Source organism: Gobio gobio (genome assembly GCF_949357685.1).
Source record: "Gobio gobio genome assembly, chromosome: 2".
NCBI classification, from domain to species: domain Eukaryota; kingdom Metazoa; phylum Chordata; class Actinopteri; order Cypriniformes; family Gobionidae; genus Gobio; species Gobio gobio.
Window position 1 is genome coordinate 11,712,360 of NC_137098.1, and position 144,179 is coordinate 11,856,538.

Genomic DNA, 144,179 nt, shown 5'->3' on the forward strand with positions numbered 1-144,179 from the left:
CTCCAGACAGCTCTACCCATCACTAAGGGCCAATCGCTAACACCGTAAAGCAGGAACTCTGGCCCTCCAGATCCATTTTCCTGCAGAGTTTAACTCAAACCCTAATCAAACACACCTGAACAAGCTAATAGAGGTCTTCAGGATTACTAGGCTGTGTCTGAAAGGTTAAAAATGCTGCCTTTGGAAGAAGCAATACTTGTATATTTGCTTAATCACCAAAGCTCTCCTTGTTTTCTTGTAAAACCCCAAATCAGAAAAAGTTGGGACAATATGGAAACGCAAAAAAAAAAAAAGTGATTTCTAAATTTACTTTGATTTGTATTTCATTCCAGACAATATGAACACAAAATATTTCATGTTTTGTCTGGTCAACTTCATGTCATTTGTAAATATGCAGCCTTTCCTGTCATTCAGACCTGCAACACATTTCAAAAAAAGTTGGGACAGTAAAGCATTTACCACTTTGTAATGTTGCCATTCCTTTTCACAACACTTAAAAGACGTTTAGGGACTGAAGACACCAAGTGATGAAGTGTTTCAGGTATAATTTTGTCCCATTCTTCCTGCAAACAAGTCTTAAGGTGGACAACAGTACGGGGTCTTCGTTGCCGCATTTTGCGCTTCAAAATTCTCTATTGGAGACAGGTCAGGACTGCAGGCAGGCCAGTCAAGTACCCGTACCCTCTTCCTCCGCAGCCAGGACTTTGTAATGTGTGCAGAATGTGGTTTTGTATTGTCTTGTTGAAATATGCATGGACGTCCCTGAAAAGATGTCTTCTTGAAGGCAGCATATTATGCTCCAAAATCTCTATGTACTTTTCAGCATTAATGGTGCCTTCACAGAAGTGGAAGTTACCTTTGCCAAGGGCACTGACACAACCCCATACCATGACAGACCCTGGCTTTTGGACTTGTTGCTGGTAACAGTCTGGATGATCCTTTTCTTCTTTGGTCCGGAGCACACGGCGTCCATTCCTCCCAAAAAATACCTGAAATACTGATTAATCTGACCACAGTACACGTTTCCACTGTGTGATGGTCCATCCCAGATGCCTCCGAGCCCAGAGAAGTCGACGGCGCTTCTGGACACTGTTAACATAGGGCTTCCTTTTGGCACAGTACAGTTTTAACTGGCATTTGTGGATGTAACTACGTATTGTGGTACTTGACAAAGGTTTGCCAAAGTAGTCCTGAGCCCATGTGGGGATATCGCTTCTAGATGAATGACGATTCTTGATGCAGTTCCGCCTGAGGGATCGGAGATCACGGTTGTTCAGCCTAGGCTTGCGCCCTTGTCCTTTACGCACTGAAATTCCTCCAGATTCCTTGAATCTTTTCATTATGTTATGCACTGTTGAATGTGAAATATCCAAATCTCTTCCTATCTTTCTTTGAGGAACATTGTTTTCAATAATTTTCTCACATATTTGTTGGCAAACTGGCGATCTTCGGCCCATCTTTGCTCCTAAAGGATTAGACCTTTCTTGGATGCTGCTTTTGTACCAAATCATAATTACAATCACCTGTTGACATCACCTGTTTCAAATCACATCATTATTTAACCATTTTACCTCATTACTATCCCTAAATTGCTCCTGTCCCAACTTTTTTTGAAATGTGTTGCAGGTCTGAATGACAGGAAAGGATGCATATTTACAAATGACATGAAGTTGACCAGACAAAACATGAAATATTTTGTGTTCATATTGTCTGCAATGAAATACAAGTCAAAGTAAATTTAGAAATCACTTCTTCTTTTTTTTTGCGCTTTCCATATTGTCCCAACTTTTTCTGATTTGGGGTTGTAGATCATTAAACCTGTATGCATGACATCGGATGAGATGTTAAATCCAGGTCCTAACTCTCTGTGGTGATTAAAATATATATATATGTAACAAATTATTATTAATTGCCTGATAGAACAGCAAGACGTGAGACTCTTTCAGACGCAGCCCTATATAGCTACAGGCAGGTGAGTTTGATCAGGTTTGGAGCTAAACTCTGCAGGAAAGTGGATCTCGATGGCCAGAGTTGCCCACCCCTGCCGTAAAGCCTTCTTCACTCTTCACACACATGCAGCTGGTTCTCTCGTCGCTTGCAAGAAATTGTGCATTTCAATGTCAATGGGAAACCTCAAATACAGCAATCAATGACATAGCAGATTTCAGAAAAGGACTAAAAAATGACCATGTTCAATGCTGTAACTCAATTACAAGTCAAACAGAAAATACAGTTTGGGATGAGCGTTAACAAAGAAAGGCACTGATTTCTAGAGTTGGAAAAAGCTCATGCACTCTTCTCCTGGAAAAGCTAATGTCAATCAGGCATGCAGGCATCGCAAAACTATTTAAAATAAAAGACAGACAATCAAGTGTTCTTTTTAGACAGTATATAGAACCCAAAACAATAAACATTATTTGCATATTCTGAATAAATAAGCAAAATGTAGGATCTGAAAAAAGAGAGGCTTAAAAGAATTCTCATTTGTATTGAGGCCCTAAAGGGATAAGGTGAAGGAAATAAATATGAGATGGAGGAAAAATATTTGTCAATGCTTTAGCGTTTGTGTTCCGCCGAGAAACTTTTCGTTCACTTGCAAAGAGCAAAAAGCTTTCTCAAAACATTTGTGAGAGAACACTAAAGCATTGACTTGTTATTTTTCCTCCCATCTCATTTTTTTTCGCACCACCATGTCCTTTTAGGGGCTCTGTGCCTTGTAACTTATGAAATATCTACATACATTTTCAATACAAATCAGTGTAATCATTTATTTTTTACAGAGCCCCTAAAGGGACATGGTGGTGGGGGGAAAAAATGAAGATGGGAGGAAAAACAATAAGTCAATGCTTCTGCGTTCCCCCGAGAAACATTGTTTTCATTTTGCAAAACCTTTGCATTCCCCCGACAAGCTTTTTTCACTTGCAAACCTTTGCGTTTCTCAGAGAAACTGCGTTCGCTTGCATAACATTTGTGTTCCCCCAAGAAACTTTGCATGCGCTCGCGTAACATTTGTGTACCTCCAAGAAACTTTGCATGCGCTCGCAAAACCTTTGCGTTCCCCCGAGAAACTGTTCGCTCGCACAACATTTGTGTTCCCCCGAGAAACTTTGCATGCGCTCGCAAAACCTTTGCGTTCCCCCAAGAAACTTTGTTTGCTCGCAAATCCTTTGCGTTCCCCAAGAAACTGTGCGTTCGCTCGCAAAACCTTTGCATTCCCCCGAGAAACTTTTTCATTTTGCAAAACCTTTGCATTCCCCCGACAAACTGTTTTCATTTGCAAACCTTTGCGTTCCTCCGAGAAACTGTGCGTTCGCTCGCATAACATTTGTGTTCCCCCAAGAAACTTTGCGTGCACTCGCAAAACCTTTGCGTTCCCCCGAGAAACTGTACGTTCGCTCAGTTCCCCCAAGAAACTTTGCGTTCGCTTGCAAAACATTTGTGTTCCACAGAGAAACTTTGTTTTCACTCGCAAAACCTTTGCCTTCCCCCGAGAAATTGTGTTCGCTGGCAAAACATTTGTGTTCCCCCAAGAAACTTTGCGTGCACTCGCAAAACCTTTGCGTTCCCCAGAGAAACGCTGTGTTTGCTCGCAAAACCTTTGGTTCCCCTGAGAAACTGTGCGTTCGCTCGCAAAACATTTGCGTTCACCCAAGAGACTTTGCGTGCGCTTGCTAAACCTTTGCCTTCCCCCGCGAAACTTTGTTTTCACTCGCAAACCTTTGCGTTCCCCCGCGAAACGTAGTGTTTGCTCGCAAAACCTTTGTGCTCCACAGAGAAACTTTGTTTTCACTCGCAAAACCTTTGCCTTCCCCCGAGAAATTGTGTTCGCTGGCAAAACATTTGTGTTCCCCCAAGAAACTTTGCGTGCACTCGCAAAACCTTTGTGTTCCCCAGAGAAACGCTGTGTTTGCTCGCAAAACCTTTGGTTCCCCCGAGAAACTGTGCGTTCGCTCGCAAAACATTTGTGTTCAAGACTTTGCTTGCGCTTGCAAAACCTTTGCGTTCCCCCTAGAAACTTTGTTTTCACTCGCAAACGTTGTGTTTGCTCTGAAAACCTTTGTGTTCCCCCGAGAAACTTTGTTTTCATTCGCAAACCTTTGCGTTCCCTAGAGAAACGTTGCGTTTGCTCGGAAAACCTTTGTGCTCCCCCGAGAAACTGTGCGTTCGCTCGCAAAACCTTTGCGTTACTCCGAGAATTTTTGTTTTCATTCGCAAAACCTTTGCATTCACCGTAGAAACTTTGCGTGCGCTCGCAAACCTTTGCGTTCCCCCGAGAAACTTTGTTTTCACTCGCAAAACATTTTGAGCACTTTGACAACAAACATTAAAGAACGCAAAGTTTCTCGCCGGAACTCGAGCGTTTTTCAAACGGAACGCAAAGTTTCTCGCCGGAACTTGAGGTTTTTTCAAATGGAACGCAAAGTTTCTCGGGGAATGCGAAAAACATGTGTGAGAAAACTCAATTTTAAGCATTGACTTACTATTTTTCCTCTCATCTCATATTCCTTCACCATATCCCTTTTGGGGCTCTGCACTTTTCTACCCAATGTCTGGCCTGGCCTTTATATTTATACACAGTTATAAAACTCTTCTTATAATCTCTCTCATTTTCTGGTACACGGGTTATCTTTAGACTTCCATTAAAGCCCCGCGTTCACTTGTCAAGCTTTGAGAAATATTGTTGTGTGGTAACTGCTCCGCGCGACCAAAATGCATGTTGAAGGAACATGATTTGCACTCAGGGATTCAGCTTAGATTCGTGTGCGAGTTATGATTATGATTGAAATGGAAGCTTGTTGCAACTGGACCCGTGTGTTTCTAAAGACAGCTAGAATATTAGAACATTACTGGAAAATCGAAATTTTGATCGTGTTATTGTGTAATTTTCCAATTTTTCTCTACAAAGTCTGTCGTCAGCCACATTGTGCTGTAACTTGATTCATTTACCACTAGGTGGCAACAGTGAAGAACATTATAACTCTCTTGGTGAACCGCATTTGTTATTGTTTTGTTTTTATGATTTGCCCACAGTTAAAAAATATTCTATATGTGAAGGTGATGTTTAATGCCAAATTAAGTAAAATACTTCTAAATCAATGTAAACCAAAATTCAGTGAGGGGTAATAAGTTGAAATATCCTGAAATCAATTAAAGACGCTATAAAACAGAGGTTTGAACAATGCACTGAAAGACACAAGGTACATTTCTTTGACGTTAACAGAGCTCTTTTGCAGACACAAATACTGATGGTCAAACAGAATAAAAACCTCTGAGTGAAAACATAGGCTACCGTACGGCTACAGGCAGCCTGATGCGCTCATAAATAAACTCACACAGCAAGATGCTTTGAGAACAGCGATACAATGTTGGAAACATGTAAACATAATGTGACATTTTTCACAAGGACTTCATAACTAAGATACATATAAGCAGCATTACTTTGTAACAGTGTTTCCTAAGACAGATACAACATGTGTGCTTTGAGTCGCTACCTGTAGCTTCCAAATCTATAATATAACATCTTGTTCTAGTTGGCAAATGATTCTGAACAAATAAAAAAAGAAACTGTAAAGATCTATTTTAAATATATTTTAGAAAACATACATCTTTATTTGAATCTTTCCACCTGTTTTGGCTGGACCTGCTGTTGTAGTAACATTCTGGAATGATTCTGTAGAAATTTAAAGGCTGCAGATTCACGCTTGTACTTATGGAAAGAAGGCAAGAAGTATGAATTATTACTGATTGTTGTGCTTAAAAACAGCATGAATCTGTGTCATGTGACACATTATTAACAAATGAGTTGATGCGACGATGAGTGTTAAATCATGAGGGCCAACTGGTTGTTCAATCCATGAGCAATCCTTGTAAATTGTCTGTCAAATATTCTTTGTATATTTGGTGCTATTTATGAATAGAGGGCAAATGTATGAAACGTATGTTTAGATGTAAAATGGCTTCTTGTCATTTCAATTTGCAGAAAAGGCGGATTTATGTATCTATGGAATTGAATGGAATGGAAAAGTATTTCCATCAGGGAATAAAAAAATAATAATGAAAAGTAGTTGCGACTTTCGTTCTAACAATTGTTTATACTTTTAAGTTTGGAATTTATCATTTGCAATTGCTGGTCTATATCTCACAATTCTGACTTTATTATATTAACAATAGAGTGCAACTGTTGGTGTCCGTAAGTAAACACTCCATTAATTTTCTCCATATGGAAACTGATTTTTAATGATAACTTACTACTGTGATCTACGAGGTTATTGATCGATAGTCGGCCTGCTTTATTGTAAATTATTGTATTAAATAATAGTGTTTAACAGCGGAATTTGAGGTGAAAAACTACATTATCCATGATGCTGTACAGCAAAATCCACCAATCAGAGATCAAAACAAGCAAAATGCACCAGAAGACCTCTTTAGCTCCGCTCACTCCCATGAAGCACTGCAAATCGAATCTGCCTCTCAAAATACTTACATTTATAATATATATATATATATATATATATATATATATATATATATATATATATATATATATATATATATATATATATATATATATATATATATATATATATATATATATATATATATATATATATATATATATATATTCATATATATATATATATATATATACACTACCATTCAAAAGTTTGGAATAATTAAGATTTTTTTAATGTTATTAAAGAAGTCTCTTCTGCTCACCAAGGCTGCATTTATGTTAATAAATTAAAAAATAAAGAAAAAGCTGTAATATAGTGAAATATTATACAAATTTTAAATAACTGTTTTCTATTTGAATATATTTTAAAATATAATTTATTCCTGTGATGCAAAGCTTAATTTTGAGCATCATTACTCCAGTCTTCAGTGTCACATGATCCTTCAGAAATCATTCCAATATGATGATTTGGTGCTCAAGAAACATTTATGATTATTGACATTTATAACAATGTTGAAAGCAGTTGTGTAAAAAAATTGTTTTTGGATTCTTTGATGAATAGAAAATTCAAAAGAACAGTATTTATCTGAAATAGAAAGCTTTTGTAACATTGTACTACCGTTCAAAAGTTTGGGGTTGGTAAGACATTTTTTTTTTTTTTTTTTGGGACAGAACTTAAGTTTTTTTCAGCAAGGATGCATTAAATTGATCAAGTGACAGTAAAGACATTTATAATGTTGCAAAAGCTTTATATTTCAGATAAATGATGTTCTTTTGAACTTTCTTTTCATCAAATAATCCTGAAAAAAAATTATACACAACTGTTTTCAACATTGATATTAATAAATGTTTCTTGAGCAGCAAAAAGGCATATTAGAATGATTTCTGAAGCATCATGTGACACTAAAGACTGGAGTAATGAGGCTGAAAATTCAGCTTTGAATCACAGAAATGAATTGCATTTTAAAATGAGAATACATTTTATTAAAAATAGAAAAAAAAATTATTTAAATTGTAAAAATATTTCACAATAATACAGTTTTGCTGTATTTTTGATCAAATAAATGCAGCCTTGGGGAGCAGAAGAGACTTCTTTCAAAACCATTAAAAAATCTTAATGATTCTACATTTTTGATATATATATATATATATATATATATATATATATATATATATATATATATATATCAAATTATATCAAATATATATATATATATATATTTTCAATAGTATGCATATTTTGCTGTTAGCAGTGCTTCATGGGATTGTAGTTCTTTCCCTAACTAAAGCCAGTAAGTACACAGTTTCCGTCTTATACCTTTGTATTTTTGTCTGATTTTCTAATACTTTTTGCTTCAAATCAAAGTTTGTAATGTTGTGATTCACCTCGTAGCTGATTGGCTTGGTTCATGGCTTATAACACTTTAACAAAGACTTTTTATATACTTCCGGAACCAATGCCACTGAAAAAGGGGACGGGCACTGTTGCACTCTATTACAAGTTTATATCTCACTATTCTGAAAAAAAAAAAAAAATCTGATTTGTGAGATAAAATGTCACAAGTACCTTTTTTTTATTCTACGGTGGAAACAAGCTTCCATAAATTGCTGTACTTTAAATAAAGCATTGATAAAACTTTCAAAAAAATGTTTCAAAAAAACGTTCAAAGGAAAAGGACATGACAAAAATTTAACAAAAAATATTTAAAATGCTGTTAATTTTGGTTTATGGGTAAATCGCTGCTAGTAATCAGATGTGTCTCATCGAGGACTTCAGGGTTTGTGGAGTATAAAGGTGGTTATATGAGCTGGCCCGCCAACAGAGTCCATTCAGACGTTAAATGACGTTCTCAAAAAGCTGCATTGATCTCATGATGTTCTCATCCTGTGGGGAGCAAACGGACACTGGTAAACACTTTAATAATGGACAGTCCTCAGGCTCAATGAACATTATGTAAAGAGCTTTTCTCTCAAGAAAACCCTATTGTAGTTAGTGTTTTCAAGAAAGACATTCATGCAGAACATCACATTCATACCAAAAATAGGCTTACATTTTGACAGCAGTCTATAAATTCATCTATAGTGACCACTCCATCCCTGTTTTTGTCCATTTTCTGCCGAGACACAAAAAGAGTCACAAGGTCAATGTGTTCATTTGAGGTTGCTCATAGATGTTTGTCTTGCTTAGAATTACATCTAGACAATCTCTGATAACATCAGCAGAAACTAGATCAGTAAGATCACAGTGATTTATAACAAGACATAGATGGGAACATTCTGGCAATTTACTTGCTTAACCAATGTCCTCCTATCCAGTAAAAACTGAGGTGAAGTTTGATACAAATCCCTTATTGTGTACATACATGTACTTGTATTTAATAACCGCTGTAATTACATGCAATATTTTTTATTTATTCTGTAATTGCATCTATTATTATACTTCATTTACACCTTAACCCATCTACCCATACCACCAAACCTACCCAAAAATGAAAATTCTGTCATTAATTACTTACCCTCATGTCGTTCGACACCCGTAAGACCTCCTTTCATCTTCGGAACAGAAATGAAGATATTTTAGTTGAAATCTGATGGCTCTGAAAGGCCTCCATTGGCACAATGGCACAGTTTACTCTCAAGACCCTTAAAAGGTACTAAAGACGTCGTTACAAAGTCCATCTCACTACAGTGGTTCTACAATAACTTTATGAATCGGCGAGAATAGTTTTTGTGCGCAAAAAAACCCTAAATAACGACTTATATAGTGATGACGATTTCAAAACACGGAATCATGAAGCTTCGAAGCGTTATGAATCAGTGAGTCGAATCGGTTTGGATCGGCAAATTTCAGCAGTTTGGCGGTTTGACACGCGATCCGAATCATGATTCGACTCGCTGATTCATAACGCTTCGAAGCTTCATGATACTGTGTTTTGAAATAGTCATCACTATATAAGTCGTTATTTATGGTTCTTTTGCGCACAAAAACTATTCTCGCCGATTCATAAAGTTATTGTAGAACCACTGTAGTGAGATGGACTTTGTAACGACGTCTTTAGTACCTTTTAAGGGTCTTGAGAGTGAACCGTGCATTGTGCCAATGGAGGCCTTTCAGAGCCATCAGATTTCAACTAAAATATCTTCATTTGTGTTCCGAAGATCAACGGAGGTCTTACGGGTGTCGAATGACATGAGGTTAAGTAATTAATGACATAATTTTCATTTTTGGGTAATCTAACCCTTTAACCTTACCCATATCCCACCTCAATAGCAGCACAAGTGTTTTGCAATACAACACTATAAGAGCTTTGTGTGTGTGTGTGTGTAGTAGTAGTAGTAGTAGTATTTGAAAAACAATCAATTTGGAATAAATTAGATATGGGATATACCGAAAAGATTCAATCTCACCTGGAAAAATATCTCCACATGCTGTCGTGGAGTTTCCTCTTTAAGTGTAGGATATGTGCATCTCCCCATCATGTCATAGATAGACTTTATGATATCTAACATTTCCTGTGAATACCAAACAAAAGATCGACATGTTGTTTGGTGTTTTTACATACTTGCTAGTAATATAAGTGTAACACTTTGTTATAAGATTTAATTAGTTAATGCATATTCATGAGCAGACCATTAATACACTGGAAAAAATTGTGGTTTTCACTCAGAAATTGATAGTAAATTTCACAAACGATTACAAAGAAATTGCAAAAATGTTTTGAAAAAATGAATTAGGATTTTCTTGTAAAATGTACTACAATAATGTATAAAAATATTTTTGACAGCATTTATTAATCTAGGTAATAGTTCCCTTTTTGTCGCTCACTTCAACGTTGTCAAATGAGAGACACTAGGGGTTGCACTTGGGAGCCACAAACACCATTGACGTTTTCAGAAAAGGCCAATGGAATTGGCATTAGGAATTTGCATGACTGGCCACGCCCCCGGACATACGGGTATATAAGGCGGCCAGCGTGCATCACAAACTTCAGCTTTGTCCTAGGCACAGTGTTTCTTCATGCAAGAAAGAGAAGAGAATTTCCATTCACCTCTAAAGAGCATCTCTCTTCCAGCGTTGCACAGATAAGTGCAGAGAGTTACCTTGGGTGCATCAGCGGCATTCTGAAAGAGGCAATATTCTATTAAAAGAGCAAATTCCTCTAAAAGAACTACACCACACATTGCATCTTTTTAAAGATGCGAGTTCTCTCTTCCTTGGACGAGCATGGTCCACGCTCATGCTGAAACAGCGTTTGTGGATGGGTCATGCGCTCATTGTGAGATGCCCATGCCCAGATGTGCATGCCCAAGCGAATGTTGCGGTTGCGACTCTCATACTTTTACAAAAGTAAAATTCCTGGTCGTTCTACCTCTGGATACGAGGCCTCGGTGGCAAGTGTTAAAGGGTAACTAAACCCCAGCTCAGAGCTTAAAGGGTAACTAAACCCTAAACCAACTTTTTTTAGTTAATAATCTGTAATACTGGGGCTTTATTAATGCTGTTCATTGATTCGAGTAAATGTTTTGACATTTGAGTATAAAGTGTTTTAATTCTATAAAATATGGTGTAAAACCGCCAAAGTGCTGCCCTCTTAAGGTTGAACGGTGGCTACTGCAGTTGAATTTTCCTATTGGACGTTGTGGTACATCGTGACGTAGGATGGTACCTCCAACGGCTCACTATCCCGCGCCCCTAGCGCAAGCTCACCACGCCCTCAGAAATGTTTCCCCCAATCACATGATGAGAACGGCTTCACTCCAGTATGAACTGTCATGTTACATGAAGTAAACATTATGAATGAAACTGACTTGACACTTGCTTTAACATTGTATTGAAGAAAATACGGTTAAATAATGCAGTTGTCAGTACACGTCAGGCTTTTCTTGCGATATTATTGCCGCCCGTCATGTGTACAGATAATTTTCATACATGAGACGCGCTTTCAAACCCTGACACGCAAGTGGTAGCCGCGGACGCAGATAGATTAGGTCAGTTCTCTTGCGCGGCTGCTTCACTAGCATCGTCTGCATCGGGAGTTAACGCAGTTTGCATTGATAAGGCTCCGGGTTTGTGTCTGTTACAGACAATCCACCCTCCTCCACTTCAGGTGAAGGTAGGAGAAATGACCGCTCTGTTGCAAAGCGGCGTTACTCCAGTCATTCTCCATCTTTTCGACTCGCGAGTCAGACAGCTGTCAATCAATCCGTCACTGCGGGTCTCAGGTGAACGCCCTCCGCTCAGCCCCGCCCTCGGTTCGTCCCCTCTGTGTCCGCCGGGCTCTGCCCACTTTTCCAGCATTTTTTGAAAATTGCCAGTGGGTGGAGTTAAGCTCTGAGCAGGGGTTTAGTTACCCTTTAACTCCACCCACTGGCAATTTTTGAAAAATGCTGGAAAAGTGGGCAGAGCCCAGCGGAGACAGAGGGGACGAACCGAAGGCGGGACTGAGCGGAGGGCGTGAGTGCCTGAGACCCGCAGTGACGGATTGATTGACAGCTCTCTGACTCGAGAGTCGCAAAGATGGAAAATGACTGGAATGACGCCAGTAGCTTTGCAACAGAGCGGTCATTCTCCCCCACCTTCACCTGAAGTGGAGGAGGGTGAATTGTCTGTAGACACAGACCCAGAGCCTTATCAATGCGAGCCGCTGGCTCAAACTGCGTTAACTCCCGATGCCGACGATGCTAGTGAAGCAGCAGCGCAAGAGAACTGACCTAATCTATGAACAGTCAAATCCTTATACTGAATGCCACTAAAAATAGATCAGATATCGGATATACATACAATGTATTTTCATTCAAATGAACTGAATCAATAAGCAGTGCAGGACCAATAAGTTCAGACCTAATAGCCTATTATAAACAGATTTCCTCTAATAAAAGACTATATATGCCAGCACGTTACGGTATTGTTGTTCGTTACCGCGGCAACCACTTGCGTGTCAGGGTTTGAAAGTGCGTCTCATGTATGAAACTTATCTGTACACATGACGGGCGGCAATAATATCGCAAGAAAATCCTGATGTGTACTGACAACTGCATTATTTAACCGAATTTTCTTCATTACAATGTTAAAGCAAGTGTCAAGTAAGTTTCATTCATAATGTTTCTACTTCATGTAACATGACAGTTCATACTGGAGTGAAGCCGTTCTCATCATGTGATTGGGGAAAACATTTCTGAGGGCGTGGGGAGCACGTGCCAGGGGCGTGGGTAGTGAGCCGTTGGAAGAACCATCATACGTCACGATGACCCACAACGTCCAATAGGAAAATTAAACTAGCAGTAGCCACCCTTCAACCTTAAGAGGGCAGCACTTAGACAGTTCTACACCATATATTATAGAATTACAACACTTTATACCCAAATGTCAAAACATTTACTCAAATCAATGAACAGCACTAATAAAGCCCCAGTCTTGCAGATCATTAACTAAAAAAAGTTGGTTTAGTTACCCTTTAAGGGTGATTTAGGGGTTACACTGAGAGAGCTTCCGCCGGGTCAATCCCTACAGGCCTCTCATTCCTCAGCACGCTCAATACCCAGGTCAAGTTTCCGGATGAGTTAGGTGGCTCGCCCACATGCTTTATTTCTCATTCTTATTTTGTCAATCGTAACATCGGAGGGCAGGCTTATGCCTTCCAACGCAGATGACTCGTCTGTGCTTCCACCTTCGGGTGTGACAGTACAGTCTGAGGCTGACGCAGAGTTGGCAGCAGTGCTTTCCCGGGCCGCCACGATCATGGGGCTTGAGTGGACTCCTCTGCTCGCATTTCGATGATTGGTTCCTGGGGTCCGGCAAAAATGGACCCTGGGCGCAGTGCTGCTGAGCATTGCGCTATGCCCCGTGTCCATTTGGGGCAAAAACCTCAAAGTCTTGAAAGGCACATTTCTCTGCTAGAACACGCTTCGCTGGCTCCTCCGTTCTAACTACCCTTGATGGTAGCGCAGGGGGACTCAAGAGGTTTCCCAGTTGGAGCATAGGATTGCGGTGCATTTATGCTCGCAAAACTCTGCCAACTGGCAGAATTGTCCAAGGCTCCTGTCCAAAGCAGACAAGTTTACCTCGTCTCTCACGGCAAGGGCTTACAATGCTGCTGGCCAGGCTGCCTCTGCCCTGCATGCAATGGCCATCCTGCAAGTCTATCAGGCCAACGCATTGAGAGATCTGCTCAAGGGCAGTCCTGACCCAAAGGTAATGCAGGAACTTGAGCATTAACACCAGAACCACTGTTGATGCAAACATTTCTCCTCCCTGCGTTCTCTTGCAACGAGTCTGCACAGAGCAGGTAAGTGTGACGAGTATCGACGGGAGCAAGGTAGGTGTTTAGACACATCATTCACCATTAATAACAAGGGACGCAAAGGCTCTGACGTAGCTTCCCACCTCGGGTACACCGGGTATCATTCCGTTGGTTCCGCACCCGTCCAGGTACTGCGGAGTACTCAGGCTAGTGCTCCGTGTGTAGTGTAACTGTGACCTCATACGATGTATCCGTCCACTGTTCAGTTTCTCTGTCTGTGAACCCAGTGTCTTCCCGTCAAACGGAGCTAGCTCCATCACCAGTCTCTATGGCCGGTAGTCTCCCCCTCATCAGGTGGAGCCCACCACAGAGACTCTTCCCTATGTAGTACTCCCCACTGGTGAGCCTATAGGATGTATTCTACATACTATCCTCCCCCTTTTGTGTAGGATGTCGTCTCCGTAGTGTTCCTGTCTTAATGAAAAGGGGAAGGCTTTCCAACGTTGACAACCAGGTGTACTCAGCCTTTTGAATCAGAAGAGGCCCTACGGCTGAAGTGACCTCTTCCTAGAAGTGAGGTCATTTACCCTGGGAGTTGATAGGTTGTGGGATAACATAGTTGCACTGGCTGTTGGCACCTGAAGGCTTGCCTGCATCTGCACTGCCATGTCTCGTGACACAGTTCAGTTGTAGCATTTAGTATAGGGACCCCTAGTGTCTCTCATTTGACACAACGTTGAAGTGAGCGACAGAAAGGGAACACTGCAGGTCATGACATTTCGGCATGGCGAAATACACTGATGGGGTAACCCACACCATACATTATTAAATTATTGAAAACAAAACCTGATGGAGGGAATGAGACATTTTGTCCCACCTGTCACAACTTGAACTGTCACTGAGGGGTTGAGACACCATCTCGGCTCCTCAGAACAAACCTAATGTGTGTGATGCACGCTGCCTGCCTTGTACCTGTATGTCCGGGGGCTTGGCCAGACATGCAAATTCCACATGCCAATTCCATTGGCCTTTTCTGAAAATGTCAGAGGTGTTTGGGGCTTCCCTCCAATGCTCCATTAGTTCCCTCCATCAGGGAATGGAGGTTACACCAGTAATGAGAGGTTTTTCAAGTGATTTAATAACGAATGGTGTGGGCTACCCCATCAGTGTATTTCGGCATTTTGAAATGACGTGACCTGCGGTGTTTCACTAAATGTTGGAGGGAATCCTGTAGCTCTAATAATTTTTTGTTAGATGAATTGTTAGTCAAATCAATTCATGTTAATAAACTGATTTACCTCTTTTGTAATATATCCATCTTTATTAATATCGTACAGGTTAAATGCCCAGTTAAGCTTCTCTTGAACGGTGCCTCGTAAGAGAATGGAAAGGCCCATCACAAAATCCTGTGATGAAATGAAAGACATTGAGAAATCAGTCAGACAGAATATTGTTGCATAAGCACATAAATGTGTAATTTTCAGCTAGAAAATGATTCATTATTATTCTGCTAAACAAACTGCTTCATATCATGAGATGATATTATACCTCATGGTATTTTAATGGTTGTATTATGGATCTAACTAATTCAGCCAGCACGCAAAGGGCATAATGTTGGTTTGAGTTCACATTTCTCTTATGTGAATGGAAATAAATGTCTTTAATAACCACATAAGCATTTTTTCTTCAAATGATGAGAGGAATTCTTTCTCAGAGAGGAACTTTTCACATGAGGAATCAAGGTTTTTAATGACCAAATATGACAAAATAAGTTGTGGTGGGAGCTAAATGGCTAAAGGACAAGCCACGCGTTGTTATTAAAAAACAAGATGAGGATATTCTCATTTAGTTTAATTACTGTATCGCTGAGGACCAGCAATGTTTGTTTATAGCCAAATAATGAAATCCTTGTTATGTGTAAATTGAAGGTTCAGGGTGTCTCAGTAAGATACAAATTGCACAATATATCGTTAGTTAAAACATTGATGCAACAGCATACAACTTAAACAAATCATTTTTTTCTGTAATGGCTCCAATTGTGTTTATGTGTAGTTGATGCATAACATACCACTGAGATTTTGTTTTTCAGGATTTTGGGTTTAAATAAATAGGGGAAAGAGTATTTTAGGTGCTGTGTCTGGTTGAGCTGCATAATTCTTGATTGAGAAATGATATTGAAAATTCTTTCACATTTTAAAATACAGATCACGATTCTCTCACAATTCTGAATATACGATGGAACAAAATAACATAACAGTGTGTGTGTGTGTGTGTGTGTGTGTGTGTGTGTGTGTGTCCAAATGTGAAACTGCAATTCAGTATAAATGCAGTATTATTAGGTTTACTATGTAAGAGAGATTGCATTCAGTCAGAATGCTCCATTAGTATTATTACTTACCTCAAAACTGACAGAGCCATTGTGGTCGGTGTCGAATGCATCGAACAGAAAATGTGCATACGTTGATGCATCTGAAAAAATAAAACAGGAAACTGCTCAGCTTCAGTCACAGCAATGTCATTAACTCATTGCACAGCTTTTTCTGTTCAACAACCAAGGGGATGCATAAGCTTCCACAAGCTATGATCCATTATACTATAAATAATACAAATAGTGTGTGTATGAGAAAGGACTGGAAATGAGTAGGGTCACGTGAGCGAGATTTGTCACAAACCCTGACAAATGATGTAGAGAAGCTTAAACCCATAATTATAAAACTATTCCTTTGACTGCACTTTGACAATCATGTGACTCAAAAAAGAGAATCACTACAACAGCAATTTCCTCTGAGATACCTCCATTCAGATCAGTGTTGTGTGTGGTTGACTCCTGAAATGAGGGCTTTTTAGCCCTATAAATTCATGTTTGATTTCTATTTGATGTTATACAGTTTCTAGGCTGAAGACAAAAAGGAACACCATTAACAAAGCAATATATTATATTATGTTAATGCACAACATGGAGGCAAAGAACCTCCCAACATGAAACGGAGTGCATTCAGCTGGCCGTGGATTATCCCACTTATATCATGAAAATTTGCCCGCAGTGACAAGTTAAAAGCTGTTTTTGATCATTTTTGACTGAAGGGTTACGTCTTGTTAGATCTAGATTTGAATCAGAGAGCAATAAAGTAGTGCAGTAAAATGACATTTATTGGAATGAATGAATTATAACATTTAGTTGAATTAATAATTGATAGAGAGAGAGAAATGCGTGTGTGAATTACCTGCGTCTGTGCAGCATCTTTCTACAAATAGTGAAGCTGCGAGGTTCAAAAACAGCGATGTTACCCCCTCTCTGCTAAGAAATATAATATAGCGATTCAGTAGCGAAGATATTTTATCAATAATAGTCACTGGGCAGCGTTGAGAAGTTTAATGCACAAGTACTTCCAAGAATTTAATTCAATGTGTTACTTGCCATTTCATTGTAATTATTTATGAAATGTACCAATCCTGAAAGGGGATGTCCAAGCTATTTCATGCATTCTGACTTATTTACACTGTTAAAGAGTTGGATTCTCATGCTAAACATGGCCAAAGTTTTTCGTAAAAAAGTATTTCGATGCCAAATACACTCCTTCAGGGTTTGTATATGTTTCTGAAAGATTTATTTTTTGAGTGTGGCCCTGTATGACATGATAAAGGGCGGAATTCCTTCTATGTGCACTTCTCCCTGATGAGCGTGTGCGCACAAAAACCAGAACGAGAACAAGAGCACGTCCATCAACCAGAGCGAGAGCAAGAGCACACCCATCAACAAGCTTCATTCGAGTTTCAGAAGTCATCGGTAGCACTGCACAGGACTTGCTCGAGAAAGATTCGTCATGTTTTTAGACCACAAAATCATCAATGTCACCAAAGAAGTGTGTTTTTGGTTGAGAGGGAAAGCTAAACTTGTTCTGCTTCTCAAAGAACCCAGCATTAAGGGAACAGTACGCAGTTTGTAAGCAGTGAGATAACAGTTGCTAGCCATTTCGCTCTAGAAAATTGCAACTTTTCATTTTCCGTCGGTCTTAGTACACAATGTAACTATACACATCACAACATGTAAATACACGCACGCACAGAGATGAGAATGGTATGTATGCACTTATCTAACTCTGGGGGATATGGTGAATAAGCTCCCAAAAAGTTGCCGTGTTCCTTTGAGACAAGTCATTTCACTTGGCGGCCATCTTTGAAATGGCTCTCGGGCATGCAAGTGCAGCTCCTATCTCTTTGAATGTGGAAACATCAAATTCTCCAAAACAGTTTACAATTAAATTTCATATTTGAAATCACCAATGAAATCTGACAACAACTGTCTCGTACAATTTGTTACGAAACACTCAAATCATGATAAAAAAAAACGTCAAAAATTTTTTTCAGTCTGGACAAAGCTAATGCGAATGCGCAATCCTAAACACGCTCAAAACACTGCCTGTTTCTATAGCAACCGGAGCTTATAACGCCAGCTGCAGTGACGCGATGACTTTACTAATCAACTATTGGCTCTTTCATTTAGTAGGAGGCACTTATTCGCCATATTAGGTGTTGCATTTTCTCCCATTCATAAGTAATTGGAGTGCACTGTCTTCCTATATATAAAGTCTTTGACAAGGCCCAGTTCAACGCTGGATTTGCATATAGTTTGAAACTGAAAGATGGAGCGGTCCCGCCCAGGCGATAAAAGGAACTCAAGGCGGTAAGTAAAACTGCATCAAATGTTTGTTTTGTTGGCAATCGGCAGATAAATGCATATAATGTAAACAACAGGAATGTTTAGTGAATCAAAAGTTAACCAAGGATAATGCGATGATATAGTGTGTGTGCGTGCTCATGACTCTTTAGCTCCGCCCACGGCACGCCTCCAGGAGCTCGACTGTTTTCGGAAAGAATTGGTACAGCGTACCTGTCTTTTATAAATCTGATAAAAAAGACGGAGATATGAAAGATGCAGTACTACTCTATAGGTATTCAAGATTAACATGAGATTGGCAGAAACTGTGTGTTATGTCCCTTTAAGAGAAAGTACGGATAGTCAATCCTGTCAAAGTAAATCCTACACCAAATATTTTTGAGAGTACACCAGGTTACACCAACAAAATATTATAAAAGGTCAAATGAGGTTGTATTAAAAATCCCCCATTATGTGGTATAACTGTAAAATAAATAGTACAACTTAAAACACACTCACCTCCCTGTGGAAAGAACTGAGCGTAAATTTCCTTAAATGTGTCTTCATTGACCACACCACTGGGGCATTCCTGCAAACACAGATACAGGCAATCTTATTGAGATGATATTGTGGAATGATTTCAGCAAGAGAACCATTATGCGCATACATATCCAAATAAGAAATGACATCATTCCTGAGCAATAAACACTTTATCCACTGTCCATTCTCGCCATTATGATGCATTCTAATGTGTATCATAAATGAAAATGAGAAGCATTAGGGCAAACACATTGAAGTGCATTTGCTGCATTGAACATATATTACGACTCTCCATTTCGAATAAATGAGCTCAGAGAGATAGCAAATGCTTGTCAGACTTGACATTGTTCCACACTGTAGTATCACTTAGATCAGGGGTTTTCAAACTGGGGTCCTCCAGAAGGTTCTAAGGGGTCCCCAGAAAATTCCAGAGAATAAAAAGACAAAGCAAAATATGTTTAAAGTCCAACGAATATTCAAACTGTTTTCATTTCTAAATGTTTCTCTCTTTTCTTGCCGTATACATACTTTACATACATACATGAATCGTATACGTTGGTTTTGTATCTTTCGAGTGAGTTTTTCTCACTATAGTCCCCTTTATCTTGCTCACTGGGGTTGTAAGGCGGTATTCTTAACGCGGTACGTGAGCTGCTTACATATATTTATTGTGAAAGTTGCTTATACAAATCATTTTTAATTGAAAATGTTGTTCTGCAGGTTTACACATCCAACATTAAGTACAGCCAATTTAAGTTTGGAAACGATATGTTGTATTTATAATGTCACACTTACTATTTATCTAACAGTTTAAATGTATTTTTCATACATACAAATATATAGATGGGTTTTAGGAAGGGGGTCCCTCATAAAAGGTTCATCATATTTGGGGGTCCTTGGCATCATAAAGTTTGAAAACCCCTGACTTAGATAGCGATTAACCTCGTATATGATTTGTCTAGCATTCAACTTTGAAGTTTGCATGTTGCATCACTAATAAGATGTGATAATTGTGCATTCTTAATGCCTGAATTTGCATTTGAATTTAGTTGATGGCTGAAAAATATGCTCTGAAAATTAGATCGACCCTCTCAAGATCCCTAATAGTTTAAGCTGCCATGCTTGTCTGATGAAACGGTATCACATGTTTTAGTTAAAGGGGTTATGAACTGGCTTATTAAATTTTTTTTTTACTATGTCTGAGGTCAACTTATGACATTTGTGTTGTTTTTACATTCAAAAACATCATAATGAATAAGTAATAGGCAATTTTCTGCCCTGGTTTGGAGCCTTGCTCCTGGAACACTTGGGGCCCTATTTTAACGATCTGAAACGCAAGTGTCAAAGCGCGAAGCGCAAGTAACTTTGTGGGCGGGTCTCGGCGCTGTTGCTATTTTCCCGGTGGGATAAATGGCTCTTGCGCCCGGCGCAAATCTAAAATGGGTTGGTCTGAAGTAGCTTCATTATTCATAGGTGTGGTTTGGGCGTAACGTGAATAAACCAATCCGAGCGTCATCCAACATTCCCTTTAAAAGCAGGTGCGCAAGTTCCATTATGGATTGCTATTATTATGGCGTATTTACCAGGCGCACGCCAGGAGCGGTTCACAGCCGAGGAGACTGATGTTCTTGTAAGAGCAGTGAAAGACAGAGAAGTGAAGTTGTAATGTTGTACATTATGGTAAAGGTGATTTCACAGTCTTTTTTTTTTCAGTCTTTCAGTTTTTTCAGTTTTTCAGTCGATTTTTTTTCCTGGTTCTTGACGGACAAACCAATTTGTCAGATGTCCTTATATACATATATATCTTGCCACTATTGGGCAAACAGGTCTTATCCTTAATTATTACAATTAGCCTGAATCATTTGTAAGCTAGATTTATGCCTATTTTTTCACATCTTCGTGGCACACCACAATGATTTCCGTCATCTCATGTGTTAATATTTTTTTAGTGTAACAATTTATGATTTGCAAAAATAACTGTTGCATCTGTGTAGATTACATGAGCAAAGTGTATGCGCGTTGTGCACGCTATACATTATGGTCAAGCATGCGCCCTTAAAATAGCATAATGAACAGCGCGCAACGCGCCACTGACTTTAGACTAGGTTTTTTCTGGTCAGTGGCGCAATTGTTTAATGGAACAGCAAAATAGCACCAGGGATTGTTTGCGCCGGAACACGCCTCCTTTTTTGCGCTGAACCGCCCAGGGAGCGCAAGTTCATTCACTAGTTTAGCGACGTGCTTCTGTGGAGGGAAAAGCGCGCTTTGCGCGGGTGCAAAATAGGAATGACACATGCGTCGGTGTACAAAGTCAATTGCGCTGGGTGCAAGATAGGGCCCTTGGTTTTTATGGGCGTGCCGCACTGAAGACTTGGAAGTAAATGCCCACTACTAGGATTGGATAAGCTTTCCATATTATAATGAGCTCTGTCTCCCCCGTGAGTACACATGAGAAATTGTTTTGAAAGCATGTGGGAAATGGCAACCGGAATGATTCGTTCCCACAGGGCTCGCAAAATGTCTTTATCAAACAAACTTTTTTATCTCTCATCCACCCGCAATATTTTTTATTACTTGGCCCGCCCGATCGGTGGATATAATCGCGAACCGTGCACCACTAACACGCACACACACGCACAAGCCCCACTGCAGAGTGGTGTAATCTCATCATGTCTGCAAATCCAGTCTCTTGTTTACAAACGAATCCGTGGTAAAATGAAGGAACAAACGTGCAATGTCTTACCCACGTGAGCTGGATATTAATTAAAAATAAAGTTAATCCATGTATTCACAATAATATTTGCATCCGAATGAAGCTTATGGAGCATGTTTATTGCTTGGAAGTTCGATCCGGTTTATCTCCACGTAGGCCTATGTTATTTATCTATAACATGTCATGCACAAATCGGTGGGCGGGGCTACAGAATCCGGCGTTCGTCTTCTTTGGTTAGGCACATTCCTTCCCAGATCAAGCTTGTCAATAAAAGCTTTTCTTTGACTAACAAGGAAGTTTTCAGCTCTGAAACGCACAGGGTATTCTTATATTACCATGACCTTTTATATATCAAAAGCTCAAGGGAAAGTTGATTTCTCAATTCATGACCCCTTTAAGAAAGACGTCTATGAGTGGCTCTTCTGAAATTATCTTTTCAAGCCTGAGAATGCACTGAACATGCATTACGAGAGGATGGCTGGCGCCTCAGAACATCAGCAATGCAGTTTCTTTATTATTCTTGTTAAGGGAATTGTGATGGCTGTAATCCAAGATGTTTTTTAAAGGCAAAAACATATTTGCAGCAGATAGAACAGATGTACATTAGTGTTGTTATTCGAATTTCTTAAACAAGTGATAGTGTGAAAGTTAAAGCGATTACAGACTGAACTTTATAAGACCTGTATTTAGAAAACCTTTATTAGCCTTATAGCATTACTCGTGTGCTTCCGTTGATATGATAAACCAGCTAAAACAAAGTTAAATCACTTTTTTAACAATACATCTCCCTTGACGACAGACATAAAAGTAATATAAAAGGAATAAATGTCTTTTTCTTGAGGAAGATGCCACCCCTTTCTAATTCAAAGCGTTAGATGCATTGTTTTAATTCACATGTTTATACCAAAATAACTGAGAACTCTAATGTTCATTTAACTAGTTTATAGAAAGCACAATAAAGGATTCTGACATCTATTTAACATTTAGCTTTATAAGGAGAAACAGACGAGTAAAGTAGCAAACAAAATGTAGCCGCAAAGTAGCTTTAATATTCAATTTGAAGTCATGTATTCATTCTGTCAGTTGCAATTTAAGATGAGTAATAGAGGTGTCATTTTTGCTGACAATCTGTGCATTTATATGATGAAGACAAAACATCCCACACTCATAGTACAAAACAGTCAAATCTGATGCTTATGTCCGTTTGTGCTTATTTTGAGCATCATCAGCTGTTTGAACCGGGCTGTTATGCCTGTAACTTGTGTCCTCTGTATTTTGCCCTTTAAAAACATATTTACGTAGTTGTTCCATAGATGGCATAATTGAAGCATTCTGTCAATACTGCACTCCTGCAGTGATAAACACATGATTCTGTACATATAAAGAACAAACGATCAATCCAAAGGCACTATCCATATTTAAAATGGCTGGAACTGTGTTATTTGGACCCCAGGTATTAGATTAGATTATAGTTTTTTCAAGATGATTGCTGTGGCAAACAAATGGTTTGGCAATTGCAGCAATTATGAAATGCGCTTTTAAAGTAAAACTATTTCAAGCAAGGTAATTGAGGAAAATTGCTTAGACGTCCTTTATCCACATACTGTATAAAGACAGATATTTTCTCAGATCATAAGGGACTAAATAATCTAAATCATCCACTTCATTTGAGTTAAAGGAACACGCCGACTTTTTGGGACTTTAGCTTATTCACCGTATCCCCCAGAGTTAGATAAGTCCATACATACCATTCTCATCTCCGTGCGTGCCATAACTCTGTCTGACGCACCCACCGCTAGCCTAGCTTAGCACAAAGACTGGAGGTAAACGGCTCCAGCTAGCCTACTGCTCAATAAGTGACAAAATAACACCAACATTTTCCTATTTACATGTTGTGATGTGTATAGTTACATAGTGTACTAAGACTGACGGAAAATGAAAAGTTGCAATTTTCTAGACCGATATGGCTAGGAACTATTCTCTCATTCCTGCGTAATAATCAAGGAACTTTGCTGCCGTACCATGGGTGCAGTAGGCGCAATGATATTACACAGTGTATGGACTTATCTAACTCTGGGGCATACGGTGAATAAGCTAAAGTCCCAAAAAGTAGGAGTGTTTTTTTAATATATTTATAGATTGCAGTCATGAAGAGCAATTGTATCAGTTTAGAGCATGACTAGAAATATTTATATTCACAACAAAACTTTTTCCCCGCCAAACACAGAATTTTCTGTTATTTGTGAGAAAATGCTTCCCCGCCAAACACCGAATTTGCAAATTATTTAACAAAATTCTTGACTATGCCACAGTTCACTCTGTCTTGCCCAGAAAAAGCACACAAGCTGTGAGAAATCAAGATGAACAAAAATGCGACATGAAATACAACTTTCAATGTACATTCTTCTCTGAGGTAAATACACTATATTGCCAAAAGTTTTGGGACGCCTGCCTTTACATTAACTTTAATGACATCCCATGCTTAATCCGTAGGGTTTAATATGGAGTTGACCCATCCTTTGCAGCTATAACAGCTTCAACTCTTCTGAGTGTGTTTTTGTGAATTTTGGGAAAGAAGCGCATTTGTGAGGTCAGGCACTGATGTTGGACGAGAAGGCCTGGCTCGCAGTCTCAGCTCTAATTCATCACAAAGGTGTTCAATCGGTTTGAGGTCAGGACTCTGTGCAGGCCAGTCAAGATCCTCCACACCAAACTTTCTCATCCATGTCTTTATGGACCTTGCTTTGTGCACTGGTGCGTAGTCATGTTGGAACAGGAAGGGGCCATCCCCAAACTGTTCCCACAAAGTTGGGAGCATAAAATTGTCCAAAATGTCTTGGTATGCTGAAGCATTAAGAGTTCCTTTCACTGGAACTAAGGGGCCAAGCCCAACCCCTGAAAAACAACCTCACCAAACTTTACACTTGGCACAATGCAGTCATGCAAGTACCGTTCTCCAGGCAAATGCCAAACCCAGACTCGTCCATCGGATTGCCAGACAGAGAACCGTAATTGGTCCCTCCAGAGAACACGTCGCCACTGCTCTAGAGTCCAGTGGCGGTGTGCTTTACACCACTGCATCCGGCGCTTTGCATCGCACTTGGTGATGTAAGGCTTGGATGAGCTGCTCAGCCATTGGAAACCCATTCCATGAAGCTTTCTACACATGGCCACACAAAGTTTGGAGGTCTGCAGCTATTGAGACTGCAGAAAGTTGGCGACCCATTCTTTCACAAATGTTTGTAGAAGCTTCTACATGCCTAGGTGATTGATTTTATACACCTGTAGCCATGGAAGTGATTGGAACACCCATTCAATGATTTGGAGGGGTGTCCCAATACTTTTGGCAATATAGTGTATATCCGTTGCGTTCGTTGTAACAAGAAGATATGACACATGTCGTATGGTATCATTCTGTGATACTTTTGTATCTTTTTTAAAAAGCTTGATGCTGGTCGCTATTCACTGCCATTATATGAATGAGCGTGAATGGGACTTTTTTTAAATTCTCCTTTGTGGTATATATAAGAAAGAAGCATACAGCATTTGAACAACACCAGGGTGAGTTAATTTTCATTTTAGGGTGAACTTTCCCTTTAAGGACATCACAATGGAAGACACATTGTAATGACATACGAAGCTGACAAACTAATTGAAGTTTATAAAGTGGGCACATGTAACAGTCCATGGCAAAACTCTCAGCAATAAAATTACATGTAAATCAAATAATCAGAAACCAATCTCAGGCATTCAGAGCCAGATATGAAACCTCATTACAGTATTCCCTTTGCTGTGTATTGAGCAACTAGAGGAGGACTGAGAGGTGGTGTGCTGAGCTGGAAAAAACGTGCACAGCACAGGAGGGATTTGTTCTTTGATCATTCTTCAACAAAAGATATTGTACAACTGTCTGTAACACTTTAAGAAAAAAAAAAGTTGGAATCTACTGGCCTTGTTAAAAGGATTCAGGCATGCTTAAATGGATTTATATCTTTAAAATACAGTATAAAGCCTCTGTGAAAGCTTGACCTCGTGATGAACTTCCACTGTCCCATTGTGCATTTCATCCCAGTACAGTGATGAAGCCAATGTAATCTCTGCTGTGTGCTCTTAAAATAAGTGTTTAGGACCTACAAAAATCTGTATTTTTCAACTTTTCTGGAACAAATCTGACTCAGTTGATGCCTCTTAACATATTCAGTTCATCCTCATCTTCCCTTGAGACTTACATTTGGGATATAAAAAGGCTATAGAAGATAAACTTCATCTTTCTGTTACAAAATTTTTAAAGAGATGGACTGACTGAATACCAGTATAATACTATCACACAAACGTTTTCAGTTTTCTTTCTAAAAGACAAGATAAGTACCACAAGGCCGTAACCATCTATTGAACGTTATTTTGTTTAGGTTTTTTTTGGAGAGTGAATTTATTGTAGAGTAATCAATTTGAACTATTTGCAAATATAATTTTTAATGCTTTTTAGAATATTACCTTTTATGTACCTTTTAGGCAGTTGCGTCGCTTCATTGCCATTCATAAATCATGGGATAGTAAAGTGTCCATCATATGCACACTTCAGAATCTCGCTGGAAGAAGTTGCTGGAAGAAGTACTTTTTGCTTACTCTTTTATGAGTACTGTGAATTCGGACATATTTCTTTTGTCACATAGGGTACAAAGGGGCTAAAGACACCTTAATGTGCTTTTCACTACTCCTACTATGTATGATATACAGAAAAATATATGTTTGTATTGAACATTTATGGAGCAACAGATTTTGTGTGAAAATAAATCTTAAAAGTGGTTTATTTTATTTAAAAATCTGAAAAATGTATAATGTGTCGAGGCCACTCTCCATTGACAAGCGTTTACTTCCTTGAAGGCGGGTAAGTTTAAAACTATTGGATCTGCCCAGAGCCACTCTGGATCTGCCATAACCAATCGTTAACGTTTGGTCGTGACGTATGTCATGCGCCGCTCGCCGGTTTCTCACATGGAAGTCCGTAAAAATAAATGTGCAGATTGCGCACGCCACCTCACTGATAAAACCTAAAACTTGTGCATTCAGATTGTGATTTATTCACGGTGGAGGGGAGAGTTTTGTGTTCGGGAACGTGCTGCTCACGTGGTCTGTAACATGATTGTATGCTGTAAATAAAATGCCATATGCTTGGTATGATAAGAATAAATGCTGCCGTAAATAACAGCCCAATTCAAATGTTTACGTGTTTTTTTTCTTTTGATTTTTTGAGAGGTGATGAAATCCTTGTAAATACTTGCCAGCATTTAAAGAAATACAAGTCTAGAAATGCATCCAAATTACAGCGAAGCGCAACCGCACGGTGCTCTGCAGTGGTCAAAAAGGATATAAACAGTGAATTTTGAAGTGATATATTCCTGAAAACTCAGAGATGTGGATTCGGACAGCAGTTAAATGACCACACGACCTTAGTGTTTGTCGGCCGGGGATTTTTATGCGGGTGGTGGGAGACAGACGGCAATAAAATCATTGACTAGCCCCTGTAAATGATGACAATACCTTCCGACCCCACGAGAAACAATTGCCGTCCGAATAGGGCTTCAGCCAACTCCACCACTAACGGAGAAAATCTGGAAAATCAAACTTTTCCTGAACCCTGCGGGGAGGAGGGCCACAACATCATGGCCACCAACAAAACTCAGCAAAGATTGTTCTTGCTCCGGCTTTAACTTCTGGATATTCGGCAGCGGGGCCACAACGGAATGAATGGTTTTGCTCGCATCTTTCTCCGCCGCCATTACTGAACTATAACTCAAACTAGCGCACAACATCAACGTCATCCTTCTCAGCCACTCCCTCTGTTCGCTGATTGGACCGGTCAAAATTTGTTCGGAGAAAACCTAAGAATATACCGCAGTCCCAGACGGAGTACTGAAGGAAAATGAAAATTGAGCAGAAGTATGTAGGAGGGCGGAGCCAGGCTAGTAAAAGGCATTTTACTGAAAGCATTGAAGGAGAACCCATAATAATTTAATATAGATTTATAGTAGAAACAATATTTTATTATATGATATGATTAATATCACATTTTTAAATATGATGGTTTCATTATAAATATGGTGATTATCTCTAAGGTGGACACCCAACTTACAATCTGAATCTAACCATGTCATGTCAACAAATGGAAAATTTGGTTAATGGTTAATTTTGCCCCAACAACAAGGGTGCCTTTTACCCCAAATACCATACTTTTACATATTCTTCCGCTTTTGAAAAACGGTTGCTCTAATTACCTTGAACAAAACTGACAAACATTAACAAGACCTTTGTTTCAAAATATATTCAGTAATTTTAGCGATTCTATGTTGCTACAACATTTTTAAAAACATCAAATATTAGATCAAATGATTGCGATGCTGCCAGTAATCGCGTCAAAGATCAGACAAATTTCCATGTGCATCTTGAAAAGCGGTTGTTTTGGAAAGTTTTTGTGCCATCTAGAGATTTAGAGGAAAAGGAGCCTTTACTTACACATTACTATTAAAGATTAACAACAGAGCCCAAACTATTAGCCTAAATTCAGTTGCTATTTATTTTTAGGTCAAGCTTCACATAAGGCAGTTTTTGCATTAACTTCTAAATCTAATTATATATTTTTTTTCTCCAATTCGTTGTTGAAATGTAGCCTAATCATTTATACACAGTGGCTGTCATTTTCATGACAGATTTATTTAAACATACATTAAATAAACAAGACATCACTAACAGGTTAAGTAGAATATAATGAATATATAGGCTATATATTTAGCGAAAGAGTTAATCTCTCTAGTGAACTAACAGCTGTGGACACTGAATGACTGCCTGAGGTAAATGCTACGTGACATTGTTTACAAGCTGTTTTATTGTCTTTCCACCATTGAAACACTGATTGAGCGATTACACGACATATGATACATTTCAGTAGGTTGTAATGTATCCGCAACATACCTTAAGAGATGTTATTTTATGTTTCTTCTTTAGGAAGAGATGACTGCGTTCACTCGCGCTGCGCGTGCACCGAAAGGAAAGCCCTGTACCGAAACGGTTCAATACGAATACGTGTACCGTTACACCCCTAATGCGATTTCAGATGCAGCCAATGGCTGAAGTGTGGCTGAAGTGTGCATATACGATGGACACATTACTATCCCATGAGGCCATGGAAGAGGATTTATGAATGGTAGTCAAGCGACCTACGCTGGTAGGTCACATGATAATGACAACATGATGAATGTAGTACGTCCAAGAATCCAGTCTCACTTCCTGTTACACCCACATGACAACGTAACAAATTTGCATTATGCCAGCCTATGTTCTTCACTGGCTGCCCGCAAACAATGTCTACTTTGACCCGCCCTCAAACACTGTAGTTGTGGCTGAGACTGGAAGAGTTTGGTTCATGTTGTCGACATTTAATCAACTCCTACGGTCAGAGTCAACTCCGAAAAATCAAACATCCCTAAATAGGTGTTTGGTTTCCGACATTCGCTGTAAGTGGTAGACCAATCACAACAGACTGAGCCAGCTGACCAATCAGAGCAGAGTAGTCTCACAGAAAGAAGGGGTTTAGAGAGGCTGAATCTTTGAACACACCGTTTTCAGAGTATTTGAGAAATTTGGTAATATGAAATATATATTATGAGAAAATGTAAGCGTTTTTTTTTTTATTACCTTTGATGAATGTAAATCTATTGTAGGAGACCTCCAACACAAAATTAGGAACCTTTAAAATAGAATAATAGGGGCACTTTAAAATATACACATTTACTTTTAATCATATACCTAATATGTTAAAAACTGGTCTGCTAATGTTTCTGGTTTTGTCCCATTTAGTTATGAATTGCATGATTTACTGAATGCAAATTATATATTTTTAATTCAAAATGGCAAAAAGTCGCTTATTAATCGGATATTACTGTCCATAATATATTTATCGTAAAACAGTTGTCAAATATTCAATATTTTGCTCACACCTTTTCAAGGCCACATTATTTAATTACATTTTTTTTTTTTTCAATTATTTTATTTTAACTGAACAATTGAACATGACAGCTAGTGATCACCATGAATATCGCACATTTTCTTTAATAGAAAAAGGCAGCTTAATGACGCACATTTCCTTTGAAATGATGAAGATTAGACTGACCCAATTAACCGTAATGCTTACTGTATATTGTCATGATATGCATGTTTTACCCACCATTCTGCATTCAGAATTTTTTTTTACAGTTTTTTATGAATAACAACAACAACAATAGTCAGAAATGTGTCCTCTGCACCACCAATTACCTTGTGCTCTGGTACATGGAAGAAGCCCTACAGTAAGTTCACTTCACATCTTTGACATAAAAAGGCAGTGTCTGAGAAAGTTCTATGTTGTTACAGTGAGCTCTGGTTAATTAAAAGGGATTGTTTTGTGTTGCTGTCATCCATTGTCTCTTGTGCACGCAGCGTGAGAGAGACCCCGTGTAATTACCTTTTAAGAGACACGCCGCTCTCATCAGAAACCATCACTGCCACAGTCTTCTCAACATTATCAAAACTCCAGGAGCCATACAAGGTTCATTAACACCGTTAAGATACACAGAGAGTAATTAAACGATTTTTTCAGCTTACTGAACCATGATCATTCACTGACTGCACGCAGAGGATCAGAGAGAGGTTATCTGGCATATTTTGGTTTCAGTTTACCACTAATTCATGGGAGTCACAGGATAATACACAGGAAATAACACACAGGAATAGCACACAGGAAAAGTCTGAATGGAGGCAAGACGATTCTGAAATACTTCGTTAGTAGCAGATAGGATATAACTTTTCCAGCTTATTTGCAGATAACAAAGTTTCATTTATCCTGATCATTTGTAGTGTAATTTACCTAGAAAGTAAAAAGTATGACCACCATATCCTCATCTGTAAAATCCACTATAAACTGATTATTTTGCATGATCTACAAACAAATGGCCTATTTATTTATTATATATAATTTATTTTATTTTATAATTTTATTTATGCATTTCTGAACAACTGACCTTGACAGTCAGTGATCACCATGAATTTCTTGTATGGAAAAGAGCAGATCTGACATTTTGATATTTCCTTTTGTGTTCATCTGCAAACATGAGGATTGGTAGATATTGACATACATTTCCATTTAAAAGGGTTAAGATCTGCACAGTTTGTGGTTTTTGAAAAAAGTCTCTTTTGCTCACCAAGGCTGAATTTACTTGATCAACAAAAAAAAACAACCTACGGTACAGTAATATTGTGAAATATTAGTATCATTATACATCATTATAAAATCACTGTTTTCTATTTGAATATATTTTAAAATGTATTTTATTCCTGTGGTCTCAATTTCAAAGCTGAATTTTCAGCATCATTACTCCAGTCTTCAGTGTCACATGAAATCTTTGTGCGCACGCTTCGGATCTGTCCGTCAGCAAGAGTACGATCATTTTCATGGACAAGGGAAAGGTACTCCTCTAAGAAAACATACAAATAAGGATACTTTTAGATGTTTATTTGCTGTTTGGAGCATTGGGGTCGCTAGACGAGGGATTAATGTGCTGATTTTTGTGAAAACCTCAACAATGACATTTTTCACTTGTTTTGCCTGTAGCTCGTAATTAGCCTATGCGCATTCCGACTCATTTTGCCCGCACAGGTCACATTTTTTAAGGGCAACCATGACACGTTTTATTCAGGATTATTTAATGAATGAATAGTTTAAAAATAGAAATCTTTTGTAACATTATACACTCACCTAAAGGATTATTAGGAACACCATACTAATACTGTGTTTGACCCCTTTCGCCATCAGAACTGCCTTAATTCTACGTGGCATTGATTCAACAAGGTGCTGAAAGCATTCTTTAGAAATGTTGGCCCATATTGATAGGATAGCATCTTGCAGTTGATGGAGATTTGTGGGATGCACATCCAGGGCACGAAGCTCCTGTTCCACCACATCCCAAATATGCTGTGGGTTGGGTTGAGATCTGGTGACTGTGGGGGCCATTTTAGTACAGTGAACTCATTGTCATGTTGAAGAAACCAATTTGAAATGATTCGAGCTTTGTGACATGGTGCATTATCCTGCTGGAAGTAGCCATCAGAGGATGGGTACATGGTGGTCATAAAGGGATGGACATGGTGAGAAACAATGCTCAGGTAGGCCGTGGCATTTAAACTATGCCCAATTGGCACCAAGGGGCCTAAAGTGTGCCAAGAAAACATCCCCCACACCATTACACCACCACCACCAGCCTGCACAGTGGTAACAAGGCATGAAGGATCCATGTTCTCATTCTGTTTACGCCAAATTCTGACTCTACCATCTGAATGTCTCAACAGAAATCGAGACTCAGGCAACATTTTTCCAGTCTTCAACTGTTAAATTTGGTGAGCTCGTGCAAATTGTAGGCTCTTTTTCCTATTTGTAGCGAAGATGAGTGGTACCCGGTGGGGTCTTCTGCTGTTGTAGCCCATCCGCCTCAAGGTTGTGCGTGTTGTGGCTTCACAAATGCTTTGCTGCATACCTTGGTTGTAACGAGTGGTTATTTCAGTCAAAGTTGCTCTTCTATCAGCTTGAATCAGTCGGCCCATTCTCCTCTGACCTCTAGCATCAACAAGGCATTTTCGCCCTCAGGACTGCCGCATACTGGATGTTTTTCCCTTTTCACACCATTCTTTGTAAACCCTAGAAATGTTTGTGCGTGAAAATCCCAGTAACTGAGCAGACTGTGAAATTCTCAGACCGGCCCGTCTGGCACCAACAACCATGCCACGCTCAAAATTGCTTAAATCACCTTTCTTTCCCATTCTGACATTCAGTTTGGAGTTCAGGAGATTGTCTTGACCAGGACCAAGCCCCTAAATGCATTGAAGCAACTGCATTAATGATAAATTGAACAGGTGTTCCTAATAATCCTTCAGGTGAGTGTATATATCCTTACCGTCATTTATGGTCAATTTATTGCATCCTTGTAAAAGTGAAAGTATTCATTTGTATACTGTATATATACACCGATCTGGCACAACATTATGACCACTGACAGGTTAAGTGAATAGATAGATAGATAGATAGATAGATAGATAGATAGATAGATATATAGATAGATAGATAGATAGATAGATAGATAGATAGATAGATAGATAGATAGATAGATAGATAGATAGATAGATAGATAGATAGATAGATAGATAGATAGATAGATAGATAGATAGATAGATAGATAGATAGATAGATAGATAGATAGATAGATAGATAGATCTTTATTGTCATTGTATGCAATACAACAAAATTCTGTTGGAGCCATCCTCTCCAAAAGCAGCATGAAGTAAAAATTTAAAATAAAACTATAGTATATGTACACATACACCAGCACATTCTCACCCAAGCACGTCTCACACATACACATCAGTGATGCGCGGGTCAATGTATAAACAACCCGCACCCGACCGACGTTTTCAACTAACCCGCCCGCAACTCGGACCGCAAAAAAAAAAGAAGAAAATATTGTACCCGACCCGCTTCCTGACCCGCATTTTTTAAAAGTAGTAAATGCTCATCGTAGCTCATTGGGCCATTGAGAAAATGTTTCAGGCCCTGACGTGGTGCGCTCAGAGGTGCAGCGGCGAGAGCAGGCAGTTCTTGCGGCGGCCCATCATTTTCCATTTCAGCTCCAGATGCATATTATTGATGAACGCGATGTTTATGTTTCGACCCGGCTTGAAGAATTCATCAGCCCACATTTGGAAAACATTTGGAAAAGTGTGAAAGCCCTTAGGAGCGCAAACTGTTATTTTTCTGAATGCTGTATGATATAGCCTAGTGTTATGTAATACAGGCTTGATTTATTCATTTATTTCGTTTAATTTTCTTAACAATTAAGATGCTGCATGTGTTTATCCAGTCTAATCGAAGTGTGCGTCTCTCCCCCGACTTTCCCAACAAAAATCCCGCCCCCTCTCAGAAAATACATAAAACTGACTTTAAATGCGTTTAAAAGTAGCCTATTAAAATGGTACAATGGCATTGCTCAGTTCAACGTTTTGGGAAATCGGGCATTTTGTCCCGCGTCAGCATTTATTCAAAAGTTAATAACGCTCAACATTCAAAAGGTAAATAAGGATTTATTGACGATCCGACCGACCGTGACCCGAATATCATTAAAAATATTTTTGGATGACTCGTAACCGCGGGTAACCGCGGGTGGCCGCGGGCACCCGCTCATTTTGGATCAACCCGCGCATCACTGATACACATTCGTCTGATACATACAGTACACATTCATTCCTTGTTCTCAATAAATATCTATAAAACAGTAAGCATTAAACACAGCAGTATTGCACCGATTCGGGGTAGGTGGAGTGTGTATGTTTTTATGATTGTATGGGTGTATGTGCGTATGATTTCTGTAATATGTTCACAGCTCTGGGGAAGAAGCTGTTCCGAAGTCTATTAGTGCGTGTACTTGGGGTTCTCAGTCTGCCTGAGGGGAGGGTGGTGAACAGGGAGTGTCTGAGGGGAGTGTAAGGAATAACACTGATTGTCTCTTCATCACGGCACCTGTTAGTGGGTGGGATATATTAGGCAGCAAGTGAACATTTTGTCCTCAAAGTTGATGTGTTAGAAGCAGGAAACATGGGCAAGAGTAAGGATTTGACTCGTTTGCAAAAATTGTGATGCTAGACGACTGGGTCAGAGCATCTCCAAAACTGCAGCTCTTGTGGAGTGTTCCCGGTCTGCAGTGGTCAGTCTCTATCAAAAGTGGTCCAAGGAAGGAACAGTGTCGAACCGGCGACAGGGTCATGGGCGTCCAAGGCTCATTGATGCAACGTGGGGAGCGAAGGCTGGCCTGTGTGGTCCAATCAAACAGACAAGCTACTGGAGCTCAAATTGCTCAAGAAGTTGATAGCTGATAGAAAGGTGTCAGAATACACAGCGCATCGCAGTTTGTTGCGTATGGGGCTGCATAGCCGCAGACCAGTCAGGGTGCCCATGCTGACCCTTGTCTGTTGCCGAAAACACCAACAGTGGGCACGTGAGCATCAGAACTGGACTACGGAGCAATGGAAGAAGGTGGCCTGGTCTAATGAATCACATTTTCTTTTACATCACGTGGATGGCCTGGTGCGTATGCGTTGATTATCTGGGGAACATATGGCACCAGGAAGCACTATGGGAAGAAGGCAAGCTGGCGGAGGCACTGTGATGCTTTGGCCAATGTTCTGCTGGGAAACCTTGGGTCCTGCCATCCATGTGGATGTTACTTTGACACATACCACTTACCTAAGCATTGTTGATGACCATGTACACCCTTTCATGGAAACGGTATTCCCTGGTGGCTGTGGCCTCTTTCAGCAGGATAATGTGCCCTGCCACAAAGCAAAAATGCTTCAGGAATGGTTTGAGGAGTTTGAGGTGTTGACTTGGCCTCCAAATTCCCCAGATCTCAATCCAATCGAGCATCTGTGGTAAGTGCTGAACAAACAAGTCAGATCCATGGAGGCCCCACCTCGCAACTTTCATGACTTAAGTATCTGCTGCTAACATCTTGGTGCCAGATACCACAGCACACCTTAAAGGGTAACTAAACCCCAGCTCAGAGCTTAACTCCACCCACTGGCAAATTTTGAAAAATGCTGGAAAAGTGGGCAGAGCATGCAGAGACAGAGGGGATGAACCGAGGGCGGGACTGAGTGGAGGGGGTGCACCTGAGACCCGCAGTGACGGATTGATTGACAGCTCTCTGACTCGCGAGTTGCAAAGATGGAGAATGACTGGAATGACGCCACCTTTGCAACAGAGCGGTTATTTCTCCAACCTTCACCAGAAGTGGAGGAGGGTGGATTGTCTGTAGACACAAACCCGGAGCCTTATCAATGCGAGCCGCTGGCTCAAACTGCGTTAACTCCCGATGCAGACGATGCTAGTGAAGCAGCAGCGCAAGAGAACTGACCTAATCTATGAACAGTCAAATCCTTACACGGAATGCCACTAAAAATAGATCAGATATCTGATATACATACGATGTATTTTCATTCAAATTCACTGAATCAGCGCAGCAGCGCAGGACCAATAAGTTCAGACCTAAAAGCCTAATATAAACAGATTTCCTCAAATAAGTTAGACCATATACGCCAGCACGTTACAGTATTGTTATTCATTACCGTGTCCGCGGCAACCACTTGCGTGTCAGGGTTTGAAAGCGCGTCTCATGTATGACAATTATCTGTACACATGACGGGCGGCAATAATATCGCAAGAAAAGCCTGACGTGTACTGACAACTGCATTATTTAACCGTATTTTCTTCAATACAATGTTAAAGCAAGTGTCAAGTCAGTTTCATTCATAATGTTTCTACTTCATGTAACATGACAGTTCATACTGGAGTGAAGCCGTTCTCATCATGTGATTGGGGGAAACATTTCTGAGGGTGTGGTGAGCTCGTGCCAGGGGCGCGGATAGTGAGCCGTTGGAAGTACCATCCTACGTCACGATGTACCACAACGTCCAATAGGAAAATTCAACTGCAGTAGCCACCGTTCAACCTTAAGAGGGCAGCACTTTGGCGGTTTTACACCATATTTTATAAAATTAAAACACTTTATACTCAAATGTCAAAACATTTACTCGAATCAATAAACAGCATGAATAAAGCCACAGTATTACAGATCATTAACTAAAAAAAGTTGGTTCAGGGTTTAGTTACCCTTTAAGGGGTCTAGTGGAGTCCATGCCTCGATGGGTCAGGGTTGTTTTGGCAGTAAAAGGGCGACTAACACAATATTAGGAAGGTGGTCATAATGTAATGCCTGATCGGTGTATATACATATAAAAATCTTTCTGACCCCAAACTTTTCCACCACAGTTCTTAAACAAATGCCTTTTTTAAGTTCTCCCCAGAAGCTCAAATGAACATGCTCTCAATCAGTGTTTAATATTTCTCTGTCTGTTATAAACAAAAGTGAAAGTGAGAAATAAGGAGTAATAAACAGCAGGACTGTCTGTGTGTCTCTTTGACTAACACTGACATACCTTGAAATAGGCCTACAGAAAAAGATGTTAACAGATGAAGAGAAAATGATGTACTGTTCAAAGGCTGTTATCGTGGACACAAGTGCCAATTATTCATTCACTTTGTATATATCCTCTGTAATCAGGATGATAGCGAAACCAGCATGGATCAACAAAGCAATGTATCAACACAAGAATCACAAGCTGTAGTGAGCCAGGCCTTTCCCACATGACACACTCTTGATGAGGAGTTGCAGACTTGCAATAGCTGTTGCGTGTGCGTGTCTGTGAATTTCACGAGAATGTAGGGTGGACAATTCAATATTTTAGGTTTCAGAAGGGGGCTCACGTGCCCCTGATGTGCTCTTTTGCTCAGCCCTACAATTACATCATCAAAGTGTGGAGTCAGAGGAGGAACGTGAGGGCTTGGGGCGGCATTTGGGACAGGACCCTTGATAATGATTTACTAATTAAATCTATTTTGAAGGATTTTAGCACTTCACAGTCAAAAATCAAACAAAGTAGAAACATGAAGTGGAAATTGCAGGTATATTAAATGGGAAATAATAAAAAAAGCAAACAGATTTAACATTTACAATAAAGGACACAACATGGGAAAATGAATAAGGCAGTGGTTATGGGAGCATGGAAGCTTTTTGAAACTTTGAAACTTGAACTTGAATTTGTTTTGCAAAATGAGTTAAAACAGGTTTGAAGAGATCGAAATACCACACACTGGTGATGCCTGCTGGTCAGCAAAACTCACATAAAAACACCTTTTACAAACTAATTTCAAATGTTTTGTTGAAAGTGTAATCTATTAAAATATTCTGTATAATATGTGTTATTTAATCTTTAAGGTCCTTTCACACTGGACGCGATTTTGACGCGCAAATAATTCGTGCGATGGTTTATTTTTCTGATCAGCTGTTTGTGTAATGAGTGCTTCCACACCGAACGCGAATGTGCAACATTTAATTTTTCCGCTTCGATGTTGATTTTTTTTTTGTTTCGCTGCGACAGAAAAGGCTTCAACCAATCACATGAACTCTTTCCCTGCCAAACACGGAAATTTCCGTAATTTGTGAGAAACCGCTTCCTTGCTAAAAACTGAATTTTCCGGGTTTCCGTATTGTCACTGTTATACATGGGTCAATGACATGACATGTATTTTTTGTGACCGAATTCATTATTTTCCTAAAAACTAATTTAATACATACATGTCACATATCAAATTGATCAACAATATTTCCTTTATAAGATACTCTTTTAATTTTTTGGAAATTCAATTGACTTTTTGTTTCAAAGAGCTAAAATGTCAGGTGGTGCGACCAGCAGATTTACATTTAAAAGTATCAATTCCCACTGCAATTGCAAAATGAAGTAAGATATATAAATTAAACATTATATAATGTATACAAATAATAAAAAACAAATAAAAAAAAACTTAAAAACTCCTTATGGAAATTTGTGTTCTGAACACAGAAAAGTGTCCGTTTATATGAATTGTACAAAAAGGGCACTACATAGAAAAGGGAAAGGGAATTTACCATGTGATATGCATTTTTCAATGATTCATATGTATATATTGTATATGTATATTATTTTAAATTAATATATGGTCGCACAACCTGACATTTTCTGTGTGGTAAAATCAGAAATCTTGTTTAATAATGAATTAATGCTGTCTTAAAAGCTGTAAAACCAATATGAATCAACACCATACATTTTTGGGACATAAAAATGCATTTTAAAACTCTTTTGCTTAAAATTATTATTTTTTTAGCTTAAAAAAATATTATTTTTCTTATTTGTCATTGACCCACATACGCTAGGGAGCGCTGTTACACATCTTCAAAATGAGTAAAGAATCTCCTGATCACAAGACGCAAAAAAACAAGCGATTGTATGTAAGCAGATGCATATGTAAAATAATGTGCTTATCAACATTAAACATCAATTAAATCCAAACTGCCCAATGTTACTGAATGAAATGTTAACTAGAGGACTGTGCAAGTATTAGGGGTGTTGATGGACTCAATCTACTCCATCTGTGTTTGATCATCACTCAGAATCTGATTTGGATGTAGTCTTTGACAAAAACGTGATTTTCTCAGCTTTTTGTTCAAAATGTAGCTTTATTTTTATGAAACTTACCAATATTGAAATGTTGATAAAAAGGAATGCATGAAGCTACAATAAAACAGGTATTTTGTTTAAAACGCAGAGGGTCTGCTCTCTCTTTTGATATATTGCATGCTCAGATATTTATACAACAAAATATTCTATGGGCCATTACATTTTTGTGAAAATGATCAAAAACCCTGGCGGTGGCAGCGTTTTAAAAATGCTGGCGGGGAAAGAGTTAAGGAAACAAAGGTGACGAAATGTCCAGATGTCTCTAGCTATTCAATCAACATTAAACTTTGCCAGGTATCGCATTTCTCACGAGATTACAGCTCCTGTGGGAGTGTGAATGTGTTGCCGTCAGTACAACTGTGGCACTTAAATGTTTACATTGTAACTCAACTGAAAACACAGCGGCTCTGAATCGATTGGTTCCCTGAAGTTTGTGGTTTGTCTCGTCAGATGTGGTGCCACTGTCTGGAGGAGCTCCTCAAATTGTCCCAAGGACATTTGAAAGTAAGTGCGGAACCGGCCATTAAACATTTTAGCTCCTGTACAAGATTAGCATACTCCCCTTCAGACTCTCTGTTCTTTTAAGACTGGGTGCACCTAAAACCTTCTTTTCAGTCTTTTAAAGAAAATGAAAAGCTTGTCTTCACTGGATGATGAAGTGTCCATGTTTTCTCAGCTGTCGCTGCGAATGTTTTGGAATGTTGGAGCACTGAAACGTCACAGACGTCGCAAATTCCCAAGTAGTGGTCACAGCTGATGTGAATGGTTTTGAGGCAAACTATTACCACGCGAAATATTCGCCTTTTACATACATTGTAAAGTTCAGACTCTAAGCTTTCAAATGACACCTATTTTGTGTTGATCAAGGCAGTAGTTTTGAAAAATATGATTATACATTTTTTCGTCGCTAGGTGGAGCCTGCCGGAAAACACTTTTTTTAGAGAGTGACTCAGCACTCATTAAGAGTTGATTGATGGTTAGATTCATTAAAAAGCTGAGTTTCTAAGTAAACCTATTTTTTATTTTATTTTTTAAATGGTAATTTAACAAACTCAGGGTTACAGGATTAGTTTCGATTTGACAAAACCAAACCAATTTATTCAGGTCCCACGATGCTGATCAACAGCTTTCTCTGTCAACTCAGGCTTTGATCCTGAGTGTAGGAGTTTAGTTGTGACATCAGTAGTGAACAGCCAATCACACGCTGTGGAACGGTGGAACGGAGATTCACTTCTTCCGAGAGAAGCAGCGAGATTAATTTCTCTCTTCTGCAGAATATTACATGATTGAAAAATATTAATAATTTAAACAAATTTACACAGCAAGAAGAAAAGAGCCATCTATGAAAGAGGACAACTTAAAGAAAAATCTTAAAAGTCAATGCAAGTAAAAGTTATGAAGTTGGTTTAGTTGATATATAGAGAGAATTGAACATCTAAGCTCAAATGCAGTAATTTTTATAGCTTTATTTATTAATTTTAAAGCTTTTTTGTATGACCTGTATATAGGCTATTTATACATACATTTTATATTATTATATAATAACTAAGTGCCTATTAATGATTGATTAACTAAAATGATACATGTGTAATTGATTAATGGTATAATAATTACATAAATTATATCTAAATCATTCAACATTATTATCATTATAAATAAGCATTGTTAAAAGCCAGACGCCTTAGTCTTTAAAAACCATAAAACCATTTGCTATGTAATGACCTTTAATGTGGAGTAGAAAAAGGGGGAGTGACTTTTTTACATCAGAGGTGTGTCACTTTGCTCACAGCTGATTGGTCCAATTTCAGTCTGAGATCTCTTATCCAGAACATACCCTGCCCTGGAGCAGGCTAGCCATGGAGCGTAAGGTACTATGGAGATGAACACTGCTAAAACCCAAACCATTTTAATGGTACCTATATAGTATTAATAATAGTATTATTCTTTAACATTGTCTTTCTAACATTTTTACTGTACATCTATGAAATGCACTTTCTGTAAAGCTGCTTTGAAACAATGTGTATTGTGAAAAGCGCTATACAAATAAATTTGAATTGAATTGAATTGAATACCTAAAACCCAGGATTAGCACAAACGAAGCTTAAACATATCTGGTTAGCCAGCTAAACCGGCTTTATGGTATAGGCCCCGGGATCGAAACCCACTGATATAGACATTATGACATAACAAAGCCTCATTTACTGACTTTGGCCCCGAATTACGGGTTTGAAACAAGCAGGTTTTAAAGCTTCACAAAGCAGTTTTTCGAAAGTGCCCATCACTATAAGACAGGGTGCTAGCAAAACAGTGCAGTCATCAGCTGTCAGTGGTGTGTGTGTGTGTGGTCTTAAGGAAGGATTCTGATTTCCCCTCTTGAGAGTCTGATAATAAAGGACCATTGTGCCACTCTCATGCTTTGTCACCTGACAATTTGGGTCGAGTTAATTCGGTGTTGTCTCATTACATTGTGCACCAGAGGTAACAAAGGACATTTAAGCCTCAGGGACACTCTAGAGACCTTTCCTGACCTGATTATTGTAGCAAGCGTGACAGATTTTCAGCAAAATTTCCCATGTTCCACATCAAACCAACATGCAAAAGGAAAACTTAACTAAATGCAATACATTTTTAATGTTTAATTTTTTTAATAAGATATGTAGTTAGAAGCATTAACTCACATTCTTGAAACCCCGGTAGAGGATTTGAAGCTCTTTGCGTGAGAAACGCGTTTGAGCCTCCAGCAGCTCCAAAGCTTCTGGTCGATGCCGTACAGCAGAAAGCTCCAGTTCATCCTCAACACTATCTGTAGAGAAACACAAAACTTCAGGGTTATGATTCAACTACTCGGCTTAACAGCGTTAATATCATTTTTTTGGATGAATAATTTGTGAACCAAATAATGACAAAACATATAAACATTGAGGACTTTATATTTCACAGGGAATATTAGATGTACAACATTTAATGAGATACAAAATGTTTTTTTTTTCTTCATGAGTACTTAAACAAATATTTTGATACAAATGAGAGTTACATGGTTACACCACTAGATGGCCACAAGTGACTTTATGGGCACTATTTTAACAATCTAAGCACATGGTCTGACGCGCATGGCGCAGGTGCACTTAGGGCGTGTCTGAATCCACTTCTGCAAGTTTAACGACGGAAAAAACGGTCGGCACGCCAGGCGCATGATCCAAAAGGGCTGTACTTAGTCTTAATGAGTCATGGGTGTGTTTTGGGCATAATGTGCATCAAACCAATCAGAGTCTTATCTCCCATTCCCTTTAAAAGCCAGTTGCGCTTGCACCATGGCGGATTCGCTATTTACATGGCGGAATTTGCGCGTGGAAAGACTGAACGCTTCTCCAGAAAGGAATATTTTTATTTTTCATATTTAAAAATGTTTGTGTTCTGCTGCGCATCCCTGTGTAAGCAGAGAGTACGTGCGTCGTGCACCCGCCTTCAAGTGCATATTACTAACACGCTCTTTAAATAACACAAAAAACCATGGCAAAACTGTGAAAACGAGGTGTGTTCAGGCACATTGCTATTTTGAGGCAACTAAAAATGACTGCCAATAGTGCAGTTGTTTTCAGTTGCCTCAAAATAGCAACGCTCCAACTGAACACACCTCGTTTTCAGACCAGCACACAGATGAGCAAACAGATGGGCACGAGTGCATTTGCTATTTAAACAGCGTGGCGCTGGACGTTATCATGAAAATAATAACTGCGTTGGGCTGAAACTAGCAAAAAAAAACTTGCGTCGCGCCTGCCATCGCATTACACCGGGTGTATGATAGGGCTCTATTAGTGAGTCATTGAATCATTCACTTCAAATTTGTACAAAAAACCAAAACAGATTCATTCATGAACAAAACAAGTGACTGGCTACGTCCAAAATTGCATACTATCTGAGTTGGTACTTTGTTTTAAAAATAAGTAGGCCTACATTTTTGCGACTGTTAAAAAGTATATAGTATAAGTGAGTGTAGCATGAATGTAATCCGGGTGTACTACATTCGTCACAGGCTTCACTGCCATTTACAAATCCTCTACCATGGCCTCATGGTATAGAATGGTGTCCAAACTTTAAAAATCTCAGTGCTAGTGGTACTTTTTGCACGCTGTTTTATTAACTATATAGTAGGCAAGTATGAATATTCAGATACAGCCACTGTCTTATAAGTGAGTCACTGAAACATTCATTTCAACTGATTTGTTAAAATAACACTGATTTATTCATGAATGAAACAAGTGAATGGCTGCGTCCGAAAACCTAGGCAGCTAAATTGTTGTCTCGCTACCTTATCAGACAATGACTTGTAAGGCATCGTTTGTCCATAAAGGCACATCACAAAAACTGATTTCGTACAGACTTTTAATGCAGTGTAACTAACTATATATTATTACAACATTATTAATTTCTCGCTAGAAATTACATCAGAAGTGGAAAATGTTGGTCAAAAACGTACATTTACAAACAAACTGACTAGCAAACGCAACTTTGGGATGCCATCTTTTTTTTCTAGCTCAACTGTCACAGAATGGAACGCACAGGATTGTGGGATATCAAGGGCAGGGAAGGATTCATTTATGATTCCTTCAAAAATCCATCAGATGAAGGTCTCTCAGGAGGCAGGAAGTGAAGCTAACATTAGAGTCGGACGAGATGCCTTCCTACCTTAGAATGTGTCCTCCGAAGGTAGCATTTTACAGCTGTCGGACGCAGCCCATGTCTGTATGAAGTGAGTCACTGAATCATTGACTCTCCACTACTGAGTTTTCATTCTGCTTTGACTTTGTTTGAAACAATTTTCATTGGCAAAGCAAAAATACACAAAGTAACTGACAATATATTGCGCCTAAAATGTAATTCACTTGATATTAACTTATTGAACTGCTCTATAAAAGCATTTTTGCGTGCATTTATCGCCAACGTTTAATGCCTCATGACTAAACAAAGGGCGCCAATGTGAGTGTGCACACTGACGCGCAAAACGGCAGACGTAAAAGCGTAATTAAAAGAAACAAAAAAATGCCCTGGGTTCGTTTTTTTATTTTGACACAGCGCGTTAAAAACAGGCCAACCAATGAGATCGCCACTTTTGTTCACTTGCCTGGAGCTGCCGAAGTTACAGTAAAACACGACTTGGTGGCGCTCAAGCACAAAACGGTCTTGCCGAGCACACATTGATACAACAAAGCAAAAATACACAAAGGCTGCGTTCACACTGCAGGCTGAAACGACCCAATTCCGATTTTTTTGCCCTTATGCGACCTGTATCTGATCTTTTCATGACAGTCTGAACGACACAGATCCGATCTTTTCAAATGCGACCCAGGCCACTTGGGTATGTGGTCCAAATCCGATACATATCCGATCTTTTGAAATGCGTCTTCAGTCTGAACTGCCAGGTCACATGTATCCGACCCGCACGTCGTTGATCCGCGACAAACGTCATCATTGTACGTTGAAGTAGGCGAGAATGAGAAGATAAAAAAGCCTTTTTAAAAGGATATAAACTCTACTTTATTTGTTTTTATTTTTTGTGGCTCCGAGTCTGCAGCTTCATAATGTTGAGTAACTCCCGTTCCTTACTCCAGTCCAGTGGTGGCGGTAATGCACAAGAAATAGTTGCTAACCGCCAATAAAAGAAGAAGTACGCACCTGTTGCTAGCCAATACACTCCAACTCCAACGCGTTTCTGCACTGTTATGGGCCGCCGCAGACGTGTCTCTTCCCGTGACAAAGTTAGTTGAAGGCGCTCACAAACATAATTGAAGGTGGATCTGGTCATTCTGAAGTTACTGACGAATTCGGTATCAGTAAAGCCACTCACATCAGTATCCCACCACTCCTGGCTGCGACTCCGCACCCACACGTTTCTCTGTACCGACGTTGCTACCACTGCTCCACAAAACGCCATGGCCAAAAACCTTGCTCTCCTCCTCTTTTTTAATTTTCTTCTTAACATGAGAAGGTTGTAATGGTGCTGGCTCCGTTGCGAAAATAACTTTAATAAAGCTAAACTAACTCCAATGCTGACACCCATATTTGGCTACTTCCGTAAACAACAAGTGACGTCGTTGACCGTTGAGTACTCTTCTGCGCATGCGGGTCACTTCTGGGTCATTCACGTTCACACAGGAGATCACAAAAGGTCGCATTTAATTGGAAATGTGAACGGCCTTGCAAAAAAATCGCATTTTTTCAAAAAATCGGAATTGAGCATTAAGCCCTGCAGTGTGAACGCAGCGAAAGTAACTGACAATATATTACGCCTAAAATGTAATTCACTTGATATTAACTTATTGAACTGCTCTATAAAAGCATTTTCGCATGCGTATATCGCGACATTTAACGCCTCATGACTAAACAAAGGGCACCAATGTGAGTGTGCACACTGACGTGCAAAACAGCATACATAAAAGCGTAAATAAAAAAAACAAAAAAATGCCCTGGGTTCTTTTTTTTTATTTTGACGCAGCGCGTTAAAAACTGGCCAACCAATGAGATCCCCACTTTTGTTCACGTGCCTGGAGCTGCCGAAGTTACAGTAAAACACGACTTGGTGGCGCTCAAGCACAAAACGGTCTTGCCGAGCACACAACGAAGAAGAATTAAGTAGACAAAGCTTGCCAGTTATCAAAAATTGGGTGAACAGTTTTGGCCATAGACATAATATGTCTATGGTTTTGGCAAACACGTAAATACTGTTTCTCTTCTTCTGTGTGACAAGCGAGTGTCAGAAGCGTAAAGTGCAGCAGCACCACCTTGTGTACCGGGAGTGCCATCTACTGAATTTGCACGTTCACTCGGCGCATCGCCAGTGAAAATCGCTTGGGTGTGAACACAAAGACGTGCCGAAAAACGTCAAGAAAAACGCTGGCGATAAGCGCACGCGATATTCGTCCCGGTGTGTACAGGCCTTTACACATTCAATATTGCAAATATGTTTAATTCAGAGGTTCTAGATTAAATCTCAAATATCCAAAGCATGTTCTAAACTCTGTTCTAAAGTTTTCCATCTGTAGTATCTTAACAGCCTTATTAGCCTTACATCTAAAAAAGCTTTCAGCTCATATTTGAACCCTGAATAAATTGCCGTTTCGGACATTGCTTAGATAGCAATCCGATATGACCTGTGCCTGAGATTTACACATTATTTACACCCCTAAAGGCTAAATAATCTTTAAAAAATAATGACTGTGGAGCAGGAGCCAATAAAACATAGATCAATGGGAGGTGATGGTGGCTATGGGAGGCACAATGATTACTTTGACACCTGAAGCGTGGAAGACTAATGGCAGACATATGACCCTGTGATCCACAGAAGACGACCCGTCAACTGTTTGGCAAACAGAACTGACATATATAAACATGATTTTCTCCTCCCAGAAGCGGCCCTCTGGGTGTATAGCGATCAAATGTGACAGACTAATTGTCGCATCATTGCCGCTTCATGCCGACAGCCCCATTTCATAACATGACGCATATGTATTTCAATAATAGCATTCTTGGGTATCTAAATGTATTCGTTAAAAACACAAAATAGAGCATTTTAACAATCAGCAGTAAATATGACAATTTATCATTTGCTAGTCTACTTCAAGAATTCAATACAATTGATATTTAGAATTTGCCGCAATGTTGCAGAGGGTGTAGAGTTTATAACATTGTAATGCTTAATAGCTAGAATCCCTGAGTACAAATGTATTTGGCTTACATAAAAGTATGAAAAGTGAGCGATACAGAAAGGTCAAACATGAAATAGTTAGGGAAAGTAAAAGAAAGGACTGACAATACCCTTGTGAAAAAAGAAGTACACTTTTAAGAGACTAGAAATAATAGGCCTATAGTCTAATCGTTCACCCAAAATGAAAATGTTGTCATTAACTGCTCATCCTCATGTCGTTCCAAACCCGTAAGACTTTCATTCATCTTCAGAACACAAATGAAGATCTTTTTGATGAAATCTGAGAGAATTCTGTCTCTCCATTGACAGCCTATGTAACTACCACTTTGATGCTTCAAAAAGTTTATAAAGAGATCTTAAATTAATCCATATGAATTGAGCGGTTTAGTCCACATTTTCTGAAGAGACTTCAGTCGTTTTATATGATGAACAGATTGAATTTAGGTTTTTATTCACATATAAACATTGATGATCAGCGGACATAAACAAGCTCAACCAAACGTGCTTAATGTGTTGGAACAAACCTCATTGGTTCTTGCGAAAGCTCAAACGTGCTGCGTAACACGACAATGAACCTCATTGGTTCTTGTGGAAGCTCAAACGTGCTGCATAATACGCAAATTAACCTCCTTGGTTCTTGGGGAAGCGCAAACGTGCTGCATAACACGAGAATGAACCTCATTGGTTCTTGCTGAAGCTTAAACGTGCTGCTTAACACACAAAAATTTACCTCATTGGTTCTTGCTGAAGCTCAAACGTGCTGCGTAACACACGAAAATTAACCTCATAGGTTCTTGCTGAAGCTCAAACATGCTGCGTAACACAAGAATGAACCTCATTGGTTCTTGCTGAAGCTCAAACGTGCTGCATAACACGAGAATGAACCTCATTGATTCTTGTTGAAGCTCCAACGTGCTGTGTAAATTGGAGGGACAAAAATCTAAGATTTCATCAAAAAGATCTTCATCTGTGTTCCGAAGATGAATGAAAGTCTTACGGGTTTGGACTTGAGAGTTAGTAATTAATGACCGAGTTTTACATTTTGGTTCAACTGTCCCTTTTGGTGTGTTAAGAAAAGTCATGGAAGTGTGCTCTCTTTAAATACACTTTTTCCTTTAATTTAATTAATTTTATATTATCTGCACGTACAGTACTTTTTTTAAACACTTGTAAGATATGAAGTACACTAAAAGTTCTCATTCAATAAATCAAGTGCACTTTTTTTTTTTGCAAGAGTATGGACAACACCATGTTTGAGGAAATATTCTGGAGTCTTGTGTTGAAAGAGAACTTGCTTTGTGTACTGATGGATGGTGCTTTGGTAGAAGAAGAGCATAGGAACAGCTTCTTGAGCCGTGCCGTAATACCACGCCTGCTGCCGTTCTGAAGGCAAGCGTTACCTAGGAGATACAGTGTGAGTGTCACCATAGTAACCATGGTCGACCGGAGCATCGGGCGGCATGCTGACATGAGTTCATGAAGCAAAGGAGGCATGGATGTGTAGTTTTGTGCAGATCCAGGATCAGTTTTTTGCTTTGTCTTTCTGTCAAGTCTCTTAGAATGACTTGTTCTTTTTTTATGCTGCTGAGCGAATTATATTTTCTAATCTCTAAATCTCAACCTAACCATCACATTAATCTTTCTACATGTTTGATTTTCATAAAGACTCGGCTCATTAAGCTGGTTTCCTCGTGGGTACACTTTCCTGGTTCTCACGAAGTAGGTGATTTGAGGTTTTACTGTCTTTGTGGAGGCATTAGATGCCTGCAGTGTAGGCAAAACTCGCACATCTCCACATTGAACCAGTTTACTGACCTTAAAGAGAACCTATTATGCCCTTTTACAAAGTCTTGATTCAACTTTTGGGGTCTACTAGAAAAGGCTTTCATGCCTAAATGTTCAAAAACATTATTTTTCAGATATTTGACATTGTTGCAAGACCTCTCTTCCCAGTCTGAGAGTAATGATCTGGGGTGTGTTAGAAAATAACCAACTAGTCACGACTGTTTCCCAAAACTAGTAACATGGTCGCTCCTCTGTCGTTTGAACCACATTGGTTCAGAAATATATGACTGTTGTTAATGAAGTCAAACATAGGTGGAGGAGTAATAACTTCTGCTTAATTTCTTCAAGATCTCGGAGATGCTTTTGTAAAGATCATGACACATAATGACTACTTCACTAGTCTGACAAGCCAGACCCACATCAAGATGTTGGGTCTGGGAACACACCATTGGCAGGGCTCAATCCGAGGGGCGGGATAAACGGTTGTCTTTCAAATTCCCTCTGCACGCAACAGGATAGCACTACAACCAACCAGAGCGCTATCAGTGGTGAGACAACATGCGTTTTCCCACCAGCGGAGCTAGTTGATAGATTAAACTTTTGCCGTATCCGGTCAGCAAAACTCAAAACACGTTCCTTTTTTAAGAATGACTTCAATGCCGTTCTTTGGTAGCAGGGAAGTAGCAAGAAATTCACGCGAACCGTCGCAACTCTACTGTCATTATGTTAAGCCCGTCCACTGACTCTATACACGATGTGATTGGCCTGACTAGAGTTTGGTTTTTCAAGCTCGCAAGCCAATGGAGAGTTGCTAGATGACCCTGGCTGCAAATTACATTATATATATATATATATATATATATATATATATATATATATATATATATATATATATATATATATAGAGAGAGAGAGAGAGAGAGAGAGAGAGCATGACCTATTTACTCATGAGCTGTGGTTCCAACCACGTAATTTTGCGATACTTTTTGCGAATGTTTGTTGGAACTATGGTTCCCTTTCTGTCAGTCACCTTCAACGTTATGTCAACTGACATTAGGGGTCTCAATTGGGAGCCCAAATCGCCTCTGAGTTTTAGAAAAATGGCGAGTGGAATTGGCATGCCTAGCCACTCCTCCAATACATACGGGTATACAAGATGGTGGCATGCATCCACTCATTAGGTTTGTGCTGAGGAGCCGAGATGTTGTCCCGGCCATAAAGTGGGTAGTTCAAGTGTGTGACAGGAGGGACATAATGTCTCTGTTCCCTCCATCAGGGAATGAGGGTTACGACAGTAACTGAGATGTTTGTCGAGAAAAACGCCAAATCACTATGTCGGGTGACGACGGAACTTGCGACCATAGTTGGCTAACAATGCTTTTTTGGGAAATGTATCCCTGTTTAGTTGCTGTCTCTATGAAGCCCCTCTTTCCGAAAAGCTCAATGTGCTCTTATTGGCCAGCTGGACCAGTGTGATGTGATTGGTCAATCACTTCAGCCTTTATAATAATAATTTGTTACATTTATATAGCGCTTTTCTGGGTACTCAAAGCGCTTTCCATGGAAGGGGGGGGGGGGGGGGTCTCCTCAACTACCACCAATGTGCAGCATCCACCTGGATGATGAGACGGCAGCCATATTGCGGCAGAACGTCCACCACACACCAGCTTATTGGTGGAGAGGAGACAGAGTGATGAAGCCAATCAGTTTATGGGGATGATTAGGAGGCCATGATGGACAAAGGCCAATGGGCCAATTTGGCCAGGATGCCAGGGTTACACCCCGACTCTTATTCTGAAGGACATTCTAGAATTTTTGACCACAGATGTAAGGACCTCGATTTAACGTCTCATCCGAAGGACGGATCCTTTACGCTACTAACGCAACTCAATCAGCCCCCTTTTTTTGCATATGCCTGAGGAATTGTGACGTGTTTGGCTCCGGAAGAAAACTCAAGACTACAATCGAGACGTTTCAGGGAGTTCAGAAACAGTCCTTAATAATATAGAGAATAACTCCCTTTGTAATGATGTTGTGCTTTGTAACTTTGCAGATTTTTTTCATGCTCAAACAGCAACATTACACACTAAAGAATGTTGAAAATGTAAAAAAGCATAATAGGTCAACAGCAATACACAAAAGCAATTTAAAAGGATCTCAAGGTCCAATAATCAATTAGTAACTATCTGCATTTTTATGGCATGTTTTCTCATTAAGGACAAAACTTGCTTATTTCTGCACTTCAGATAATGAGTGTGGCCTTCCCTTCAACACGCGTACGCTTATGTAGCAAGATTGAATTTCCTGTGGGGAGCTGCTGAGGTGTTCTCGAGGGCTGCAGATGAGGTCAATGCAGCGGATCTGAATTCAGCACTATGATAAAGGCTACACACTCTGTGCTTTATCTGTTTGGCAACAGTGTGACAGTGTGTATAGCAGTTTGTTTATGATGCTGAATGAGATAAACAGAGCAATCATCAAATAAACTAAATAAAGTTAAACCACATGTACATTCAACCTTTTTTCTTATTTGCACTTGTTGAAATGTATAAATCATTAATATCCCATCCATGTATTGAATGCAAGTATTTTGATATTTATGAATGTTTTATAGTCTTGCACTACTAGACAAAACTTTGAGTAAAAGTGTTTTTATGATTTAAAAAACATTTTGATCTAAATGTCTATGCTTACATTCTTGAAAATAGTTTTGTAGTCAATGCTTTGTATTCATTTCTTGAAGAAACTAAATTAAAACAAATTTTATTTTTGAAAAGCTTTGACAAAAAAGGTTTACAAAATGTTTTATTATTAGTATTATTATTGTTAAAAACCTTTTGGTCTAAATGTTAATGCGTAAATGCTTGAAATTAGTTTGGTAGGCAATAGTGTTGTATTAATTTCTTAAACAAAAATAAAAAATGCAAAAATAAAATAATTGTATATATTTTTTAAATGGACGTTGAATCAAATAGAAGCTTGTTTCCGCCACAGAACAAAACAATTTAAAAGATAATTGCCACGTTTTATCTCATTTCAATTTCAATATGGTTTAAAAAGCATACTATACTCAAAAAAATTGTTCTAGCTATTTGCTCAGATTATTAAAATAAAATAAGCTGAAACAACACAAACCTTTAGTTTTTTTACTTAATTGCCATTTGGACTCAATTTTATTATGTTAAATTAAATTAATTTGTAACATGTTAAGTTAACCTAAACCATTTGAGTTGGGACTACATTAATAATTTCTGTTGCGCTGACTGAACTGGGCAGTGCATTTCTAGTTCCCAGCATGCTTTGCATAGGGATAGATAAGGAGAGTAAATCTTGAAATTGAGTGCTGTTTAATGTGTTTTTTAGCAAAGGGAAAGACCTGTTAAAGTTTGGTGTTCAGTTATATTTAACATTTAAAAGAGTTTATGTTATGTTGATTTTTGAGGTTACCATTGTCGTGAAGTGTAGACCTTGTGGTTAGTCTGTGGGTGGCTACGTGAAATAAGTCTGTTCTTGATGAACTGTAACTGTGCTAATGCCAGAGGATAAGTGTTTTACTTGATCATTACTTGCATGCTACAATAGCTACACTTGGGCAGCTGTGGCTCAGTGGTTCATGTTGGTGGACAATCCCTGGGTTCCACCTGACCAAGTGCCGAGATGTCCATGAGCAAGACACCTAACCCCAGCTGCTCCCGACGAGCTGGATGGCGCCTTGCATGGCTGACACCACCATCAGTGTATGAATGGGTGAATGTGATACAAATGTAAAGCGCTTTGGATGGCTGTAGGTCTGTTAAAAGTGCTATATAAATGCAGTCCATTTACCATTTACACTTCACTTAGTGAACAAGTGTTGTGTCGGTTATTCGTTTTTATAGAAATAAATAAAATAAATTAGTTTGATTCAGTTCCTGCAGTCTAAGGTCATCAGTTCTACCCCTCTCAAACAATCTTGGAACATCTATGTGTGTGTACGGCAGCTAAGCACAAGCTCACCTCTTCACCACAATGGTAACCCAAAAAAAAAGAAAATAAAGATTCTCTATTAGGCATGGCAAAAAAATTTCTAGTTGGAATGACAAAATTTTTTTTAGTAGTCTTGACCAAAATAATTTAAGTTCATACAACAAGATTACAACAAATAATTTCAAACAAATTAGATTTTGTTGGAAAAATGTAATTCAATTTCGTGGAAAAGTTTTCCTTGATTTAATTAAAGGAACATGCCGACTTTTTGGGACTTTAGCTTATTCACCGCATCAGAGTTAGATAAGTCCATACATACCATTCTCATCTCAGTGCGTGCCATAACTCTGTCTGACGCACCCACCAGGCTAGCTTAGCACAAGGACTGCCTGAAAATAGTCCCCAGCATGCTCTCTGTGGAAGCAGGTTGTCACATTGGTTATGTTGACGGAAGTTAGGCGCTGTTAGGCCTATTTTCAGGCGCTGTGTAATATCATTGCACTGCTGCACCCATGGTACGGCAGCAAAGTTCCTTGATTATTACGCAGGAATGAGAGAATAGTTCCTAGGGATATCGGTCTAGAAAATCGCAACTTTTCATTTTCCGTCGGTCTTAGTACACGATGTAACTATACACATCAAAACATGTAAATAGGAAAATGTTGGCGTTATTTTGTCCCTTATTATGTATGGACTTATCGAACTCTGGGGGATACGGTGAATAAGCTAAAGTCCCAAAAAGTTGCAGTGTTCCTTTAAGTTCGTTCAACAGGTTTTTTTTTGTTTGTTGACTTGATAAGTTAAAAATGTATGCTGGAAACTTTGCTGGCATTGAAGATGATTTTTAACATTTTATTGTGCAATCTTTTGATTGGTAGTGTACCTCAAACTACTTGGTGACTATTATCGGCGCTGACTTGTGAAATAACAGAAGAATTATTTCAGTTATTTCAGAAGAAGACCTTGATACTCAGCAAGAGAGGAAGTGATTGCGAGGAGAAAACGCTACTTTTGGAAAATGGTGTGAGACCCTTGACAATCATTTGAGGTGGCTTGAGTTTCTATCTGGCTGCAGCACAGGGCAGTAATCGCAGAACGATTTGTCTGGGTGGTAACAGCAGTGGTCCCCATGAGGGCTGTCTGGGCAATCATGGTACTTTTAATAAAGACCTCTAAAGATCCACCCAAAAATAACATTAGCAGCTTATTCACCTGATATCATGCTGCATGTTGCCACTACCATGAGAAATACAGTATGTGCAGGGTTGCATAATCATTCAGCATGCACATAATAAATGCAATGATGTCTCAGGTCTCATTCATAAAGTCTTGGAATTTCTTTCTTGACTATTAATATATGCATAGATTTACATGGGATATAGTGTAACTATTAAACATGCCATGCAGGGAAAATGTCCAAATCTATCACTGGAGGAGTTCCATAGTAGTACAACCCCAAATCAGAAAAAGTTGGGACAGTATGGAAAACGCAAATAAAAAAAAAGAGAAGTGATTTCTAAATTTACTTTGACTTGTATTTCATTGCAGACAATATGAACACAAAATATTTCATGTTTTGTCTGGTCAACTTCATGTCATTTGTAAATATGCAGCCTTTCCTGTCATTCAGACCTGCAACACATTTCAAAAAAAGTTGGGACAGTAAAGCATTTACCACTTTGTAATGTTGCCATTCCTTTTCACAACACTTAAAAGACGTTTAGGGACTGAAGACACCAAGTGATGAAGTGTTTCAGGTGTAATTTTGTCCCATTCTTCCTGCAAACAAGTCTTAAGGTGGGCAACAGTATGGGGTCTTCGATTTTGCGCTTCAAAATGCGCCACACATTCTCTATTGGAGACAGGTCGGGACTGCAGGCAGCCAGTCAAGTACCCGTACCCTCTTCCTCCGCAGCCAGGACTTTGTAATATGTGCAGAATGTGGTTTTGCATTGTCTTGTTGAAATATGCATGGACGTCCCTGGAAAAGATGTCTTCTTGAAGGCAGCATATTATGTTCCAAAATCTCTATGTACTTTTCAGCATTAATGGTGCCTTCACAGAAGTGGAAGTTACCTTTGCCAAGGGCACTAACACAACCCCATACCATGACAGACCCTGGCTTTTGGACTTGTTGCTGGCAGGGCCGGCGTTTGCTATAGGCGAGCTAGGCGGTTGCCTAGGGCGACAAATGTGTTGGGGGCGCAGCCAGGCGCCCTCTTGTGGCGCCCTTAAACTTGCTTCCCATTAAGCATAGAATAACACAAGCGAAATAAAACATACTGTTTATTAAACATGATCATCCTTGGGCGTCCCCTCAGCCGCACGTTTAATTACTTAACCTGATTATTAGATTGAAATTGATAGTGAGTATTGTCGAGCACAGGCGTTCAGGCGTTATGTCAGGCTAGTGCTCAGCACTGGCGCGTTCTTCAAATATGACGCGGTCTAAACCCTCGAGTGCACAGGGACGGAAAAAGAGAAAGGCAGACGATCAAAAGAAAGCCCAGTATAGAGGTAAGTCTTCTCATCTCAGCCATAAAGCTATCAAACGAAATAAATTTACTTCGTATTATCGATATTATCAACTAATATTGGACGGCATTGGACGTTTTATTGCTGTCACTAAGCTATCACTAGCTAGCTAGTTATCTACATATTACTACGCATTTCACTGACAATAAGGAAATCCAGACGAGCCAAATTGTAATGCTGCGTCAATTTTGAAGGTGAATAGAAATGCCAGAAACAACTGTTCATCTTTTATTATTTAAGATAGGGATAGAGCTACAAGAACTTATATATTTTAATTTTGTAGTGGTAAGTACAGTGTATCCATAATAGCACTTTTGTTTGTAGAGGGTATAGTTAATCCAGTTTATGGGTCATAATTTGCTTAAAGGTCCCATGGCATGGCATTTTTCTATTATTTTATAGTGTTTTCTGAGGTGTACTTATATTATTAGTATGATTTTTACATCATAAAATGTCATAATTTAGAAATAAAAGGCATTTTTTCTATACTGCTGTTTGCCCTGTGGCTGAATGCCCTGCTTCAAGAGGCGTGTCTGCTGTGAGACTTCAGTAAAAACGCCCACTGTTGTGATTGGCTGACATCTTTGCATTTTAAATGAGCGGAGGGGGCGTGGTTTAACGAGGCACGAGCAGGCACGAGTCTGCCAGAGAGACGGATGGACCTGTGTTCACTTCTCATCAGTTCTCTCAGCATGTCTCAGTTCAGGGTGAACTGCTGTAGTTACTAGCATATACTTCAGGTTATTAGTTTATTTCTAGTCGGAGGGGCTGTCACTCATGTCAGAAAGTTAGTAACTTTAGTAAATTATGGATCAGCGCTGACTCGAGACGCGAACCGTTTAGAACGATTCAGTCCGATTTGGTGAACTGGTTCGGTTCACTAAAAAGAACCGATTCAAAAGAATGATTCGTTCGCGAACCGGACATCACGGAGACGGAGCGATTGCTAACAAACTTATTCATAGTAACTACTGAGTTGTGAGAGCGCTGTCAGTCAGCGCAAGTTTATTGTGTTTGTATCTGAGAGTTCTGAATAAACACGAGTCCCAGTCACACCGAGTCCTCTTCATCATTATTCTACCAACTTTGTAACACATGCAATGTACCATTACAGCGAGATGAACGAGTTAGTAAGTGTTGAGTATAGCATTATTTCTAGATATGTTCCAATCATATGAATAGCGTCATTGACGCGCATTGAGTAACGTTACACAGCGCAAACAAAGACACAACAGCTGTAATCGAATGTAATCCAGTTTATTGTGGGGAAAGCTGGCTAGCCTAGCCGGATACCCTCACGCTTACCCTCCTTCTGCTTAATCTCACGCCGCGTTTGGTGCCTCCGCTGTGGGCCAGATGCAGTACTGGGGGTCGGGGATGTTGGAGGCCGAGCTTCGGCGTGCGTGAAGTTTATCTCTAAAGATGTGACTGCTGATGTTAAACAGAAAAGACTGTATGCACATTTTAGAACAGATAGACGCGACAAGGACGTACAAAAACACTGACTCACAAGATAGAAAACACGAAAACACTGTTCTGTCGGGAGAGAGAGAAGCCGCTGCGTGTCCACAAATAATAAATAATAAGCTACACATAAGAAATCACAGATCAGAAGGAACTGAAGAAAGACTTCTGTTTTCATTTGTACATCCAAACACTGAGAAACTGCCAGTGTTCACTCGTTCACAAGTAACGTTAATGATCTCGAGTGTTTGCATGGGCGTGCCAGATTCTCTGGGCGGGGGAAAGGGAGGAAACCGCTCCTGCTTGGACGTCAAACCAGGAGACTTCAGGATTGGCTCGTCTGGCCTGTCATTTTCTCAAAGGCAGAGAGAGACAGCCAGAACTCGGGTTTACACCGATCAACATTTCTATCCACTTGGGGACAATATTCAGGCTAGGGGAACTCATATTATTGTTGAAATACCTCATAAAATGAAAATTTCATGCCATGGGACCTTTAAGTGTCTTTACATGTGCTTAAGAGTGTTTTTGCACAGTTTATGGAGTTAATATTTGGTAAATATCCTTGAACATTCTTTCTAGAATTTGTGTATGAACAATTTATTGCAGTTGATCCTTCAAGTCTTAATTTTCTTGATTAAGTGTTGGAGTGACTATAAAAGCCTTTTTGTTTGTTCATCCATAGTTTGAGTCATAATTTGTTAAATATCCTCCAACGTTCTTTGTAACATTTTTGTATGTGCAATTTATTAGAGTGTATCATTTAAGTCATAATTAGCTTTTTAAGTCTTGGAGTAACTATAGGAGCATTTTTGTTTGTATAGTTTTTATAAATACTTAACCCATTTGTGCCCATTTTTTTTCTGAATGGCATGTTCTGCATTTATTTTCCCCAGGTTTTTGTATTTTTTCTTGAAAATCGTATTTGAATCTGTGGCAACTATAGTTGCCGGTGGGCAAATATGTTGTAGCCTATGCACCCCTTCAATGTCAAATATGTATAAGAGGAGAACATTTAGCATCTAACTCAAAATAACTGCTTTCAACAGATCAATCTGTATTCATGATCAAATTTATTATGTTTGACTAAGTATACTAAAAACTATAGATCTGTTGTAAGATTTGTTATGTTTGGATGATTCTAGAGACCTTCATGATTATGTTGATATATGTCAACTAAAAATACTTATTAGTAACATGAAAATATCCTTTCTTTGGGAGGGTTTGCCTTCGTTGTGCTCCCTGGAAGTAGGGGTAGGAAGTGGGCAGTCTCATGTGACAGGAAGGAAATTAATACTTTTTTTTTTTCTTGAAATCCTTTATTTGGTTGTCTGCTTGTGTGTCATTAAGATATAAAACATGGATAATATCTAGAAAAATACTTACAGAAGGAAAATGACAACTATACACTGGCAACTATAGTTGCTGGTGGGCTTAACAATTAGGGGGGGGGGGGGCGCAAAACTCAATCTCGCCTAGGGCAACCAAAGAGCTAGAGCCGGCCCTGGTTGCTGGTAACAGACTGGATGATCCTTTTCTTCTTTGGTCCGGAGCACACGGCGTCCATTCCTCCCAAAAAATACCTGAAATACTGATTAATCTTACCACAGTACACGTTTCCACTGTGTGATGGTCCATCCCAGATGCCTCCGAGCCCAGAGAAGTCGACGGCGCTTCTGGACACTGTTAACATAGGGCTTCCTTTTGGCACAGTACAGTTTTAACTGGCATTTGTGGATGTAACTACGTATTGTGGTACTTGACAAAGGTTTGCCAAAGTAGTCCTGAGCCCATGTGGTGATATCGCTTATAGATGAATGACGATTCTTGATGCAATGCCGCTTGAGGGATCGGAGATCACGGTTGTTCAGCTTAGGCTTGCGTCCTTGTCCTTTACGCATTGAAATTCCTCCAGATTCCTTGAATCTTTTAATTATGTTATGCACTGTTGAATGTGAAATATCCAAATCTCTTCCTATCTTTCTTTGAGGAACATTGTTTTTAAACATTTCAATAATTTTCTCATGTATTTGTTGGCAAACTGGCGATCCTCGGCCCATCTTTGCTCCTAAAGGATTAGACCTTTCTTGGATGCTGCTTTTGTACCAAATCATAATTACAATCACCTGTTGACATCACCTGTTTCAAATCACATCATTATTTAACCATTTTACCTCATTACTAGCCCTAAATTGCTCCTGTCCCAACTTTTTTTGAAATGTGTTGCAGGTCTAAATGACAGGAAAGGATGCATATTTACAAATGACTTGAAGTTGACCAGACAAAACATGAAATATTTTGTGTTCATATTGTCTGCAATGAAATACAAGTCAAAGTAAATTTAGAAATCACTTCTTTCTTTTTTTTATTTGCGTTTTCCATACTGTCCCAACTTTTTCTGATTTGGGGTTGTAAGTTTAGTTAGAACATAATGTTTCAAATGTAATGTGATAAACTTTAAATGTTAAGGTGAGATTATTAATAAATAAGGATGCTTTATGCCTGATATCATTCCATCAATGCAAGAACAAGGCGAGTCGGTCATGATGCATTTTTGCCATTCTAAGGAAAATTCTTGCTGAGATCAACAAAACTCTGATATGTGCAGCGAGTGACAGTGGGCTCATATAGCCATCAAATATGAGATATCCATCCCGAAAACATGCCTTCAAGTCATTTCACATATAAAGCCCGTAGAGTCTCTGGAGTGCAACAAAAGTTTCAGCACATGATTACCACAAGAAAGACATGTAACAAGACTTATGAACCAATGCAGCGTGTTTGTGCTTCAGGGTCATTTATATAATCCCTATACGCCTTTTAAGTCCTCAGTTGTGGCATTCATAAATGTCTAATTTCAACTGATCATTACACTTTTGATCATATCCCGTTAAAAAGAATATAAGTTCTATTAATAACTAAGCACTAACAATAATAACTGATCTGCAAATCAGCATATTATAATGATTTCTGAAGGATCATGTGACTGAATACTGGAGTAATAATGCTGAAAATTCAGTTTTGCATCATAGGAATAAATTCCATTTTCAAATATATTCAAATAGAAAACAGTTATTTTTGATTGTAATACTATTTCACAATATTTTATTCCAAACGTTTGACCAGCAGGGTAGGCTAATCCAAGAGCATTGGATATTCAATTGAATTATCACTGAATAAAGACATAGATCAATTAAAAAAGGCTCAAGGAAAAAGAAAAACTCCTTAATACCAACTGAGACATTAATCAAGTTTCTGTACAAAAATAAATCAGTAAAACACAGGACATATGCTATAATGCTGCAGTGGGCACACAGTCAATTCCCAAATGAACTGAATGTTCATTGGTTTCTAATACAGGGCTTGAACTTACAATACAGAACTGGTTCATTTCAGAGTGATGAAGATTGATTATTGGCAGAGATGTGAGGCCACAAAGCTAATTCTGCCTTTTTGTGTTTGGTGTCTGGAAAGAGCAAAGATACTCCCTCTACCATAGGATTTCCAGTATTATTATTGCTCAAAATAAGGGTTAATCAACAGCTTTGGTGCATTTGGGGCAGTTGTGGCCTAATGGTTGGAGAGTCAGACTTGAAACCTGAAGGTTGCTGGTTCGATCCTCAATACCTGCAGGAAATGTAGGTGGGGGAGTGAATGAACAGCGCTCTTTTCCACCCTCAATAACCACGACTAGGTGCCCTTGAGCAAGGCACTTAACCCCCAATCACTCCCTGGGTGCTACAGCAAAACGGCTGCCCACTGCTCTAGGTGTGTGTGTCCATGGTTTGCAGTGTTCACTACTCACTGCTCCTAATGTGTGTGCACTAACTTGGATGGGTTAAATACAAAGTACAAATTACGAGTATGGGCTACTAGGGGTTTAACGAGATCTCTTGCGATATTAAAATGTGACGAGATTTCTTGTCAGAAAAGCTGTCTCGCGATATCGCCATAATGGAGCATGAGGGTGAAATTAGCATAGAATATGCCACAGCTACATTTACATTACATTATGGAGGCCACCACGGCACCGCCTCCACGGTCATTTTGCTTTTTTACAGAAATAAAAAAACATTTAATTCAGTCGCATCGCGTCACTCACGTCCAGTGTAGACGCGGTCTTAGGCTGGGCTGTGTAGTTGTAACCACCTCTTAGCTCTGCTCTCTGTTTGCACTTTGAATATTGAGAGAGTACTTTGATTATGGTTGCACTTATTGTTTGCACTTAACTCTTTCCCCGCCAAACACTGAATTTTCCGTTATTTGTGAGAAAACGCTTCCCCGCCAAACACAGAATTTTCCAGGTTTCTGTGTTTTCACTGTTATACGCTAGGGGGCGCTATTACACATCTTCTGAATGAGTACAGAATCTCCTGATCAAAACACAGGCGAAGAAGTCGCAAAAAAACAAGCAATTGTATGTAAGCAGATGCATTTGTAAAATAACGTGATCATCAACATTAAACATCATATAAATCAAAACTGCCTAATGTTACTGAATGAAATTACGACCCAGGGCGAGCTATAGGACTGTGTGAGCATTAGGGGTGTTGATGGACTCGATCTACTTCATCTGTGTTTGATCATCTCTCTGAATCTGATCTGGATGTTGTCTTTCTTTTTGTTCAAAATGTTTCTTTTTTTATGAAACTTACCCATATTTAAGTGTTCATAAAAAAGGAATGCATGAAGCTAGAACAAAACTTTTTAAAAGCAGAGGGTCTGCTCTCTCTTTTGATATATTGCATGATCAGATATTCATACAACAAAATATTCTATGGGCCATCACATTTTTGTGAAAATTGTCAAAAACCCTGGCAGTGGCTGGCAACTTTTTTTTTTAAATGCTGGCGGGGAAAGAGTTAATAAGACTAAACATTTGTATTTATTTTTGTTCTATTTGTGGAAAGGAGTTCAATTAGGAGGTCACACACAGCCTCAAAATGAGAAGTTCTGGAAGCTCATAATTCATGTACAGTAAGGTCTGACAAGACTCATGTGAAATCATACCTTTTACCTTCAAACCTTTTACAGTGCTTGTATATTGTTGTCTTTCAATGCATTTGATCATTCATACTCAGTAGAACTGAAATGACATTCATTACAAGATGATTAGTTAAAACAAAATGGACCTGCAGACTATTTTTCCCGTCATGAATTTTGTCATTGAGGATTTCTTAAAAACTCTATGCAAAAATCACCCAATGTGAACCCAATCTTGTGTCTCGTGCGCTATAGTGTCTCGTCACACTCCTATGGGTTACCAATACAATCCTTGGCCTTCACGTCACTTTCATTACTCCTAGCAACCACCCAGAACAGCCTAACTACCGCATTGAAACACCCTAGTAACCACCTACAACACCTTAGCAACATGGCGGTAAGTTTTGGCAGAAAAGGACCACTCGAGTCTTTGGAAAATGTAAAACTCCGAAATTGCTAGTAAATTTCACAAGATCGACCAATAGCAATCCACAACCATCCAAACAATACCCCACGGACAAAGTCCTGCCTAGATTTTTTCTTGTTCAAGAAGCTGTTTCACTCAGATATACGTCACAATAGGGTAGAGATTAGAAAGACTGAAATAGTATTTCTTGTAAAACATATACTTTTTTGCTTTTGCTTTTTTTACAGTGTTATTAGTGTTACAGTGTAATTACACTTTTGCCATTAATTTGTTTATAAGCAACTGAAAAAAACACAAATGTCAGAGCATGTCAAAACTTCTAAAGGGCCCCAAAAGAGCTCAGACTCCAGAGGGTTAGTGGAAATGGAACACTTCAACACTACAAAATCTATATAATATCCCTCATGTGCAACAAAAATCTAGAATTATATAACACTATATAAATTTTTCTATTTTTCTAAAAATATAGCACATTCATGTGGATCAGTATATTACGAAGTCTGGATAGTTTCATTGTTTCAAAATTGTCCTCAGAGTCCAGCATAATTTTACAACTCATTTTATGACTTCCTCCTTCCTGCTGCCACCCATCACATCTCTCTTTGTTTCTCCACATCTATAATGTATATGCACCTCAGCCCGGACAAGTGCGCTTTTATGAGCCTGGACACTTCACAGCTTTCTGTCCCTCAGAGAATCAATACCTCACAACTTTCCAGTCTGCTCCCAGACATGACCACCCGCTTGTGGCGTCAAAAAATGAGCCTCAGAAACAAAGGAAAAAAAAAACAGGTCATTGGCCAGAGAGGCCACAACTCAGGAACGACAAGCACGCTTTCTAAGTTACACATAAAATAACACACCCGATAGCTCTGTTAGACACTACTTAAATCTGTTTTATTATGGATTTTGACAAGGTCAAAATAGTAGAGGCAATCCAAGCTCCCACATACAGAGACATGAATAAAATGATCTGTCTTGAAGGTGTATTATTTACTATAAGTACTACTAAAGTGTAAAAGGATGTTGACTGCATTGGGTCACTTGCACAGTATTAAAATGGTACACTTTGGTTCACTGTGGGTGTGACATTACGAAATAGAGGAATATTTTGGAATACAATTGACCTTGACTTGTCCTTCATTTTCTTGAAAAAAAAAAAATCTGTTACAGTGAGTGAGTGAGCGACAAGACATAAAACAAAATGTGCGTTAAAGGGTTAGTTCACCCCAAAATTAAAATTCTGTCATCATTTACTCACCTTCAAGTTGCTTCAAACCTGCATGAGTTTATTTCTTCTGCTGAACACAAAAGAAAATATTTTTGATATTTAACAGTTGATGGGCCCCATTGACTCCCATACTATGAAAGTCAATGGGGCCCATCAACTGTTTGGTTACCCACATTCTTCAAATACTGGAGAAATTCATATCGGTTTGCAACAAATCGAGGGTGAGCAAATGATGACAGAATTTGTACCTTTTAACTTTACCTTTTTCATGTTTGTTGACATGACAACATAACACCTGAAACACTAAAATGACCATAAAAATGACAAGAACAACTTTACAGCTCAAATAATACACGTTTTAACAACAGTTAGTGTAAGTTTCATTTTACTGCTTTTACATTTTCCAGAGCCTCAGTTACCTTGATTTTTTTTGTTTTGTTTAAGAAAATGACTGAATTTTGAAGAACTGAACCAAAGAAAATGGTTGAGGCCACAGTTCCTCCTAATCTCTAACCGTTTCTCCTCCATATCGCTTTAAAATATAGCATTCTGTGCAGAATTCAAATGGGTCTGATACATTTTGACCAGACTTCATTCGCCCTAATGGAAAGCATATTTAAAAAAAAAAATCCATTTTGATTTCATGGGGGCTTTAACTTCTATTGAACCTGGAATATTCCATTAAACTATACCACGGAAAATAGTAAGTGATTCATCGTTCAGTTTGCAGAAATGTGACAAATTCACTTACGCATTTGTTCTGTAAAAAAATGTATGTTATGTGAGCTATAAAGTTGTCAAAATGATCTTTTTAGTGGTGGGACTACTGTTACTCTAGTAATATACTTCTGTAATTCCAGTGTGTGGATATTTCTTTATGTACACTCTTTCTGGAATCCTTGTGTGTGTTGTGCAAGATTTAAAGGAGCACTGTGTAAATTTTAGCGGCATCTAGTGGTGAGGTTGTGAATTGCAATCGCCCACCGCTCACCCCTCCCTTTCGAAGCACATAGAGAAGCTACGGTGGCCGACACAGGACAAAAGTTTTGTCGTCTGAGACAGAAGAGAGTGACTAGCGCTCTGTAGAGAAGTTTGTCGGTTTAGGGCTACTGTAGAAATATGGCAGCGCAAAATGGTTACCCCCGGTGTATGTAGATAGAAACGGCTCATTCTAAGGTAATAAAAACATAACGGTTCATTATGTAAGGTCTTTATACACCACTGAAGACATAGTTATGTATATTATATTGCATTTCTGTCAATAGATCCTCATAACTATTACACACTGCACCTTTAAGGCCCGTTTACACCAAGAACGATAACTTAAACGATAACTATAAAGATATTAGCATCCATACCAGTGGTTTTTAGAACTATATCTTTATCGTTATCTTTATAATTATCGTTCTTGGTATGAACGGGCCTTTAGAGGTTTACATGGTCGTGATGACAAGAGTTGAAACACTAGATAACTAACTTTGTCGTAAGCAATTTTATCACAATTTTCTCTTTTTCACTCAAAAATCACTGGCATTTGCTCAGTTCTCATTATGCCTGGCATGCAGACAACCAGAAAATCCGAAAGTTTGAAGGACTCCGGCAACAAATGCTTCTGAAGGCCAATGAAATGCTCAGCAGCATATTTCATTGGTTTTGGCAGTGCTGATTTAAAAGCTGTTATGTGAGCACATTTCCCCTCCCATCACATCCACCTGCTGAACTTCACTGGCAGTAATGGACAGCATGTGCAGATGTGCTGTAATGAACCACTCAGAAACGCATCTGCTCCTGCTCAAAGATGGACTTGAATATGTTTCTGCACATTTAGCAACACAAATGACATCAGACACCTTAGCAGGTAATGGCGCAAAAAACGGCAAACATGATGTTGATAGATGGACAACGAGACTTAAGGTTCAATTTCAGCGCTTCAACTCAACTGTAACCAAAAGCATTTTATTTTCTGAAATCTATTTAAAGGTGAAGGTGGTCTTACTTTACACCATCTCTGGTTAATATGCAGAATCAACTATCAATACAAGTTGATTTCCCCTACATTGTATAAAAATTGTGACTCGTTTGCTTGAGCATCCTGACCAGGACAACATTATGGCATGAGTTTGGGGCGCGACTATCTGTTTAACCAACCAATGGCAGATGCATATCATTATTTTTATGTATTAAGTATAACATATTTAACCATGTAAAGCCCGACATATAAAATAATAGTTAGAAAACAGTTTAAAGCTTTTAACTTTTGTTTATTGAACCCTAAATTTGCATGCGTTTTTGTTTGTTTGTTGAGTATCATATTTGAAACATGTCTCATATAGTGATATGGGAGAATATGGAGCTCATACTAGAGGAGAAAAAAACGAATGCACGAATTTGTTGCAGACGGTGATATTTAAGCCACAAAGATGAAATTCTGATAGCCTGTAATGTAAATCAATGAGAACAGTATAGCAGACTACTTGCATAAAATGCACATAAATATTAGTTGCCACTCTATATCTGCCAAAAATATGTCTTAGTAAGATGATATTTTAATGCTTTTTATGATTTAAAAGCTCTGTAGTTTTTGTTGTGGGGGCAAAAATGCCGGATGTATCATATTTGATACATTTAAATATAATTTTTCTAAACAATGATGCATGGATAATCAAATAAATGTAAGTTGCTTTAGTCAGTAAGTGTTCATCTTGAAATATTACTAACAATATAAAAGTTATTCTTATGTTTACTTTATAAAAATCAGCAAAGATTTCAAAACAAAAAGACACATGTGCCACATTTTTAGAATGATACTAAAGGCTTTTTATTTGCTAAAAAACGTTAAACCATCCACGTTTTGATCATATTGATATTTTAGAGACCTTAGAATTAATTTGCGTATTGAATATGATACAGTAGCCTTCATAGGATTAAGTAATACATGCATATTTTCATGCTAAAATGAGCAGATAAGAGAATGAAACCTTAAAAGAATATTTCTTTCAAATTACCAGTGAAAAGTTCACGTGACGTTTCCAAAGATGACAATATTCTATAAGTAGACAGCTAACAGCCGGTTTCGTGCTTACATTACGAGGTCAGCACTTGACACGTTGACTTAAAGAAGAACATACAGAACATATACGGCACTAGGCACATCCTGAGTTTAGTCTGTTTTAAAGGGATAGTTCACCCAGAAATGACAAATGAAAGTCTTCATTAACTCACCCTCATGTCGTTCAAAAACTCTGTGCTCAAAAACGGTGTATTTCTTACAAAGAAGAAAGAAAGTTTGGAACAACATGAGGGTGAAATGATGACATAATTTTCAATATGGAATAAACAATCCCTTTAACTGACAGCCCTAATAATATCTACATATCCTCCAAACCCATTTGTATGCTTGTTAGATAGATCAGCAATCCAGCTGTTCTGTTTTCTTATTTTGCACATGGCAATATTGTGGGGAAATAGCTGTCCCTTTTCATCTGTAATGGCACTAACTATTAACGTCAACATCTATTTCAGAGGCATTCGGTCTCTATTATAGGTCAGTGCTGTGAGGCGAATGTTTAAATGCTAATAAAATGAAGCTTCGAATATCGTCTTTGTCTGCTTTTCAGCCAGAAACATTGGCTCAAGCTTCAACTCCAACCAAACCTGACATCACATTTCCCATTTCCCATGCACATCTCTTGCTTCCTGTTTGGTTGAATCTACCCAAGACAATTGGTGACTGAATTTATACTATTTCACATGTATGTTTGTGTTGTTTGCCTAGGTTTACAAGCAGAGGCTGCCACAGTTATCCATTGCACCAATAGCGTCGCCGTGATTTTTCCAAGTAAGACATGTTCCAGGGTCAACACATTTTGTTGACACTGGAACAACATTCCTGTCCGAAAAATTTGTCCTAACTCTATCCCTACCCCTAAACCTAACTTATCCCTAAAATCAGAGGGAAGTGATAGGTTAACACTGATGTAGAAGCCTAAACTTGACAAACTGTAACCCTGTCCCTCAAATCTGATTGGTTGATTGGAATGTTTGGGGTATCATATAAAAATAAAAATAAACGCCAAGATGCGCACAAATTCTAAAAATATGCATTATAAACTTGCACGCTCAAAGAAGATGTGCATAACCTATAGTGAAAAAAACCTATACCAAAATGTATGTAAAAGAAAGTATGCAACAAATCCATTAAAATACTGTATTTACTGACATCGCTTGAGACTTACTGATATAAATATTAGAATTACATTTATTTGGGGTCCTTCTTTATTGCACAATGCACTATATATAGTGTATATTTATCACTAGTAAGGATAGTATGATCTCTCTATAATATAGCCTACACTCTAAAAAAAAAAAGGTTCTATATGGCACCAAAAATGGTTCTTGGTTCATAATCATAGGGGAACCTTTTTTAGTGCTATATAGCACCAATTTTGGTGCTTCAGTGGTTCTTCAGCGGTTCTTCATAGGTGCTATATAGCACCTTAGTCAAAGAACCGGTGAAGAACCTCTGAAGAACCGCTGAAGAACCACTGAAGCACCAAAATTGGTGCTATATAGCACTAAAAAAGGTTCCCCTATGATTACGAGCCATGAACCATTTTTGGTGCCATATAGAACCTGTTTTTGTCTTTACATGCAAGGTAAATAAGTATACTTAAAGTATACTTGCAATAGTTCCACTTAGGGCTGTGCGATATTGAGGGAAAATGCGATATGCAATACCTTGTTAAATTATGCGATATTCGATATGCGATACGATATTGCTTTAAGTGTGTAAAATATAAAATATAAAAAAATATAAAAAAAACTGAGAATGATACCATTTATGTGTTTCACATTCTTCCTGAGTAAAGAAAGCATCGCTACAACTTCTGAAAGTGACCAGTAGTGTTTTAGCAAAAATTAATGTCACAAATCTGACAATATAATTTTAACATCAATGTAAACAAACAAAAAATTGTATGGCAATATTTAAATACAAAAAACTCTTTGCTTGACTTGGTAATAAATAGTTATATCAACCTAAAACTTAACATCAAGAAGATCCAGGTAAACAAAGACACCTGAACATTGGTGGACGATTATTTTTGTTATTTTAATGTATCTTTGTTATTAAAAATAAGAACTGAAAACAGTAGTCTTCACATGAATTAAACATACAATATACATAATAAAGCTACAAAGGTTATTCAGCCAAGAGCAATGAGTGATTTTCTCTTTTTCTTTTCTTGTTTACTGTATTAGCAGGCTGTCACTTTAAGACCTAATGCACGGATCCTATAGATACGCATTCGGTTTCTTTCCCCAATTTATATCGTTCACTTAAAGCATAACCGACTGTGTTAATATGAATACTGATCAAGACAGCCATTTTGACATAACTGTGAGACAGTTTGAGTGTGTAACAAAACACGAAACAGAACTGAAGGGATCGTTTAATCGCGTTTAATAACTCTTTTTAATGTCAAGCAAGTCACATAAGTAACAGTCCGAGGTTTCGTGAAGCACTGAAACAGTTTAAGCAAATGTGCCATATTGTTTCGAAGCTTCGAATCAATCCGACACCCGTCTCTATGGCGACACCTAGTGGTCACTTGCATGTGTTGATCTGAAATAACCTTGACAATGATCCATGTAAAAAAAAAAAACATCTGTCTGACAACTACATGATCTTGGTTTTGTAACCTGTAGCCTCCTCATTGTGAATAACTATAGGGGTTTTTATTGGTCATGAAAAAGGAACATGAATAAAATAAATAAAGCAAGCCACAATGTGTCACATTACATTTGTTACATAACATTTTTAATCAAAAATATTTGCTCTGTGGTTGAAGGACTTAGCCGACTTCTTTTTTTTTACATATAACTTCTCCAGTCTTTGAAAAATCACAAAATCTCTCTCCTCTCACAAAAACCCAGGAGGTGAAGATGGATTAACTTCACTTTTAAACTGTGGGGAATTAGGTTCATACAGCTGTGTGACTGTGTGGTTTGTTCCTGCCCCTTTCAATCAAACACGACAGGCGCCACCTGATGAAACACTTGAAGCTAAATTTAGCCATAGTCACGTGACATGGGTGTTTCGAATCACAGTTCGGAGCAGTGTTTCGAAACATCTGCGCTTCGGGATCTCGACAAAGCGCCGAAACGTCAGTTTCGCGTCAGCCATCCCTAGTGGATACTCGTGTTTTTGGATTTTCTGTTGATGTTGTTTGTTATTAAATCGTGCATGCTGCATTTGGATTCTCACTCAGCTTCATCCCTGCTCACTCATCAAAGGTACTCCCCGGCCTACGAGGGGTGTTGGGGGTATGTGGCGAGGTTGGCGAGGGACATGTGAGGAGCGAACGGGACCGGTGGGTGATTGAGAACCACCTGCGATTCACACCCGTCTCGAGTCCTCTCATGAGGGAGCCCGGAGACATATATGGAGGAGCGACATCAGTGGAGAATGAGAGAGGGCCAGGCCTGGAATTTTATGTTGTGTTGTTTTGTATGTGGGCGGCAGTCGTCCGTGAGGGGCTGCCGCCGATTAATTTATTTTGTTGATTTATTTTATTAAAGTTGTTAAACGTTCGCCGGTTCCCGCCTCCTTCTTCCCACACGAACAAACATTATTACATTGGTGCCGAAGCCCGGGAGGAAGGAGAGACATGCTGTCGAAGAGCCCTCGCTGCTGAGGGGGATCGCGGTGCTAAGGAGTTTGGGCAGTGCGGAAGAGAGAAGACCGCAAGTGGCTGCCCGAGGTGGTGGTGCAAGAACGAGTGAAGAGAGATCCGGTGGGACGGAGAGCTCGCTGCCATGCCCCTGGGTTGAGGTGGGGTGGCTGCCGTCCTAGAGGGAGCGGAGGAGTCACCGGCGTTCGCCGTGGGCCGGAGCCTGCGTCCATCCGCCATGTAGGGGAGGAGCAGGGAGCGCGGGACTCGCTGCCGGCTGCCCTCGACAGGAGGAGCCACCGCCGGCCACCAGGGGGTGGAGGAGGATTGAGCCGTCCACCGAGCGTCCAGTACCATTGCATGGCACCGCAAGGAAGAGCCTCTCAGCGGGCTGATGACCCAGCGGCAGTGTGTCAGGGAACCGGACCAAGATTTAGATAGTCGCGGGGTAGGCGTAGTCGCGGGGTACTCTCCAGCCTACGAGGGGTGTTGGGGGTATGTGGCGAGGTTGGCGAGGGACATGTGAGGAGCGAGCGGGACCGGTGGGTGATTGAGAATGGGAACCAGCTGCGGATCTCGAGTCCTCTCATGAGGGAGCCCGGAGACATATAAGGAGGAGTGACATCAGTGGAGGACGAGAGAGGGCCAGGCCTGGAATTTTATGTTTTGTTGTTTTGTACGTAGGCGGCAGTCGTCCGTGAGGGGCTGCCGCCGATTATTTTATTTTGTTGATTAATTTTATTAAAGTTGTTAAACGTTCGCCGGTTCTCGCCTCCTTCTTCCCACACAAACAAACATTACTACAGCAACTTTGGATGGAAACAGCTAATGTGAAGTTTACTGTAAGTACTGGTTAGACCATCAGAATAGACATAAATATGCAATATATTGAGTTTAATGAGATACACACAATAAAAAATCCCAGTAAACCCACCAAAAAATGACTTTCCTTCCCCACATTTATATTCAGGGTGTTTTATGAAAGGCTTTTCAGTTGAAAAGTTGAAATAGCAGCCAAATAGGAAACACTAATGAAGCACAGATGGCCAGTAGACACAAAGGACAGGTCTTTCTTCCCTCAGCATTATCCAGGACACACCACACTCGCACAAACACACTCAACACCAGAGTTTTGTCAAAACAACAGTGAGTGAATAGCTCCTGAATGACCTTCATTGTGATTTGGTCAACGACATGAAAAGAAGACATGAAACGACAGCCTTTTTTGAAAAATAATGACAACGAAAAGCCAACACAAATACATTCATCTATGTCCAGATCATTTCTGGTCATTTTGTTTGAAGAGTTCAGCTGGAGATGGATAGGATCTCTAAAGCAATTCTTTGCAATCATGTGCTTAGAAAGACTGGATTCTGACACAGGCTATTCTGCTGTAATACAGAGCCACCGGAGAGTCTGACTAAATATGTCTCCTTTTGCCATTATTCAGTCTGCTTTTCTCTGAGAGCAGTCTAAGAGACTGTCCTAAAAGAGATGCTTTCTTTGTAATGGAACAAGCCTAGTGATGGACTATAGCTGCTCAAAAATGTAGCCACCCGCTGCTCTACAGAAAATGAGCTAAGCTAAATTGAACTGAAAGTAGCTTTTTACATTTAAGCATCATTTAGGGTAGATTAGATGGTAAGCATTTATATTAGTTCTCGTAATCGACGTGTTGGATGCAGGAGAAACGGGCAGGAATAATGATCTGAGCGACTTTGACAAGGGCCAAATTGTTATGGCAGGACGACTGGGTCAGACCGTCTCTGAAACGGCAATGCATGTGTGTTGCTCCCGGCCAGCAGTGGTGAGAATTTACCAACAGTGGTCCGATAGGGACAAACCACAAACTGGCGACAGGGTGTTGGGCTCCCAAGGCTCATTGATGCACGAGGGCAACGAAGACTATCCCATCTGGTCTGAACCAACAGAAGGTCTACTTCGTCACACAAAATGTTCATGATGGTTATGGGAGGAATGTGTCAAAACCAGGGCTTGAAATTAACACCTGCCAACCCACCAAATAAAGGTGAAATCGACCTTAGCGGGTAAAGAATATCAACTCACTAGCCAATTTGGTGGGATATGATTCATAATGATCTAAATCATCTATTGCTTTGCAAGCCATCGCTATCAGAGCCCTTCCCCTAAAAGTAGCCTCAAACATGGCAATCTTTAAAATTTTAACATATACTTTGACCGTACTCACACCGGCAGCACCACTCAGCGTCTGCATCATGCATCCTTGTGTCATGACTTTTGTTTTTGTGGCATGAATAAAGTCTATGCTTCATGTAGAGAAATAATATCACCCTTTCTCTTTCCGATGCATTGTTTTTTTTTCTTAAAGGGTTAGTTCAGCCCATGATTTACATGTATATGATGTACATGACATTTTGTACAGCAGTTATATGATGGATAGATGCACTTTTATGGACTTCAAAAAACGACAACAATTCACTGCCATTATAAAGCTTGGAAGAGCCAGGACTTTTTAAATACAACTCCAATTTTATTCGTCTGAAAGAAGAATGTCATATACACCTAGGACGGTTTGAGGGTGAGTAAATCATGGGCTAATTTCCATTTTTGGGTGAACTAACCCTTTAATTATAAAAAAATTGATTCCACTTTGTTTATTCGCGAACTGAACTTTTGCCTGTATTGGTTGTTAGATTCCCTGTTTTGGACTGCCACCTTGAACTTGAGAATGAGGCTAGTACATTGACTTCTGTGAAGAAACAGCTGACTAAAGTGTCAACTGTAATTTTTGTTTTGGCTAGTAGAAGTTCTGAATGGCCGGTAACTTAAGAATTTAGTAGCCAAATTGGCTGGTGAGTAAAAAAGTTAATTTCAAACCGGTTACAAAAATCCAGCGGTGCACGTTCAGTACGTGCATACTCTTCTGATGACGAAATTCGCGTCACTCGCACTGTACGCTGACCCTTGCGTTTGCGTAAAAAGTGAAGTATACTTTGGCCATGAGTCTGCGCAGTAGTGATCCTGAGGCGGAGCCGCTATCAAGGTCCCGCCCACACCAACTCAAATCGCAAACACAGCTGTCAATCATGACGTTACACCCCGTTTATACAGCATCAAATAACTAAAACCAAACTTATTGGGAAAACGAACACTTGAACATACCACTACAAGATGAGAACTACCTAAAATGACAGAATCCATCTTTGGGAAAAAAAAATATTTGAAGTGTGATTGGATTTTTTTAATTTGGCTTGCGTCCCATTCCATTACATGGAGAGGGTGGGGTTTAAGACCTAAACTGCAGCTGGCCACCACCAGGGGGCGATGATCAAAATGCTTTGGCTTCCCTTTTAAGGACTTGTGCAGCACACATGGTCAAAACTTGTCTGGCTATCACCAGACCAAGCTCAATTTAAGATTGAACATTGGTCTGGGGAGTCTGCTATGTATTTTCTACTGCACAAGATGTGTGATAAACGAGCATAAATTAAATGACTCTGTACGCAATTGGATAGTCCTTCAACCAATCAGACCACAAATGGCGTGATCAACGTGCAACGACCCATCGCTTCTCTATCCGTCATCACGTTAAACCCGCCAATAGCGCACCAGGTGGAGAAGCCAGTCTGTGATTGGTTCCCGCAAAAGTGTAACAGAAGCAGTAGAAATGAATGTACAGGTTTCCAGACTGAGTTGCAGGGTGAAATCAAATCGCCGGTAGATCAGGCTGGGTTTACCCAGTCTAGGTCAAAGCACAACTCTGTAAGCAGATATTAAGTATCAGATTTGATACAGAATATTGCACAGTGCAGTTACACTCGATTCATCCTGGGTTATGCACTTTGGATTACCATTGTAAGCAATCACACCCAAGCAAACTGTTGGTAATTTAAAGAAAGGCAAGTCGCTGTGGTTATATCTCCCAGTAACTTTATTTTAGACTTGCCCTGTGGCATTAATTAATGAATATAATGTTTAAAGTGATATTTTGTTACCCTGAATGAAACCGTATTGATTTATTAGAGTGGATAATTAGCCTTACAATTGGCCCAACAGTTACAGCCAATCCCCTGACATCTGAAACACCGCCAGCACAATTTCCCCATCCAGCTCTACATAATGGCGAACATGCTTTAATTAAAGAGTTTCCTCTCTTTGTACCGCGTCAAGTGTGACAATATGATTTATGTGCTCCTCGCTGGAAAAACCTGATAAGCAATTATGAAGGAAAAGGTTATTCTGTGTAAGTTCTGGGCGGATACAATTGTTGAAATCGTGTTGAGGCTAAAGCCAGTCAGATGAATGAGGAACACTTGACTATCAGTGATCTCTTTGTCTGTGACCAAACACATTATCAGCTTGTCTTTGTGCCACTGATAGTCTCCATGTACCTCATCTATCATTTAAGATAGAAAGTCTGACGTTTGGCGACACCCCCTTTAATGAAGCCGCCGCTAACAAGAAGAGGTCAAGCTTCCGCCGGCAGATCCAGGAAGCTCCGGGAATTTACCTAAGCTAAGCTAGGATAAAATTAGACTTGCTTTTCCCGAGCATCTTTAAATGGAGAATTAGTTACAGCTAAACAGAACAAACACGCAAAGAATGATAGCCACATTGCAGAAAAAAAATATTGTACAAAAATGCGAGCTCATAAATATTGGATGCCGTGCATCTTCGTGTTATGAATAATCATACAGTACGCTGGTGCTGGATTAGTTGGCATCGTTTTCCCACATTCAGTTCATTAATTAAAGTCATGAAAATGCTGATTGAGGATATTTGCCTGCATTGTTTGGATGAAAAATAATGAATTAAAAAGCCTTTGCGCCTGTAATCATCTGCATGCACCACATCATCTTCAAAGCTGTGAAGTGAAAATGGGATTTTAAAAAAGTTTGAGAAACAGTGTCACCAATTAAAACGTCTTTTAACAAAGCTTCCCACATCAGAAGAGTTTTGTGTTTGCTAAAAAACAAATTATTAACCAAATGTGAGATTTAGTCGCATCAACCAGATCCAGAAGTTAAAGAGGTCCCACTTTATATTAGGTGGCCTTAACTACTATGTACTTATTTTTTGATGTACCGGTAAGTACAATGTACTTATTGTGTTCATATTGTATTGCAAAACACTTTTGCTGATATTGAGGTGTGATACGGGTATAGTTAGGGACAGGTGTGGTGTTATGGGTAAGTTTAAGGGTAGGGTTAGGTGTACGGGAAGTGTCAACAGTGTAATTATAAATGTTACTTACTACATAAATTAATTAATGAATGACCGGTAACTTAATAATTTAGTAGCAAAATTAGTTGGTTAGTAAAAAAAGTACATTTCAAACCCTGGCCATAGCCATATATTGTAAAAAAAAAAAAAAAAAATTTAATTATTTTTTTTTACAAATTTTTAAAATGTAAGTACAATGTAAAAACATGTACACAATAGTAGTTAAGACCACCTAATATAAAGTGGGTCCGAAAAATAAATCTTCATATTTCACAAAAAAGCATGCACAAGCAAATTAATGTTATTGTAAATTTGAGCAATTTATGCAATTGTACTGCAGCAAAATGATGAGCATATACATAATCTGTAGATATTTGAATAAAGGAACTCTATATCTATAACCAGAGACACACAGATATGGAAATACAAGCAACGCATCCCCAAAAGAACACTTACTGTTGAATTATAACTTAATATTGAATTAAGTTGAAATTTTAAGTGATCAGTATTAAAATAATTTTCAAAGCATGACGGCACAGTGATTTAAAATGCATACTTGAATACAAAACATTTAATCATTAATATTATATTATCTCCTAGTACAGGTGCACATTCAATACAATTAAGTGCACTTCCTTTTCACAAGGGATTTGACCTTATGTGATGTTCCCTTTCACTCCAAACCCTCAATAAGGTTATAATGCCAAAACTCTGTTCAGCAAAGTAATACATTTTCAAGACTTCTTAACAGAGATAGAGGAAGAAAGAAGAAAAATCATCATGACATATCCTCCTGTTTACACTTCTGTGTGATCACTTAAGAGAAAAGGTCAGACTTATAACCGTCCTCTTGAAATAGAAGCTGGTAAAAGCATTTAGTCCTTTCTGCTGTGTGACCTTGGACAAATGAATAAATATAGGCAGCTCAGACATATACAAGGTCAAAACATGAACTGAGATTCTCAGACCATCCAAACATCCTACAGGTGCTGGCATCTTCTGTCTACTTTCAGTTCAACTTCACATTGCATAAAGAGTAAATAAGTTAAGAAATAATCTAAAATAACACATTTTATTATTTGAAAATAATGGTCTCACTTTAAATTAAGTGTCTTTAACTACTATATACTAACATTTAAATGAATAATTTGATTCAATGGACTTATTGTTTACATAGATGTTTTACATTGTACTTGTTTTTAAAAATACCTGCATGTAATTACAGCAACTATTTTGTTGGTGTTATTTTGATTTTTTTTGGCGCACAAAAACTATTGTCGTCGCATCGTAAGATTATTGTAGAGCCACTGTGGTGAGATGGACTTTGTAACGACGTTTTAAGTGCCTTTTATGGGTCTTGGGAGTGTAAATGTACTGAATGCCAATGGAGACCTATCTGAAGCCTTTCTCAGCCATCAGCTTTCAACTGAAATATCTTCATTTCTGTTCCCAAGATGAACGGAGGTCTTACGGGTGTCGAACGACATGAGGGTGAGTAATTAATGACAGAATTTCCATTTTTGGGTGAACTAACCCTTTAATAAAGAACTTATGGTTGTTTGTTTGTATTATAATAATGTTATAATGTTTGTATTATATAAATGCTAAATAACAATATACACTATATTGACAAAAGTTTTGGGACGCCTGCCTTTACATGCACATGAACTTTAATGACTTCACATTTTTAGTCCATTGGGTTTATTGTGGAGTTGGCCCACCCTTTGCAGCTAACTCTTCTGGGAAGGTTTTCCACAAGGTTTAGGAGTGTGTTTATGGGAATTTTTGACCATTCTTCTTGAAGCGCAATTGTGAGGTCAGGCACTGATGTTGGACGAGAAGGCCTGCTCTAATTCATCCCAAAGGTGTTCTATCAGGTTGAGGACAGGAGTCAAGTTCCTCCACACCAAACTCGCTCATCCATGTCTTTATGGACCTTGCTTTGTGCACTGGAGCGCAGTCATGTTGGAACAGGAAGGGGCCGTCCCCAAACTGTTCCCACAAAGTTGGGAGCATGAAATTGTCCAAAATGTCTTGGTATGCTGAAGCATTAGGAGTTCCTTTCACTGGAACTAAGGGGCAAAGCCCAACTCCTGAAAAACAACCTCACACCATTATCCCCCCTCCACCAAACTTTACACTTGGCACAATGCAGTCAGGCAAGAACCGTTCTCCTGGAAACCGCCAAACCCAGACCTGCCCATCGGATTGCCATTCGTCACTCCAGAGAACACGTCTCCACTGCTCTAGAGTCCGTGGGATATTTAGTAATGAGGAAATTTCACAAATGGACTTATTGCATAGGTGGCAACCTATCACGGTACCACGCTTGAATTCACTGAGCTCCTGAGAGCGACCCATTCTTTCACAAATGTTTGTAGAAGCGTCTGCATGCCTAGTGTTTGATTTTATACACCTGTGGCCATGGAGGTGATTGGAACACCTGAATTAGCTGAATGAGGGGTGTCCCAATACTTTTGGCAATATAGTGTATTTATTTTGCATATTATATATAAAGCAAGTATAAATACTTCATATCAATGTCTCTTTCTGTCATTCTCACACACAGATACTGTTACATGTTAAATGGTGTGGTGTTTCCTTTATTTTGAAGTGTACTTTCTGTTCCCCTTGTTCCAGTGTTTCACTGCCTGTGTTCTGTTTGCCTTTGTTTCCTCAGCCTCATTAGTTTCCATAGTGATTTATTGTTTACACCTGTTACCTGTTAGCCCCTTGTTTCCCTGTGTATTTACACCCCTGTGTTCCAATGTTAGCGTCACTTCCTGCCTCCTGAGAGACCTTCATCTGATCGATTTTTGGAGGCTGCATAGATGTATCCTTCACTGCCTGTGATATCCCACAATCCTATGCGTTCTATTCGGTAACAGTTGATCTAGTAAAAGAAAGATGGCATCTGAAAGTTGCTCGTCAGTTTGTGTAAATGTACATTTTTGACCAACGTTTTCCACTTCTGATGTAATTTTTAGCGAAAAAATCACTACTGTAGTAATTAAATATTGGTTTAGTTCTCACAAAAGCGTGCGCTATTTCGCTGTAGATCATTGAACCATTACACTGACTTAGAAGTGTGTCCGCTATCAGTTTCATGAGGTGCCTTTGTGCGCAAACGCTGCCTTACAAGTCGTTGTCTGATAAGGCAGCGAGGCAACAAGTCAGCTGCCTAGGTTTTCGTATGCAGCCAAAAGCAAACAAACTAGAACAAGAAATGCACATCAAAATAAAAGTCCATATCAAAACCAGTAACACAGACCCCCTTCTTTAATTGCTGCACTCTTTTGTTTCCTCATTAGACAGTTGTTGTAGAAGACTGCGAATGATTCATTGCAAAAAGCATTAACTTGTCTATTGGTAAGCATGCAAATTCACCCTTGTGTTTATAGCTACAGTACTAAAGCAAGTTAATAAGCGAATGTTTCCAGCAGCAGACATGAAGTGCTTACACACACTCATGGATAATCAAAGGATGCAAAACCTTCTTAAAGTCCCTGACTGGGACTAAACTGCAGGATGACTGGAATATGACAAGCAGCTGCTGCTTTCATATGGGAGTCTAGAGTCTAGAAAGTTTGGCACATGCTTACTGTATTGTCTACTTATTATACCAGAACACATTTGTCACCAGCATGATGTATTTTGATTAAATGAATGCATAAAGCCCTCTGGAGTCCTATGTCTTGGCTCAACTGCAACCATGTAACCAGAGGTGCAAGTCAAGTTTTGATCATAACTTGAGGCTTGAGATTTGACTGACTTGATAAACAGCATCTTTGGATCCAAGTTTCAATAGCATATGTGCTGAATCAGAGCCAATGACTGACAGAAAATCCCTGCACTGGGATCAGACCACACTGAATCATACAACAAAACTTGTGAAGCAAGTAGCAGTACATGAACTCTGATCATAGCAAACAGAATTATCATGTTGTCTTGCATCTAAATTGGGACATAACAACAAACAAACAAACAACAAACAAACATAAACATTGATGTTCAGTATCTGTAGCCACAACAGAGAAAGGTGTATATATAAATATATATTCACAAACATGAGCAAATAAACTGTCCCACTCAAACTCTGAGAACACAGACACTAAACCAGAGTCATAACCTTCTGCTTTTATCCAACTCTCAAGAGATGGAGGGTAGAAGAGAGATTCTGAACATTCTGGCATTCTGAAGTTTGAGAGTTCAGACATATTTGAAGATCACTGCACTTTTATTTGACTTTCGCTGCCTGCAGCAAAACAGATCTAAATTGAAGAGCTGCCACTCAAGATTTATAGGGGTAAGAGTGGGTAAGCACTCCTGTTTTTCCATTATTGTTATTATTATATGAAAGCATTATTTAGCTAAAGTAATAAATAAATGTTTAATTAAATCAAGGTTTAAATAAATAAATGAATAAATAAACAAATGTGCGTTTGCAAACATGCAGCTGTTTTGGTAGTCTTCGATTACTGAGTGGGTAAGCACTCCTGTTTTTCATCATTTTATGAAAGCAGTATTTAGCAAAACAAACAAACAAACAAACAAACAAGCAAGCAAGCAAACAAACAAACAAACGTGTGTGTGCACCCATGTAGGTGTTTTGGTAGTGTTCAGTTACTGAGTGAGTAAGCACTCCTGTGTTTCATCATTATATGAAAGCAGTATTTAGCAAAGCAAACAAACAAACAAACAAATGTGCGTTTGCAAACATGCAGCTGTTTTGGTAGTCTTCGATTACTGAGTGGGTAAGCACTCCTGTTTTTTCATCATTTTATGAAAGCAGTATTTAGCAAAACAAACAAACAAACAAACAAGCAAACAAACAAACGTGTGTGTGCACCCATGTAGGTGTTTTGGTAGTGTTCAGTTACTGAGTGAGTAAGCACTCCTGTGTTTCATCATTATATGAAAGCAGTATTTAGCAAAGCAAACAAACAAACAAACAAATGTGCGTTTGCAAACATGCAGCTGTTTTGGTAGTCTTCAATTACTGAGTGGGTAAGCACTTCTGTTTTTCATCATTTTATGAAAGCAATATTTAGCTAAACAAACACAAACAAACAAACAAATGTGTGTGTGTGTGTGTGTGTGTGTGTGTGTGTGTGTGTGTGTGTGTGTGTGTGTGTGTGTGTGTGTGTGTGTGTGTGTGTGTGTGTGTGTGTGTGTGTGTGTGTGTGTGTGTGTGTGTGTGTGTGTAGGTGTTTTGGTAGTGTTCAGTTACTGAGTGGGTAAGCACTCCTGTTTTTAATCATTATATGAAAACATTTAGCAAAAACAAATAATCGATCAAACAAACAAACAAATCTGTGTTTGCAACCATGTTGGTGTTTTAGTAGTCTTCGATTATTGAGTGGGTAAGCACTCCTGTTTTTCATCATTCTATAAAAGTAGTATTTAGCTAAACAAACAATCAAAACAAACAAACAAATGTGTGTTTGTGCAACCATGTAGGTGTTTTGGTAGCCTTTGACGACTGAGTTGGTGCACTCCTGTTTTTCATCATTATATGAAAGCAGTATTTAGCAAAACAAATAATCAAAACAAACAAGCAAACAAACAAACAAATATGTGTGTGCATCCATGTAGGTGTTTTGGTAGCCTTTGATAAATGAGTGGGTAAGCACTCCTGTTTTCCATCATTATATGAAAGCAGTATTTAGCTAAACAAACAAACAAACAAACAAACAAACAAACAAACAAACGTGTGTGCAACCAACATTTTAGTAGTATTCGATTACTGACTGGGTAAGCTCTCCAGCAGTATTTAGCTAAACAAAAACAAGCAAGCAGGCAAACAAACAAACAAATAAATAAATAAAGTTGATAGTGCAAATGTGTAAGTGGCCAAAATAAATACATTAATTGATTAATAAAAAAAATACAATCAACAACTGAAAACATCCAAAAGAAATACTTAAAAATAATTATTTAAAAAAAAAATTACTTAAAATATAATTATCATAGAACTTCAGCCCTGTCCTTCTGAACTAAATTTCATTCTCAGACCTGTTATAAACTTGTAAATCTCTTCCAAAGGTCAGAAGTGAGGGCACCACACCGCTGTGGCTGCAATGTTCTCAGTGTTATTGGTTGGCGCCGCTGTTAATTTGACACAAGGACTTTATGAGTCCCTGAGTCACACTCGTCGAGTGCATGTGCACCTGTGTGAGTGCAGGTCAACTGGACAATATTTATCTTCACTGACACACTGATTGGGTGTGACCTCTTGTTGTCTGTGCTTTTGTTCCAGTGCTTACAGCCTTAATGATTAAATGACCCCTGATCTAGGGTCAGCAACACCTGTGAGCTCATAACTGAGATCAGGGCTAAAACATTTACTGAGAGTAGCTGTCTGTGACTGGGGTTAATGGCAAATATCATCTATGTTAAAGAGGGATGGAAGTTCAGACTAAGCCGGGAAAAGATGTTGGCATTTAGAGTATTAGATAGGCAGGGTGATAAAATCCTAAAACACTTCTAGTGTTTGACATTTCATAAATGAAAAAAAAAAACACTCTGGTAATAAGATCCATTGTTCGGCCGACATCCTATTAGCTCTAATACTGACAGTAAATGAGCCATTGAAATAAACCCACAGAGACATGGAAAAATACAACCTGGAAAATGAACCGTTTTAAAAGCAAACCGGGTGGATCGCAAGGCGTACAACTGTTGGACAGAGTCTGTGATCGCAGAAGTGCATTTAATCACCAGAGCAAGCAAGCCACACAGAAAGTAATGATCTCCGGTCTCTGATCTGATGTCTGAAGACTCCCATGGTAATGGAACAGCATGATATCAGACAGTGGAAGGGGAATCTGTAAGACTGAGTACACACTGCATCTAAATTCGGTCGTCAATTCATCTTTAAGTGCTTAATCCCCTTCTGTACGCTCACAGAGTTCAGTCATCTACAACAGAATTAACTCCCGAAAAAAAGCATTCACTGCAGTGTGTATGGAACCAAACCGAGCAACTAGTTGTTAATGATGTATTTTAACCCCTAGGAGTCTGAGCTGTTTTGGGGCCCTTTAGAAGTTTTGACATGCTCTGACATTTGTGCATTTTTCAGTTGCTTATAAACATATTAATGGCAAAAGTGTAATTACACTGTATTCAGCACAAACTGGGCTACCATAATATGTGAGCAACATGTATGTACATGCTTGTATTTTTGAGAGAATAATGTTTATGCATAATTTTTGAAAAAACTAAAAAATGTGTTTTAAAATTAAGGCTTCAAAACACACAACAGATATGTGTTCACAAGACTTGATTATTGTGTGTTTTTGTTAAGAGTTTTTGCTTTACACTGATGTGAGAATCATTGAGCCTACTCATTCACATAAAACAATATATTCATTTACATTTTGTAAAACACTTTTTCTTTACTCAGGCTTTGAACAAACCATGAATAATAATGTGATCACTCCTGAGAAACAAAGACTTGCATAATAATGAGCTGCATAATAAATGAGCTTTAGGTAGGCCTACTAGATTTTAGGTTTACTAGATAATTAAGTACAGTAAAAGTAAAAAAAAAAAAAGTTTTCTGGGGGGAAAATCTAAATGTTTTTTTACTTAACGTTTTTACTTAAAGCAAGCTAAATTATTTGCCAAAAAGAAACAAGATTTCAATCAGAAATGTTTTTGAAAAAAGAGCTAAAAAAAAGTAATATTGTGACAATTGGTAATGATGAATGTTATAAGTAAAATATTTGGGATTATGCAATGCAATTATGATTTCAAATAGTATCTGGTGACTTTAGGTTGATTGGGACACTTTTTCCCAGTCATTTCAATAACAAATATTTTCTGAATCATTTGTAAACGATCAAATACACAAAATACTCAAATATCATTTCCAGCTTCAGTCAGAAACATGTGAAATGCATGAGCCAGCGCTAAGGCTATTGTCTGCTATATTGGTATCAAATATGCTAATATATGTATTATACCAGTCTGTTATATTATATCAAATATATTTTAAAAAAAGATTAAAATTCAGATACAATTTATACAAAACGAAATTCAGTTTAAAGAAGTGCATCAGAGTTGACTCTTCTGTGCGTGTGTGGTGCAAGAAAAATCAAAGGATATAGGGGCGAAGCCATCTCTGAAAGATGTAAGAGTCACCTGCTGCATCCGAAATGGCATACTTCCCTACTAAGCGAAAAACAGTATGCGACAAAAGTATGTCCGAATTCACAGTACTCATAAAAGAGTAGGCAAAAAGTACCTGGGTGCTTACGATGGACACTTTACACACCCATGAGTCTACAGGAGAAGATTTGTGAATGGCGGTGAAGCGACACAACCGTCACTGGTAGGTGACGTGAAAAAGGCAACATGGCGAATGTAGTACAGTACGTCCAGATTACATTCATACGATATAGAACATACTTTTTTAGAGGTTGTGAAGTAATTACTTATTCAAAATAAGCTCCAAATCAAGAGAGTATGCGATTTCGGACACAGCCAGTGTCATCGACTCATTTGTGTTGCGTGATCTTCCTAGAAAAAAAACTACGAACAAGTACAAGCCCATACAAACCAAGATAAATCCAAATGCTTTATATTGAAAATAAGACCAAAATATTGCGACCCGCACCTGCCTACTTTATCAACTCCAAACACTGGATCACATTATGAGCCAAGCTCAAACAAAAAGCCCAAAAACGCTTATAGTAAGTGGCAACACTTCAAGTGCACGCTCTGCAAAGCAGCCATACAAACATAAACAAAATGTAATTTAGTTAAAACTGTCATTTACACTCACCTAAAGGATTATTAGGAACACCATACTAATACTGTGTTTGACCCCCTTTCGCTTTCAGAACTGCCTTAATTCTACGTGGCATTGATTCAACAAGGTGCTGAAAGCATTCTTTAGAAATGTTGGCCCATATTGATAGGATAGCATCTTGCAGTTGATGGAGATTTGTGGGATGCACATCCAGGGCACGAAGCTCCCGTTCCACCACATCCCAAATATGCTCTCTTGGGTTGAGATCTGGTGACTGTGGGGGCCATTTTAGTACAGTGAACTCATTGTCATGTTCAAGAAACCAATTTGAAATGATTCGAGCTTTGTGACATGGTGCATTATCCTGCTGGAAGTAGCCATCAGAGGATGGGGACATGGTGGTCATAAAGGGATGGACATGGTCAGAAACAATGCTCAGGTAGGCCGTGGCATTTAAACGATGCCCAATTGGCACTAAGGGGCCTAAAGTGTGCCAAGAAAACATCCCCCACACCATTACACCACCACCACCAGCCTGCACAGTGGTAACAAGGCATGATGGATCCATGTTCTCATTCTATTTACGCCAAATTCTGACTCTATCATCTGAATGTCTCAACAGAAATCGAGACTCATCAGACCAGGCAACATTTTTCCAGTCTTCAAACGTCCAATTTTGGTGAGCTCGTGCAAATTGTAGCCACATTTTCCTATGTAGTGGAGATGAGTGGTACCCGGTGGGGTCTTCTGCTGTTGTAGCCCATCCGCCTCAAGGTTGTGCATGTTGTGGCTTCACAAATGCTTTGCTGCATACCTCGGTTGTAACGAGTGGTTATTTCAGTCAAAGTTGCTCTTCTATCAGCTTGAATCAGTCGGCCCATTCTCCTCTGACCTCTAGCATCAACAAGCCATTTTCGCCCACAGGACTGCCGCATAGTGGATGTTTTTCCCTTTTCACACCATTCTTTGTAAACCCTAGAAATGGTTGTGCATGAAAATCCCAGTAACTGAGCAGATTGTGAAATACTCAGACCGGCCCGTCTGGCACCAACAATGATGCCACGCTCAAAATTGCTTAAATCACCTTTCTTTCCCATTCTGACATTCAGTTTGGAGTTCAGGAGATTGTCTTGGGACCACACCCCTAAATGCATTGAAGCAACTGCCATGTGATTGGTGATTAGATAATTGCAATTGAATCGAATTGAATTGAATTGAATAATTGCATTAATGAGAAATTGAACAGCTGTTCCTAATAATCCTTTAGGTGAGTGTAGTTAAAACTGCAGAACATTATGAGTCTTTGGTTACTGTAATATTACTTGGTCAAAAATAGCGGATACCAAACACACAAGACGAAACATTAGTGTGTACATGGGCTAAATCTCTATGGGCCCTATCATACACCCGGCGCAATGTGACGGCAGGCATGTTTTTTGCTAGTTTCAACCGTCGCAGTTATCATTTTCACATCCAGCACAACATTGTTTAAATAGGAAATGGAAATTCCATCTATTCGCCCATAAGCGTGCTGGTCTGAAAACGAGGTGTGTCCAGGCCCATTGTTGATATGTTGCTATTTTGGGAAAACTGAAAACCTGGTCTAAAGTCAATGGCGCAGTATTTTTGGTGTTATTTAAAGGGTACGTTAAAAATATGCGCCTATAGGCAGGTGCAAAACGCAGGTACACTCAGCTTATTACACACACAGGGATGCGCAGCAGCACACAAACATTTTTAAATATTAAAAATAAAAGGAAAAAAAAAATCCTCTCTGGAGAAGCGTTCAGTCTTTCCGCTCGCAAATTCCGCCATGTAAATAGCGAATCCACCATGGTGCAAGCGCAACTGGCTTTTAAAGGGAATGGGAGATGAGACTCTGATTGGTTTATTACACGTTATGCCCAAAACACACCCATGACTCATTAAGAGACTAGATGGAACCCTTTTGGACCATGTGCCTGGGTCATTGACCGTTTTTTTTCTTCATTAAACTAGTAAAAGTGGATTCGGACATGCCCTAAGTGCACCTGCACCATGTGCTTCAGACCATGCGCTCAGATTGTTAAAATAGGGCCCAATGTGTGGATGCACACAGCATACATTAAAAATCCAGAAATCAAGCATAGCATTAGTTCTGGCAGGTCACATTAGTCAAGCTTGCATCAGCTGACTCTCAACCGATCTACATCTACCTATATGACACCTATCCATTCAGTATTATCAGCAGCTTCAACGTGTTGCTCAGGAGCCAGTTACCCTCCTCCATCCCCAGCTCTTCCTCTTATCCAGTCAGGACTGAGCGTCAACCTCCCGCAGTTTCTCTTGAAGCCAATACGGAAGTGACTTAAACTGCAATTCATCGACTGGCCGCTAGGGACAGGCTCCAGAAGGGAGCAGAATCTCATTGAGCCCCATGTTAAACTGCCCAACTTTACAGCAGAAAAAAACATGTTTACAGCCTGGTACAAATTGTGGTTTTGGTCTATACGGCTAATTTTGTCCTTCATGATAACTGTGAGGGGGGTGAATTTTTATAGAACTCATTCATTTACATTATATAAAGCCTTAAAGTTCTGCATAATTAAGGGCGTGGCCACTTTGAGTGACAGGTTAGCTGTTTATCTGTTAGTCATCGCGTCACCTCAGCTCCAGCAACGTCCTGCCTCTTTGCCCATTTTCTATTTTTCGATGACGCGCTGCAGAGATAACAACGGCCAGCTCGTCCCTACTTTACGCTTCAAAACTGCTCTTCAGAATCCTATGGGTGACGTCACGGACACTACGTCTATGGTCTATGATCAGGACTTGGCCTTTTATAAACCTCTTCGAATCAGACTCATTTTTCTTGAATTACTTTAATGTAGAACATTAATGATGTCGCATTCATTTATCTTGGTTCTGTTCTGTTACCCTAAGGGGTTATCGCTACTCTCCTTGCTTTTATTTATGCTAGGCTGTACGGAAGGGCAGGGAGTTTTCACCCAGAACAGAACAATACCGCCAATCCAAACTATATGCAGATTTCCAAACATCTTTTATGATAGTGGTCCTGATAGAATTGCTGGTCACCAGCATGAGGTATGTTTTGCATGTTTTGCAGCATGGGATGCTGGTTGCTGGTTTCCTGGTCACCAGCATGTGAAGCAGGAGGCGTGCTGCTGGTGTACCAGCTATACCAGCTCAGTTTTGCTTGAGAACAGCAGCATGACTATGCTGGTCCACCAGCTAGAACTCCACTATATCAGCTCTACCCAGCATAAACCAGCCTGGACCAGCATTGAATTCATCATACAAGTTTCAGCAGGTATGACAAACCTCTGTACAAGACATACAATTTTATTCTCATTGAGACAAACCAATAAACACAATTTCATATCAAAACAATACAAGAAAGAATTTCCTGTAAATTAAGTGTACAGCTATAGCTTGCTATCCAATACTGGATAAGGTTGTGGACAATTATGCAATACAGAAATATTTCAATACCCTCATTATACTCTTATCCCTTTTTTCATATTTCAGTTTAATTGCACTAGGAATTTTTTTTTTTTTTACCAAATCATGCATGCCTACCCAACAACGGAAACTGTCATCACTTAATTTCCCTTCTTTTCATCTGTGCAACACAAAAGCAGATATATGCTGTATTACAAGACCTCTGGAAAGGCTTTCAGATTTTCACATTCAAATTTCCTGTTTTGGTGAAGTTCATGTATTTTTTCTTCTCCAGTGAGCAGGGTTTATTCTCTGCAAGTTCTCTAGTTTTGTGTCATAAGCGTGCCAGATTTGAATATAAGATTTTGTATGACTTCAGACTTATAGAGCATAAATCACATGGTTACTCTTGTTGTACGTTTGTGTCAAGAACACCTCAGTTCCTATTCAGTGTTTTATGGAAAAGAGCATCTTGCAGATGAGTAAATAATGACAGAACTTTCATTTCATGAGAACTATAACTATTTAATTCTATAACTATTTTTATAATTTGACATTAGAATTTGACTTTAGAAAACAAAACATTATTAAAAGAGAAGAAACATCTTTTATGGTTAAGGCAAGCAAATAATATCATACTGTATGTTTGTACTGTATGTAAATGTGTTCTGCTTGACAACAACATTTTCATACTTGCTTTGAAAATGTCAACTTGTTTTTTTTATTATTTTGGTTTATTATGGTTTTTAAAGGTGCAGTGTGTAGTATTTATGAGGATCTATTGACAGAAATGCAATATAATGTACATAACTATGTTTTCAGTGGTGTATAAAGACCTTACATAATGAACCGTTATGTTTTTACTACCTTAGAATGAGCCATTTCTATCTACATACACCACGGGTTCTCTTAAAGTGAAGTCGCCATTTTGCGCTGTCATGTTTCTACAGTAGCCCTAACGGACAAACTTCTCTACAGACAGAGCGCTAGCTCTCAGACAACATTTTTGTCCTGTGTCGGCCACCGTAACTTCTCATTGTGCTTGGAAAGGGAGGGGTGAGCGCAAAAAATTACACACTGCCCCTTTAATGCATTAACTAACAACAAGCAATATATTTTGTTACAGTATTTATGAATCTTTGTTTAATAATAAAAAAAAACTGTTCATTGTTAGTTAAGCTCAGCTCAGACTAATTTCTTATATAACAATGATGCAACTTTAGTAAAACTATAAATAAATAAATAAACGTTTGATCAAATAATGCATTAGTAAATGTTCAAATTAACAAACTAGGTAACACTTTATTTTAAGGTGACACAGTTACACATTACTACATGTACTTAAAGTAATAACAGTAAATTATGCATAATTACAAGTAACTAACACCAAAACAAACCCTAATCCTAACTTTAACTCTATAGTAAGTACATGTAGGCTGGTCAGTTTTACTTAAAATGACTCAATATTGAAATTCCTTAATATTATAAAATGACTAATAATATAAAATGACTTGTAAAAGTCAGTTTGATAACACTTTATTTGACAATGTCCTTGTTATATGTTACTTGTATTTACCATACTAATAACAGTAAATTACGCATAATTACATGCAACTAATAGGCTACTAATAATTAATAATTAATTTGATACATTTATATAGCGCTTTTCTAGGCACTCAAACGCTTTATAGAAGGGGGGAATCTCCTCAACCACCAACGCTAATCCTACCCTAACCCTATAGTAAGTACATATTATTAATTAATATTACTCAGTACTTAAATATATCATTACACTGTAACATGACACCTTAAAATAAAGTATAACCCTCAGTTTTTATTTGAGGAAATACAATGTAACTACGTCACCTTAAAATAAAGAGTAACCATGAACGAAGAGTAATAAAGTGCTTTAGAAGTATTTTTTAGTTCATGATAACTACTGTAATTAACTAATGTTAATAAACGGAACAGTGAAAATTAAGGGATTTTTCTGGCATTTCATTTAAATAACTCCTAATAGCCTACGAGAGAAGAAAGACCTAATACATCTGTCTCTCAAAAGACGCACTACTCCTGACGTATTCACATAAACACTTACAACTCGTCTCCAGAGCCATATTTCTATCGCATTTACAAGCAGCAGAGTACTTGCCATTTCATATCTTTCCATGTAGCTACACCGACATATATTTCCACTCTTTTAAAACTTCTGAACAGTTGCTTTAAAAATCTGGTAACATTATGTGCCAAGGTCATTCTGACAGGACATCAAACCAAATGAAGCCCATCATCTCAGTCTCTGTCTTACCCTCTGAGAAGTTGATAAGCCCGAGCAGATGAAGCAGCTTGAGCGACGCGCACACGATCACCACAATGCCGAGCGTCTGCAGACCCTCCGTTTCCCACATGGCGTTTACCACGACCCCCTGCTCATGCCACCTGCCAGACTCTCCTGACCCCGCGCCAAACTCCTCGCTCCAGTTCCGTCCAGCCGCCAGCTTGCACTGGCCCGGCCGCCCGAGGCACCCACGTGGTGCAGCACCCCACTCCTGCTCCAAATCCAGCCTGGGAGGCTGAGGTTCAAATCTCAGGATATGAGTCTCCCGCGTCCCAACACAGAAGAGTTCGAGACGAGAACGTGAGTTTGAATTGTGTGCCGATGTGCGAGAGGTCTCGGAGTGTGTGTGGGGTGGGGGGAGAGAGAGAGAGAGAGAGAGAGAGAGAGAGAGAGAGAGAGAGAGAGAGAGAGAGAGAGAGAGAGAGAGAGAGAGAGAGAGAGAGAGAGAGAGAGAGAGAGAGAGAGAGAGAGAGAGAGAGGTGAGGGGAGGGAAAGGAGAGGAGATGCGATGAGGAGAGCGAAATCATAGAGGGAATGTGTGAAAAATAAGGATGAGAAAGTAATATTCAACCGCTCTCTCTCTCTCTTCCTGTCCTCACTTCCTTCACTTAAAACCAGTTTAATCTAATTATCACCTAATTTACATCATTTCCTATATGGATATAGGCCAGCATGACAGATGACCTGTAATTCAGCACAACATGCTGTGCAGAAATCAATGCATAATGAACTCATCCTTTAAACAGTTTGACTGTGCATTTATTTTCACGATGTCTATATACTCTAAGGAAACCCATTGATTACATGACTGAAGAGGAAAGTCTGTCTCGTTCAATAAAGTGCACTCACTAAATTACCCTTTAAGGGACATTTCACCCCCACATTAAAAATATATCATTATTTATGAATTCACCTGCTTTTATGGTTTTCAGTATAAACACAAAAGGCGAATTTTGAAGAATCAACGCTTTGCTTTTTTCCAAACAAGTTCAGTAAACACAGGCTATTATTTTCATGATTTATCACAACTTTTTATTTTTTGTCAAATCAACTTAATTAATGTGGCTCTGTAACATTATATTTTGAGTTTCTATTTATCAAACCAATTTCCTTCATTGTATTAAAGGGTTACTTCAGCTATTTAGCATTAAGCTGCAGTAGAAACCCGGTAGTATATTCAAATTATGGTACTTTCCCCCCTCATATCCCCCTGAGACGAGAGAATTATGCATTATTTCTGGAAAAAATTCTCTGATGACGCAAATATCGTCATTTTGTGTCATCGGAGGATATTTTGGCCAGAGGCTAAAGACTACAGTCACTAGATGGAGCTGTTCCGCATGTTATCAACCCGCCCATAGGGGAGGGATCTGACTCACAGAATGTAAATGCGCACGGCCGCTCAGATTGGGCATTAATAACGGAGCGGTGCGGAGCAAAGTGAGTGTTTCAACTTTTCAATGAATTCCTATGAAAGTTAAGCGTCCATGTGCGATCTGAAAATGCGGCAGACTGGACATGCGCAGTGAAGGACAGCCGCGCTTACCTCAGCTCTGCTCAGCTCTTCGCTCTCGTGATGAATGAAATCTGACTCCTGCTGCGTTTGTTCCGTGCATTTCGCTCGGCTCACTCACACGTTATTGAAAAGACACGTTCAGTTTTTAATTGTAGTGTTTATTCTCTAATTGAACGAAATTATCGTATTATTATGAAGATCATAACGATGGTGGGGGCGGCATAATGGTGGGCAAGTGATAACCAATAGCCGTGGCTTTGGGAGTGGCCTCGTAGGGCAACGAAGCAAGTGCATTCTGGGAGTTGTTGTCTTTCATCCACATCCACATGTCTTTTCTTAGTCTGAAAGGCACCGAATTTAAAAATAATTTCACATTTCTACTACATAAATGACCCATTTTAAATACATATTAATCTTCCCAGCGCTGAAGTACCCCTTTAACTCAAATTCTTATTTCAATTTTAATTTCAATGAACTCAACTTATTTTAAAGTCCCTGTAAAGACAATTCTGAGATTTGTTTCTGAACACCAGGGCCGGCGTTTGCTATAGGCGAGCTAGGCGGTTGCCCAGGGCGACAAATATGTTGGGGGCGCAGGCGCCCTCTAGTGGCGCCCTTAAACTTACATCCCATTAAGCATAGAATTAAAACACGCGAAATAAAACAAACTGTTTATTAAACATGATCATCCTTGGGCGCCCCCTCAGCCACACGTTTAATTTCTTAACCTGATTATTAGATGGAATTGATGGTGAGTATTGTCGAGCACATGCGTTCAGGCGTTAGGTCAGGCAAGTGCTCATCACTGGCGCGTTCTTCAAAAATGAAGCAGTCTAAACCCTCGAGTGCACAGGGATGGAAAAAGAGAAAGGCAGACGATCAAAAGAAAGCCCAGTATAGAGGTAAGTCTTCTCATCTCAGCCATAAAGGTGTCAAACTAAATAAATGTACTTTGTATTATCGATATTATCAACTAATATTGGACGGCATTGGACGTTTCATTGCTGTCACTAAACTATCACTAGCTAGATAGTTAGTTTTCTACATATTACTACGCATTTCACTGACAATAAGGAAGTCTAGACGAGCCAAATTTTAATGCTGCGTCAATTTTGAAGGTGAATAGAAATGCCAGAAACAACTGTTCATCTTTTATTATTTGAGATAGAGCTACAAGAACTTATATATTTTAATTTTGTAGTGGTAAGTACAGTGTATACATAATAGCACTTTTGTTTGTAGAGGGAATAGTTAATCCAGTTTATGGGTCATAATTTGCTTAAGTGTCTTTACAGGTGCTTAAGAGAGTTTTTGCACAGTTTATGGAGTTAATATTTGGTAAATATCCTTGAACATTCTTTATTTGTGTATGAACAATGTATTACAGTTGATCCTTCAAGTCTTAATTTGCTTGATTAAGTGTTGGAGTGACTATAAAACCCTAGGCGAAAACCCTAGGCGTTGCCCTATAGGCGAAACTCAATCTCGCCTAGGGCAACCAAAGAGCTAGAGCCGGCCCTGCTGAACACATTATACATGTCAGAAGTGTATTGCTGAAACACATTACAAAGACTGTGAACTGTGTAGTACTGAATTGTGGAGTTAGACCGTTCAACAGTTTTTCATCATTGCTGTGTTCAGGATTTTTTAGGCGGGGCTAAAATGGTGGCTCGATGACACACTGGAGCCACTGAGCATTTGGCCCCTCCCCCAACACTATCATAACTGTTGAAGACGCACTGGATCCACTGAGCCTGGCCCCTCCCCTATCACGATCAACTAGAGCACATTCGCATCAGTTCGCACGCTCGATCGCATTACTACAGCCTACAACTTACAAAACAGCTTACAAAACAAAAACGATAATATCAAGAAGAGGTGGATTCATTTTGTGGGGTACTTTCAACTGGGTACTGGGATTCACGGAAAATCAGCTGTTTAAGATTCAAATTTGGCTGGGTGGTTAATAACACATTTGTCTGTGGTGTGACAAACTCAGAACACATATTTCATTTTGACTGTACAGGGACTTTAAGTTAAAGTTGCAGTGTGTACATCTTAGCGGCATCTAGTGGTGAGGTTGCAAATTGCAACTACCCACCGCTCACCCCTCCCTTTCGAAGCACATAGAGAAGCTACGGTGGCCGACACAGGACAAAAATGTCGTCGTCTGAGACAGCAGAGAGTAGCTAGCGCTCTGTAGAGAAGTTTGTCCGTTTAGGGCTCCTGTAGAAACACGACAGCGCAAAATGGCGACTTCACTGTAATGGGACCCGCGGTGTATGTCGATAGAAACGGCTCATTCTAAGGTAATAAAAAACATAACAGTTCATTATGTAAGTTCTTTATTCACCACTGAAAACATACATTTTTCTGTTCTGCCAGAGTTATTCGCTCTCAAAACAAATTATTCATACAAATCCTTATGAAAAAGAAGTGTGCTTAATTGAATTGAATGTACTTGTTGTATAGCCTATTTCAAATCTTTAAAAAAAAAAAAAAAAACATTATATATATATATATATATGTTTTAATTTTTTATGTAGGCCTACTTGCAGATATCATTTTAATGAAATACTTAATGCACTTAAAGAGAGTACACTTTCTTAGCACATTTAAAAAGTGCACTTTGTAAAAATGTCAAATTAAAAGGTTAACTTTAAAAAGTACATTTTAAATCATTATGCTTTTATAATATTTTGTTGTGCTTTAAAGTACACTTATTTTCATGTGCTAACTAACATACTAAAGCACACGTAAAGTGCTTGATTATAATTGTAATGTGTTATTTAATATTACTTTTAAAGTTTTTAGTATTTTAAATGCACTAGCTTCATCATTACAAATGTTTCATTAAATAATAATTGATACAAGTTTCAATAGACATGAATCTAAAGCACAATAAAGTTCAGCTAACTGAATTTAATATGAATTAAAACTATTACACATTTTCATTCAGTTACAGTTTACATGATTTTAATAATCGGAAAACATTAAATTCAGTTGCACTTAATTATATTCTTTTAAAGTATATTATTTTGTAAAAAGTATATATATATATATATATATATATATATATATATATATATATATATATATATATATATATATATATATATATATATATATATATATATATATATATATATATATATATATATATATATATATATATATATATATATATATATATATATATATATATATATAAAGTATGTTAGTTCTTTGTCCACAGGGTTATGAAAAGACCTGTGTTTAGATTCTATTACAAAAACAGCAGCATAAAGGTTTGGGATGAGGGTGAGTAAATAATGACAAATCACTTTCAACCACTACTTTTGTGCTTACAAGAGTGTGGTGTAGATTTACTACAGTACATTCTAGCATCCCAAAAACTACTACTAATGCTTCCTCCCTAAAAATGCATAGCTACTGCCACCTTCTGGTACAAAATATCTGCCATCAGTTGTGAGATGTCAAAGGATTGTAACATTACACTAACACGTCTTACAAGATTGATTGCACATGATTCATAAACAGTGCCATTTGCATGTATTACAGTTAATTCAGCAATTACCCATATCTCTAACTGCTTAAAAGTCTCGTAGCAAATGATTTTATTCCCTTTTTGGAGCAAATCATTTAGTGTGGGGTTATTAATGTGGATAATGTAATTATTCAGATTATGCCTTCAGCCATTTTTAATTTTGCTCATTGTGTTTTCCCCCCTCCATCTGCCTATAATAGCTTGGTTTTAATAAAACTATGACACTAGCCTTTGGGAATCAGAAGGAATAATTAGCCGCTCATAGTTTCTGCCGGAAGGTTAAACAAATTGCATATGTTATCAAAAATCGCAGTAAACGACAAACATAAATCCAGACACCAGCATTCACTCCATCGACAGCTCCAACAAGTGTCATAATGACACTCGCCTCCTGTTCTGTGTTGTCTTTCTGTGAACTCTTAAAGGTGACGTAAATGTCGGAGAGTGTTGATGGAGAACCCTTAGTGGGGTCGATTTCTTATCTCTCTCAAGCATAGGATGTGCCTCAGATGTGAATGTGCTTTGTTCTTCGATTTCTGTTGGTTATGAAATCGATTTTGGCGAGAGATTACATATTTCATTTTACGGTCAAAGCCTCCCTGTCCTGTGGGGACTCTTATCAAGTCTGGCCTGTCCAGCGGAGGGTTATGTGAGGAAAGCCTGTCCTGATTTATGCAGCTACACAAACACTGCTCGCAGCTTTTTAACTATATCCTCATTTAAAGTGTCAGAGGTGCGATGTAGCGATGATGACCTGTAGATAAAGACTCTGTCAGAGAGAAAGCACGCAAATCACAATTGTACAAAGGAACAATTTGTGATCATTGCAACATCATGTGCAGAAATACCTGCTTATGACCACGCCTTCGCATGAATAATATAGGAAGAACTCACCAGAAAGAAAAAAAAATCACCAGATGACTTGCTCTATTTGGAAAAAATCTATAATTTTAGGGTTTTTTTGAGTGCAAGCCATCCTTTTAGAGCAACTCAAACCTCTTTCTAGCCTGAATGCCAGCCAAACTTAGCCCCGCCCACAACATTTGAAGTCGGGAAGTTCGGTCTGGACTTGATCCGTTGTGGAGCAACTATGCTCGAACCAGAGCTGTTTGGACCAATCAAATTGTCAGGGCGGGCTTTATACGATGATGGAACGTAATCATTCATGTCACCAAAGAGCGCTAGGGTTGAATTTGTTTACTAAACGGAGAACTTGTAGAATATGTATTCACCTTTACTATCTCTCTCAAAATTGATGATCGCGTTGGTAAGTACTCCGTGTATCCTTAAATTCTTTTTACAACACCGGCAAAGATCGTTTACACTCATGTTCTGTTGACAACTATGCGTCGCTCTGATTGGTTGTAGGTCTATCCAATTGAGTGCAGAGGCATTTTTGCCCCATAATCACAGCCCAATGGAGCAGTATCAGACTCATACTCTGACTAGAATCTGAGAATGACGACGCCAGGCTAACCTCTTTACAGTGAAATCTGTTTCTAAATTAGGGAAAGAGATTTATTATAGGCCACTGTTTTTGCAACACATGCTCACACCCAACTCGTCACATATTGAAGGCATCTTTATTTTTCTAGCTCAACTGTCATGGACTGGAAAGCACTGGATTGTTGGATATCAAAGGCAGTGAAGGAAACATCTATGCTGCCTTCAAAAATGGATCAGATGAAGGTCTCTCAGGAGACAGGAAGTGAAGGTAAAATTGGATTCGGATGTGCCTTGATGCCTTTTTTTATCTTGGAATGCATCCTCCAAAGGCAGCATTTTTAAGTTTTCGGACACAGCCGGGGTCTTCCACTTTGTTGCTACTGTTCCGAAATGCTTCCGCTTTCCAATAATACCAGTAGAAAGCAGGGATGAAATTTCATGAACTGACCTTATATCCTATCACAGTACTGACTTCTTTGTTTCTCTCTTTCAAGAAGGAGAGAGAAACAGCTTGTTCCTTCAGCTTATTGCATCTTGGAACTGGAAATACTTGGGACTGGAACTTGGAACTGGAGCTGGAACAACCCAGAAACTGGAACCAGAATCCTGGAACAATCCAGAAAACTAGAACAACTCTCTGTTCTTAAGGAGTTCAGCGTTCACAAGCACTTCGTGTTCAAGGCTGTGAAGGGGAATCCAACTTCTTTCATCCCACAGCCACACGGCCCAGCTCAGCAAGTGGAAGACGTCGCCGTTTGGACTCAGCACGTCACCAGGCGGAACGTAAATATATCACTTCACCAAACCTCTTTCCAGAGACCTTAGCATTAGTGTATATTGTCGGAATATGGTTATCTAATTTGCTTTAGCTTTTGTATAGCTGATGTCAGTTAATAACAATTAATCTATGAATTTGTTTAATTCAGAATAAGGTTTACCTTATTGCTGTTTATCTTTCCGTAAGATAACTTACATCCAACTCAGTCACTTGCATTCATCAATGCCTTTGCACTTTATCCATTCAGTAGTTGTTAGTTACTCTTGTCTATCCTTTTGTTAATAAAATCCTTTTATTACACTTGTGTCTTCCTTGTTGATAATACAGTAAGAGGCTCTACAAGTTGACGATGTCCCACAAATCCTTCAGATTGGTCAGATGATAAACTTCCTACAATGTATAATTCTTATTCATTCAACGATATTTCATGATTGTTATTTATTATCTAGGTGAAAATCCTTGGCTGGTCCCCCGTCTAACATTTGTGACGTGTGACCCAAATCTCAATATTAATATTAATAATAAATATGAATATTTAAGACCATAAATCACTACAGTAGCATGCTTGAATTCACTGAGCTCTTCAGAACGACCATTTTTTCCACAAATGTTTGTGCAGATGGCTAGATGCTTGATTTTATACACCTGTGGCAATGAGTCAGATTGAAACATCTGAATTCAAGAACCAAAAGGTGAATACCGATATTTTTGTCCATATAGTGTTTCTGGTGTTCCTTATCAGGGGGGTATTCCAGAAAGCAAGGCTAACTTACCGTCACATATACCCTGAACTCCCGGTTGATTAACCCAAACCTTGCTTACACGAGCTATGCTGGTTCCAAAAACGCGTCCGTGAGTAAATGCAGACAACCCAGAGTATGTTAACCGTGAACACACAAGACATTCTCAACAGAGCGACGAATAGACGAGTCACAGTGGAAATGGACAAGTGCACCATACTACTGCCTTCTTTTATTTAATGGTTATGTTAATGGTTGTGCAATCACTTTCCCCCCATCTTTTCGTTTAATAAGTGATCTTTATTCACGTAGAATAAGGATTATATTGTTTGTTTGATGCTAATTAATTGAATGCAGATCCATGTGTGAGATGACAATAAAATAAATAATAAATACATTTGAATTTAACTAACATTTAAACATTAGCTTGTTATGGAGCTTTAGAATTAATATATAATATTGTATATTATAAGTGTAACTATATAACACATTTAGTTAAATTAATATAACTCTATTAATTATATTATACGCATCTGAATACGTCTTAAGCAAACTAACCCTGGAACATGAGCTGCTCCGGAGCAGGCTCAATTGCCTTTCAAATGTATGACTTATTTAAACCAGGGCTTTCAAATGCTTCAGATGTCCACTAAAATGACATAAAATACACCACACCAGGAGTTTGTGCCACAAGTGGGGGTCTGATCAAGGTGTTTGAAACAGCCATGTAATGCCTCAGGTAGGCTATAATTACATGCTTTATAGCAATATCCACTATACCACGAGAAGCAATGTTTGTTTATGTAGAAAGCAGTGAAATTAGCCCATCATATCCTCAAATCCCCAAAAGCACTGAGTGTGAAATTTAAGCAATTAAAGCTTGTGAAGCGTGGCTGCCCTGAGATTTGCTAAATACACAACTGAGGGTGAAATAACAGTTTCTGCACACAGAACACAAAGCTTGAGAAAAGTTGTCAGGTGTTTCTATACCAGCAATCCAAAGTGTTACATTCTCTGCTATATTTTTTTAATGGTTCAAAAACGTCTGGCTGAAGGAACGAGACGTTTGTCTGAAAACACTGACCTGCGCTTCTGTCAAGAACAGAAGTTTCCTTGTTGTATACGTTGTAGATTTACAGAGTAAATCAGCAGGATTTTATTGCAAGGAATTACAAGTAACATGGCACTATATGAAGGACCTTTGTTGACTTTTTTCAAGAATAATCTGACAAATTTCTCTCTACATATTGATTTCAACAAATTTGCCAACTTTTCTCCTTTTTGTTAACCCATTTGTGCCCAAATTTTTCTGTATGGTTTCATGCACATAGTCATGTAATAGTGTCCTCTGTGAACATGTTCTGCATTTATTTTCCCCAGGTTTTTTTTCTTTTTTTTCCTCTTGAAAATCATATTTTGAATATGCGGCAACTATAGTTGCCGGTGGGCCAATATGTTGCACCCCTTCAATGTGAAATTTGAATAGGAGGAGAACATTTGGCATCTAACTAAAAATATCTGCTTTCAACAGATCAATCTTTATTCATTAACAAATGTATTATGTATAAAAGTCGAAGAACATTCGATGCAAACTCAAAAAAGCTGCATCTATCTTATAATCTTTTGAATATGAAAACGCAACAAATCCATTTGCCTTAAAGTGGTGGAACATAGTGCAGAACAAAGAATAGCCATTAAGTTGCCCTAACAGGGCATTGTGTATCAAAAAGTGAAATTAAAATAAATAAATGGAATGACGAAAAAATTACATTCAATGGCTGACTGTAGTAGGTGATTTCACATAATGTAAATGTAAACTATTTACTTGTCTTAATTTCCACATTATAATGGAATTTCATAAATATATGGTCATGAATTGAATTGGGGTCCTTGACCGATTAGAATGAAATGCATCCAAACTGGATGAAGGGTCCTCAATATTTTGGCCCTTACAAGACATAATATCATAAAATATGATATTTTCCCCTATCGAATTAAGGTCTACTGTACAGTAGAGATGTATGAACCAAAAAGCAATAAACAATACCAAAATTCTTGAATTATTAACCTATAACACAGTATACCCCATTTCCCAATGATATTTGTACTTACTTACAAGTAATTTGTCCACTGGCAACTATAGTTGGAAGTATACAAAAAACTATAGATCTCTCGTAAGATTTGTTTTGTTTGGATGATTTTAGAGACCTTCATGATTATGTAGAATAAAAAATACTTATCAGTAACATGAAAATGCCCTTTCTTTGGGAGGGTTTGCCTTCGCCTTGCTTCCTGGAAGTAAGGGTAGGAAGTTGGCCGTCTCATGTGACAGGAAGGAAGTTAATACCTTTATTTCTTCTTCTTGAAATCCTTTATGGGTTGTTTGCTTGCATGTCATTGAGACATAAAACATGGATAACATCTAGAAAGATACTTACAAAGGGAAAATGACAACTGTACTGTACACTGCCGGCCACTATAGTTGCCAGTGGGCTTAAATTATGTTTTGTTTATTTTACTAGAAAAGAAAGACTGCAAATATGAAATGTATATATTTGGTAATGGTTCCACTTTGTGTCAACTTTTAAGGAAGAGATTTTTTAAACAAAATACGTTCTGATTGGCACACAAATTACTTGAAATCACAAAAAAATGTTGTGCTGCCTCTGTTAGGACACTGCGTTTTTGACATTCCTAAGACAGGAACATTTGAAGAAAATTGCTTGGCATTTTATTGTCGTGTTGTCAGCACAGATACATGGGCAGCTTTGAAATGTCAAAAGCATTTATGTTCCATCACCTGTGAAGAATAATTGGTCAAAAATACTCTGGACTGAAGATGAATGACCTATCAAATTACTATAATTTTCTTCAAGCTGAAAGCAACAACCTAGTGCAAGGTGGAATATAAAACACACCTTTAGACAAAAGGATTGAAAAAGATGAACTAATAATGAAACCCAAACAGAGAATCAGAAAGATTGTACATATTTATCAACTGGCAGCATTTCCAGCCAGAAAACTGTTTTATCAGTCAAAATGACAACAGATAATGTGGCTGCTGCTTCAGACTCTTCATCTGGAGCAACAAACCAAGTTTCACTTTATAAATCTTTTCTCAAAGTATTTCAGTGCAACTATTCAGACTATTCTTTGACACTGTCAAAGTTAAATTAGTTATTAGATGTAACTGAACATGAAAAAATAATAAATTAATAAAATAAAAGTAATTGAAATTCAATGCGAAAAAGAAACCATAAAAACGTATCCAAAACGTTTCTATCGATATCAATAATTTTCCCCGTACCAGAAGCTGATAACGAGTAAGAATAATCTGATAGTTGGAATGAGTGCACTGTACATTTCGCACTGAAGAGTCTTTGAAATACAACTCTAAAATACCAGTATTATAAAACAGATTTCAGTGTTTAAGATGATGGTGTGCATTGCATGTCTCATATATACTGTATTTACACTCACCTAAAGGATTATTAGGAACACCATACTAATACTGTGTTTGACCCCCTTTCGCCTTCAGAACTGCCTTAATTCTACGTGGCATTGATTCAACAAGGTGCTGAAAGCATTCTTTAGAAATGTTGGCCCATATTGATAGGATAGCATCTTGCAGTTGATGGAGATTTGTGGGATGCACATCCAGGGCACGAAGCTCCCGTTCCACCACATCCCAAAGATGCTCTATTGGGTTGAGATCTGGTGACTGTGGGGGCCATTTTAGTACAGTGAACTCATTGTCATGTTCAAGAAACCAATTTGAAATGATTCGAGCTTTGTGACATGGTGCATTATCCTGCTGGAAGTAGCCATCAGAGGATGGGGACATGGTGGTTATAAAGGGATGGACATGGTCAGAAACAATGCTCAGGTAGGCCGTGGCATTTAAACAATGCCCAATTGGCACTAAGGGGCCTAAAGTGTGCCAAGAAAACATCCCCCACACCATTACACCACCACCACCAGCCTGCACAGTGGTAACAAGGCATGATGGATCCATGTTCTCATTCTGTTTACGCCAAATTCTGACTCTACCATCTGAATGTCTCAACAGAAATCGAGACTCATCAGACCAGGGCAACATTTTTCCAGTCTTCAACTGTCCAATTTTGGTGAGTTTGTGCAAATTGTAGCCTCTTTTTCCTATTTGTAGTGGAGATGAGTGGTACCCGGTGGGGTCTTCTGCTGTTGTAGCCCATCCGCCTCAAGGTTGCGCGTGTTGTGGCTTCACAAATGCTTTGCTGCATACCTCGGTTGTAACGAGTGGTTATTTCCGTCAAAGTTTCTCTTCTATCAGCTTGAATCAGTCGGCCCATTCTCCTCTGACCTCTAGCATCAACAAGGCATTTTCGCCCACAGGACTGCCATATACTGGATGTTTTTCCCTTTTCACACCATTCTTTGTAAACCCTAGAAATGGTTGTGCGTGAAAATCCCAGTAACTGAGCAGATTGTGAAATACTCAGACCGGCCCGTCTGGCACCAACAACCATGCCACGCTCAAAATTGCTTAAATCACCTTTCTTTCCCATTCTGACATTCAGTTTGGAGTTCAGGAGATTGTCTTGACCAGGACCACACCCCTAAATTGCATTGAAGCAACTGCCATGTGATTGGTTGATTAGATAATTGCATTAATGAGAAATTGAACAGGTGTTCCTAATAATCCTTTAGGTGAGTGTGTATATATAGATATATACACACACCGATCAGGCATAACATTATAACCTGATCCTAATATTGTGTTGGTCCCCCTTTTGCTGCCAAAACAGCCCTGACCCGACAAGGCATGGACTCCACTAGACCCCTGAAGGTGTGCTCTGGTATCTGGCACCAAGATGTTAGCAGTAGATCCTTTAAGTCCTGTAAGTTGCGAGGTGGGGCCTCCATGAATCTGACCTGTTTGTTCAGCACATCCCACAGATGCTCGATTGGATTGAGATCTGGGGAATTTTGAGGCCAATCACCACCTCAAACTCGTTGTTGTGCAACTCAAACCATTCCTGAACCATTTTTGTTTTATGGCAGGGCGGATTATCCTGCTGAAAGAGGCCACAGCCACCAGGGAATACCGTTTCCATGAAAGGGTGTACATGGTCTGCAACAATGCTTAGGTGGTAACATGTCAAAGTAACTTCCACATGGATGGCAGGACCCAACATGACAGGACCCAAAGCATCACTCTGCCTCCGCTGGCTTGCCTTCTTCCCATAGTGCATCCTGGTGCCATGTGTTCCCCAGGTAAGTGACACACACGACCATCCATGTAAAAGAAAACGTGATTCATCAGACCAGGCCACATTCTTCCATTGCTCCGTAGTCCAGTTCTGATGCTCACGTGCCCACTGTTGGTGCTTGCGGCGGTGGACAGGGGTCAGCATGGGCACCCTGACTGGTCTACGGCTATGCAGCCCCATACACATCAAACTGCGATGCACTGTGTATTCTGACACCTTTCTATCAGAACCAGCATTAACTTCTTGAGCAATTTGATCTACAGTAGCTCGTCTGTTTGATCGGACCACACGGGCCAGCCTTCGCTCCCCACGTGCATCAATGAGCCTTGGCCGCCCATGACCTTGTCTCCAGTTCACCACTGTTTTATATATAAATATATATGAGACATTCAATGCACACCACTAGGAATGCGTTATGGATCAAATTAGATTTTTCATCTGGACATTGCTTTTCAACATGTCATTACTTAGGCTTTTGTAATGTCATTTATCCACTAGAGCCAGAAATATATTGCAAACCTATATATAACCAAATATGATAGGTTTTGATTTGGTCTGACAGCATACAAATGACCTGCCAATATCCACTCCAAAATGATTTGTTATTTATCAGGATTCTAATGGAAATGACAGTCATCCAGGTTCAACCTGAGATTAAATGCATTGCCGAAGATATCAGTGACCATAGGAATGATGCCTTCCGGCATGCACTATCAAATCCTTGCAACTGATCCAGAATGCAGCGGCGAGGGTGGTCTTTAACGGGCCGAAGAGAGCACACGTCATGCCTCTCTTCATCAGTTTGCACTGGCTGCCAATAGCTGCTCGCATCAAATTCAAGGCACTGGTGCTCGCCTACAAAGCAACCACTGCCTTTGCACCAATATACCTAAACTCTCTTGTTCAGACTTACACACCCTCCAGAAGCTTGCATTCTGCAAGTGAACGACGCAAGTGAACACGGGCCTTTTCCTGGACCATTGGTGGAACGGGCTGCCTATCTTAATTCAAGCAGCCAAGTCTGTAGCCATTTTCAAAAAACTTCTAAAGACACATCTTTTCCAGCAGCACCTGACCTAGAAAGACTATAGCACTTAACTATTCTATTCTTTTTGTTTCTGTTTGTGTTTTTAAAAAAAAGTGTATATGTACTGTACTATGTGTACTCCACTAGATTAACTGAGACTTGTAACAGCACTTGTTTGTCTAGTTGCTTCTATTGCTCTCCTCATTTGTAAGTCGCTTTGGATAAAAGCGTCTGCTAAATGATTAAATGGAAATGGAATGACAACAACATTTTCTATTCTGTTGACATTTAAGTGCATGGCAGCATTGTCACTTGTGCTATCATTTGGCCAAATCAAATTCAAATAATTAAAACATGAATGATAAAAGCACAATTCCATGGTTTTGCTTTTAAAACCGCAATCATGCTCAATATGTGAAACTAAACTTCCTTCCTGTTAACAGGATTATTTTTTCTCATTTCAGTTATCTCGCTTTCATTTGGTTTCAGTCACAGCATCCAACTTGGACAGAAACGCACACCTGCGCTCTCATTCTCTCTCTCTCTCTCTCTCTCTCTCTCTCTCTCTCTCTCACACACACACACACACACACACACACACACACACACACACACACACACACACACACACACACACACACACACACACACACACACACACACACACACACACACACACACACGGTTTATTATTGTCACAGAATCTGTTTGAGCACAAATGAATGGAATACGATACAGAAGTGTTTTTCGGACGGCAACATTGTGGTTGAAAAACTGATTACCTACCTAATTTAAAATCCTTGTCTGGAAGTCAAAACCAGGATCCTAAAATGCAATTTTATGCTGTGAAATTGTACATTTATAACACATTATATATGCCAAGACATCATTATCTTCTACCTATTTTTCTTAATGCGTGTATTATTTCTGGCTTTAGGACATATTGTGAAATAATATTAGAAATGAATAGATAAATAGATGAGGAGTGACTGCCATGATTATAGTATTAAGATGCATTCAATTCATATTTTAACAAAACCTGTATTGCCACCAAGTGGAAGAAATTAATTACTGCAATACAGTCTCACTGCATTGTCTATAACTATATAACAAAATGTGTGCAGATAAAATATCGGATAATGTTATCTTAATTTTCAATCTCAAACACAGAAGATCAGCCATAGCCATAGCAATATACTTCTGAAAGCATAATGTACAGTACACACAGAAGGACAGCAGATGGCCATGAGAGCACTGGTCTTGGGCCTGACAGGTGACTGATTGGTGCCAGTGTGTGAGCATTTGGTTTCACACTGATTTACACATGGACTAACACCCCTCTTCTCAATACCCTCCTGTACGCATCCTTCACTTCACTTCACTTCACTTTACTTCACTTCACTTCACTTCACTTCACTTCCATGACCTGACTTGTTTGATCCTCCCTATTGAAAGAGTGTAATCACAGTATCCATCTGACAAAATAGTCTGATTTCAGTGATCAAGATTTGAGTGATGGCTGTAAATGCACATTTTTCCTTAATTTACCTAATAACCTAGAAGTACACTTTAGCATACGTTTAAAAAAAGAGTACTTATTACTGAAAAGGAATACACTTAAAGCTGCACTATGTAACATTTTTGCAGTAAAATATCCAAAAACCACTAGGCCACTATTATATACAGTATTTTGTACAGTTGAGCACTTACAATATCCCAAATGTTTCCAACTATTTGTAAATGGTGAGAAAATTGCTATTTTAACCAAGGAACCGGGACATGTGAGGGAGTTGCCTGTCAATTGCGTCAAATCTGCGTTAGCCTCGGTTTCCAGTTTTATTTTGCAGAAACGCTTTACTCTTACTGCAGTGTGCAACAAGTGTTATAGTAACCGCCGAGCGAACACACAGAGTAACGTCATAACATCATTTTCAACACACTCAAGATGTAATATGATAAACAGAGCTGCATTACCTCAAACTCATGACCGGAAAAGCGGAAATGGCACCGGGGACTGTGGCATAATAAAAGTCCCGCTGCTCGCGAGCCTTGTGCGTTCATCTTATTAACAATCGCTCCAACGGCCTTGCTCAGCTCCACAACACTCGGTCCTGCTCTGCTTCATACTACAGTAATGTTAATAATCACACCCATGAACATGATTTCTGCCCGAGTCCTATCCCGATTCTTTTCCACTGGCTGTGAGGTGAAGACCACATGTCCCAAGATTCTGCGCTCAAACTTGGTGTCATCAAGCTACGCCTTTTGAATAGGCGACCTCTAGCGGACGTAAAAGTTACATAGTGCCCCTTTAAGTGTGAACTGACTGTAATGTTTTGTGCTTGAATGTTAATTGCAATTACATGAAAATGATTTATAGTTTTAATTAATGTTAAATGCAATTAGTTGAACTTTAGAGTGTTTATTTTGACCAACTTAAGTAGGACTTAAGTGCATCTTTATATGTAATTTCATCTTTACTTCTATTGTCTTTAAAATATGGTTACTGTTTATTTTCGTTTACAGTAAAATGCACTGACAAGCATTTATGGTAAACTAAAATATTCTTAATATTTGAATATAATGTAATTTCTGTTGAAACTTGTATGTCAATTACATATTTGTAATTATGAAATAGCAATTTAGTACATTTAATATGTTAGTCAAGCCATGAAAATACTGATTTAAAATGTGCTTTGAAGTCAAACTTTTAATTTGACATCAGTACAAAGTGTACTTTAAAGGGTTAGTTCAACCAAAAAATGAAATTTCTATCATTAATTACTCATCCTCATATCGTTCCAAACCCATAAGACCTTCGTTCTTGGCAGTAAGATAAGATATTTAAGATATTTTTGTAAGATATTTTTGATGAAATCCGAGAGCTCTCTGACCCCCACATAGACTGCAATTTCAGTGCTTCAACCTTAATGTTATGAAGTGATGAGAATACTTTTTGTGCACAAAAACAAAAATAATGACTTTATTCAACAATCTCTTTTCTTCCGTACCAGTCTCCTAAGCGATTCACGAAAGCACCACAACGCATGCATGTGATCATGGGATCGTGCTCGGCCAATAGCGAGCTGGTGTTTTGCCGTAAAACCCAGAAGCGATGTACTTTGTGAATAGCCCAAAAAAGTCAATAGCGTAAGAGAGTGACAGCGAAGAGAAGAGATTGTTTAAAAAACGAAGAAAAACTTCACTGCAGACAAATCAGCATGTTCAAAACTTCTGCAACATCATCAGTAGATATCAAACTATCTGTAACAATGCAATACTAACACATATAAAAAAAAAACATGTTTTACTCACATAAGTGTGTTGCACCATTCCTGTCGGATCCAATATAGAAGGCACAGAATTGAGTTTTAATGTCAATATGTCTGCAAATCTAGTCTCGACCTGTGTTTTGTTTACAAACGATTCCGCGGTGAAATGAAGCGAACAAACACGCAATGTCTTACGCACGTGTGCTGGAACTTCATTAAAAATAAAGTTCAACCACACATTCCTAATATTAGAATGCGAAGGACGCTTATGCAGCGACCGTGTTCTTCCACAACCAGGCACAGCACAATATCTTGCAATCTTCGGAAGGTTTATTGCTCGGAAGCGCGATCCATTTAGCTCCACGAGTCGGTAGGAGGGGATACAGAAGCAGGCGTACTTATTCTTCTGTTGAGGCGGCGTTTCACCACACGCTGACGTCAAGGGTCGACATATTCTGAGATCGAGCGTTTTCTGGGCCTGGTGTCAATAAAAGCTTTTCTTTGACTAACAAGGACGTTTTCAGCTCCGAAACTTACAGAATATTCTTATATAATAATTAACTTTTATATATCAAAGGCTGAATGAAAAGTTGATTTCTCAATTCATGACCCCTTTAATAAAGTCGTTATTTTTGTTTGTTTTTTAAGCTCAAAAAGCATTCTTGTCACTTCATAACATTAAGGTTGAACCACTGGAGTCACATGGACTATTTTAGTCTATGTGGGGTCAGAAACCTCTCAGATTTTATCAAAAAGATCTTAATTTGTGTTCCGAAGATGAGCGAAGGTCTTTCGTGTTTGGAACGACAATGAGCGTGAGTAATTAATGACAGATTAATTTTCATTTTTGGGTGAACTAACCCTTTAAGTGAGTTAAGAAACAGTCATGAAAGTGTACTCTGTTTAAGTACACTTAAGTGGCCTTTACACTTGCAATTACAGTTTTTTAAATATACTTTCAAGATTCGAATGACTCTACAAGTGCACAATTAAAACAATAAAGTGCACTTCTTTTTCACAAGGGGTAATCAAAGCTGTCAAGTTCAATTTACTGCACAATGACGGCTCTTACTTCACTTTCGGCTTGAATCTGCTGCAATCACAAAAGTGAATCTAGCTTCTGTTTCCTCTGTTTGAGATCCTGTCAGAGCCGTCATCTCTGCTCTCATGTCATCTGATATCATGGCTGTGTCATTTGGTGGCCTGCTGCCGTCACTCACTGTCACTCCAGCAGAGACGAGGTGACTTGGGTGAAAGAAGCCATTTGCATCTGACTGTGCAAAGCATCTATTTTTAACTACAACATAAGATTCAAATTAAAATAACTGGTAAAAACAAAAACCAACTGGTAACACTTGATTTTGATGGTCCCCTGTTGACTATACATAACTTTGCACCCACAAAGTAACTCTCAAATAACTCTCATTATTAGTAGACTGTCTGCTTAATATCTGCTAAAACTTTATTTTGATGCTCCCCAACAGACATTCTACGGAATATAAGCAACTTTGCAAGTACATGTCAACTTATTCTACTAACCCTTAATCCCTTCTTTTACTAACCCTAATCCTACCCCTTAAAGTCTACTACTCAATACTCAAACCTAAAATCTCTTGGCCAGTTAAATACGGTGTCCAAAACAGCATCTCTTAAAGGGACAGCTCGCCCACATATGCAGCCTGAAACGTTGTTCACGTGAGCACAACGATGCATGCGTGTGATGCGGACGCAGGAGCTGGCCAATAGCGAGCCGTCTTTCTGACGTAGAACCCAGAAGTGCTGCAATGTGTTTACTATATCAACAGTGAAGGAGACTGACATGGAAGAGAAGAAATTGTTGAATAAAGTCGTTATTTTAGTTTTTTGTAAAGTATTCTTGTCACTTCACTCCACTGTAATCACGTTAACGATCTGTCTTCGCTACCTTTCTGGGCCTTGAAAGTGGTAATAAAGGGTCAGAAAGCTCTCGGATTTCATCAAAAATACACTATATTGCCAAAAGTATTGGGAAACCCCTCCAAATCATTGAATTCAGGTGTTCCAATCACTTCCATGGCCACAGGTGTATAAAATCAAGCATAGAGGCATGGAGACGCTTCTATAAACATTTGTGAAAGAATGGGTCGCTCTCAGGAGCTCAGTGAATTCAAGCGTGGTACTGTGATAGGTTGTCACCTGTGCAATAAAGCCATTCGTGAAATTTCCTCACTACTAAATATCCCACAGACTCTAGAGCAGTGGAGACGTGTTCTCTGGAGTGACGAATCACGCTTCTCTGTCTGGCAATCCGATGAACAAGTCTGGGTTTGGCGGTTGCCAGGAGAACGGTTCTTGTCTGACTGCATTGTGCCAAGTGTAAAGTTTGGTGGAGGGAGGATTATGGTGTGGGGGTTGTTTTTCAGAGGTTGGGCTTGGCCCCTTAGTTCCAGTGAAAGGAACTCTTAATGCTTCCGCATACCAAGACATTTCGGACAATTTCATGCTCTCATCTTTGTAGGAACAGTTTGGGGACGGCCCTTTCCTGTTCCAACATGACTGAGCACCAGTGCACAAAGATCCATAAAGACATGTGTTCCAAAGATGAGCAAAGGTCTTGTGGGGTTGGAACGACAAGAGGATGAGTAAATAATGATAGAATTTTCTAAAATTCAAAAAACTTGAAAAAAGATTTGGTCTTTCAAGATTATTTACTCACCCGATGTCGATTTTAGTTCTCTCATGCAGCATAAAACGACAGCAAAGAATGAAATTTAAGATGTTATGCACTGATGATCTTTCCTTCTAGTGAACTATTAACCACTGAGAGTCATTGAGTTGAATTTATTCAGTCTGATTAAATCGTTCAGACTGGTTTTGCAAACTGGATAACTTGATTCACTGAAAAGATCTGACTCTGCGTTCACTAATCAGACCGCCATTTCTCTCAATTACTTTCATGTGTTAAAGTGAGTTTGGTCAAATTCATATTTTTGGTAACACTATTTTACTGTGTCCTTGTTACACGCTACATGCATTTACTATAGTAATAACTATAAATTAGGCATAATTACATGTAACTAACACTAAACCAAACTCTAATCCTACCCTAACCCTATAGTAAGTACATGTACTAATTTTAACCCAGTTACAACAGGGACACAATAAAATATAGTGTAACCATATTTTTTTGTGTGTGAATAACAACATACAAGTTTTGTTCTGTTTATTTTTAGAAGACTTGGTCTACTTCTATGGAGCTTTTGTGTCTGGGTTGTGGAAAAAGGAAATCATTTATTTGATTTCTTTCCACAAAAGATGCGAACATGAGAGTGAGTAAATAATTTTATGTCTCTAATATATAATTGCATTGGTCATAAAGGGCCGTCTGTCACAATGGTGTTCACAATGATCTGCTCAAAAATAAATCAAATCCAATCTTTACAAGGTAACCGCACACCATGGCTTTGAAAGAGGAAATGTGGTTTCAACACTGTAATAAATATTAATGATAAATCAGCGGAAATGCCAGTGGCTTTAGCAGCCTGATGCATTCGGTTTGGGAACGCTGCCATCGTTGCATTGATTTGAATAATGCACAGCAACTGCAACCGTCCAATTAGCTTGATCCACATTCAACAGACTATAAATCAAAGTATTATTGCTAATGTTTCCATTGTTTGTTCAAGCTGTTTCACCACACTTTTGTGATTAATTATTAGTGATGTAATTTGGTTTATGTCTGGTGTGTATGACATTAATCTTTATCCTAAAAATAAAAAGATTTTCCTTATAAAATCCATCTTGGGAGTGACTGAACTTCTTTAAAGTACATTGTCATCTATAATTAAGAAGAGTTACCATTTTTAGATCAAACCAGTAAGTCCACTCATAATACAACACAATAACCAATCACCCACTCATATGCACGTGTTGATTAATAATAGAGCTGCCATGTGCTTCTCCTATAACTTACCGTGCAAGACAATGTTTGTGGAAATAAAGAATTCTACAAGCTCACAGCAAAAACAGACCTTGAGTTAACAGACTGATCTAATATTCTATTAAAAAATAATTTAAGGCAGTAACAAACTGAATCACACGGAAAGTGATACTAAACCCAAAAAGAGTTCAAATGAGCCCAACCACAATCCATGAAAAAACAACTGCATGACAAACACTATAGACCTTAGTCAGGTTAGATGCCATATTTATTTATTTTTCTTTTCGGAAAGACATTTTTTTTTGGATTGTTCTCTTTGGATTGTTGTTAAACAACAGTACATTTCATTGAATGCCCTGTTTTCATTTCTGTCAAAAATTGAATATGGCACAGCCCTGACAATACATGCCAAAATAACACACTGCTCACCTGTAAAAGGTCACATTTTGAAAGTCTCAGCAGACTTTTAAAATGACAGGAAACAAGCTGCTTTTTAGTTTGGTGGCATTTTGCTGAACATGGAAATTAAACTTACAAGTACAACAGTTTTTTTTTTTCAACAGGTTTTTAAATCCAGAAGGAGTTTTTTATTTTTACATTTTATTTTGTTGTGCAATATTAGAGCATTTTTTCATCTGTCAGTGATATTAAACACTATTAGTGTAATACTATACTATGTAATACTATACTACGGGGCCGTTGAATGGTTGAATCTGATTGGCTGATGAACGTTCTGAGGAGTGCAATTATTTTCTGGGAAACGCACAGCGAACGTAGTTCCAGGCAGCTCTCTTGACCGCATTACAGTTCCATATCACTTCGCCAAATGATTTCAGTTATTTCAAATGTCTTTACCGCCTACAACAGCATAAAACCAAAACCCACAACAACACTGACCAATCAAATAAATATAGTAAACAATAAGATAAAAAGGACAAATTATTTCCACGTTTTATTTCCACAAAATTACGTTTAATTATGTAAGAAATTCACATTACTCTCGTTCTCCCGCTCGCTCTGCTCTCCCACTCAAATGCGCACACATACATTGCGGACACACTCGCACAGAAACGTGATGTCAGCGCAGCTCTGACGATTTTATCAGTAAAATAGTTTAGCAACTTAAAAGCAACATGACATTTCTCACTAGCAAGGTAACGTTAATAATGGCGCTGTTCTTACAGTTCCGTATTAGTTGACGCTGTTGAAAGAGACACAGTCTCTCTCTCTCTCTCTCTCTCTCTCTCTCTCTCTCTCTAATAACTCGCTGCATTAATAACTGCATTAGTCTGCTATCAGTGGCTCAAGCCTCCACAACTAGCTTTAAAATGACGTTTCGGGAACTAGCAAAAGAGCCATTGGATGAGAGGAGGAAGAAATAGTCCCACTCACAAAAACGATTTAAGTACAAAAACCAGGCGAATCCCTTTAAATATATCATCGGATCGGTGTCTTGAGGTGTGGTAACCGTAGTATAAGCGGAATAATTGACGACGGGCCGGTGAATTATTAGAAAAATAATGCACACCCGAGGTGGTGATGCGGTCACGACACGAAGCGGAGTTACACCTCGGGTGTGCATTATTTTTCTAATAATTCAACGGCTCGTCGTCAATTATTCCTTACTCAATAAACTTATAAAATTTTTTTGTTAAAACAAAAAAAGTGTCTTCCATTATCAATGAGATATGCATCATTTAAAATTTTTACCCATATTATTCTTATGAAAAAGAAGTGGGCTTAATTATTGAAAGTACACTTGTATACATTCAATACACTAGTGTACTTCAAATAAAAAGCCACTTAAAGGGTTTCTTCAGCGATTAGCATTAAGCTTTGTATCAGTAGAAACCTGGTAGTATATTCGAATGATCGTGCTTCCCTACCTCATGTCCCCCTGAGACGAGAGATTTATGTATTTTACGTCTGGAAAAAAGCCTCTGATGACGCAAATACCGTAATTTTGTGTCATCGGAGGCTTTTTTGGCCAGAGGCTAGAGACTACAGCCAGTAGTAGGAGCTAGTTCCACATTTTTTCAACCCGCCCATAGGGGTGGGATCTCACTCACAGAATGTAAGACACAGACGGCAGCACGGACATTCAGAATGTAGCGGTGTAGAGCAAAGCAAGTGTTCTTCCATAGGCATGAACTTAAAACGCGCCAGACTGGACACGTACCGTGAATGAATGAATGACAATGCGGCCGTGAATGAATGCCGGGCGGCCGTGCTCCTTTTAGTTTCGATTTTGAATTAGCACCAATTCGGGGGCGGGTTGCTTGATTTGTGGGTTCATCAGCCTATTATTCTTAATTGAAAACACAACAACAAAACAGTACAATGACAAACTCACTTAAATAGGCGCTTTTACATTTTGCTTTGAAATCAAATCTTCCGCGATCATCTGGTCTGTCAGCTCCTCACTCTCTGAGGAATGAAATTCTCAGAAATGCTGCATTTGTGCTGCGACTCTCATTCGGCTCGTGCTGTATTGAGAAGACACATTCAGTTTTTAATTGTAGTGTCTGTTCTCTAACTGAACTAAATTATTTTATTACTATAAAAATCAAAACGACGGTGGGGGTGGTGCTGCGGTGGGCAAGTGATGTAACCAGTGGGAGTGGCCTCGTAGGGCAGCGAAGCAAGTGCATTCTGGGAGTTGTTGTCTTTCATCCATATGAGCCAAAAATACATTTTCTGGCTTTTCTCAGTCTAGAAGGCACCAACTTCTAAAATAATTTCACATTTCTACTACATAAATGACCCAATTTAAATACACATTCATCTTTCCAGCGGTGAAGTATCCCTTTAAGTGTTCTTTAAGAGAGTAAACTTTCATGACTGTTTCTTAACACACTTAAGTACACATTTAAAAAGTGCTGTTTGTAATAATATCAAATGAATAGTCGTGATGTAAATAATTTTTTGAATTTAGTCGTAATGTAAAGTACATTTTGAATTTACTATAAAGTATATTTCAGTTAACATAATTGCTTGTCGGTACATTCAGCAATACCGTTTAACCAAATTTCAAGTCACTATAAGTAATTATGAAATTACATATAAATATGTATTTAATTCCTATTCAAGTGGGTACTCAAGTTCAGCAAATTGTATTTTCAGCAAAACATTTTTTCATTTATTTGCAATTGATGTACAAATATCTAAAAACATTACAATTAGTTCACACTTAAGAATATTCTTTTAAAATATATTATTTCCAAAATAACTGTACTTTTTCACAAGGGTAAACTTTGTCACACAAACTCACAGGAGCACCAAATAATAATTTTAGGGAACACTTTATTTTACAATGACCTTGTTACATATGTTACATGCAGTTACTATAGTAATAACTATAAATTATTTATAATTACATGCAACTTACCCTAAACCAACTCAAACCCTAATCCAAACCCTATAGTAAGTACATGTAGTTAATTAATATTACTCAGTACTTAATGTATAATTACACTGTAACACTGACACTGTACAAGTTACAAGACACTATAAATTAAAATAAAGTGTAACCTAATTTTATATAATTGGAGGCTAGAGAATGAATGAATGAATGAATGAATGAATGAATGAATGAATGAATGAATGAATGAATACTATATGGACAAACATGCAGGCTAAAACTGTTTAGAATCCTGCAAGTTTCTAAACTGAACTTACAGTGCAAATTCAAGAGAACCAATAAACACCAGATCTACATAATACTAAACATATGGAAACAGAAACTACAAATGATTCAGACCTTACAAAATACTCTGAAATTAAGCATAAAGAAAGCTTCTTTGTGCTTACCATCATAGTTTGTCTCTAAAAGTCCGAACTGCTCCAGAACCTTAACAAAGGCAACAACCACAACCAGGACCGCAATCATCTCTAGTCCCTCCAAGTTCATCATGCTGACTGGGTCAGGTCATGTTCTGACCGCTGCACTGGACAGAGAGCTCTGCCTTTAACATCATTCAAAGTGTCTGCATCTTCTTACTGAGAACAGATGAGAGGAGAGCGGAGGGGGCGGAGAGCCAAATTAAAGATGGGGGGGGGGACAGAGCAGAAGGAGGGACCACGATAGGGAATCGATAAATAATGGCAATAAAAGAAAACGTGGAGAGAAAAAAAAACAGACATTGAGGAAGATCTGGAAAGAAGCAAAGCCTGATCTTAAGCCCTAAAGCAGGTGAAATCCACAGCAGATCTCTCTGAAACATCACTCTCTAGCTATCTTCCTCCTACAGACATGCATTGTGCTGATAACACCTGACGTGCATGTAGCGAATTGTCATAGCCTGGCCCGTGAAACTCGTCTTCACACAAAAACAGCATGTGTCCGTCAGAGGCAACACCTTGAGGCTCTGCCACGTAGACCATATGTTGTCAAGGAAACAGGTTTTGTATCAAACCATGAAGAACAAACCCAAAAGGACACAATGACTGTATTCCTGGCAAAAAGCAGGTGTGTTACTTCCTGGTTTTCTATAAGCCAGCTTGGGCATTTCTGGTGAATTGTAAGCTGTCATTCTACTTGCTGTACATGGACAAAAAAACCCATAAATGGTTGATTTTTTAAAGGGATAGTTCACCCAAAAATGAAAATTAGCCTATGATTTACTCACCCTCAGGTCATCCTACAATCGGAGTTATATTAAAAATGTCCTGGCTCTTCAAAGTTTTATATTGCTGTTTCGGTTTTGAAGCCCATAAAAGTGCATCCATCCATCATAAAAGTAATCCACACGGCTCCAGTGGTGAATAAAAGTCCTTCTGAAGCAAAGCGATGTGCTTGTGTAAGAAAAATATTCATATTTAAAACTTTACAAAGTCTAATCTCTAACTTCCACTAACTGTCGTACGCGCGTTCATGAGAGACTGGCGTTCCAGCGTATGAGGTTGGACGTTCCGGTGAGAATATGCTAGTTCTCACGGAACCAAGTTTTGTTTTGCTCTATCCTCTTCCGCGTTCATCCCCGGAACTTGCGCTACGCCTGTGTCTTACCTCATGCGCTGGAACGCCAGTCCCTCATGAACACTCGTACGACAGTTTGAGGAAGTTAGAGATTACAGTTTGTAAAGTTTTAAATATTTGTCTTACACAAGCGCATCGCTTCAGAAAGCCTTTATTAACTTCTGGAGCCGTGTGGATATCTTTTATGATGGATAGATGCACTTTTATGGACTTCAAAACAGAAACTCCCATTTACTGCCATTATAAAGCTTGGAAGGGCCATTTTTAACATAACTCCGATTCTATTCATCTGAAAGAAGAATGTCATATACACCTAGGATGGCTTGAGGGTGAGTAAATCATGGGCCAATTTTCATTTTTGGGTGAACTAACCCCTTTAATGTTGTGTTTATTTTAATGCAGTTTTCACACTTACTTAATTTTGCCAATAAACCAGTTTTACTGATTCCAATAAAGACAAAGCTAATGAGAACGTTAGAATAAGAAACGCACACTCTGAACATTTTTCCAGCACTTTAAATTTGATTTTTAATGTGATGATGACCAAAAACATTATTTGTTCATCCTTCTGAGACTGTTGCAAAACCAAACGGTTCAAGATGTAGGAAATACAATATTTGATAGAAAACACTTTTATATATATAAAAAAAAAAAAAAAAAGATCACTATAACCATGAGATGGTGGCAGAGGAGCATTTATTGGCTCATATTAGCCATGTCCAGTAATATTTTTTCCCACACTTTTTGATTTTGAATAAATACTAACCATAAAATCACTAGGTTTAAAAATACATTTTGTCAAGGTGAAGTATGAAGTACTCACAAAGTCTCATGAAAAACAATAACTTTTATTTTGAATGAATAACACTGAAAGTTGGCATCACGCTGTCCCTCCCATTATAATTACAGAAGTGATTACAGAGACTGATTTTGACAGTGTTTTGATGCTTTTTTTCATATGAAAGTGTGAAAACTGATGGTCAAATTTTAATTTTGCTGAGGAGGAACACTGAGGGGCGAGTTGTTTTACGTTACGTATGTACGACTAAATTAGTGCTATTTAAGTGACTATATTCTGACTATAAACTAAGTATTACACTATTGATGCTGTTAAAGCAACCTCAGGACATTGAAGATACCGACACACTAACAAGTGACATTTCACCGGAAGTTTTCCAGCTTTTCTAAAGAACATTCCGTGTATATGGTCAATTGTGCACCGTTCAGAATGGCATCAAGACCTTGTAAATTCCAACCCAATCTCAAGAGAAAATGTAACTACGAGTGTTGGGGAAAGTTACCCGTAATGTGTTACAATATTGCATTAAGGCCATTACATACTCTGCAAGAACAGAGAAAAAAGATGACGTCCTTTTGTTCTCGCAGCCCTGGTTTGGGAGTTCTCCAGCTTGTTCTCGACACATCAGCTGAGAGAACTATTGTGTGATTGGTCATAAATTTAAAGTGGGTGGGGTTAATGCGGAGAAATGGAAATGTTCGGCACCTGCTTTTCTCGTGAGGTATGGAATGTCATGGCCAGAACGAACTTTGTTCTTGTTCTTGCCACCTTGAGAAAACGAACACATTTCTTTGTTCTTGTGGAGTATGTACCAAGCTTAACTCCCTAAAAAGTAACGAATTGTGTTACTTAGTTACTTTTTATGGAATGTAATGTGGTACGTTGCTTCTGTGTTACTTTTTCTCTCCAAAAAGTTCTATTTTTGGCAAATGTAAAGGTTAACGAATAAGGCTCAGGCTGGAGGACATGCAAATTCACGGCTGTACAGTAGAGGGCGCAGCTCAAACCATTCTGAACTACAGAGTAATAGGATGCAGGAGAATAAAGTTCAACACTCTTACTTCAGCAATAAATTTGAATAATTTTACATATTTAATTATTGCGGGTTTGTGTAATATCCAGAGTTTGCATTTTTTTTAATTAATTTTAAGGAATACTGAATCTGTTTTTGTGCAAGTGAGATGAGTAAATACATTCTCACATTTAGTCTAGAACTACAACAACCATCATGTTTACACACAATGCCTCTGCACTTACTCACGATTTCTCTCAACAGAGACAGGAGAGCTGTCAATCAATTCATAGAAAAACAAAAAGTAACTTGCGTTACTTATTTGAAAAAGTAACTCAGATGCAAATTTAAAAATAATGTGTTACTTAACTAGTTACTTGAAAAAAGTAATCTGATTACTGTAATGTATTACCCCCAACACACTCACTGTAAAAAAATATCTATGTATATATATTTAAATATATATATATATTTTTAAGTTAGAAATTTTGTCTATTCAAATGTATTTAAAGACAAATCAATTGGATAAACACAGTAAACATTTTTTAGTTTACAATCAATTAAATAAATCAAATCACTCAACCAATCAATCAATATGTTTACAGTGTATTTTATGAGGTGCATGGTGATTTCGTATGAATTCTAACGATTTGATTGGTACAAAAACATATGAGTAAACCTAACCATCAGCAGGGACTAAGCAGGTAATATGAAAATGTACAAATAAGATTGTACAAATTAGAATTACAAATGGATATGAATTAGCCAACAATTGGTCAAAACGTATAATAGTTAGGAATTGCCATAAGAGTGTGTTGGTAAATTCCAATTAAATTCAGGAAATTTAAATTTAGACACACGTAGCTTTATATTTGAATTTAAAGAAGTATAATTTAAATGAAAATAAATCCTAACAATTTCATATAAGAGCTCAATTGTAGCATTAATTACTATTAACAATGTTATGGTACACGTTGGTCCTGCCATTACTGCAATTCATTTCCAATGAATAAATGAAATAAAGAATTAAATTAAATTCAGAATTTTGTCAAACAAAACATTGTTATGCAAAGCTTAGCATGTTTTCTTAGTGTTATCGTTCATCAAGCTGATTACTATGGTTGATGAGTTTCCCCACTTCTATATGTAAAAGTGCTATATAAGTGTAACAAATTATTATTATTAATTATTACTGCGGACATATCAATCGTCTTACCATATGGCCTTTTCAAAGCTACAAAATGTTTCTATTGTTTAGCTGTTGCATTTTCTGACTTTACAGATATCACCTTATCCGTATGAAGGATTTGAACCGGTTGCTCTAGTCTAGTGGGTAAGTGATTGTTGTGAATGGCTTATTTTTTCTTCTTTAGAATGGTCCTAATCACATTATTGTGGAGGATTTGATTAGAACAAGAGGCCTTTTGATTCGTCTGCTAATGAAGGTGTATTGTTTCAATTAAATTAGGCTTGCCGCCTAGCGCATAATTGCCAGAAATGGCAAGGTCACAATGTCAGTAAACTGTGATTTATTCATCTTTTTTCTTTTGCACATCACGTCCTGAACAAACGGCTTGTAACATAGACCAGAACTTTAAACGGCTGAAATGCCTAAAAATGAAAACATTCGCCTCTATTTTTAACATCTTGCCATGTAAAAATATCTACATTTTACTTTAAAAGTCACTAAGATTGGTTTGCCCACAAACCCCCAGTTTCACAGACAAGGCTTAAGCCTAGCCCCAGACTAAAATGCATGTTTGAGGGGTTTTAACTGACAGCATATCTTAAAATATGTCAGTGCCATTGTTTTGTCTCAAGATACACAACAGTGCAACCCGTTCTCACTCCCAAGGCGTCAAAATCTGAAGCCTGGTCAAGTGCCTTCCTTGTCACAATGAAGACGCTGAAGGTACCCCTAGGCATCACTATATCGACGCGCAGGGGTACTCCATTGATTTCAATGAGAAACCTTTGCCGTCATACACAGGCATGGGAACGTTACACATACACAGGCATGGGAACGTCATACACAGGTTGGGCATGGGAACGTTACCGACATGATAAAATTATATATTGGGTTATGATTTTGCCATTATGAAATGTTGGAGTGTGATTCTCAATTTAATCAGCCAGCATAATTTTATTTACATTTATTTTATTTACGCTCTTCAGACTCGTTTGAACATGTAACCCAACCCCATCCCATCCCTAAACCTACCCATAAGTGTATTATATGATATAAAACACAGGAAATAACAGGCAGATGCGACTGCAGGCACAATTTATTCAAAAAGTACAAATATTTCAAGTGTTCCGACTCCCGAGGCCAAACGATTGATTTGTGTGAAGAAAATCCCCAAAAGCGATCAGCATCTCCATTCGCTGAAGATCATGCACACATTCAAATTTCAAAAATTGCCGCCCGAAGAAACGTTACATCAGATTTCATAGTGAAATTGCATTGGCTCTCGTATGTCTCGTGACCAATTGCGTCATTACGTCAGCTTTGATTGTAAAATGTCATTGGCCCTTGTGTGTCTTGTGACCGATTGCGTCCTGCTAAAGAGCCGTTTATCTTTTGAATGAGATATGACGGAGTGCCTGCGTGCGTTCGTTCACGGAGCGGCAGGATCATCAGCGATTAAAACATTAAGATCAACTCTGTTCTTTACATGAAGATATCGTAGGACTTCAGAAGAGAGTTAAGAGTTAAGACTTTTATACTGTTTTTGGTCAGTTTCAGATAATTATCTTTTATTTGCCTGTTACATGTTTTATATTTTTTAGAAGTAGGTTTAAGGTAGGAGTTGGGTTAGTTGATCCAAAATATAAAAGAAGCCTATACATATCAATAAAATCATGTCTGCTTTTACAAATGCAAAGAATTAAATGCGTCTTTATCTGACGCATTGGAAAAAAAAAGAAATCTATGGAGCACACTGTGCGTCGATATAGTGACACCTATGGGTGCCTTTAGCGTCTTCATTGTGATACGGAAGGCACTTGACCATGCTTCAGATTTTGACGCCTTGGGAGTGAGAATGGGTTGAACTGTAATGTTGTTGTTTTTTTTAATCTAAGGTACGTTTATAAAAGCTACTTGTCCTAATTGAACTAAGGCCAAATCCTGGTTTAAACTAAACCCTGTCTGTGAAACCAGGCCTAAATGTAATAAAATGGAGGAACAGCAGCGTTTCTGGGCATGTTAAGACATGATTTCTCTTATGCAAGCAATAGAATTGTTAATTAATATCAAAGAGCTCATATCATGAGGAATCAAACTCATCTTTTGAGATAAACCCCCTGGTTTCACAGACTAGACTTAAGCTAGTCCCAGACTAAAATGCAAGTTTGAACTGTTTTACCTGAAAGTAACTTGCACTGACATATCTTAAATGTCAGTGGCATTGTTTTGTAGGGTTTTTTTTTCTGTTTATAAAAGGTATGTCCTAAATTGAACTAAGGTCTAATCCAGGCTTAATCTAAACCCTGTCTGTGGAACCAGACCAACTACTTATTGTACTTTGACACTAAAACAGCTGCAAAATGAGTTCTTGGATGTTTTCTAAGGCAAAGAGGGAATGTTGGTCATCGAAATTATGAATAAAAAATGTATAATATAACTCCCTTAACTCTTTCAAATAAAGCATCTAATTTTAAGAACACAGACAGAACGTAATGTTTCTTTACAAGTGAGAACCTGGAATACGTGCCATATGGAAGATCTGTAGGAGAGAATGATGGAATCACCTGGATTTGGTATCTCTGAACCCAACAAATAATCGAAGGGTCATTTTAAAGTCACAACTTCTTGTGATTCACCTTCCTGTGCTGTTTAAATGTTTATGAAGGTGCTGAGCACAGCTCTCCAACCACATTGAAACTCTCCACCTCAGTTACACAATGACAAGATAATATAAACATACTATTATATTATAGTCATGATATCATAATATTTGTATAGGATTCATGAAAAATTAATTAAGCTCTTGAAATAATTCTGTAGTGAAAATAAATTTTTCGCTCTGCTCTAAAATATTTAATCGGCTAGATATTGCTCTTGTGAAGAGTGAAACTTGCTAGAAAGCTTCTTCGTAATTGGCTATTTCCAGTGTTGTTATTGTTGACTAAAACTATAACAAGAAGTAAAATAAAATGCAAATATTAAATGACTTAACATAAAAACATTTTGGCCTCTCTTTAAGCTGAAGTACTAAAATTACTAATATAAAACAAACCATTACTAAAACTTATAATGATCACACTTGTAGGTTTTCTTGGTTCTTTTGGTCTGGACCAAAAAAAGAAAATGATGCATTTAGTCCTGGTTCAGTTAGCATTCACACTGTCATTTTTAAGACCTAACCTAAAGATACAAAGCAAAAACAAATATATTTTGCGATGGAAATTAACAAAACAATGCTGTGTGCTGGGCTAAATTAGCTTATTGTATGTGCTATGTGCTTACATATGATTTTGCCATCTGAGAACTCATGAAGAGCTTATGAAATATGCAAAGGTGTCAAAACAGCAGCAGGAATCCCTCCGTCACACAAACAAACAGAAATCTGCTGAGAGGAGACACGGTTCTGACGCGTGTACTGAACTGTAATGGGCAACGTAGCTCCTCTGTGTTCAGAGCGGCTTGATCAATGTAAATGCTGCTCCAAACACGCTGTGAGTTTGACCAAAGTCCCTTTAAGATAAGTCATTTCACTCAGCGGCCATCTATGAAACGCCTCTCGGGCAGCTATTTCAGTCATCAGCTCCTATCTCTTTGAATGGGGAATTCTCCAAAGCTGCTCATCAAGCTTAAGATAAAATTTCCTATTTGAAGTCACCAATAAAATCTGACTTGAACTACCTCATAAATATTGTGCAAATGGTGTTCTAAACTTGTATGAGTTTCTTTCTTCTGTTGAACACAAAGAAAGATATTTAAAAACAAATGTTGGTAGCCACTTGATGGTAGCCATTGACTTCCATAGTAGGAAAAAATACTATGGCTACCATCAACTGTCTGGTTACCAACATTCTTTAAAATATGTTTTTTGTGGGTGTTCAACAGAAGAAAGAAACTCATACAGGTATGGAACAACATGAGGGTGAGTAGCTAATTGGTGACAACATTTTCATTTTTGGGTGAACTATCTCTTTAGTGACATGTTTTTACTCCCCTCACTTTATAACTTTATACGTTTTTTAAATAACTTCCTTTTGTGATCTGACGAGGCTGCAGGGTTACCAGGTTTGTGCAACAAAACCAGCCCAATTGCTATTCAAAACCCACCCAATCCCGGTCAAAACTAACCCAATCGTGTATCGAGTTCCTATGGGTTGTCGCTTCAACCCACGGACTTAAAAAAACAACAGTGTGAAAGTTTATTATTTTATAGTAGGCTATTCAATATCATGTTTCATTGGTCAAAACCATAGACTGTAAAAAAATATGGACGTAGTGTCCGTGACGTCACCCATAGGATTCTAAAGAGCAGCTTTGAAGTGCAAAGTAAGGTCGAGCTGGCCTTTGCCATGTTGACAGTGCGTCATCGCACATCACTCCCGGATAACAGAAAATGGGCAAAAAGGCGGGAAGTGGCTGGAGCTGAGGTGACGTGATGACTAACAGACAACAGACAAACGGCTATCAACCTGTCACTCAACATGGCCACTCCCTTAATTATGCAGAACGTCTCGGTTACGGATGTAACCCTCGTTCCCTGAGGAGGGAACGGAGACGTAACGTTAGTGACTAACGAATGGGGGTTTCGCTTAGAAGCCTATCAACTTCGAGTTTTGAGAAAACGCCCAATGGCGTGCCAATGCCATGGGGCATGCGGAATTTGCATACGTAGCTCCGCCTCACTGCGTGAGTATATAAGGAAGTACGAGGCAATATCGCATTATGTTACCTGCTTGAGGAGCCAAGACTGAACTCCTGCGTTCCAGGCAACACAGCTCGATGTGGCAAGGGGACGTTACGTCTCCGTTCCCTCCTCAGGGAACGAGGGTTACATCCGTAACCGAGACGTTCCCTTTCGTTCAGTCACTACGACGTAACGTTAGTGACTAACGAATGGGGGTCCCAATATAATCCCGCCACTCAGCTGTCTTCCAGTGCCCTGCGTAAGTGTGAGTACCCTGTCGTAAGACTAGTACGGACGAAGGACTCCCACTTAACACAGGAATACCAAGGTACACTGGGAAGCATATCCCAGTGAGGGAATGCCAAAGATGCCTACCCGTGGGGAGGACTTAAGAGACACATATGACCCGAGAGGGTTGCATATGGAAGATCTCTAGGGTACCAGCCGAAGGTGGATTTTTAACCCTAGGGGTGGCGGGGACACGCCAAGGGAAGAAACCCGCTCACTGCGGAGACTTACGGTGAAATACACATGTGGGGGTCGCCGGAGGGAACCATGCACATGGGGCACCTGGCCGGACATGAGGGTCTGGGCTCGAAAGGGCAGACTGAACTGATGCCGGCGTCGACAGTGCTGGAGGAGCTCAGGGCTCTCGGGGAGCTCACCTGAGGAAAATATCGCACGTATCCAGTCCGTGGAGTGGAGTGGCGAGCAAGCGAAGACACCTGAGCCTGGCCCATCACCGGCCCCTCGGGGGGGCGAGTACATAGTCGGACACTGGCTCCACTCGGAGATTGTAGAATCTGGCGAATGTGTTGGGTGTCGCCCAGCCTGCAGCTCTGCAGATGTCTGCTAGCGAGGCGCCATGCGCTAGAGCCCAAGAGGAAGCCACACTCCGGGTGGAGTGTGCCCTCACACCAAGGGGACATGGTTGGCCTTGCTGCTGGTAAGCCAAAGCAATGGTGTCCACTATCCAGTGAGACAACCTTTGCTTTGAGAGAGCACTTCCCTTCCGCTCTCCACCATAACAGACAAAGAGCTGGTCTGAGGTCCTGAAACACTGCGTCATGTCTACGTAGGCGCGGAGAGCGCGTACTGGACAGAGCAATGCCAAGGCTGGGTCTGCCTCCTCCAAAGGCAGCGCTTGCAGGTTCACCACCTGGTCCTTGAACGGAGTGGTGGGAACCTTGGGCACATATCCAGGCCGGGGTCTCAGGATCACGTGAGAGTTAGCCGGCCCGAACTCCAGGCACGCTTCGTCAACCGAAAATGCCTGCAGGTCCCCGACCCTCTTGACTGAGGCCAATGCGGTCAGCAGAGCCGTCTTCATAGACAGAAACTTAATATCAACCGACCGCAAAGGCTCAAAGGGAGGTCTCAGCAGAGCAGTTAGCACTACTGCGAGGTCCCAAGAGGGTACGAGAGGAGAGCGAGGAGGATTCAGTCTCCTAGCTCCCCTCAGGAACCTGATGACCAGGTCGTGCTGAATACCTTGAGGGTGGAGGGAGACAGCCTTCGCTCCAGCCCCTCTTGGAGAAACTCAAGCACGGACCCGATCGGACATTTCCAGGGGTCTTCTTGGAGGGAAGAGCACCAGGTGACGAAGAGGTTCCACTTCAACGCATAGGCATGCCGAGTGGACTCTGCCCTAGCGGAAGTGATGGTGGCGACCACCGTAGGTGGTAGGCCACTCAAACCTGCCGGGTCCCGTCTAGGAGCCACACGTGGAGGTTCCAAAGGTCGGGACGCGGGTGCCAATGGGTGCCCCGTCTCTGAGTAAGGAGGTCCGGTCTCAGAGGAATAGGCCAGGGAGGGGCTGTCGCAAGGAGAATGAGTTCGGGGAACCAGGTCCGGCCGTGCCAGTACGGGGCGACCAAAAGGACCTGCTCCTTGTCCTCCCTGATCTTGCACAGAAGCTGTGCGAGTAGGCTCACTGGGGGAAACGCATATTTGCGTAGGCCCCGCGGCCAGCTGTGCGCCAGTGCATCCGTGCCGAGCGTGCCCTCGGTCAGGGAATAATACAGGCTGCAGTGGGAAGAGTCGTGGGAGGCAAACAGGTCTACCTGTGCGTCGCCGAACTGTTCCCAAATCAGCTGAACCGTCCGGGGATGGAGTCTCCATTCTCCCGGGAGAGGCTGAAACCGCGAGAGCTCGTCGGCTGCGTGGTTCAGGACTCCCGGAATATGGACAGCACGAAGGGACCTCAGGCGCTTCTGACTCCATAAGACGAGATGGCGGGCGAGTTGAGACATGCGGCGGGAGCGTAGACCGCCCTGGTGGTTGATGTACGCTACTACGGCCGTGTTGTCTGTCCGGACAAGCACATGTTGACCCTTCAGCAACGCTCGGAAGCGGTGCAGGGCGAACCGTACTGCCAGCAACTCGAGGCAATTGACATGCAGGAGGCGCTGGGGTCCTGTCCAGGAGCCCGCGGCTGCTTGTCCATTGCAGATGGCACCCCAACCCGTGGCAGAGGCATCCGTCGATACGACAACATGCCTGGAAACTCGTTCTAAGGGCACACCGGCCCGTAGAAAGCTGAGGTTCGACCACGGGGTGAGTGTCTGTAAGCAGGCCCGAGTCACTTGGACCCGGAGCGTGCCAGACTGCCATGCCCATCTCGGGACTCGATCGCGAAGCCAGTGCTGAAGCGGTCTCATATGAAGCAATCCGAGCAGCGTTACCGCGGCTGCAGATGCCATATGCCCCAGGAGCCTCTGAAAAAGTTTCAGTGGAACCGCATTCTTGCTCTCGATTTGTCGGAGGCAAGTCAGCAGAGACTGCGCGCGCTCGCTCGAAAGCTGCGCGTACATGGCGACCGAGTCGATCTCCATACCGAGAAAAGAGATCCTCTGCACTGGGCAGAGTTTGCTCTTCTCCCAGTTGACCCGAAGGCCCAGACGGGTTAAGTGGTGGAGAACCAGATCTCTGTGTCCGCAAACCTGCTCTCGAGAGTGGCCTAGTATGAGCCAGTCGTGGAGGTAGTTCAGGATGCGGACCCCGTGCTGCCAAAGGGGCGCAAGGGCTGCCTCGGCGATCTTCGGGAAGACGCGAGGGGACAGAGATAACCCGAATGGGAGAACTGCGTACTGGTATGCCCGCCCTCTCGAAAGCAAACCGTAGGAACGGTCTGTGTCGAGGAAGGATGGAGACATGGAAGTAGGCGTCCTTCAGGTCAATCGCTGCAAACCAATCGTATGGACGAACGCATTCGAAAAGGCGTTTCGCAGTCAACATCTCGAACGGAAGCCGGTGAAGGGATCGGTTCAAGATGCGAAGGTCCAGGATTGGCCGTAACCCACCGGTTTTCTTGGGTACAATCAAGTAGGGGCTGTAGAACCCCGACCTCATTTCGGCTGGAGGGACAGGCTCGATCGCACCCTTCGCCAGTAGAGTGGCAATCTCCGCACGCATGACGGGGGCATGGGCCCCGGTCATGGTATAGCGGACTCCCCTGTAACGGGGAGGAGCCTGCGCGAACTGAATCGCGTAGCCGAGCCTGATGGTCCGGGCAGCCCAGCGGGACAGCCCCGGAAGCTGAAGCCAGGCTTCCAGAGACTGCACCAACGGGGTCATCCGGACGACAGACGTACCCTGGGTGGGGCAGCGAGGCAGCGTTACCGGCGCGGACAGGGGAGGCTGTTGGGCGTCCCCGGGTCGGAGCACGGTTAACGGCTGCGCCCTGACAGAGGAGACCAGGGAAGGACTCGCGTTCCACTGGGGTCTGCTCTGCCAGGGGGCTGGCGACAGAGAGGGATGCGAGTGGCGAGACCCGAGGGTGGCGCGCACTGTCATCACCGGTCTCTGGGTGCTCAGAGACAGGAACATGAGTTCTTCCCAAGCGCTGCTAGCCCGGGGGCCAGCAGCGGAAGGATTTTCCCCCGGCCCTCCACCGGGGGAAGGAGAGGCCCTGCTACCATCCCCTGGGAAGAACTGGAACCCATCTCTGAGTTGTCCACCTCCATCCTGGCGTTTAACCAGTCTGGGGAGCGGACTGGGCGACATCCTCAACCACCTCCACGGCGCGGCCCAGGTGAAGGCTGCTGCTGGGGCCGGGCGGGAAGAGGGAGGGCGCCCTCGGCGGCGAGCGGACTGAGGCGACTGGGCCGGCGGCTGGTGCAGCAGCTGGCCGCCGGGGCAGTACGTGTTGCAGCCTCAGTCTGCTCTGGGGCGGCCGAGAACTGTTGGGCGCAGTTCTCAGCCGCGCCGCCGAAGAGGCCAGCCTGGGATATGGGTGAGTTGAGGAGGCGGGCCCGCTCAACGTCCTCCACATCACCAGGTAAGGCCTGGTGTTCTCCCGGACCACAGCTGTGGACATCGCCCGACCCAGGGAGCGTGTGGCCACCTTCACCGCCCGGGGGCGGGGTCAGTTGCGGCACGCAGCTCAATGAAGAGCCCTGGGTCGGCTCCACCCTTGTGCATGTGCAAAGGGGCGGCGGCCTGCCCGTAGCACTGCGGGACCACGCCACCGAAGTAGACGAGCCCACAGGCTTTGGGGGGGGTGCTTAGGACAGCCACACCACGCCACGTCAAAGCCCTCTGTGGACACCGTAGTGCGCAACAGAGAGTTCAACAGTGGGGGGGGGAGGGGGCCCCAGTGTACCCTAGGCCGCGGCCCCATCAAGGGCAGAGAAGGCGGAGGAGGCCACCAAACGGTCGCGAGAAGCACGGGGACTTCCGGGACCGCGTGATCTCCTCATGCACCCCGGGAGCGAAAGGCATTGGGGGCGGGGCCCAACAGCTGTCGGGTGCCGGCCCCAAAAACCAATCGCGCAACCACGAGCACCCGCGACTGGGCGGAGTTCCACACCAGCGCGAGACTCGCGGCTGCCCGAGATAACATGGCTGTCAACTTTAGGTCAGATCAGGCAGTGCTGACACACCCGGAGGCGGAGCACAACCTAATCGTCATCCCCAAAGGACTCCAGCCCACCTTGGGATGCGGCGATCGACATCTCACTGCTATCCGGAGCGTGAACTGAACGAACGGGGCGTCAGAGACGGGCCGTAGATTCAATCCAACACTCGCGGAAGCGATGTATAAGAGGGGGGTGTGGCCCGAGGAATGAACGTCGGGGTTCTTAATACCACAGCACCGCCCTCAGGTCACCCTGGCCACCAGCCAAAGTACCATCTCACTCGGGGACGGTAGATTGGGGTGTGGCAGAGGGGACTCTCTCTCCTCACGGAGATCATTGAGTCTCGACCGTGACATCGCGATGGTCACACCCCCGTAATGGAAACGTGACACATCCGCAAACACTGCCCGTGCGCGCTGAAGCCCAAACACGCTCGAGCAGTGAATGCGTCCTCAGACAGCAGCGGAAAATCGATCGCACCCGGAAGTGCACGGGCGAGCCGTCTTGAAAAAGACGTGCCACGCGCAAGCTCTTTTTGTGAGAGGAAAACCTTGCAGTCGATGCCGAAGCGCCCAGGGAAACACACACCAGCTGTCAGGCGGACCACTGCACAGATCAGCAGGCAGGAAGTATGCGATCACTGGAACGCGCCGTCACACCAACACCGACTGGAAAGCTGCTCGTCTCGAAGAAGCTGACAGAGTCTCAGAAGGCTGTAGGAGTGAAGAGGTAGGTACTCTTGGCTCCGAAAGCAGAAACATAATGCGATATTGCCTCGTACTTCCTTATATACTCACGCAGTGAGGCGGAGCTACGTATGCAAATTCCGCATGCCCCATGGCATTGGCACGCCATTGGGCGTTTTCTCAAAACTCGAAGTTGATAGGCTTCTAAGCGAAACCCCCATTCGTTAGTCACTAACGTTACGTCGTAGTGACTGAACGAAAGGGAACTTTAAGGCTTTATATAATGTAAATGAAAGAGTTCTAAAAAAATTCACCCCCTCACAGTTGTCATGAAGGGCAAAATTAGCCGTATAGACCAAAACCACAATTTGTACCAGGCTGTAAACATGTTTTTTTCTGCTGTAAAGTTGGGCATTTTAACATGGGGCGCAATGAGATTCTGCTCCCTATTGGAGCCTGTCTCTGGTGGCCAGTCGATGAATTGCAGTTTAAGTCACTTCCGTAGAAACTGGGGGAGGTTGCCGCTTGGTCCAAACGTCTCTATCTGCCTTTTATTCAGCTGCTACTGCAGCGAAATCTGGATGACTTTGGATGACCGTAGGGTGTCCCGTTTGTCATTTTAGGTCTCAGAAGGGTGCTCACGAGCTCCCCCTTTGCGGTCGATATGCGCCATCGATGCGCACTTCCGCAGCGGATTTCTTCCCGACAGTCAAAGCAACTTTACGTCATGAAATGCCCCGTTTCCACCAAAATTACCTGGAACAATTTGTACCAGGAACATTTTTAAAGGAACTTTTTTTCCCCCAGACCTGCAACTGTCTGCGTTTCCACTGCGGTCTAAAGTACCGTGAAGATTAGGCAAATTAGTTCAGAGACGTGGGACTGCGCGCAACTGTTCCTCCCAGTCAGGAATCATTTTTGTGCAATACTGTCTGCAACAATAAAGTATGGAGGAGTTGCAAGCAGCACTGCTTTTGCTAGTTATGTATTGGTTTATACAATTATTACAAAAAAATTATTAACAAAATGGTGGAAAAGAGACGAGCACTGATACTAAAGCGTATTCTGAAAGCTAGATTTCAAATAAGACAACGTATGTTATAATCAGCTATTACGGACATTAACTGTGCGATTGCTGAGACAACGCGCCATCGGACAGAAAGAGCAAGACTGATATTTACTGAACGCAGAACGAACCTCGCAAGACTTTTAAAAATGCCGGTTGAAATAAAATGCTGCATGAGCTCAACCGATCAGCATGTTCAGCGCCCAAGTCCCACCCCCGAAAGTTACTGAACTTTGACAAAGTAGTACCTCGCGAGCAGGGCCATTTGGAGGGAGAACTTTACCCGGAACTTCATTTAGACCCTGGTTCCCCGACGAAACACACAGAGTTCCACCCTAAAGTTCCTAGTTCCTGGGGAAAGTTCCTGCGGTGGAAACGCGGCTAAAGTGCGGACTATTGTTTAGGGTGTCATTTGGGACAGGGCCTAAGTCCATATAAGGGATTTCCTGGAATGTCATAAGTTTTTTTTTTGAGTCTCACTTGTGGAATTTCTGCGCAAGGGCGCCCTCTGGCTTCCAGTATGAATGAAACAGAAATGACATGACATGTGTGTACTCAATAATGCTCACATTCCCCTGTTTTGAGCAAAAATAGGAAAAAATACTTATCTCTAGAGAATTGTTGATATATATCCAATAAAACATTGAACTGGTTCACAAGTCAAAAATGCACACTATAAATATCAAACATTTTCCCCTCATATAATAATTTCCAACATAGCCAATCATGTGCAGCGAATGGCACAAGCTGAGACTAAAGATTAGCACAACCAGATTCTGATTGCTCCACAAGCACCCAATGCATTTAATTATTTCTCCTATTGTTCTCAAGCATGTTACAACATGTGCATACTGGGTATGCATTCGTGAAAGAACACACAGTGCCATTTGATCTTAGACGGCTTTGAGGTCATGAAATACGCATCAAGTTGTTTCAAAAGTATGGTATCCGTAGAAACACAGAAAACAAAGGGATCCATACATAAGTACAGAGATGGGGGTGTCTTCGTACACACAATATGCTCATGTGAGAATCCTTCATTCACACTCCCCTTTCACTATTCACAGGTGAGAAAGAAAGAAACAGATAACACACACACACACACACACACACACACACACACAGGCTGTCTTGTCTGAATGATTACGTTAGCGAGCCGCACAAAGGCTGCCATCAGTGCCCTGAGCTATATTTAGAGGGAGCTCAGCTGCTACAAATAAAATGGTAACAGATAGGACCCTAATGGCAGTGGCCGCAAGCACACAACACAGAGGTCATTGCTATGAACAGCACATGATTAAATTTTTTTTCCATCATGAAAAATGCAAGGCTGAAGATTGACAAATGAATGTAAATGCCACGCTAAGTGAATAACACGTTTTGCCTGAATCTGGATTGGCAGAATAAATTAATATAGACAGTTCACTCAGAGTCAGCACCAGCTTTAGCAGGAGATTGTTTGACCAGAATATGGAGGCTGAAGGTCAAGTTCACGTTTTGAACTCAAATATTTCGGTGACACTTTATTTTGACGGTCCTTTTTGAACATTTTGTTGACTATAAGTAACTTTGCATCTACATGTCAGCTAACGCTCATTGAGTATTAGTAGACTGTCTGCTTAATATCTGCTAACTCTTTATTGTGATGGTCCCCCTTCAGACCTTCTACTGACTATAAGTAACTTTGTAACTACACGTCAACTTATTCTAACCCTACCAGTCTACTAATACTACTAATATGTAGGTGCAGCGTTACTTATAGTCAACAGAATGTGTTAAAGGGACCATCAAAATCTGTAATTATGACAAAAGCACAATAAGTGAATAATGAACCCGATCTCACAGCAATTCGTACATATTTTACGAGGTGGCTAATTTGTACAAATTTGTAATTTTTTTTGATAAATCGTATGTATTTGACGAGTTGCAAAATTCGTATGAATTCGTACAAATGACCTAACTCAAACCCCGACCCTTAACGTACCCGTCACTGGGGTTTAGACAAAACGTGAGGTCATACACATTTATACAAATTAGCCACCTCGTAAAATACATACGAATTGGTCATGAGATATCGTTGGAATAACGTGTTTTGCCTGAATCTGGATTGGCGCAATCAATTAATATGGAGGCTGAAGGTCAAGTTCACACTTTTTACTCAGATATTTCTTCTGTAAAATGACAAAGGTGCCTTTCAAAACATTTTTCCATGAACAGAAACTGGGGGTATTGATATACTACTAACAATGATTTTGTTTTTGATTCCCGACGGGTGGGGTAAAATGCCCCCACTCTGACAAAGAAATTTGCTTGATGTTTACAGCAAAATTGGAGTACAAGTGTTTTTAGCTTAATATTAAAAGACAAGCCAAAATAACATTAGATTAGTATTTATTAATGAACCATTTTGAAAATCAACCATTTTGGAAAAAAATTGTTAGCTGATGCTAATCAGAGGTAATTTTTACCTCAGAGCATGGTAACTACACTCTAAAAAAAAAGGTTCTATATGGCACCAAAAACGGTTCTTGGCTCATAATCATTGGCGGGGAACCTTTTTTAGTGCTATATAGCACCAATTTTGGTGCTTCAGTGGTTCTTCAGCGGTTCTTCAGAGGTGCTATATAGCACCTTAGTCAAAGAACCGGTGAAGAACCTCTGAAGAACCGCTGAAGAACCACTGAAGAACCACTGAAGCACCAAAATTGGTGCTATATAGCACTAAAAAAGGTTCCCCTTTGATTACAAGCCAAGAACCATTTTTGGTGCCATATAGAACCTTTTTTTTTTAGAGTGTACAGTATTTATGATTGTGGGAAGCGATGTTTTACCCCAGAGACTAGGTTTGAAAAAAAAATTATGTCATTCTGAAAATATAATTATATTTTACTTAAAGGGGCACTTCAGCACTGGGAAGATGAATGTGTATATAAACGGTGTCATTTATGTAGTAGAAATGTGAAATTATTTTTGAATTTGGTGCCTTCTAGACTGAGAAAAGACTCATGTGGATGAAAGACAACAACTCCCAGAATGCACTTGCTTTGCTGCCCTACAAGGCCACTCCCTACAAGGCTTTTGGTTATTACTTGCCCACCGTGGCACCGCCCCCACCGTCGTTTTGATATTCATAGTAATAAAATCATTTAGTTCAGTTAGAGAATAGACCCTACAGTAAAAACTGAACATGTCTTTTCAATAAAGTGTGAGTGAGCCGAACGAAAGTCACATCACAGATGAAGCAGGAGTCAAATTTCCTTCATCACGAGAGCGAAGAGCTGAACTGAGGTAAGTGCGGCTGTCATTCTCGGCGTGTGTCCAGTCTGGCACGTTATCAGATCGCATGTGGAAGCTAAACTTTCATAGGAAATCATTGAAAAGTTGAAGCATTCACTTTGCTGCGTACCGCTCCGTTATTAATGCCCAATCCGAGCGGCCGTGCGCATTTGACTGAGATCCCTCCCCCGTGGGCGGGTTGAAAACATGCAGAACTAGCTCCTGTAGTCTAGGCTCTAGGCTCCGCTAACTAAAGTGCTATATAGCACCGCTACCATACAGAACATGTTAAGATATGGTGCTATATAGGACCAAAGGTGGTTCCTCTATGATTACGACGAGGAAATAATTTTTTTTTAGAGTGTTCTCCCTAACTACAGGCCTTGCTCTTCTCATATCATATAAAACTGTTCTGCAAAACAACACGCTTTAAAACACTTTTTTTCTTACTGTTAAAAATTATATCACTTAACGTGAAATCCATTTTCTCTCAGGTAGGTACGTCACCAGTGTAAGCTTTGCGGTGAAAACTTCTACATCCCTCTGGTCAACGTAGTCCATAGCAACAACAAAAATGTATCTTGACTTTATCTAGTGGTTATTTTGGGAAAAACAGTAGGGGGGCATTTAACCCCATGGGGGCGTTTTCCCCAACTCTCTATATTTATATTTGTAATGTGTATATATATATATATATATATATACATACATACATACATACATACATACATACATACATACATACATACATACATACATACATACATACATACATACATACATACATACATACATACATACATACATACATACATACATACATACATACATACATACATACATACATACATACATACATACATACATACATACATACATACATACATACATACATACATACATACATACATACATACATACATACATACATACATACATACATACATACATACATACATACATACATACATACATACATACATACATACATACATACATACATATATATATATATATATATATATATATATATATATATATATATATATATATATATATATATATATATAATTATTGTGTGATGCCACTATTTATTTGTCAAGCATACAGGCATATACCACCTAAATAGCCAAGACAAAAATGAATTATTCTTGCTCTGTGGTCCCTAATCAGCTTAACATTGGATTCTTAACACTTGATGGATGTGCCTGCAACCAGAAACTCTGGCTGTAGAAAGTAATGAATATCTTCGCTAATATTCTTAGAAACCACAAGTCATATAACAACTCACACTAACACATTTGTTTTACCTTTTTTAATTAATTTATTGGAATTCAGTACTTGGAAATGTGACAAATCCAGTAATTGGAAATTTGTTGAAACGCTATAACAAATAACAACACAAATACAAATAAAGGTGAAAGAAAAGTGAGCTTAAAGTCAAATACATATGAACTGTATATTGAGCATCACAGTTCTTGAACTGGTTCAGATTTGTTGCAAAAGGACTTTGCTGCCCCCGAGTGACTAATAGAGGGAAGAGCGAGATCTTTTGATAATATATCATTTTAGATAACACGGCATGCAATCGGTCATTGAGAAACTTTCAGCTCTGTAAAGATTACATTTGTTCTACAGACTTTTGTTTAAGGAGAAGAGGCTAAAAGCAGCTTTGCTTGAGCATTTCTGCTGTTGGTTTAGAAAGGTTTTCAAGCATTTAGTGGTGTAAAAAGGTCTTAATTCTGCACACAAACAACAACTGGTGCAAAATGGCCAAACACAGCTGTGATGTGGTCTAGTTACAATGTTTGCAATCTGCTGTCTCTGTACATTTATAGAACACCTGAGAAAAGTTCTTAGACGATGCAAAAAAAGAAAATAAATATATTTTTAATAGCCAAAAGTAGCGGAGTCAGTAGATCCAGGTGTCCTCAATATTATTTTATTTCTCACATATACTGTTTGTATCAGGTCTTTCTTTTATTGTACTTTGTCTTAAGTATGTAAGAATGTATCTTTCTTAAAAATGAAAATTACAATAATGTTTCTAAACATAATCTCTTCTGTAAAGGCAGGTTTTAACCCATTTTTGTACCTCGTATTAGTCTTACAGGAACACAACGGGCTTTAATGATTAAAAGCTGCACTTAATTCCAGCAGGGAATCAACTGAGATATCAATCCTTGCTGAAATGTATTATGAATGTTTGCTTTTTAAAATAGGAAAATGATCTGAAATGTGCTTGAGCAAAGGGAAAGTTCCAGTTTCCAGGGAGCAATTACATTTTTAAGGACGTTATAAATGAACGCACCATGAGTTCTTCGCTGAACTGCATAAACATTACAGGGAAGGATACAAATTATTACATCTCTCTAGTTCATATTTTCAACATATTTTATAGTTTAAAACATTTATTCAATAAATATATGTGACTGTTGTATATGTTTATAAAACAACAGTACATTTAGGCTTGAATTAACTGAATTAATTGAGAATGTAATGAGCCAAGGTCTATTTAAACACAGATGCAAGCGTCACTTTACAACTAGCCTACTTCACCCACCAGACCAGTTTTATGTGTCTGTAAATTGTTACAAGAACAAATTGAACAAAGTCTCGGTGTATTACAACTCAAATGTACAATTCTTTGTTGAACAAAACTCTATAAACTAAAAGAGACCTAGAGTTTTTTTCTCCCTCCAACATCTTAGCAAGCATGGCTATGCGTAACTTGACTTGGGTGCGCACTTGTTAAGGAAGTAATGTACCCTGTGTATGCATTTTAGCCGTAATAAGTTAAACAAAACACATAAGGGATGATAGTGTTGATGATTTACCTTGGATATGAGCATGTGTGGGGTGTGCACCGGTAACAATTGCCTTCAGACCGCATTAAACGTGCCCAGTGTGAAAGCCCCCCCGAAGTCTTTCTCTCTCACTCTCTCTCTCTCTCTCTCTCTATACATATATATATATATGCCTTAGCGAGATCACAGTCGTTAAAGGGACAGTTCACCCAAAAATTAAACTTTTATGTATATCTGCTTACCCCCAGGCCAGCCAAGATATAGGTGACTTTGTTTCTTCAGTAGAACACAAATGAAGATGTTTAACTCCAACCGTTGCAGTCTGTCAGTCGTATAATGCATGTGAATGGTAACAAAATTTACGAGAGTAAAAAAAAACGTGCACAGACAAATCCAAATTAAACCCTGCGGCCAGTGACGACACATTGATGTCTTAAGACACGAAACGATCGATTTGTGCGAGAAACCGAACAGTATTAATATCGCGTGATCACTTCCCGGTGTGTGAGGTCTGTACACGATCTGGTGTAGTTTACAGTGTACAGACCACACGCACCAGCAGTGAGGTCTGTACACGATCTAGCGTAGTTTCGTGATCAGAACCTGTACAGACCTCACGCACCGGAAGTGATCGCGCAATCAAGGCTGTTGGACATAGTGGTGTACACTGTAAAATCTAATAAGTTAGACTTACTTAAAAAAAGCATGCAAAACGATTTTCTTAAAAAAACAAGTAAAGTGAAATAGGAATAGTATGTTGTGCTAACAAATGCTTAGTTAGTATAGTTCACTTACACAAGAGTTCTAGTGACTAAAAAAGAACTGTAGAGAGTACTTGATCTTTTACTTTAGATTTACTCTTGACTTAGTATAGCTACCATTGTTGTGTTTTGCATGCTGAATGTTGAAGTCTGTGTGTGACTCAAGCATGGTCAACTGCAAGATATTGATACAAATATAGAGGGATTATATCAACCCAATTAAAAATTTCACGTGTTTATGACGCAAGCGTTAGCAAAAAAATTGTCAAAGATCATTTTACGATATAAAGGGAAATTACATAGGTTAATTTTAAAAGGTGACCTTAATATCTGACTAAACCATTAACTATTTATTACTTCTTTTCCATTGAAACTAAATAACTGATTTCTTGTTGCATCGCTGCATCAATAGGAACAGAGTTATAATAATATGAATGTTTCAAGTGCCCAACCAAAGTGAACATTGATCACCATAATGGTGAGGTTTTTTTTTTTGGCTTGACAAAATGGCACTCTGGACTTGGGTTTTCTGAGTAAACAAGGAATAGTATGTGAAAAGTACAGATTACTAGATTTTTACAATTCAATTAAGACATTAAGCAAAGTTAACTAAAAAGTGTTTGTTTGAAAAACTGTTGGATTTTGTTTTGTTTTCGTATTGGATAGAACATTTATCCTACTCAAACGAGCGCATACGTTTTTTAAGCGCATTTTTAGAATTTATGCGCATCTTGGCATTTCCATTCATCATTTTTTGATGCTATATCCCAAAATGCGTATAAAAATAGGTGGATGGAAACATAGCTAATGTGTCGTCACGAGCCGCAGGGTTTAATTTGGATTTGTCAGTGCATGTTTTTTTTACTCTCATAGATTTGTTACATGCATTATACGACTGACAGACTGCAACGTGAACTATCCCTTTAATGCAGAGCCAAACATATCATTTAAAGGCCTCTCACTGAACTCTATGAAGAGCCATGATCAATTCTAAAATAAAATACATTTGAAAGTCACATGGGAAAGGATTGAATTAACGCAGGCTTTCAACCAAAGCACTCAAAGGACTTTTGTCTGTAAGCACAACCCAATTGAAATGGTAATTTAACCACTTCTCTAGACCACAACATTCTTATGCTTTATTAAAATATATGAGGTACTGTTAAGATAAATTACTGTAAGTCATTTACCTTAAATTTATGCAAGCTAGAAAAAATACAGATCATGACAAGGAAACCGAGAACCATAAAAAAAAAAAAACTGAATAGAACAATTTTCATGACATTTTGTTCCATTAATGGCTCTCACATGTGCAGTTTTCCACCGATGCAGATGGAACATAAAACAACAACAATCTGAAAGTGTTCATTACGCCTACATCAATATTCATCTGCAATCATCAATAAAGTGCCACCCCTGAAGTCTGAGGCTGATGACTAAGCTTTCATGTTCTTTTTAGAGAATCGAAAACATATACCGCAACCGTCTGATTCCAAACCTTTAATTTTGTATTTATTTATTTATTTATTTATTTATTTATTTATTTATTTATTTATTTATTTATTTATTTATTTATTTATTTATTTATTTATTTATTTATTTATTTATTTATTTATTTATTTATTTATTTATTTATTTATTTATTTTGTATAGAATCAAAAACATAAATAATGACCAGTGAAGTCCAATTCCTGAGTGAATGGTTTTTATTTTTTTAAACCAAAAACATCCAGTGCGACCAGTGAACTCTGATTTCTGAATCTGTGCAAAATCATTTTATAAGTTGGTTCTTTTCAGCAGAACATGTAAATCAGTTTGAGCAGTTTCTCAATTAAAGTCATTAATTTTGTCATGGTGTATTTAAACGAATTAATTAAACTTGTGTTGATATTATTCTTTAAAGGTGCAGTAAGCAAATTCTGAGAATCTGTTGAAAGTGGATTGGACCGAGTGCCAAAAGCAGCCTGGGCTGCGTTCAGCCCTGACAAAACATTACAAAATGTTTTTTAAACGGAAAAGGTGGTGCGTTGAACACCCTGTTCTGATGACGCAGGAGTTGCAAATATAGCAGCTGAGAAGGCCATTCTTTGTGTTCTTTTTGAAGAATTTTCGGAGCCTGATGAAATCGATATAAATACATGTTTAATACTGCAAAACATGCTCGATGTTACAGTCACTGCCCTTGAAGGGATTGGGAAGTGAAGGGATTTATGGAAACTGTGGTTCCTAATTATTGTGATCCAACATTTGCCTCGCATTTCAGGATGAAAAGACAAACATGTCTTCTAATATGTTCAATTGTTGCGTATACTGAGCTGCAGCGGACACATTTGTAAATGACTTTACTTGGACCCATTGTGCGAGCTGTCTCTTTAACACCGCACGGTTTGTATACATGTTGCTGCTGATTGGGCTGACATTTCTGACACACCCACAAACAAGAGAAAACATATCTCAAACCCCGTTTCACACCGTTCCCAGGAAACATGACGTTCAACCCAGAAACCGTAGCAAAATGTTGCTCACCTGTTTGAGCTTGAATGTGCCCCTGGTCTCATTTAAACATTCAACATTCAACATTTAAACGTAGCATTATTGCGTTTTTACAGCTAAAAACGTAATAATATTTACGAATCCGTCATGAAATCTTTTTTTAAGAATACAAATATTTATACGAGCAAAGATTCAAATATTTGTATATTCATAAAGATATCTGTATAATTTTTTTTTTTTTTGACCATTTTATAGATTAATGTAAGATCCCTTAACACTACCCTAAAAACTAAACATGCCCATTTTATAGAGAATATAAAGAGAATAAAACGTAGGCTAATGGACAGAGATGTGTTGGAAAATTAAAATTGTTGTAACGATATAGCATTAAAATATATTTTGAACGGCTAATTCTACACCTACCCCTAAACCTCCCCATAACCATTTATTAAAACTACGTACTGTTATAAATAAAAGCATAAAAGACAGACAAGTGTAATCACAATAATTTATTTATTGCGAAAATGTCAACAGCTGTACCAAAAGTCGTTCAAATGACGATGTGTTGCAGTCGCAGTCCTCTCTGTTGGTATATAATAGTTTTGTATGAGGTACAGAGCAGAATGTAAATTATTACTCCATGAAAATATTAAGCGAAGCCGCGCGTTTCCCCATTTCAAATACACATTGACTGAAACATGGCATGTCACAATCTGTGACGTAGCAGGCGAGATTCAATATGCGTTTGATATCACTGCCGTAAATCATGTGGGTGCAATTTTAGAATTTGAAATTCATCATAAAGAGCGCATGATTTTGACATTTACAGTCGCTGCTTAGAATGGAGATCAAGATCACTGTTTAAAAGGCTGAACTTGGATTTGTTCCTCGCAAACATATGTATTCTAAAGATTTGGATTACAGCAAACTAATAAAATTGATGTGTTTTGTGAATTTATGTTGTGTTTTGGTGTATCTTATGATCGTCAGTTGCTAAATAGGAGAAAAAGCCTTTTTTGTCTCACGGCAAACAAACTAAATAACTCACTATGGTTAAATGATTACAGAAATGTTATTCATCTTAAGGTTATTTTATATTAATAAGTAGATTAGTAAAATGCATTTAATAAAGGCGACTGAAAACATGTATTGATATGACATTTACAAAATAAATAATTTACATTTTAGTGCTGTCAATACGTCGATATCGTACATTTTAGTGCTGTCAATACATCGATATTGTACGTTTTAGTGCTGTCAATACGTCAGTATTGTACGTTTTAGTGTGTATAAAAACGTAAGTAAATGTTTGTGTGGTAGGATCACACTTTACGTAAAAATACACACATATTCTCATGAGATCACGTTGCCAAAACACACGTCACACTCCAATCAGCAGTAAGGGGTGTGTACACTAACTGTTGATGGAGGTGCCTGTATTGTATAGTGTGTTTGTGAATTTGGGGGCGGAGCTATCATTATAGGGGTGTGATCCTTTTGGGTAGGGGCGGTGATCTCAAATATCAACAGTGTTTCTCAGAAATCACTTACTGTACCTTTAACCTTAAAACGATACGATACGATAAAAATAAATAATATTTATAAAATTAAATATGGCAATGAACTGAAATAAATGCATTTATGTTGAAGTCATAACATTACTCAAATTTAAATTTGAAAATAAATTAAAGCTATATAGAAACATTAAAAAGAAAATGACAAAAACACAAAACAAAATGACTAAAACTTTAACTATATACTGTACAATATTTTAGTTTTTATATTCAAATATTTATATAATGGTATATATTATATCATATATACAAATATTTTTTTTGGTTGTTGTTTTAATTGTATTGTTGAAATGATCCAGGAAGTTCTTCATTTCTTTCTAAAATTCTAAAGAATTGTTAATCTTGCCAGAATGATTAAGAAGAATCCTAATAGTTAAATTAATGACCATACACTCTAAAAAAAAAAAAGGTTCTATATTGCACCAAAAATGGTTCTTGGCTCGTAATCATAGGGGAACCTTTTTTAGTGCTATATAGCACCAATTTTGGTGCTTCAGTGGTTCTTCAGCGGTTCTTCAGAGGTTCTTCAGCGGTTCTTCAGAGGTTCTTCACCGGTTCTTTGACTAAGGTGCTATATAGCACCTCTGAAGAACCGCTGAAGAACCACTGAAGCACCAAAATTGGTGCTATATAGCACTAAAAAAGGTTCCCCTATGATTACGAGCCTTTTTTTTTAGAGTGTATATGACACAAAAAAAGAAAAAAAGTAGAGACAAATAAGCCATAGTAAATCGATGGTATTCTTTGAAGTACCTCGGAATGCTATGTAAACACCATGATACATGAATGTGGTATTTCATTTAGGACCATGATAACACTTATCAAAGGCTGCGTCCGAATTCGCATACCATACTCTCTTGAGTAGGAACTTATTTTGAATAAGTCATTACTTCACGACCATTAAAAAAGTATGTTCTATATAGTATCAGTGTGTGTAGTATGAATATAATGTGTAGTATGGATGTACTACATTCATCATGTTGTCATTATCATGTGACCTACCAGTGTCAGTTGCGTCGCGTCACGTCACCTCCATTCACAAATCCTCTCCCGTGGCCTCATGGGATAGTAAAGTGTTATTAGCACAGAATCTCGCTGGAAGAAATAGGTCATCTGTGTACTTTTTGCTTATTCTTTTATGAGTACTGTGAATTTGACCATGCATACTTCTTTTGCCTGTCACATACTGTTTTTCGCCTACTATATAGTAGGAAAGTATGTGGTTTCAGAAGCAGATAAAGTTAACCAACCAACTAAGCCCAAAGCTGCCTAAGGATGTGCTGAGTTTTGACAGGGGCAGGCCATTAAGAAATCACTGGTCATATAATGAACAGGTGTTGCCTCATTTTAACAATAAAGTCTTACACCATGTCCTAACCAGGCATGAAGTGACAAGTGTGCAGTGACACACAATTTGTTTTCCACGCTGAAACGACGCCACACTATCACAGCCAATTAAAAGTTACTGTATCTACAAGTTATGTGGAGCAGGATTTTGGACCAATGAGATTTCACAGTGGGCCGGGGCTACCAGCCCAATGGTACAGAAATAGAAAACAGTGAAAAAAATGTCCTGTTGTTTGTCACAATTAAGAACGGTTTGTACCAATGCTCAGATTCACAGGAAGAGAAATACGCTTTGGTGGACTTAGTTAAACAGATAGTTTTTTTTTTAATCTGCCATTTTTTACTCCAAACCTGTATGACTCTTTCTTCTCCACAAGAGATGATATTTTCCATAAGATTTCAACAGTTTTTGTCCATACAATGTGAGTCAATGGGGATCAAAACAACACTAAACTCCATTGACTTTTTTATTGGATGGACAAAACAAAAACAAAACATTGTTGGGGGTTGGAACGACGATAAAAGGTTTGGAACGACTTAAAGGGATAGTTCATCCAAAAATGAAAACTATCCCATAATTTACTCACCCTCAAGACATCTTAGGTGTATATGACATTCTTCTTTCATCCAACAAAATCTGAGTTATATTAAATATATCAATTTTTTTCCAAGCTTTAAAATGGGAGTGAATGGTACCTTTTTATTAAGCCCCAAAAAAAATGCATCCCCATCCATCATTAAAGTAATCCATACATGGATTACTTTTATTATGGATGGGGATGCTCCAGGGGGTTAACAAAGGCCTTTAAGCAAAGCAATGCGTTTTTGTAAGAAAAATATCCATAACTATAACTTTATAAACTGTAAACTCTAGCTTCCGGTAATAGCTGTCCGTAATAATCAGTAATTAGATTATTAATTTAGTTTATATGGTTAATTTAGTTTAAAAATTAGATTTATTTGGATATTTAGTTGAAAAATTTAGAAAAATTTAGTGTACTTGTGTCAATTATCTGAACGTGCTCCTCCTGAACCTTGTTAATAAAAAAATAATAAGTCGGGTCAGAGGTCACTCTTCTGCCAGAACTCGACTTGCGTACGGAAGCTAGTGATTATAGTTTATAAATATGGATATTTTTATTACACAAACGCATCACTTCTCTTCAGAAGGCCTTTAGTAACCCCCTGGAGTCATATGGATTACTTTTATGATGGATGGATGCACTTTTTTACACCAAGTGTAAATAGCAACTAGATTCTACTTACACTAAGTGAAAATAAAATGTTCTTAGCGATAGCTGATATTTACACTAAGTGCAAATAGCTGTAGATGCTATTTACTAAGTGAAAATAGTGATATATTGTATTTACACCATGTAAATGTAGCAGTTCTTTGCAATATGTGTAAATAGTAACTACATGCAATTTATACTTTATTTTGACAGATACATACTATTTGCACCTTAGTATTGTTGTACATTAGCAGGATGCAATAATAACAGAGTGTAAATTATTATATTTATTAAAATTATTAAATGGATGCCGCCTTAATGGGACAATAAAAGCTCTCCCTACACCGACCCCTAACCCTACCTAATAAATTATTTTATTATTATTAAACATTTTGTTAGGCATCTTATTTCCACTTTTAGAAAAAAAATGTTCACTTTAATTGAAAGTAAATGCCTTTCCGATGTGATATGTGATGGGAAAAGGGAGAAGATCGAGCTCAGCAAAAGGCGAATTCGAACCAGGGTCGATCGCGTAAAAACCTAGATCCTTAAAGTGTTTGTTCACCCAAAAATGAAAATTCTGTCATGAATTACTTACCCTCATGTCGTTTGACACCTGTAAGACCTCCG

The 144,179-nt window shown here is 39.2% G+C and overlaps 1 protein-coding gene across 1 annotated transcript; it reads right to left on the minus strand.

Moving 5' to 3' along the window:
- Positions 1–7,794: 7,794 nt before the first annotated feature.
- Positions 7,795–89,362, minus strand: kcnip4a (potassium voltage-gated channel interacting protein 4a; the record flags this gene model as incomplete). Its single annotated transcript, XM_079838834.1, has 8 exons — positions 7,795–8,339; positions 8,506–8,568; positions 9,863–9,967; positions 14,994–15,101; positions 16,094–16,164; positions 18,872–18,941; positions 41,471–41,595; positions 89,263–89,362. The coding sequence occupies 8 exons, from the start codon at positions 89,360–89,362 to the stop codon at positions 8,292–8,294; spliced, it is 690 nt and encodes a 229-aa protein (XP_079694960.1). The 3' UTR covers positions 7,795–8,291.
- Positions 89,363–144,179: the final 54,817 nt, after the last annotated feature.